The sequence below is a fragment of the Artemia franciscana genome, chromosome 18 (genome assembly GCF_032884065.1).
Source record: "Artemia franciscana chromosome 18, ASM3288406v1, whole genome shotgun sequence".
NCBI lineage: Eukaryota > Metazoa > Arthropoda > Branchiopoda > Anostraca > Artemiidae > Artemia > Artemia franciscana.
In genome coordinates this window covers 30,970,008-31,097,931 of record NC_088880.1, presented here as the reverse complement: position 1 = coordinate 31,097,931, position 127,924 = coordinate 30,970,008, and the positions used below count along the sequence as shown (strand labels likewise).

General features: G+C 35.5%; 3 protein-coding genes across 6 annotated transcripts in view; all 3 read right to left on the bottom strand.

Annotated features, from left to right (window-relative positions):
• Positions 1 to 8,216: 8,216 nt before the first annotated feature.
• Positions 8,217 to 59,494, bottom strand: LOC136038866 (uncharacterized). Of its 4 annotated transcripts, none has more exons than XM_065722320.1 (7): positions 59,374 to 59,494; positions 50,469 to 50,714; positions 41,507 to 41,669; positions 33,876 to 33,962; positions 25,591 to 25,826; positions 12,519 to 12,629; positions 8,217 to 8,610 (listed from the first exon to the last, which is right to left on the bottom strand). In XM_065722320.1, the coding sequence occupies exons 2-7, from the start codon at positions 50,686 to 50,688 to the stop codon at positions 8,279 to 8,281; spliced, it is 1,149 nt and encodes a 382-aa protein (XP_065578392.1). In that variant the 5' UTR covers positions 50,689 to 50,714; positions 59,374 to 59,494; the 3' UTR covers positions 8,217 to 8,278. The 4 variants fall into 4 exon arrangements, with proteins under 4 accessions (XP_065578392.1, XP_065578393.1, XP_065578394.1 ...); XM_065722321.1 differs by having other exon boundaries at positions 59,224 to 59,385; XM_065722322.1 differs by lacking the exon at positions 59,374 to 59,494 and adding an exon at positions 59,230 to 59,248.
• A 5,827-nt stretch (positions 59,495 to 65,321) lies between these two features.
• Positions 65,322 to 92,872, bottom strand: LOC136038865 (uncharacterized). The gene is made up of 4 exons (XM_065722319.1): positions 92,739 to 92,872; positions 79,496 to 79,650; positions 74,725 to 74,999; positions 65,322 to 70,219 (listed from the first exon to the last, which is right to left on the bottom strand). The coding sequence occupies exons 1-4, from the start codon at positions 92,849 to 92,851 to the stop codon at positions 69,902 to 69,904; spliced, it is 861 nt and encodes a 286-aa protein (XP_065578391.1). The 5' UTR covers positions 92,852 to 92,872; the 3' UTR covers positions 65,322 to 69,901.
• A 9,802-nt stretch (positions 92,873 to 102,674) lies between these two features.
• The window catches only part of LOC136038864 (uncharacterized), a 204,878-nt gene continuing 179,628 nt past the window's right edge, over positions 102,675 to 127,924 (bottom strand). The window contains exons 38-44 of the mRNA XM_065722318.1: positions 127,759 to 127,924; positions 126,488 to 126,661; positions 122,607 to 123,091; positions 115,543 to 115,690; positions 107,630 to 107,828; positions 105,179 to 105,396; positions 102,675 to 103,042 (exon numbers count right to left, since the gene is read on the bottom strand). The exon at positions 127,759 to 127,924 is cut by the window's right edge and continues 25 nt beyond it. Coding sequence (XP_065578390.1) covers positions 102,897 to 103,042; positions 105,179 to 105,396; positions 107,630 to 107,828; positions 115,543 to 115,690; positions 122,607 to 123,091; positions 126,488 to 126,661; positions 127,759 to 127,924 — 1,536 coding nt within the window. The 3' untranslated portion in view covers positions 102,675 to 102,896. The remainder of the gene's footprint in view (positions 103,043 to 105,178; positions 105,397 to 107,629; positions 107,829 to 115,542; positions 115,691 to 122,606; positions 123,092 to 126,487; positions 126,662 to 127,758) is intronic.

The window sequence follows — 127,924 nt, the reverse complement described above, 5'->3', positions numbered from 1 at the left end:
TTCTTCTGGTTTTAGTTCGGGCTATTCAGCCTCTGTTTGGTTATGTTGTTTTATTATAAGTCGCCTACTCGTCGTAGTATGTTTCTACACGTGAATATATAACGAGTTGGAGTTAATAGGCCGGGGGTTGCTTGTATTGGATGTCGAATTCTTTGATGTGACTATAGCCAAGTGTTGTGAGACATCTAGTGACTAAGACCAGCCTAGGCTTGCTCAGTGCCTCTTTTCCACTGATCTTGAAAGTAGGGCCCCAGATCCAAGGGTCGTAACCAGAGATTAGCCGATGTCAAGAAATCAGTTACTACTCGAAATAATTATTCATTTTTAGTGGGGAACCCCCTGCAACACAACCCTAAAAATTATCCTAGACAAGTGTACTCGGATTCTTGAATAGAGTTGCTAGCCAAGATACCTCTTTACATGGCTGTAATGAAAGGAAGTTTAAGACAGATCCGTCGTGCTTAGCGGATGAAGGATAATATGTCGCAAAAAATTGTGCTTTCTGGCAATTTAGCTTGATCAAAATGAAAAGTATAATGCACCAATTAGAAGTAGTCGATTTAGAAGAATTATGAATTCTTCTCATTGAGAAGAAGTCATGAGAATATATTTAGAGAGTGTAGAAACTTCACCTAGGGAGTAGATAGTACAGCTCTAAATAGAGGTAGAGACCGGCAGTTGTGTTGGCCTAAAGTAGCCTAGTTCTGCGACGGGTTGTCACTTGTAGTAATATCGAACCAATTAGGATCAAACCACACTTTTTGCAACGCATATTCTTTAATATGCGTTTAGTCAAACTGATACCTAAAACTATCTTTAGACGATTCAATTATATCAGCCATATTAATCAGTTACGCAATGGTCCTGCTATCCGCTTGATCGATATCCTAGTTACATCATCTCCTTGTTTATCCTACTCTAAGCGACTTCCTCTTCTTAACGTTGATTTTCAAGGCTCTACCTAGTCAGTATAACGAGTAAGCCTCTACCTCGTTAAACGACTACCTTAGAATATCTTTAGACGTTTCTCTTGGAAAACATCAAGCATATCTTTCTCTACCTTTCAAAGCGCCCACAGTTCGAGTCATACTTGCCCAATAGACTATGACATAACCCCTCATCAGAAGAATCCGATACACGACAAGAAGTGCATTACTGGTCACTTTACATTTATACTGACGTTTTCCTAATATTGGAATATAATAGAGATTTTAGATTAAGATTTTATTTTCACAAATAAATAAACTAAACAACACTTTCGAGGGGGGAAAAACTTATGAGGGTTTGTGGTTGCACGAAAGTCCACTTAACTTTGTATCTATTAACACAGCTATTAAAAAAGAGAAAAACTCCACTATTTAAAATAATTCTACTACAAATAACCCGAAATAAAGTCACTATAACCTATATATTAAACAAAAAATCAAAAATTAAAATAGCTGAATTAAAAATAGTAATAGATAAACAAAAATATAAAAGAAAAAAATAATAACAAATCCATAAAACAATCATCCAATAATACGGAATTTCAACTTCATATTTCAATCGAAAATATTAATACGTACACAGGAAAAATATTCGGAACCGAAGTTTGGAATTAAAAGAAATAATCATTTTCTTCAGTAATTTCCATCTACTCTGTGGATTTCTTCAGGCTAATCTGAATGGAGCTCCTTCCTGGTGTGATGACTGATGGCGCACAGTTCCAGTAACAACTGATAAAGGAGTTAAATAGAAGCCGTTCACCTTCAGTTTTATTGAATATATTTCTCAGAATTTCCAATTTCTAACTTCTTTCTGGCAAATGTGGGGTGAGTATGGCTAAGCTGAGCTTAATAATAAATAGACGATATTAACCTTAAATCGTCTTAAGTTTAAAACAAGATACTACAAAAGAAGGTGGGTCAACCAGTTATTCATGTTTGATTTACATAGCTTTGTTCTAAAGGACTGTGAACACGATTCAACATATTTGGTCAGATTTGCAGGATATGGCATGCAATGCCTTTTGGTTTCACATCGTGTCAATCTTTTCGGTTCTAATGTTCTGACCAAAGAGTATGGGTATCTTATAAGAGTGGTACATTTGCGCCATTTAGCGTTTGGCGACACTTGGCATTTTTTTCAAGCTTTGCAATCGTTTGTATGTCAGGAACTGAGATCAGACACTTATTATTAGCCCAGTTATATTAATTATACTAATCAAATTAATTATTCTTATTATTACATTGAAAAAAAAATGCGAAGTGTCGCCAATGTCAGTCCCACTCTCAGGGGCGCCGTCAGAAAATTTTCCGGGGGACAGATGCCAAAACAACAGCGGTGACTGGGTGACAGGTTAGGTGGATAAGGGCACCAAACTACGACTTTACCCTGAGGAGGACGAATTTGCAATCAATTTGAAATCCTGAGAAGCTAATTGATTTGGAAGCATCAATAACTATATTTTAGCTTCCCAGTTACAAAAGAAGTAATGCCACACAGTGACAGTACTGGATTCAATCAAGTTGATTCGCTTTATTTGTAATGAAATTAGGCTACGTTTGGTGATCTTTAATTGTGTATCAGCTATAATGAAGGGGGGGAGTCATTGTTTAGGTGGGTATAGAGTAGATTCCTACAAAAATACATTTTAATGGTCAAGCTGCTTACTTTTCAAGAGGCTTTAGACAAATATTGAAAGAGGTAGAGGGGAATAGAAATAAATTAAATATTTTTTCCATACAGCTAATATGTTAATTCCCCATATCTACCAGCACAGAGGTGGAAAAGGCAAGGCAGGTCATCGTCAGCCCCGACAGGAAATTTCTTTGGGGTGGCAAATACTACTAGGAGCTTAGTTTTCATTAATTTTAAATGGTATTATTTTTCCTTTTATATTTATATGAAGTACTTCAATGAATCTATAAAAAAATGTATGTAATATATGTAAATTATATCTTGGTTATGCCTGGGTAGGATTTGGGAAATAATCAAAACTTAAATAAAAAAAGAGCTTTTCAGCTGAAAGCAAGAAACAGATTCAAACCCTATTTCAACAGATTATTCTTTGTATGAAGGGGAAGATCTCCTCCTTAGCTCCTTACGTTTATTGTGAAATTTGGCTTTTTTCCAGATTTTTCAAGAAAATTCGCAATTTGAAAAAAAATTTTAAACACTAAAAAAACTTTTGTTTAATGAGCAAGGTGTTGAGAAGGGGGACAGTCCCCCTTATATACAGAGTAATTCATATTTGTTTTAAGTTTCCAACTTGCTTCTTACTTTAATTGAAAAACCTTTTCTATCTGTTTAATTACATTTCATGAAACTGTAAGGTTTTGTGAATATAATACTTCTGGCAATGCAGAAAAAACGATCAATATTTCAATGATCCCTGTTTGGATTTTGATGGGTAGTCAAACAGTTTATGGTAACGAACTGCAAGTAAAGAGCGACCCATCTCAATAGTAAGCATAACTCTAAAAAACGGAAATTTGATACCAATATATATATTATAAGTATTGGCTTATTATGCTGATTCTAAATTTATAAGTTTAGTCATACCCATCAAAAGCTACGAGCCCGAGAAAATTTGTCTGATTTTTGAAAAAAAAGAGGGAAAGACCCCTTAAGTCATAGAATTCATACCATCAGATTCAGCGTATGAAAGAACCTACAGTAGAGGTTGCTCGTAATCTCATATCTGCAAAAATCTGAAATTTTTGCCAGAAGAAAATTCACGGGGTGCGTGTTTATTTGTTTTTTTTTATTGTTTTTTTCCCATGGGTAATCGTATTGACCTAGCACCTTGCTCTTTCCGCTAAAGTTTAAATTTTGTCCAACAACTTCTGAAGCACAAGGGTCGTTTAATTCAAACAAGGGTCGTTTAATTCGTGAAGAGCAAGACCTTGAGGAGGGGGGAACCCTCCTCGTATACTTGATAATTTCTGTTCGTTTTAAGTTTTAATGTTGCTCCTTACTTTCAGTTGAAAAGTTTTTTTTTCTTTATTAAATGAAACCTAGAGACAAAAATTTTTCTAAAGGCAATGGAAAAGTATGTCAATGAAAGTGAAAGTATATAAAAATGAAAAAAGTAAGTAATTACAAAAAATATACAAAACAATAGACTACTTACAAAACAAAGATTTACTCTCAGGATTCAGTTCTGTTGAGCAACGCCGAAGCGTTGGACGTGCGACTATGTTCAACGCTTCTTATTTTTATTATTATATCTTATTATATTTTTCGATATTTAACACTATCGACAGTTTTGAACTTGGTTATCCAACACCAAAATATTTAATGCTTTTATACTCAGTGTTTATAGTAAGGCATTATCAAGTAACGCATTATCGAAGTAGTTTGTTCAAAGTAAAATATTGAAACTAATATTTAAAAAATCAAAAAAAAATGCTAAATTCAATATTTTTAATTTAATTTTGAATACCAAAAGCCAATATATTTGACACATTTATGCTTCATAACTGTAAAAATTAAATACTTTTCAAAGTGACAACTAGATAACTACAATCACTCCTGAAAAAAATGATATAAAACACTAAAAACGTATCCATTCAGGGGAAATATTTCTGATTATAACGGCTTCATATATCAGCTCATGGGTACTCTTGCAGTTCAAGTGAAAGTTGACGGCATATTCTTACCAAAATTGCCCCTTAATAAGTTATTTTCCTTGTGTTTTCTACAATTATACGAACTTTCTTGTGTTCTAGTAACTGCACTAATTACTAATAAACAAATGCAGATTGAAGATAAAAACTGTTTGTGGAAGACTGGCTAGGGTTCACTCAGTCACAAATTAGAGCTTATATTTTCCTTATTAAGGGTCAAAATCCGTTGGCAGGCAGCCAACAATAGGGCAACAATCATTGTTTCCATGGTTTTTCCCTATTCTGCTGTCTTTCCTTTGGTTTCCTTATAATTACTTTATAGTCCCAAATTTCCAGGGGGGGGGGCATGACCCCCCTGCCCTCCCCCCTGTCGGCACCCATGTCCACTCTAATGATCGTAAAACAACTATCTGTCCAAGAAACATACCTATAAACATGTTATTATATATATTTAACAATTCAAATTTCAAAAACATAATTCAAAACTATGTATCGTAAAAAAAAAAAAAAAAAAAAAAAAATCAAAAGCCAAAGGTGCTAACTGGATATACTGGTTACCTTATGTAGTTTCTGGCTCACAAGTCTCCAGACAATCTTCAATTTGTCCTCATCGTTCAAACTTCACAAGCGAATACACACTGGCGAAAAAATATTTATTATTTACAACTTTTTCGTCAGCGTGAATTCACCTGTAACTCGTCAAATTGTATTTCAGTTAAGCATCTCCCAATACTTCAAGAACCATGACCCAGCCAGCTCATTTTCTATTGCTCCAAGTTTGTCATATCTTTTTTATCATTACCAAAATGCAAAATAAGCAGTTCATGCTTGGTACAAAAATACATTAAAGAAACAAGAAAAATTAAAATATTCAACAAAAACTAGAAGTAAACCCTTTAGTTACCTTCAAGACTGGATTGCTAGGCGGAAATACTGCAATTCTTTTGCAGTATTTTTTTGCAGCGATTTTTTTGCAGTATTTTTTTGCAGCAATTTTTTTGCAAAAATACATTAAAAAAAAACAAGAAAAATTAAAATATTCAACAAAACTAGAAGTAAATGCTAAACTTTTTCTCAAAGAATTGTTTCCTTCTTTTTCTTCGTAATGTTTTTCTTCTTCCTCTTCTACCTTAATTTATGTTTTCTTCTTCCTTTGTACGCACCTGAGATCTTTAGCTGCCTCTAAGACTCTGGAACATTAGACGGAAATACTGCATTTTTTAGTTTATTGAAACTTAAAACCCAAGTAAAGTGTTCCGAATAAAAGCAGGCTACCACCACTTCAATCCCCTACTCTTTACGGTTGTTTGCCCATTTGACCCCTCCCTTAATTTTTCCCTTGTTTTTCAGGGGTTATTGTCCGAAGGGTATTTTCTGTGGGGGGATATTTTTCGCTTAAGTCTATAATTGTTCCAACGGGACACCCTAAGTTGTTCCGGAGATTTTGCAAGTATTCCATTTTGATAACCTGGTAACAGCAGTGTCATTTACTTTACTGTTTAATCTCACACAGATTGAACGTTTCATAAGAGGTTATAGTACAAACATTTGGTGGATTGAATATAAGAATTGTTTAGTCCCTTCCCCCTCTTCAAAAACAAAGTTCGAACTTTTCATGCTCCTTTTTCCGTTCCTTCCCCCAACAGTCCCTAAAATTTTCAATTCCATCCTTCAAATCTTTCTTGATGTATTGCAGATATACTATTTTAATGACCTGGATACACAAAGCGTCTTTCGATTTCCTCTGGCCCCTCCTCCAATTGAGAGTTTGAGAATTTCTCCAAAAAATTCCCGAAAGTTTCAACTGAATCCCCTAATATATTCTATGGAGTCAACCCAAATTTGAACCTGATAATGACAGGCACAGCTCCCGTTAAAACTATTGTTTAAACAAAATCAGGACGTGGCATCCATAGCTTAGGTAAGCCATCTACCATTACCATCACCATTGTTTTCGATCCCCTGAGGCATTCAGGAGATACTGCGGATAGTATAAAAAGATCTGATGCTTGTCATTTCCAGAGGGGAGCTCGGGAAACTAGCCTAGCAAACAACCCCTAAGAGCTCGTAGCTGATCAGACAGCCAAAACCAAACATAGCCATTTTTTCTAGTAAAACGTATCTGAGGTAAATGGATTATTTTCATTGTTTAGGGCCATTGCCACTGGGCCTGTGGGGTCGATTTTTACCTTAGATGTATTTTTACTAGACTTTTCAACGTTTCTGAACAAAATGGATGTCTAAAAGTTTTGACCCAATATAATAGGTTTAGTGGGAGCCGGGTATAAAAAAGGGCACAGCAGTGAGGCTTGTTGCCCTAAAATCAATTTTTGCAGCTACTACTAGCAAATCTCTGCACCATTCAAGCCTCTTGAGGTCAACAAAGCTGTGTATACTCTTCCCTCACCCCAATCTATTCAAAGCTTTACTCTTTACCCCCTCCCAGGGTTTAATTTTCTTAAAAGCCTAACATATGACCACTTCTCATGCCATTCACGGGTAACCTGCTTTTTTGGCCTGCAGATTGGATTGGTGGCAAAAAAGCACAATCCGTGGCAATGTGTCATCTATAATTCCTAAAAAATGGCCTAGCCATCTTACAGTATTTTTCATTATAAACCTAGAAATGCGGACGTAGCACTTAAAATTACACTAAAACTTCTCAATTTCTAATCAAATGAGCTTCCTTTCCCATTCTTTGCAAGCATCCATGTGGCCAATGAAGAAAAGATTGGTCCTTATTGGACCCTGTTTGGGAGAGGGGGATACCAACATGTTTCTATTTTTTTATCTGCATGGGGATCATCCCAACCTTCCGGATGTTGGTGTCAAGCCGATCAGGACTAATGTTTATCAGCCCTTGTTAGGGCCTCATTTCTGGGGGGAGGAGGACCATGCACTGTAAAAAAATTTTACCTTAAATTCTTATTTACCTAAAAACTCACTGTTCCAAACAGACGACAGGAAAAATTTTTGGCTTGTTCCTGGGCTCCCTAAGCCACCATAGAATGATATCTGTCTATTCCACAAAACAGAGCACTTTTGTACATATATATATATATATATATATATATATATATATATATATATATATATATATATATATATATATATATATACATATGTATCCTGCTTATTAATCTTGTCAGGGCCTTAAACTATTATTTGTAAGGAAACAAGAATACCTACATTATGTTTATTTGATGCAAATATTAACGTTCTCCAAAAAACATGAAAAAAGAAAAACTAATTTCGGAAACTTCCTTATGCTATTATTTTGTTTTTCGTGTCTAAAAGGTTATTCGGGTTCGGACTAAGCCTTTAATACCCTTAAATTGCTCTATAGTTTCATTAGACTATAACAATAAGTGAAAAGAACATGAGAAAGAGACGATAAATGCAAATTGTAATACCCCCAAAAAAGGCGCAAAAACGGATGTTAAAATGTTAATTTAAAACCTTTTTTTCTCTTTTTAATCTTATCAGGGCACCAAACAATTTTCGTTAAGGAAATTACGATTTTTGGTATAGAAATAATTTAGTTCTGGTATCAATACATAAGTAGTTCGTAAGCTAAGGAATAAAATGTAAAAAATAATAATAAAGTTACTAATTGTATACAGGTTATAATGTTCAAAAATGATAAAATAAACGAAGAATAAAATAAGCTATTCACTGCGCATGCTCGATTTTTGTCCGTTTGAAGCTTCTTCCGCAGGTTTAACAAAACCAGATTGTATCCTTGGAGGCATATTTGGGGTTTGGTCTACCGTAGTTAATCGCTCAATTGTACCTTCAACGTGGCCAATGCCGGGCACTCCGTCTGCTGAATATATTACTTGCTCCACATGTTGTATATGAGCGTTGGGGGCTCCAGCCTGGTTTAAGCTTTCTAGCACTGGGGCTATTAATGTGTGAGAAGTTTCAGGAGGGAGAGCTGCTGAAGGGTTTCCGTATGGGACGGGAATATCGTTGTACGTAGAGTGGGTCTTGAAATTTCCTGAAATGCAGAAAACACACATATATTCATATATATTTCCCCAATATATCTTAATCTATTTGCTATTTCGGTCCGGGAGCTACACAGTGACGTCTCTTACAGAGAGGAGAGCATGTACTACCATCCCAGTTGTGACCAGTTATTTAGTTTGGGACGGGGGTCAGTGGCGTGACTCTGTAAGCTCAGCCAGAGTCGACCCAGCTCTAAATGGGTACCTGGAGAAATCTGGGGAAGGTCTGCAAAAAGGGTGTGTGAAAGCACAGGATGGTTGGCCCCTAGCCCCCCCATTGCACTTCCTGGCTGAAGGGCCATGAAACAGAGATCAGCACCACCGGTTTGGACCTTAAGGGTCTAGTGCCGTCTTACTTACTTACTTTTTTACTTATGTACTACTACTAGTTCCTCCTCCACGAGATTTTGAAACCTACCTTTAAAGGGGAGATTTTCACTGAGAAATGCTTTTTTGTACTTTCATAGAAAAGGAAATAAGTAAACGATAAATTTCACCCCCCCCCCAATTTTCAAAATGTAATTTTGTCCCCTCAAAATTATTGTGAATTGACAACACCGCTACTACCAGGCAGCAGGTTTCACAAGCTGTGATTCCAGTAGTATGAAACTTTGAAGCATACATGCGCTCGGCCTATGAAGATTAGCAATATAAAAAATTCTTGGACTGTCTTTAGCTACAAGTACCTGTTTAGGTTTGAAGCAAATCTCAGCAATCTGCCACTGACATGACCAATCACGGGCAAATGGTAGCTTTGGCACCTTTTCTGCCTCACGCCTGACCTTTGTTGACAGTGTGTATTATTAGGATAGTCTTCTTTTGTGATTGTACTTCAATATTGGAGACAAAAAACTTGTTTTTGACTACTAAAAAAACCCTGATTCTTGTCCCTGTCCTAAAATTAAGGTCCTGACTGAAGGTAATTGTGTTGCACCTTTTTTGAACTGGAATTATGGAAGGACTTTCAAAACTGAATGATTCAAGTACCCTAGTGGGTATATCACACCTCCAATTACAAATTGCACCAAAAAATTTGTCTCAAAAAATGTCCTACGCTTTGGAACGGATAGCTGTGTTTTAGGTCGTGTCTTCATTATAGCTTTATCAGGTAAATTCGCCTGTGCTTTTTTTCAGGCAGTCTCCATGGGTACTTTTTAAGGCTCAAAAGGCAAATCAGGCACATCTGAAGGGGTTTTTATGGCACTTGGTATTAATCAAGTGACATATAGCAATCGCAAATTCTGTCGGTCTGTCTGTCTGTCGGTCTGTCGGTCCCGGTTTTGCTACTTTAGGCACTTCAAGGTAAGCTAGGGAGATGGAATCTGGCAGGCGTATCAAGGACAAGACCAGATTAAATTAGAAACAGTCATTTTCCCAATTTGACCATCAAAATAGAAAAAAATGAAGTATTTTTAACTTACGAACGTGTGATCGGATCTCAATGAAATTTGATATTTAGAAGGATATCGTGTCTCAAAGCTCTTTTTTTAAATCCGGACCGGATCTGGAGACGTTGGGGGAGTCTGGAGGGGGGAACCTAAAATTATGGAAAACGTTAAACTTGGTGGGAAAAATAACCAGAAGTCTTAGGTTACGTGATTGACATAATTGGAATGGATCCGCTCTATTCGGGGGGGGGGGGGTTAATTCTGAAAAATTAGGAAAAATGACGTATTTTTAACTTACGGAGGAGTGATCGGATCTTCATGAAACTTCATATTTAGAATACCTCATACCTCAGATCTCTTATTTTAAATCTCAACCGGATACAGCGTCATTGGGGGTGGTAGTTGGGGGGGGGGCCGAAAATCTTAGAAAATACTTAACGCGGAGAGATCAGGATGAAACTGGATAGGAAGAATAAAAACCTGTCTAAGATGCGTGACTGGCATAACCGAACCGGATCTGCTGTCTTTGGTGGAGTTGGGGAGGGGAGCACAAGAAGGATCTTGTGCTTTAAATCTCTCGATTTAAAATCCGACCAGATCCTGTGACATTGGGGGGAGTTGGAGGGAGAAACCGAAATTCTTGGAAAACGTGAAAATTGGGGTATTTTATCTTACGAATAGGTGATCGGATCTTAATGGAACTTGATATATATAGAAGGATCTTATGTCTCAGATGCTCCATTTTCGACTCGAATTGGATCCGGGGACATAGGGGATTGGAGGAGGGAAACAGAAATCTTGGAAAACGCTTAGAGTGGGGAGATCGGGATGAAACTTGATGGGAAGAATAAGCACGCAAGTTCTAGATACGTGATTGACATAATTGGAACGGATCCGTTCTCTTTGGAAGAGCTGGGGGGTGTTAATCTGGAAAAAATTAGAAAAATTGAGGTATTTCTAACTTGAAAACGGGTGACCGGATCTTAATGAAATTTGATATTTAGAAGGAATTCATGTGTCAGAGCTCTTATTTCAAATCGTGAACAGATCTGTTGACATTGGGGGGATTTGGAGGGGGGTATCTTGGAAAACGCTTGGAGTGGAGGAATAGGGATGAAGTTTGGTGGATAGAATAAGCAAATGTCCTTGATACGTGATTGACGTAACCGTACTGGATTCACTCTTTTGGGGGAGTTGGGGGGAGGGGTTCAGTGATTTGGCGAGTTTGGTTTTTCTGGACGTGCTAGGACGATGAAAATTGGTAGGCGTGTCAGGAAGCTGCTCAAATTGACTTGATATATCTTCATTAGAAAACCGAAACAATTACTTGTCCCCCCCCCTAAATTCGCATGAATTGATGCCACTAGAGCTACCATTAAAAACATAAATATGGATTACAAAAAAAGAAGTTAAGCTTCCCCATTTGGGTAGCTAAATCATATCAAAAACTTTCCTTGTTTAGAGCACTAAACTAATTTTATAAAATTATATCACAACATCATGGCTGACTTGTCATCCCGGATTTTTTTTTTTTATCACCCTCAAGTTTTGCGTCATCAGGGCTTACATAAGTTGCACGTTTCGGGGTAGTATTTGGCTGTCAAATACTGGTAATCTTTGATGACGATGGGTTTTCAGCTTTTGTTGGGTTTATTGGTTTTCCATATGAATTTAAGACTTTTAAACATTTTTCAGTTCTGTCATGGAGGGTGACCTGTAGGCAACAACTACTAAGTACATTCGAAAGAGGGTAGAGGGGTTGAATGTTTCTACTAAATAACCTGTATATTAATTATTTCTAATACATATCTTAGTCTAAGAATTTTTTTTTCCAGAACCAACTTGCTTACACTATCAAAATAAATTGGAAAAAAATTATCGTTTGTATGGTTTAGTGCACTTACTATAACACTGGTTTGTATACTGCCAATTAATACAGTTTTTTTTATACAAAATAGATTATTGTAAAAACGCCTATAAGGTACGTATCATCAAACTGCTTGAAGAGAAAATTTATCCTACGACAATATAAAAATATCTGCGACAAAAATATCTTAGATTGACTACATGATAACAGCGTCTAAATAGATAACAGTGATTGACAACAGACAGATTGACAGCAGCGTTTAAACAAAAATAAAACAAAAACACATTGTTTTTTTTTCCTGTATAGTCTTTTGTGTTTTTTTTTTCACCTTTTTGTGGATACTTTAATCTGTTTAAGCTCTCTTTCTTTCTTATTTTTTATATTTTTTTTTCTGTACATAAGAAGTTAAACTTTTTGGATTCTTATAAAAATTTGTGAGTTTTTCAGAATTTTCATTCCATCTTAAAGTAAAGAGAAAGGCAATGTGGCCTGAGAAATCGTTTACGTATAGAAGTTTAGTATTTGCAGTTGTATTCTACAGTTCATAAATTTCTCAACCGTGAAATACGATTCATAAGATATAAAATACATTGCTCAAACGGTAATAAAAAAGACTATAAAAAAATAAAACAAGGATACAAACCTTGAACAGGAGCGGATGTAGGATCCAGACCTCCAGTGAAAAATTCTGGACCTCCTGTTTCCATAAAGCTAGATGCTGGATTAATAGTTGGCTTTTCTTCGTCTTCAGCGGCTGAAAGAAAGTTTAATATTATTCATTATCAGTGTTTAAATAGAATTATATCTTGTAATAAATTATAAATTATGCTAAGTATGACATTAAATGGCTGCAGAAGCCATACATTTAGTTTGTGTTGTTCTTTTCCCCTGTGCCACCCATTTCAGTTTGTTGCAAGAAAGTGGAAAGGGTCTAGCCTTCGTGGTTTCTCCTGAAAGATGGAATTTGGAGTGGATTGATAAATATGACAATGGATTTTGGAAAGCTACAAATAATTCTTGGTAGTGTCCAAAGAAGTGTTTTCACTTTTGTTTAAGCCAAAACCCACAGTTTACGAGTTGAAGAGACGTATTGCAGTCTTTGTTGAAGACTTGTTCTGCTTCTTTTTTTTCCTTTGGTTCTTCGAGCAACGTTTCTACTTGTGATTGAAAAACTCTATTCCGGCTGGCAAGCAGGAGGTATTCCAGTTGGCAAGCAGGAAGATGCTAGTTTCAAATTGAGTTAAATCGAAATCTAAAAGTCCTTAGGATGCGCGACGGTTCTTTAGCCTCATCACCAATTTTCCCTCTTATAATAATTTGGGGTTGGGATTAGATATCCGAAACAGGAGTACTTTTCGATGGCCGAAGGTGCTGCCATCTCCTGTTACTTAATCCATCCGATTCCTGTTTTCGGCTGAGATTGCTGAGATTATTGTTTAACTTTCTAAGCCAAGGACCGAGGCAGATGAATAGCATCACAAGTATCTCTTAAGCTTTAACATTCCACTCATTGGTAAAGTAATTGAGCCTTATCGTTTGCTCCTTCCTTTAGTTCACCTTAATTAAGCTGTTATTACCAGGTTGACCTGTGGCAAGAAAATGCAACTTCTGATCTTTTCTAGCACTGATTGATCATCCTTGACAAGCTTGTAAAAGTATACATCATCCTTTCTTCAGACAAAACTTTTTATGAGACATACCGTTCCGACAGTTTTGAGGGGCTGACATCTTCAGCATTGACGTAAGTATTGGGGGGGGGGGAATCTGGATAATGACTCTCTGTAAAAATGAGCCAAGTCTAAATCCGATGCACAAACCAACTAGGACCTAAAAGGAGAGACCGGTGATCTAATCCTGATTCCGTGTACGAATAGCTAACTCTGAGATAGAAAATCTTTTCTCACTGTCCACTTTAGCAGAAAGGGAATCTGGTAACACCTCTATTGAACAGACCCTTCTATTCCAAATTTTAGCAGAAAGGCAGGCATGGTTCGCCATATCTGAGCCATAATCTAGCAAGGATTCTCAATCTGTACGATTGCAGGCCAACATGGGTCCAAAACCTCTCCAGCGGCTCACAGGCGTGTGCCTCTTTTCCATCTTTTGCTTGAAAGTATTCAGATTCATTTTGAATAGAAGATTAGACGGTGGACCTTAACGGTCAAGACACTAGTAGATTTCATAGTCTCAGTTTAGTGATTTTTCCTCTATCATCGAGACTTATAAGTAGGAAACGGCAAGAACTTTCATATTTATGCGGGATTTGAGGTTTGTGATATGCGTTTGAGGATAAGCGAACTTGTTTCCACGACTATATTGCAATAAAGATCGTACAGCCTGCTCATCTTCAGGGACAAAGGGGAACATGTTTTTTTTTATTTGTCTATTGTTGATTCCCAATACATTTGCAAGTAAGGAAATATGACCTCATGCACGGGGATACGGAATGAGTATCAACAAGGATGGAACGAAATGAGAAATTTTATAATTACTAGTAAGATGTAAAGCGTTAAGGAGAAAAAGGCACTATGAAATTGGCTATGAGGTATGAATTTACGATTAATAAAATGATTGATTGGTTGGCATCTTCCAATTTTTAACACCTTCTCATAAGAAAAGAGAAATTTTGACTGGAGAATCTTCAAAATTATTGTTACATTCTTTCTGTTTTATGTTAATAGTCGTTCACCAGAAAAATTGGCTTCCAAATGAGGACACCATCCCAGTAACTATATCATGTTTCTTCTCTCTTTGGAAAACGTGAAGTCTTGCTGAGTGATTCTTTAAGACCGTCACTACACAGCTTTGGCTCTTTTCCAAGGGCGGATCCAGGTGGGACACCGACGCCCAAGATTTTTCTGGCACACTCAATCCGTTTCTTTCTTTACATTTTTAAAAATAAATTTATCAATTTGTTCAATTATTGGTGCCCTTATCACACTCCCCCCAAGATTTTGCTCTAGATCCGCTTTCTTTTTCCAAGAACCATGTTCCAACCACTTTTCTTTGACCATTCGTTGAAACAAGTAAAAAGGCTCAGTACTTTATGCAATTTAAAGAAAAAACAATATTTTTCAACTGAAAGTATTGAGCAGCATTAAAACTTAAAGTGAACAGAAATTATCCCTTAGATGAGGGGGCTGCCCCTTACTCAACACTCGCTAGTACCATCATTCAAATTCAACGGTCCTTGTGTTTCAAGAGTTGTCAAACAGCTCGTGGTAACAAATTGTAAGTAAGGAGTGACGCGGCTCAATGTTATCCAAAACTCTTCAAATATATACAATTCGTTTAGTCTAGTGTTACCCATCAAAGGGTAAGAGCCTGAAATTCGCCTGATTTTTGAAAAATGAGGAAACATCCACTAAAAGTGAAGGAATCTTAATGACATTAGATTAAAAAAAAACCTGATGTAGTTTTTAGCTCTCGTCTACAAAAATGTGCGAATTTGTATTTTTTGCCAAAAGAAAGATCTTAAAAGTTCTAGTGTCCTTTTTAGGCTACCAAAAAGATTGGAGAGCAGCTACCACGCCTTTTTTCTCACCAAAGTCGTCTGATCAAAATACTGAGGTAGTCACTTTGTTCAGAATAGTTCAAAGGTCCATAAACTATGCCTTTAGGCAAAGCGTGACTCTCCACAACCCCTTTGGAAAGGTCTAAGCTATGAAATTTACCCATTGTTTTCGTAGGCAATAGTATTTGTTGCTGGGAAGTATATCCACATATTTCGGTTGGAGGGGAAGGAGGTGAATTTTATACTTAGGGCACTTGCCACAGGGATAATTTCCATGGGGAGGGAAGTTTTCCGAGGGGGAACTTTTCCAGAGAAATTTTATACTGGAGGAATTTGCCAAAATCCCTGCACAAATTCTTCGATTTGTCTTGCTTTCTCTTTGCTGACTCAATTTTACATTTGAAGATATTGATGGTAATTGTCCGATGTAAAAATCCACTGTGATTAAACTGCCTAGAGGATCTTTCCGTGGAGGGAGAGCCGGACATTACGGCTCCTATGCGGTATTATTTAAAAAAAGATCAGAAATCAAATTAAAAAACTATCGTTTTCAACTGAAAATAAGGAGCAACATTAAAACCTAAAATAAGTAGAAATTATTACATGTTTTGGGGGGGATGCCCTTTCTTAATACCTCGCTCTTTACACTAGTTTTGAATTTTTGTCTCAATTCTTTAAGAGCGATTCCTGGTACGCCAGGGTTGTTTAACTAGAACAATATGAAACTTTTTTAAAAGTACTAAAAAACTTTGACTTGAAGGGTGAGGTATTAAGAAGGGGCAAACTCCCTTATATACGCAATGATTTCTGTTCGTTTTAAGTTTTAATTTTTCACCTTACTTTCAGTTAAAAAAAAACTTTTTTTATTTATTCTTGAAGAACAAGGACAAAAAGTCAGACTTTAGCGTAAAGAGCAAGGCATAAGGAAGAGGTAGCACCCTCATATACGGAATAGTTTCTGTTCAAAATTTAAGTTTAAATTTTGCTTCTTACTTTTATTTGAAAAAAATTTCTGACGATTTTTCAAATCATGTCGGAAAAATTCCCAACTCCCTCGTGTAAAATTCCTCCTGCAAAAATCGAGCCAGAAATCTTCCTCCCCACAGAAAATTCTGCCTATGAAAAATCCCTCCCCCTGCAGAAAATACCCCCTCCTGACAAATATCCGAATACTTTCCAATAGCAAATACTACATGTAAACAATGAAAAATTGCATGACTTACAGCCCTTCCCCAAGGGACGTGGGGGACTATATCATCCCCATAGGCATAGTAGTTGGATTTTTCGACTATGCTGAATCAATTATTTACGTCAGAATTTCAAGCGGGTGCCATTGGGGGAAAGGGGGGGGGAGGAGGCCAGTTGCTTTCCAACCCTTTTGGTCACTTAAACAGGGCACTAGAATTTTTAACTTTCCTTTTGGAGGACTGCTTTTTAAACTTTATAGGACTACTGGTTTGAAACGATTGGCCAGTGGGGAAAACAAAAAAAAGAAAAAATTAGACACGCATCCGGAATCTTTGTTCTGGCCAAAATACAAAAATGCAAATTTTTGTGAATAGGAGTTTGAAACCTCTACAGAAGGGTTCCCTCTTATGCTGAATCTCATAACTTAATTATTTGACTCTTTGGGGATGTTTTCCCCCTTATTCGAAAAGCAGGCAGCTTTTCTTAGGCTCGTAACCTTTGATGGGTAGCATTAAACTTGAAGAAATATATTTATTTGTAATCAGGATAAAAAGGTTATTCGTTTGACGCAATAATTGTTATCTAAATTCCTTTTTTAGTTCCAGTTGCTATTGGGGTGAATCACTCCTTATTTACAGTTTGTTACTACGAACTGTGATTCAGTCAAAAAGAATTTTGAGCAGTTGTTTTTTTGTTATTTTAGTTTATTTTTTGACGCGACAGTTGTTGATAGTATTGGTAATCTTTTTGGTAATTGTGTAATTACCAATTTTTGGTAATTACCAATACCATTGGTATTGGTAATTGTGCTAAAAATGTTGTGAGTTCTAGTCAGTTGACCGAAAATATACTTCGTAAATTATATATACAAGGCAAATGAATTGCCCACAATATAGAGTGCACTGATTCTCAGAGAACGGTTTCATTCTCAAATCAAACGAAGCTTCGTCAAGTAAAGCATATTTTAGCATTTAGATGATACACTTACAGCTAGGTAGGAAGAATTCGGGTTCGAACTCTAGGTTGTAAGGATACAAGGGGATACAAAAAAAACAAAAAAAGAAAAATAAAATAGAGCAACAACCCAAAAAAAAGAACAATAGACAAATAACATATAAGGTTAAAAAGAGAACATACCTGAGATCTGGGAGTCGAAGTGCAAAGGAGACAACCATACACCATGAAACAAACACTCAGGGGACATTAACTACTCGGAGGAAAAGGAAAATAAAAGCAAAATGCTATTCTGTTTGATTCTTTACTAAACGGTCCTTTAAGAATCCTTTTAAAAACCCAAACGAGTGGCATCTCTGTAGTGAAGAAGACAGTGAATTCTAGACCTGTTGACAAGCAACGAGGACTTGACAAGCAAGAATCGAATAGTAGGGGTAGGCGGAATGCAGATATTGCATGAAGAACAGATATTATATGAAGAAGGCTATATGGAGATGTATCAGAAATGAACACGGGGCTCTTTGAAGAGGTTTTGGAACATTGCCGTGAAGCTGATGAAAGACAAAAGAAGCACAAGAAATGATGGAAATAGACTGTAAGCTTAAGAGCGGTGTTGGTGAGAAGCAGCTGGTGTCCATAGCCAGACGCAATGCTTTGTTATGCACGACAGAAATTGACCGCAGTGTAGACGGAAAAGTAGACATCCATACAAAGGGGCAATAAGAAACATAACTGGACAAGGCTGAAAAAAAGAAGCTTCAAAATAAATCCAGGAAATGTGTGTCTAAGTTTTCGGAAGATACCCAAACTCCGCGAGACCTTAACCCGAATCATGGCTATAGGGTTTATAAATGAAAGGTTCTCATCAAGGAGGATGCCAACCCGAATCCGAATCCATTTTGGATTCTCTCCGAATCCAAAATGGAAATCATGAAAAAATTCTTTTGCATCCAAAAAACTAAGAAGCCTGGATAGCATAGCCTTCTCAAATTTTTTTCTGAAAACAGATGGGAGAGAAAATGGCCTATAATTAGCAGGATCACTCCGAGAACCACCTTTATACAGCACTATAACTTTAGGTTGCTTGAAAGATTCAGGGAAAATCCCTATCTTGGAAGACAAATTGATAAGCTTAGTCAATGGTGACAGAATAGCTGGCAGAATGGCATGGATAACCCTTGTAGGAATTCCGTCTGGCCCTGAAGACGATGATCTTTAGAGTATTCCCGATACGAGCTACCTTAAACTCAGAAACAGAGTACAAGATCATTGACTTTAAACATGAGGGTCTAAGGTAGGCTCTGAAATCGCAACGAGAAGTTGCAGAGCTTGGAGAGGAAGCAGTTGTCTTCCCTATATAAGAAAAATGCGAGGTAACCTCTAGCTGAACATCTTATTCTCCTTGGACGGTTTTACCGTTGATTATCAGCGTTGCTGGAACTGAAGGCAGATGGGGAGCAGGCCTAAGAATGGAATTAATTAATTACCATGTCTTTCTAACACCCTTCCACATTCAAAAAATTTCCTATGATAATACTGAGACTTAGCCATCCAACACAGAGAATTAAATATACTCCTATAGGCCTGAACCGTTGACGATGAGCTACAGATGCTGAAACGTTGTTAAGCTTCCACAAATAATTTTTCCTTTTCCAGCTTTTATTGAGACCTGAAGTCATCCATGAATTCGGCAGTGCTATCCTTTTCGAAGTATGGGGCGCTGGATCCTGATGGCAAACTTCCAGGATACCATCTTTCAATCGCACGAGAAGTTGCAGAGCTTGCAGAGGAAGCAGTTGTCTTCCCTATTTTAGCAAAATAAGAGGTAAACTCTAGCTGAACATCTTATTCTCCTTGGACGGTTTTACCATCGATTATCAGCGTTGTTGGAACTGAAGGCAGAGGGGGAGTAGGCCTAGGAATTGAATTAATTAATTAACATGTCTCTCTAGCACCCCTCCACATTCAGAAAATTTTCTATGATAATACTGAAACTTAGCCATCCAACACAGAGAATTATATATACTCCTATAGGCCTGAACCGTTGATAATGAACTACAGATGGTGAAACCTTGTAAAAGCTTCCACAAATAGTTTTTCCTTTTTCAGCTTTTATTGAGACCTGAAGTCATCCATGAATTCATCGATGCTATCCTTTTCGAATTATGGGGCGCTGGACCCTGTTGGCAAACTTCCAGGATACCATATTTCATTACATCATAAAAGAAATAAAAAGATCGGTTAAAACCCGATTCAGAAACCAAACTATCCCGTGGCTGATCAGTCAGACGATAATTAAGTAGACTCAGGTCAGTATCACCAAAACGGAAAGACGGGAGATTAAATGTTGAAGCTATACGCTACCCTTGATCAGCACTCTTGTATTGGGAAATAGCGGGGACATGATCAGAAATATCACTAACCAGCACCAAATTGTCTAAGACATCTAATGACGAAAGAATATTATCAATTAGAGACGCATGCGTGTTAGTAACTCGGCTTGGTACACAAACTGAAGGAAAAGTTCCCGAAGAGAGAGCATCATCGACAAAAAATGTATAGCTGAAGACGAATTCGATCCAGCAGGCTGAGGTTGAAATCGCCCATAAGGATTAGTTCACAGGGATGCTTTTGGACTGAGTCCAAAACCTCTTCCAGAATTTCCATAAGCGAAGGAATAGATTCACTAGGGAACCTGTAAACCAAACCCACAGCTAAATCCTTACACACTGACTTAATCTCAATAAAAAGCTATTTAAAGATTCCTTCTTCATTTCTGCTCAAATCACTTCGGATATTGTATGTAAGGCGATCACCAATATTAAGGGCAAGGCCACCTCTAGCAATCTATTTCCTGTTCAGCCTCTCCATCCTATATCCTGGAATATCTAAAAGTATATCCTTATTTGAATCCAGGAAATTTTCACATAATCCAATAACATCAGGAGTTACACTACTAACGATACGTTTCAGCTCATCAAAAAGACGAGCAAAGTCCCTAAATGTTAAGGTGAAGCACAGAGAAAATACCATCCCGTTTAGAGTAGGCAGAACCAGTTAACTGAGAAACATACTTACTTTTACTAGTCGAATTAGAATCATTAGAAGCATTACAATCATTAAAGAATGTAGCACCTTGCCATAAGTGAGACTCCTAAATCAAAGAGGTTTGGAAAAGTATAATCGAGCTGTTAATAATTATGATTACAATAACAATTAAATTTTATATGTAATTACAATGAATGTAATGTAGTTACATATAAATTATAGGTATTATAGATTCATAAAATATATTCATAAATTATAGTTATTATTATTACAGCATTGATCCAGTCTTTGACCTATATAGATCTAAACTAGTTTTATTGTTTGGCCAGTTTTCAACTTTTTGGATAGTTATTTCATTGCGCAACGATTGCCTTTGGATATAGTTGGATTTATCTGGTTTTTGTCGGCCACTAAAGACAAAATTTTTGAGAAAAGCTCGAAGGCCGGTACGAGGGTAAATAAGAAAGGCATATCGAAGGTAAGCTTTTGGCATAATATTTAATACACTAAGATGAGCGATGAAGGTATAAAACAACTGATAAAGGAGATGCAAAGTCTAAGAGCCTCAGTAAATAAAATAGAGGTTTCGGCTGAGGGAATTGAAGGCCTAAAGACGATTTTTTCGGAATTTTCTTGCAAGGTAGAGGAAACGAACAGAGCAATTAAATCGGAGATAGCTGGAATGGCATTAAGCTGCTCGACTGTTAATAAAGATTTGCGGAAAACCCAGTCCAAGATAGATTTTCTTGAAAAAGAATTGAAGAACATGAATTTGATTATATACAATTTTGACCCAAAACATCGAGGACCCAGTCTAGCGTCAGATATTTTGTCATGCTTAAATGAAATTGTCCCGAATTTGGATCTAGAGAGGCGAGACATAAAGGATATTTTCCGCCTTCGTTCTAAAAATTATGGCGTGCCCCCGGTTGTCATTAAATTTATTAGCAAGCCTCTAAGAGATTTGGTGTTGAGATCCTCTGGGCTATTTAGCCGTCATAAGTTGAATATATCCCCTGATTACACGGAAAGAGAGCGTATGGCTCGAGATAAGCTAAAACCACTTCTAGCGGAGGCTAGGTAAAAAAATATGCCTGCTAAATTAAGGGGGGTGAGGCTAATTTTACAGGACAAGATCTTGACGTATGATTTTGAGGATGAGAAAATAATTGAAGTAAGAGGTCCGAGTGTTAGAGATATGGTCCCGATAGCTTTGGGAAAGTTTCAAGGTCAGAGCCGTCAGTCCCTTGACCATGAAACTTCAACGCGAAGCAGGTCAGCATCTACAGGCAGCTTGCAAGGATATTTTTCAGCCAATGAAAATGAATTGGACGATCCAAACACGGAAATTCGAACCACAACGACATTTATTACACCGAAAAATACGATTGCTTTGAAGATGCCCGGGAGGCCTGAACCACGGGCCAAACGCGACCATGCTAGGATAATAAGTCCAAGTGACGATCAAAATCAGCCTATCAGAAAGTCACGATTAGTGGGAGTGCTCAACCAGGAAGCACCAATTGAGGGCAGTGGTCTTGAGGTGAGGACAAGTGATGGTGAAAGCGTGTCAAGAGAACAGCCGAGTCAAGGGACTATAGTAACTGTTGGTGATGAATACGAAACGGGGGGCCATAGTGAAAATTCCAGTGAAAGGGTAGTACGCATGGTGCATTGGAATATACAAGGGTTTTCAGCGACAAAACTAAGTAATCTGTTGAAGGAAGCGTGTATTGATAATGACAAGAAAGATATAGTTGGACTAGTAGAAACATGGAGTGATGGGAAAAACCCATTAAGTGTTGAAGGGTACAATGTTTTTGAAAGAGTGAGAAATAAATCGAGTAATGGTCGACATTATGGGGGGATAGCGATATTGATCCGGGATGATATATTTGATAGCATCCATAGTCTATTAAGTGCGTCAGAAAATATAGTGTGGGTACAAATGTCCATGTGGGATAAGAGGTATGTTATAGGCTGTGTATATATACCCCCTGAAAATAGTTCTTATATGAATGAATATACATGGGACATATCAATTGAGGAGTATGTTAATTATGTTGAGCTGTTTAGTGACCATTTTTTTGTATTACTAGGTGATTTCAACGCCTACACGGGTACGAGTATGGAGGTTGAAGACATACAGGTGGATCTTGGCAACCCTTGTTTATCAGGAATGGAGAGTATGGTTGAATGGTATGGAAGAAATGGATGCCCGAATGGTAGGACAAGCAAAGATGAAACTAGGAGGAAAAATAGGTGGGGCCATAAGTTGATAAATTTTAATAGTGAGGGTCGGTTGATAATTTTGAATGGAAGGGTGGGTAAAGATCATGAAAGGGGAGATTTTACGTGCTTTGGTTCGGGGAAGCCTAGCGTGATTGATTATATTATGGTTGATAGGAGGTTATGGGGAAATTGTTTGGATTTTTATGTTATGGATGTTGTAGGATCAGACCATCAGCCAATAGAGGTAGTCATGAAGGCAGGGCAGGCGAAGAAATGGATGAATGAGGTAGAGGGTGAGAGATATAGTTGGAGGAATGAGGGAAAGATGGAAGATAAGGGTAGGAAGGTAATGAAGCAGCAGATTAGGGTGGATTGTATGGAGGAAAACCGTTTGAAAAAATTGTTGGAAAGTGAACAGATGCAGAAAAGGGCGGAGGAATGCATATATATACTGGGAGAAGGAAATTTAGAAGAAGCCGTGCAAGAAATATCAGAGGAAGTATATCAGAAATGCAGTACAATATCAAATAAGAAGGAGATGGTGAGAAATACAAACGAATTCTTTGATGAGGATTGTCGGAGGCTGAAAGTAAACCTTATTCAACTTCTCAGGAAAGTGAAAGGAGCACTAAATGACCAGGAAATGAATAAACACTTATCGGAGTACCGAACAGAGAGAAAAATCTACAAGAGGCTAATAAAAATGAGAAAAAAACAAGTAGAAGAGATTAGGGCTATAAAGATCAGCGAGGAACACTTGTCAAAAGACCCAAAACAGTTTTGGAGTGAAGTAAGGCGGGAATTCAAGGCCAACGACAAACACATACCTCCAGCTGAGTCGTGGAAAACATACCTGGAGCAGGACACTAGCAAAAGGGAGCAATATGGAGACGGTATAGGGAGTTTAGCAGAGGAGCTACGAGAGCAGAATGGTTTCCCCTTAAGACAAGAGGATTATAGTCTATTAGAACCGATCAAGGTAGAGGAAGTTTGTGCAAGCCTAAAAGGAATGAAGGGATCTTCGGCACCGGGGATGGATGGAATACCAGCAAAGATTTGGAAAATGGGGAAAACAGTTCTAGCACCAGTTTTAGCAGCAGTTTTCAGTTTTGTGACTGAAAAAAGGAAATGGCCTGATCAGTGGAATGTGTCAGTAGGAATACCAATTTTCAAAAAAGGTAACAGGCAGGATCATAGTAATTATAGAATAATTAGTTTAGGAAATGTGATGAGTAGGATTTTCTGCAAGGTTATAGACTCAAGATTAGGGAAGTGGTTGGAGGTAAAGGAACTGTTATCCCCTTTTCAGGTAGGGTTTAGAAAAAATCATAGTGCAGTAGATTATATTTTTACTTTGAGAATTATGGTAGAGAAGTATAGGAAAGGAAAAGGGGGGAGGTTATTTGCAGCTTTTTTACACCTGAAAGGAGCATATGATAATGTGGATAGGAACCTGTTAATGTTAAACCTGTTATCTTTAGGACTGCCTCACTATTTCGTATTGTTGCTGTGCGAAATGTATAAGTACGTGAAGTTAGTAGTGAAAGTGGCGGGAAACAAGTAAACAAGTTTGGACAAGTAAGATAGTACCGGCGATGTATTATGGAGCAGAGATCTGGGGCTATCGGAAAGGTCCAAAACTTGAGGTGGTTATGATGAGATATTATAAGAGGATGTTAGGACTATGGGATTCGTTTAGTAATTTGGTAATCCAGGGGGATTTAGGGCTAGCATCGCTGCGATCTATGAGGCTAGTGACCATGGTGAGATATTGGGTTAGGATACTGGGTATGCAGAGATTTACGGTAGCAAAGGCAGCATACTTAGAGGCGTTGAGACAGAATAGTAAAACAGGGTGGCCAACGGAGATTAAGGATATCTTAGATAAGTGTGGATTAGGGGAATGGTGGAATGAAGGAAAGGGGATTATGGGTATGGAGGAAATAGTAATAAGGGAGGTACAAGAGAGGTTGAAGAACCAAGAAATACAGATATGGTGGGCAAGTCTGGATCATTCAGGGTCGTTAAAATTGTATAGACAGATAAAGGGTAGTTGGGGGGAGGAAGTATTTTGGAAGGTTGGGTTAAGTAGAGAGGATATGAAGGCTTATTTGGATTGGAGGGGAAATGGATTTTTGATTGGGGAGAAAAGAAAGTATCAAGGGAGAAAAGGGGAGAAGGTAGAATCTATTGCTTGTCCTATGTGTGGATCTCAGGATGAAAGTTTAATACATTTTTCGTGTGAATGTGTCGAATTGAATGATTGGAGGCGAGAGATGTATGGTAAAGAAAAATTGAATGAGATATGGATCCTAGATAGAATGAAAGAGACAAATTTCCCGAGTATTAAAAGGATAGCAAGATTTGTAAGGATTGCAGCGGCACATCGGGAGCGTTTTCTTTAAATAGTATTAATTTAATGTAGTTAATTTGTTGTTTGTTTGTTGTTATGTAATTTTCCTATGGCCCACGGGCTTTTTCTGGAATAAATTATTATTATTATTATATTATGCTTGTACGTATTTATACTTGCGTAATAATTAAAAAGGCTGTATCCAGGGAACGGGTTAGGGGTTTGAACCCCCCCCCCCCAAAAAAAAAAAAATCTTTGTCTGAGTCGTGAAAAACATAAAAAATGAATATAAACAAGTTTTTGATGCGTTTTTAAGTTGTTTTTTGCACACACACCCCGGAAACAATTCTTTTGAACCGCCCCCCCCCAAAAAAAAAAAAATCCTGGGTACGACCTTGATAATTAACAGCCACACTGTATACTTACGATTAGGTCTTGGCTCAAATACATCTTCTGCGCCTGTTGGGATGTTCTCCTTGGTTTCTCGCGCTGGATCTACTCCTGTAGGTAGTCCAGGAGGAGGCGAACTAGCATCACTAGGAGGTTTAATACCCCCAATACCAGAGTCATGGATTTCGCTAACATTCTTAGTACCTGCGCCATATCCACTTGCTCCAGTTGGAACTCCCTCTCTTGAAATTTCGGCATCCATTTGTTCTAAACTGAAGAAGAAGAAGTTATCAAGACAAAAAGTAATTGTACAGCTCTCTTAACATAAGTTATGTTGGTGAGAATCAACTACGTTACCCCATTGTGCTTATCTAGATGATTACTGTTCTCTCCACAAACCCGTGTATTCTTGATGAAGAACACTTTGAACCGATCAAATACAAAACTGAATAAGTTGATAAAAAAATTAAGTCAATAAAAGTAAGAGAGTTCTGATCTGAGCACACCTGGTTAAGGTAAACATAAACATAACTGAGGGAAAACATCAAATATAACGAACAGTACTGGGGGCCCGGGCCTCAACCGAACATTGGCAATCGACATGAGGTTGAGTTGTATATGTTTGGTTTTCTAATCATTTACTAGCAAAATCTGAAATATTCTGGCGAAAATCCATTATTGTCTCCTGTTAATACGTCAAAGAATCATCCATTTAATAGGATTTTTTTTCTTTTCGGAATGAATTTGATTCTCACTGTTGCTTCTGTTTTAACCGCATATTTCATTTACGGTTCAATGTGATCACCCTTGTCGCTTTTCTCCTAACTGCAGATTTTTTTCTCCAGTATTTTCATTTGAAACTCGTAGTGATGCTTATTGTCGCATGTCTTCTATCTGCAAATCTCGTTCCCGCTTCATTTTTGCATCATTACATCGATATCTTTCCATGCCTTTTGACTTAGCTGTTTGGAAACATTAAAAACTATTTTCAAGAAAACATTATGCATGCATACTTACTTAAAAAAACACAGTTTTTCGTTTTTAGGGAGAATATATATTCGTTCTTCATAGTTTTAAGTCACGAAGTGTCAAATAAACAATTTCAATTGAGGTAATAAATTCTGGCGTGAATTCAATTCATCTTTTCTGAAAATTCCAGGGTGCTAATTAAAAAAAGTAAAAAAATATTAAAAAATAGGAAACCATTTTCAAGATAAAATCTATGTATAAATAAATAAATACATCCACAGTTACTCGTTTAAAGATATAAGATACTTTGATTTTAGTATGTCCTATAGATTTTAATATCAGGTGATTTTAGTGGGGTAAAGGAAGGGGTTGTCATCCTAACTTTAGAAAAGATAACTTCATGGCCGTTAACAAGCAAGTGAGAATTCACTTATGAAATATCTTAATTTTTTCAGGGAAGTTTTTTCCAAAAAATTTCTTAGTATTTTGATACTTAATGTTATTTTTGTTAAATTAATTTAAACATTTTTTTCACAAATCAAGTTTTTCAATGAAAAGTAAAGAGCTCCATTAAGCCAAATATGAGCAGAGATACGAACATAAATCACAATAAATGACCGAGTCAAACTCAAAACGAGCAAAAAGTAAAATCAGTAGGGCTGACAAATAGGGCTGAAAATAGGGCTGACAGTAGTGCCGTGGTCTGGTTGATCTCAATTCACTTTTGACTCTTAATAAAAGCACTATAACTTCCAATTTCCAGCTTACAACCCTTACCCAAGGGCTCTGGTGGGTTGTGTCAACCCTGGTGTCTTTGTCTGTTCTTTGGACTACTTTTAATAAAATGGTTCTCTGACATTTTCAATCAGATATGTTTGGGTAAGAGGTTGTTAGGGGAGGGGATAGTTGCCCTCTATCCCTTTTGACTCTTTAAAAGGGAACTAGAACATTAAATTTCCAACTAATGAGCCTCCTCTAAATTTTATACGACCACACCTTCCATAAAAATATGCCTTCGGGGCATAGCTTTCAACCCTTGCACCCAGGTTCTAGGGAGAGTGTTTCATTCCCGAAGGCCTTGTAATATGATGCTCCGACTATTTTGACAAAAATGGCTATCTCAAAGATTCTATCGAGTGCATTTGGGGAAAAGAAGATGTGGGGGGTTAGTTGCCCTGGTACCGCTTGACTGTTAAGAAGGACACTAGGACTTGTGACTTCCAATTGAATGAGCCACATCCAAATTTTATACTCATGTATGGCTATCCAGAAATTTTAGTCTGAAAAATTAGGAAAAAGGGTGGGGGGCTGGTTGCCACCTGATCACTCTTGGTATTTAAAAAAAGGAGCTATAATTTTTGATTTTACACTGAATGAGCCTTCTCTGAAGTCTTCCAGGAAACCATAAATATTAACAATGGATAACTAGTATAGCTTATAGCCCTTCGGCTGGGGATCCTGGTGGAGGGTTAATCCCCTAAGAAATCTTTACTGGATCTTTAAAATATGTTCAACAAAATGGCTATCTTAGAATTTTGATTGGATGTGTTTGGGGTAATAATCAGCATGGAGGGGGGGGTCTAGTTGTCCTCCAATCACATGACTATTATAAATAGCACTAGAGTTTCTGATTAAACCCAATGAACCCCCTCTGAAGTTTATACGACCACCGTTTCTATACTAAACCTTATATACCCCCTGGGGCATAACTTACAACCCTTTCCCTGAGAGCTGTGGGGGTGGGGTTTGTAATCTTCAAAGACATCATTACTGGACCTTTCAACTACGCTAAGCAAATGGCTACCTCAAAATTTTGATTGGATGTACTTGGGGAAATTATGGACGTGGAGGGGCTAGTTGCACTCCGATCACTTTCGACAATGAAAAGATCACTTTCGACAATGACAATGACACTAGAACTTCATATCAGCAACTTAATGAACCCCCTCCGAAGTGAACCCTTTCTATAATAAACCTTATATGCCCCCAAGGTATAACTTAAAAACCCTTTCTTTGATGGCTGTGGGGGGGTTTGTCATCCTCAAAGACATGATTTCCAGACCTTTCAAATACGTTTAACAAAATGAATATCTCAAAACTTTGAGTGGATGAGTTTGGGGAAATGACGGGCTATTAAGCTTAAAATCATCTATAGACCATAGAAACCACCCTAGTTCGGAAAACGGTGTTTCGACTAGTCAAATTATAAAAGCCAGATTAACACTCTCTATGGATCACACTATCCATCCTGGTTCGTAAAAACGCGAACCAAATTAAAAAAAAAACAATATTTGAAGCTCAATGTCACCTACAGATCATATAAATTTAGAAAACAAAAATTGACAGTTAAGCAAATGAATTTTATTATTAGAATACATCTCAATAACTAAATACCGGAGATTAATGATTACAAACTTGTTTTAGTGCCTCCCACATACCCACGTTACCCACGTAACATACCCACTTTAGTTCACCTCACGTTAAGTCTTGCAGAAATTTAGAAACCTACAAAATCTGGATAGAAACTATTAACTATTGAATTCTAAGTCACTACAGATTATTTCTATACCATTGAACTTTGCATTGCTTAGAAATTTAAATACAAAAATTTGAAGCAAAGAAAGGCATTTGTTTACTTTTGACGAATTTTCAGTTTACTTGTTTTTTAGGAACTCTTACTTTTTTTTCCTGATAACTGAGCAAGAAAAATTGAGAATTTTCTTTTTTGCTTACATTAAAATATTTCGCCCACACTTGCACAAATCACGTTTGCACAAATCGCAGGCAGTAGTTGTCAACATTTATGCCAGTGGACATCACTAAAATTTGTCAACAATCCCTTAGTCAGGGAGCCACACGAGAGAAATGTTGATATTTAAGGATTGAGGTGATCAGCAAGCAGCAGAAGGTTTGAGTGTGCAATCTAATGCAATCGACTATGCTGAAAACGAAAATCGGCGTTATATAGTCGACAAATGGGTGCGACACCCACATTTCTTCCAATTCCCTAAAAATCCATCTTAACTGGCAAAAATTATATTAAAATCGATAAAAAATTACAGGTTACTCCAAAATTGTTCAGCTATGCCTCAGATCGAAGGTAATTAAATAAAGAATCATATTCTCTTTTCAAAACATTTTTATCTTTTGCCGTTCAGTTGTAATCACAAAATTTCGACGAAAAAGTTAACACAATTTATCTCTCTTTTGGATTAATCTTGATCCATCTTGAAAATTTGCCTGACTGAGGTGTATTTTTTTTAATGTCTTCTGTAGGAAATTTATTGTCCTACAAAATGATCGATCCAGAAATTCTCTAACTCTTCTCGTTTTTGAACTATTCACAGAAAAGCGGATTGACCCAATTTTTAGCTCGGATAAGCAGCGGCATCTATCCAGTGTGAATGCGTCAGGGTTCACCCGGCCAGATAGATTTTCCAAGATAAGCTGAATAGAAAAAGTCAAGCAAAGGAGTCTAAACACAAAATTATGGAGGACCTTAAACTTGATTTGCACTTGAGTGGAGCTTGATGCAAGAGGTGTAGACACTGAAGGTAGGCTTTCCTTGTGAAACATATTTACAGTACAAAGGTTGTTGATATGTCCTGCTCTGAATGCCCAGGTCAGGCTGATATTCCTGTTACCAGGATCGGATACCTGCCAGTGGTTCCCAATCCTCCCTCGAACCCAGCAGTCGTGGAAGAAGTCATTAAGTCTTTCCAGAAAACTGCCAGAGAACTGGGACTGAGTTACACCGTCGTCACATGTGACCAGGCTGTATATGAAATCGTTCATGCTCTGAGAGTCAGAAATCCTGAAGCATATTCTGATGTTGTCCTCAGAATGGGCGGTCTTCATATTTTAATGAACTTCATGGGTGCCATCGGTCATATAATGAAGTGCTCGGGTGTAGAAGAGGTGATTTACGAGGCTGGAATTCTGTTGGAAGGAACCGCAAAGAAAGTGATGAGTGGTAAACCGTACTATAAAGCTCTCGCTGCTCATACGTTAGTCCTCGAGGCAGTATTCATTCTGTACTGGGAAGCTTTCGAAGATTTTTGCGCAGAATCAGACGATTCATCGTGCATCACTATCTTTGAAGAAATGGGAGATTTACTGCAAAACTTGAAGATCTCAAGAGAGGGCGATGAGAACTTGAACTGTCTAAAGGAAAAACTTACCGCACTGTCCCCGTGGTTAGAAAGGTTCGAGACTTCTCGTGCACGCTCAAAAACCCACAAGTTCTGGAAGCAGTACAAAGAAATGGTACTGGTTTTGTGGTAGTTTTTGTACAGTGAAAGATCTGGTGACTGGGATGGCCATCTTGAAGGAGCTAGCAAAATGCTTCCTTATTTAATTGCATGTGGTCACTATAAGTATGGCACTTGCTTGATTGAGTACCTGGCTGAGATGCAGGGCTTACCTCAAGAAGTAGATCAGGCATTCCACAATGGACTGTTCAATGTGAAGAGGAGGAATGCAAAATTCAACTGCATATCCCCAGACCATGCTGTAGAATCTACCATTAATTTAGATTCAAAAACGGAAGGTGGAATGACGGGTATTACCACGAATGAGTTGGCACTGGTGAAGTGGACTTTAACTCTTCCGTTCTGTGCCTCAGTCTCGTCTACATTCACTGAGATGCTACGCATTGTTCCCCAGACTGAGTTTGACTCCTCTCACCACGAAGATCACCCTTCCTTCGTTCTGAGGCAACACATGGCTGTTAATAAAGTGTAGTCTGTTCTGGAAGCCAGGCTCAATCCCTTTCGATCCACTGACGAAGATATGCTGAATATTTATACGCTTGAGACCGTTGATAGTGAGATAGCTGACAGTCTCCTCAGTGTGCGATCTGTTGGAAGCAGAGCGGTTGATCTCTACTTGGACGGTGAAGAAGGTGCCTTTAGCAAAGTAAAGGTCATGAATAATGAGAAGGCGAAACAGAAAAAAGCAACCAATACTTCTAGTGCTGTAAATAGCCTTACCAATGTTGAACTTCAAACTGTCAAAAGGGTATTGGTGAGTGTTGACTTTACAGGCGAAAGAGGACTTCACCATCTAAAGAATTTGCTTTTCCATGAGCTTCTTCCATATGCACCTTCTATATTCCAGAGAAGTGCCATATCTGGAATGGTTGTGCTTCGGACAGGAACAAAGTCAGCTCTTCTGGAGTATTTGAAAACAAAAATCAGCTTGAGCGAGTGGCCCGTTAACCTCGAGATTAGCAGTGAGTCGACTCACTCAAGGGTGGTAGACTTGATGCCCTACCTCAGAAGCCATCCACCAAATCCATCGGAAACCGTTGAGAGCTATGGAAAACGGACATTTTCTACGCTTGTGTCTTTCAACAGCAACGTTAAGGAGCTGCACGTCCTTGCAGATAGATATGATGGGATTTTTGGATATTCTGACGAAGAAGGCAAGGTGATCTGCCTAAAGGACTGCGGTGGTTGCCTTGAGCAGCGAGGATGTTCAAACAGGTCTCCGGTAGCTCTAGGTAGACACTCAAACCTAGATGACTGGAACTCGTTGCTCTCAAATTCCAAGACAAAGGCAAGACTGATTGAGCTTCTATTCGGTGAGTTTGAAAACTCAGTTCACCTGCTGCAAGCAGGGTTCACTGTGTACCTCTCAGGAGGCTTTCGAGACCGGATGAGAGTGGTGATGCTCAACAGAAGTGGAAATGCTGATACAAACTTTGAAGAGCGTTTGAGCTGTACCCATGAAGAGGCCGATACAAGAGTTGTGTTACACATGTTGGACTGTTTGGAGAGGGGTTTCGATGTCGTTTTGGTCGATGCGAATGACACAGACATAGTTGTCGTCTTGCTATATCACTAAAAGTTATTCCTTGGGAACCACCCAAATTGTGAAAAGCGGAAAGTTTATGTCAGGTTCCACAGCTATTTAGTGCCTATACATCGGCTTTGCAGCAATTTACCAAACGATTTTGTTCACTCCATCTGCCTTCTTCATACGCTTTCAGGGTGTGATACCGTGGGTTTCATGTTTTCTAAAGGAAAACGAGTGGTGGCCAAGGCTGTCGAGAAATGGGGATTGGAGAAACCGATTGCTTTGCTTGTCCAAGAGATACAGAAGTCAAAGCTCGACCCTGCGGTTCTAGAAAAATTCAGTGTGATTTGCAAAAAGGTCGTTGTTGCCTCATACGGAAAAGACCCAGACCACTTTACCTCTCTTAATGAATTAAGAGTGCATTTGTACCCTCGAAAGCGGGAGCTTAAGTATTTGAAACCATCTGACGCTGACTTTGAGTGTCATGCTAAACGCGTGTACCTGCAGTTGGACATTTTTTTGCAAGCAAATCGAGCAAAGCCAAAGTTTCTGGATCCCCTGCAATTTGGCTGGATGTTTCAAGACGGTGGGGTTAGGCCAGTTGTGTCTACCCTTCAAGCATTTCCAGAAGGTGTGGTCCCCCAGTACTGCTCGTGCAAGAAAAAAATGTTCATGTGCTGGAAATAGACCTTGCGATTTACTTTGTGGCTGTGGTGGGAAGTATTTTATGGACGAGTTTGATATGCTTGATGGATAATTTGATATGTTGAGCTACTTTTTAACTTTTGTAGTAACAAGTGCCGTTCACGAAATCCGTAGCAGGTGTTAGTATAGTAATCTGTTTTTTGTTTATTCAAGCTTATTGAATAATAATCTTGTCAAGTTTACAAATAATTCTGATTAGGAATGAAAGAGAGTTGTAATCAAGGTCATTGTTGAGTATAGTGGCAATCTTCCTGTCTGCGATAATAAAACTATCCGCTACCAGCTGAATCTAGGCGTGAAATCTTTTCCAGCGCGAATAAAAAAAAATTAAAATTGCAAGTTTCAAGGTCATTCGCGATGGTCCCTACTGTACTCGTCACTTCTGGCATAAGTTACGAAAGATTTGGCGATCATTGTGGAAATTTTTCCGAAACGTGATTTAATAGTAAAAAAAAACGCAAAATTTTCAATTTTCGGGGTCAAGCACCCCCCGTCCGAGTATATAACGCCCATTTTCGTGATCAGTGCTATCGATTACCCCATATTCCGTTGTCAAACCTTCTGCTGCTCACTGATCACCTACCCGACACATTTTCGTTGAGTGGCTCCCTGACTACCTAGAAAAAATGGGCTGGCCAGTGCAGGGGCTAATGAAAAAGGGTCATTGGTCTTATTTCCATCCTAAAGAAACTGTTCTCCTGGATAATCCATTGTTGCATCAAGACAACCGAGAATAAGCCCGTGCAAAACGAAAGGCGTTGTTCTGTCCATCTTGTCTCCACCCCAACCTTATACAGGCCCTACACATGTTGAGTAAGGAATATAATGAATGGAGGCAAAATATATACCTTGTCTTGTCCAAACCCAAAGGGAAGACGTCTAGAAGGAAACGCTTATTTGGAAAAACTGGCGGCTCTTTTTGGATGTTTTGAGGGCTAGAAAAACCATGAATTAAAAAATATTGATATAAATTTCTACCAATAACCACTGTGCATAAATTATTTTTGAGTAAAATGTGTAAAAAAAAATTCATTAAAATATATTGGAAATGTTGCTAAAATATACTGGCTTTAAGCGGACAGACCAACTTTTAGGCCCCCCCCCCCAACTTCCCCCAATGTTGCCAGGTCTGATCAGGATTTAAAATAAGAGCTCTGAGACAAGATATCCATTTAATTCAATTTTTTAATTTAATTTTAATTTTTTAAACATTTAATTTAATTTTTTAAATTTTTAATTTAATCTGGTCTGGTTCCTGATACGCCTACCAAATTTCACCGTCCTAGCTCACCTGGAAGTGCCTAAAGTAGCAAAACCGGGACAGACAGACAGACCGACAGAATTTGCGATCGCTAGATGTCATTTGGTAGATACCAAGTGCCATAAAAAGTGCTACTTTATATCTGCTGTTTCGAAGGTTTTGCCCCCCCGAAAAAAATTCCTGTGTACGTGCCTGGTAAGAATGAATAATAATCAATCAAATGTAATTACCCTTTTAAGAGTAGAATCTCTATCATTAGCACTACTTCCCTAAGGCATGCGCAGAGGCAGCCATGAAAGAATTACCCTCCCCCCCATGGCACGCCAAAAGGCTTTGTAATGTCGGTAAGTATCTCCGGTGACCCTTGCTATCCCCTTATACCAAAATATGAAAAGTCACCATACCATGTTTGGAGACTAAGAACTTTATTATGGCAGGAGTTATCTCGTTGAAGCTATCTTTGAAGTTTTGACATTTCTCTGAGAGGCGACAAAGCTCTCCTCTCAAAGTCTTCAAAGTCTCACTGACTGTAAAGTCTTACATAGAAAACTACAAAAATTCAGAAAAAAGCCTGACTTCAATTTATTTGAATTAGGATTTTAGTGAAAGATCTAAGTTAATCTGAACTCAGTCAGAATTTATTTAAAATTCAACTTTGTCTTGTTTTTTAGCGCTTTTTATTAATTGTAAGTGCTGCGTGTTAGGCTAGTGTCCTAAATCATTGACAGATGGGTCAAAACACAGGTTAATTAAGAAAGAGTTTGCAAAATGTACATATTTCCTTGATTATTAATTCCGCGGAGACTTGAGTTCCTTCTATTAGTTTGTCAAACTTCCAATCATTAAAAAAAAAAAAAAAAAAAAAAAAAAAAAAAAAAAAAAAAAAAAAAAAAAAAAAAAAAAAAAAAAAACCTCTTAAGAAAGCATAGGAAGCCTGAATTTTACTTTCCCCTTTTAATTTACGCACTCCAGTTGATTAACTTGTTTGAAAATTATATTTTGGAAATATTTGTTTTCACCTTTTTCAGAATGTTGAGTTTGGTTTCAATTCTAAATTGATTTTAGTTTTCATTGCTTTCTTAAACACAAATTCCATTTTTTATTGTAGATTCTCTGGATTCATTACTAAGGTTTCCTAACTTAATCCCCATGGACTGGGCAAAGGAGAATGTATACATACATGCCGAACGTTTTCCTTAAGAATCGTATCACCAGGTTCGTATCCAGGATTTTTTTTTGGGGGGGGGGTTACAGAAGGTTTTTTGGGGGGTTAAATAAAAGCTTTAAAACACATTAAAATTTGTTTATATTCATTTTTATTACTTTTATACGGGTCCAAAAAACCTACCAAAAGCTCATATGGCACTTGTGACGAGGTCGGAAGAGCCAAGAACCAAGAGCTCATATGGCATGAGCTCTAGCAAAATTCTAAGGATCAATAGACTGATTAAAAGGAAAATCGGAGGCTTAATGCCGGTCGGGATTTAAAATAAGAGCTCTGAGACACGAGGTCCTTCTAAATATCAAAATTCATTAGGATCCGATCACCCACTCGTAAATTGAAAATAATTCATTTTTTCTAATTTTTCTTCTCCCTTCAGCCCCTCAGATGGTCGAATTGGGGAAAGTTAATGAGACTTTATCATTCAATTTGTGCAGGTCCCTGACATGCCTACCAGTTTTCATCGTCCTAGCACGCCCAGAAGCACCTAACTCACCAAAGCACAGGGCCCCCTAGCTCCCCCAAAGAAAGCGGTTCCAGTCCCGTTACGTCAATCGCGTATCTACTGCATTTGCTTATTCTACCCACCATGTTTCATTCCGATATCTCCGCTCTAATCGTTTTCCAAGATTTCCGATTCCCCCCTACAACCCTCCCCCCAATGTCACTAAATCTAGTTGGGATTTAAAATAAGAGCTTGAGACACAAGATCCATCGAAAAATCAAATTTCATCAATATCCGGTCACCCATTCGTAAGTTAAAAATACCTCATTTTTTTCAATTTTTCCTCTCCCTCCAGCCCCCCAGATGGTCGAATCGAGGAAACGACTGTTATCAAGTCAATTATGCAGGTCCCTGATACGCCTACCAATTTTCATCGTCCTAGCACGTCCAGAAGCACCGAACTCACCAAAGCACTGGAAATCCCCCAACTCTCCCAAAGAGAGCGGATCCGGTCCATTTAAGTCAATCACGTATCTAGAACTTGTGCTTATTCTTTCCATCAAGTTTCATCCCAATCTCTCCACTCTAAGCGCTTCCCAAGATTTTCGGTTTTAAAAATTTCGGATTCCCCCCTCCAACCACTTATATCCCCGGATCCGATGCGAATTGAAAATGGAGTATCTGAGACATTAGATCTCTCTATACATCAAGTTTGATTAAGATCCGATCACCCATTCGTAGGATACCTCAATTTTCATGTTTTCCAAGATTCCCAGTCTCTCCCTCCAACTCCCCCCATTATCACTGGATCCGGTTAGGATCTGAAATAAGAGCTCTGAGACACGGGATCCTTTTAAATATCAAATTTCATTAGGATCCAATCATCCGTCCTTGAGTTACAATACCTAATTTTTTCTAATTTTTCCGAATTAACTCCCCCCCAAAAAAATCCCTCAAAGAGATCCAATCCGGTCTGGTTGTGTCAATCACGTATCTAGGACTTGTGCTTATTCTTCCCACCAAGAATCATCACCATATCTCCACTCTAAGCGTTTTCCAAGATTTTCGGTTTCCTCCCTATGAGACACGAGGGCCTTCTAAATGTCAAATTTCATTAGGGCCCAATCACCCGTTCGTAATTTAAAAATACCTCATTTTTTAAATTTTTTCGAATTACCGAATTAGATTCCCCCCCCTTATTTTTCCCAAAGAGACCAGATCCAGTCCAGTTATGTCAATCACGAATCTAGGACTTGTGCTTATTCTTCTCACCAAGTTTCATCCCCATCCCTCCACTCCAAGTGTTTTCCAAGATTTCCGGCTCCCCCTCCAACTCCCCCTAATGACACTGGATCCGGTTGGGATTCACAAAAAGAGATTTGAGTTACGAAGTCCTTCTAAATAGGAAATTTCATTAAGATTCGATCACTCCTTCGTAAGTTGAAAATACATCATTTTTTCAAATTCTTCAGAATTAACCCTCCTCCCAACTCCCCAAAGAGAGCGGATCCATTCCGGTTATGTCAATCACTTATCTAGGACTTGTGCTTATTTTTCTCACCAATTTTCATCCCGATCCCTCCACTCAAAGCGTTTTCCAAGATTTCAGGTTTCCCTCTCCAAGTCCCCCCAACATCACCGGATCCAGTCGGGATTTACAACAAGAATTTTGAAACACGATATCCTTTTAAATATCAAATTTCATTTAGATCCAATCACCCGTTCGTAAGTTAAAAATACCTCATTTTTTCTAATTTTTCCGAATTAACCGTCCCTCCACTCGCGCCCAGATGGTAGAGAAACGATTATTGCTAATTTAATCAGGTCTGGTCCCTGGTACACCTGCCAAATTTCATCGTCCTAGCTTATCTGTTAGTGCCCAAACCAGCAAAGCCTGGACAGACCGACAGACTGACTGACCGACAGAATTTGCGGTCGCTATATGTCACTTGGTAAATACCAAGTGCCAAAAAAATTTAAAAGTTTTGAAACTTGTAACGTTTCGGTCGTATACACAGGTTTCCTCGTTGGCAATTATGCAATGGATTTTGTCTACGGAAAGACAATAGACATTTTGGTACTTATAGGTATATTGATAAATGGTTGTGGACAAAAGTCAGCATACAACGAAAAGCAAGAACAGAAAAAGTACAATAAAGTTGATACAACTTCCTTCTACTTCAAGAAAAAGTAGGATCTACTGCCCCCGTCTAAAATTGAAAAAAACACATTAATTCAACTGAAAATGATAAAATATGAATTCACATAAAAAGAAAATTCTAAGTCCATACAGAACCATACTACATTTTTTTCATAAATTGATCAAGTTAATAATTTATAAAATAAATGCATTAGAATCCAAAATCAGAAAGGTAGGGTTTTTTGCACCTTGTTTCACCCTGTATGGCTGACAATGTCAAGTGGGTACAATGTTGCATATCATGTCACCATCAGGGGTGCAGTTTAACTGATATCAAAAGAGTTTATGTTTCCCTTGAATATTTGTACCATGGAGAAGCTGAATTGTGTCACGATCAATGTCATTAGAGACACCATTCAAGTATCATTCAGATAGGTCTTCAGTAAATGAAGACCTATAAATAGGTCTTCATTTTTAGGCAATCATTAAAAAGTAAAAAAAAAAGATGAAAAATGAAAAAAAAATACAAAAAACACAAAAAATACAAAAGGAAAAGAGTACAAAAAATGAAGCAGAACAAAATTATCATTAATACTTTCTAAGACCATAATGGCTACGCATGACATTTGACAAAAAAAAAGGGAACAAATAAATATAGAAAAAAATAACAATAAAATATAATTTAAAAAAAAAACAAAAAAAACAAGAAAACGAGGCACATTTTTACGAAGATCATCCAAGATCTTCTGATCACATCAATAAAATCTGGTCAAGGGGCAAGCTAAGTTGATGGCTAAGCCGAGAATTCTCGCCCAATCTAATTTGTGAGTAGTCTCATTTTTCTGGCTTTTTATTTGTTTGTTCTTTTGATTCAGAGATTCTTCCGCTCTTTTTGAGTTCACTTTAAAAGGTTATTTTTTGGGAGCAGCATTGAGGACGGCTTGTCGGAGATACTTGCCTAATACAAGCTTTTTTCTTTTCGCTTCTTTTTGTCCACTGGTCGAAAATCACTCGTTTTCGCGGTTATTTTTTTTAAATCACAATTCCTCCTTTTTTTGTTAAACGTTAAAACTAACAGTAAAATAAAGAAGCTTAAAAAAAACATGTTTGCTTTGGATGTAAATACGAGTTGCCATCAACTGAAGCGAGTTATCAACTGAAGCTATTCTTTGTCAAATGAGGCTACTCAATCCGAATAATACATCAACTTGGTCAAACACAAGATTATTTTCTATGATTAAGCTTGAACAGCGCACCCCCCCCCCCCCATTGAGTATAAACATCTTGAAATTGGTGGTTAGCCACCAACTGACCAACAGCAAACTGAGAGTAACGAAATTTAGATAGCTGACAGAAACAGAATTTCCATTTAATCAAACTATTCGTTGCAGCAAACTGAAAGTAAGAAACGGCTCCTGCTACCAGTAACCCAAACTGGAAAACAAGAGTTTTAATGTACACAAAAATTGAATTTTTATTGTGATTCTAAATATGTAAAATTCAATAAGCTTTAAGTTATCCACTGAAAGTTACAAGCCTGAGATAATTTGCCTAATTTTTGTAAAAGAGTGAAAACACCTCCGAAAAAGGAGCGATCTTGGTGGAAACTACCCCACCATATTCAACATATGAAAGAACAATTTTACAGAGGCTTCTAGTTCCCATCTACAAAATACGGAATTATTTCCCCCGAGAATAATGATTACCGGATACATTTTTTTTTCTGGGGTGACATTATGGAGTTAATATTCCTCGAATATCTGAAGAAAACTGACTCGAATAGAACTGAACATTCTAATAGCCTTTTATATTATTAAAGGAGATTGCGTCATAGCAAAGTGGTGAACTTTGCCATATTGTGCCATAGAACCACAATTGTGGCTCAAGGTAGGCCAAAAGGCTACCGAGCAAAAATTCTGCAATAGCAAATCGATTTAATTCTATCAAACAAGTTTAATAGTGAGCAAAGCCAGTCCAAGAGGAAGTAGAGAAAGTGTTGCCACATTCGTTTCTAATGATACATGTAGTCCAAATAAAATAAACAGTTCAAACTGTTTTTTTTATAGGCTTCATTTTTTTTTTTTTGCAATAGTTTTTTTGAATGTTATTTTTAAAACTTTAAATGAGAATTATTTTTTAAGGCTTCACTTAACTAAGTTGCTTAATTTGAGGGCTGATAAAATTATGCATTGTGATGTATAATAACGCATCAGACATGATGAAGGAGGGATGGTGGATCTTTGCGCAGATGGGTAGGGATGTTTCTGCCTGAATCCTTTTATTTCTCTTCATTTCCAAGAATGAGTGTTCGGACTAAGCCTGTAATATGGGTGCCACAGGGTGATAGTTCCTCTCTTATTATAGAAGTATTTTTTTTTCTGTATCGTAAAAAATACTTTCATATACTTATTGGCAAAAAACGGGGAGATTGATAGAGGGGTCTGGAAATTTCTTGCAAATAATATTACCAGAAGAATTGTTTTTAAGAAGATTTAAATGGTGATTTTTCTTATTTTCTTATTATATACTCACTTTAATATTTCTTTGTTCCCCCAGGGACATTACCACCTGCCCCCTACCAGCATTTGAGGAAAGGGGCATTCCAATAAATAAAGGATTTAAATCATCTTGAAAACCGTGGAAATGATGACCCTCTAAAATCATTTTTATATTTCAGACGCCCTCCTTTTGAGAAACATTTGAAGGGGTACAAATATTGAACTAGAATGCAAAAACAGGGTTGAAGGAGGGAGGGTTGCAGCCTCCCTTGAATTCAAAAGGACTTAGCCTCACTAAATTGTATATATATATATATATATATATATATATATATATATATATATATATATATATATATATATATATATATATATATATATATATATAGAGGGCCTTTATCCAAGGTCGTCTTAAAATACAAGCGAGGCTACCATGATTCTCTCCTGAAAAAGAACAACCTTCAATTAATTCTCAAAAGGAGTGGGTCTGAAATTTAAAATGAATTAAGGGTTGTCATATACACTATTCCATTTTTAATCAAACCTGAACGTATATTTCAACAATTATAAGAATAGCAACACCCGAAGAATAAATGCCATATTTCACGGCATTTTGTATCCAAACCCTAAAGGATTTAGATACTGCCCGGTTATGATGTGTTAACAATAATGCCACTACAATTTATAGGCCATAGGGACTTGCCCCCATCTACCCCATTAGATAAAGTATAAGAAAAACTACCCGAATGAGTTATTTTTTCTGTCGGAAACGGGTATGCAACTCGTTTCTAAGTACCCTTTTCTGACTGAAATAACTATTTGTCCTTTCAAATGATTATGCTACCATTAGAAGAAATAATTTTATTATGTGTGAATCAAGAAGTTTAATGTACTCACGATATTTGTAACTTACCTCGAGTCCCCTTCACGTACCGAACTTCCAGCGATAGAGGCAGTAGATGATGTGGAATCCCGTTTCCGAGGAGTGGATAATGGGAGATCCGAAATCTCAATACCAGGTCCTAGGTCACTTCCAGTGGTTACGTCAGAGAAAGCGACGTCTGAAGGTCGAGAGCCTAAGTAGATTAATTAGCAGTGCAATTACAGATAATAATCTTACATATACAGTATATACAATTATAAGTATATACGACTAACAAGATTAACGATTCCTATACGATACGATTAAAGGCAAAAGGTAAAGAATACGACATTAGACTTTATAACCGCTGGTGATGACCGTTTCTTGGACCCTAAAACAAGGAAGTGCAATAGGGATTGAGGCTCAACCATTAGGTGCTTTCACACACCTTTCCTGTTTATCTTCCTCAGATTTCTCGAGGTACCCATTTAGAGCTGGGTTGACTCTGGCTAAGCTTACAGTCACGCCACTGACCCCATCTTAAACTATATAATTGGATACACTGGGATTTGAACCCTCGCTCTCTCGGACAAAGATCCTAAATACAGTACACCAATCCACTTGGCTAGGACGTCCCATTCGGCTATACAATTAATATATAAATATACGATTATAAGATTAATAAGTATAAGAATATACAATTATAGATAAAACTTTTTTTTAGACATTAAAGACTATTTTAGACATAAAATTTTATTTTACACATAAATTCATAATCCAATTAAAATTTTATGACGTCTTAGCAATCCGAGATCTGTCTTTCCACAGCGACAAAGTGCCAAAACTAACTCTGATTGCAGAGACCATATCGTAATACCAAAAACAAAAGGACACATGTCATGTTTTCGTACATTGGTGTTTTGTCCATATTACGTTTATGTTGTTAGTTTCATGTTGTGTTATATTATGGTTTATGATGCTTTATGGTTTATACTATGGTTTATGATATTATGGTTTATGCTTATGATATATCAAAATCGGGCTCATGTCAAGTTTTATTTGTGTTTAATTTCATTTTATATTGTTTTTACAGTTCATGTTCATATGTTGTAGGTTTTGTGAGAGTTGCATGTTTTTGAAAGTCTACACAAGATCCGTAAACTTGTTGTCAAGTAAACTTGTGAGTTCGCAGAAAATAGTATTTTCGAAGTCTACGAAGTAACCACTCTGTTTGAAAATTATTCTTTTTTTCTTCTTTTTTTTTGGAGCGCAACCTGTAAAAATTACTGTGCACAGCTAAACTGTGCAGCCAGGCGGAAATCCGATGAAGACTTCTTGGGGGAGGGGGAGCAAACATTTTAACTGGTCAAATTTGGGACTGACAATGCTGCAATGCTTTTCTACAAGTGTACAGCATAATAAAAAGCTTGAAAATGATCATAGATGACCACTCTCCTCCAGTTCCGTGTCTATTGTGGGTGTATTTAGATACATAATGCATAAGACTGTAATAGGTAGTGACTAACCTAGAGATGGCAGGAATGCCCTATGCCCCATTCAGTCCAGTCTCCTTAGCTCCTATTAAGTAAATATATTAAAATTACTAGTATGCTACAATCATAATATTATTAAATATAATAGAATTATATTTTAAGAGAAATCAAAGAAATCAAGAAGAGCAAGAGAAATCTTTCTCGTTTCCTAACTAGTTACATCACGAAAAGTGCGAGATATGTTGTTCTGTTTCTCAATCATATGTTGATCAAATGTAATGTTGCAAGTTACAAACTTTGACCAGTGTTTACATACAGAAATGTTTAATGGGAAGTGTACAGACGTTTTCACAGATATTTTTTGGTTTGGGGGGAGGGGAGAAGTTGAAGAGGGGTTACGTTGGAGGATCTTTCTATGGAGGAATTAGTCATGGGGGAAGATCAATTTCAATGAAGGGGGCGCAGGATTTTCTAGCATTATAAAAAAATAATGAAAAAATAAATATGAAAAGTTTTTTCAACTGAAAGTAAGGAGCAGAATTAAAACTTAAAACGAACAGAAATTTTTAAGCATTTGAGGGGTTCGCCTCCTCTTAATACCTCTCTCTTTACGCTTAAGTATTTTTAGAATTTCAAATATTAATTCTACGGCCATTGTGATTCAGGGTTCATTCGTAAGGGATTGGGACAAAATTTAAGCTTTAGTGTAAAGAGCGAGGTGTTGACAAGGGGGTGAACCCCCTCATATACGTAATAAAACATACGAATATATAAGTTCGTTACGTAAGTTAATTCGTAAGTTACGTATATTTTTTACTAATGAAAACGTTCGTAAGAAATTACAAGTTCTAGTTGCCTTTTTATGTCATTAAAAATTGGCGGGCAATTAGGCCTCCTCCCCCGCTCATTTTTTCCTCAGAATCTTCCGATTAAAACTATGAGAAAGCCATTTAGTAAAAAAAAATCATATGCAAATTTAGTTTTAATTATTTATTTGCGAAGAGCCAAAATCCAAACATACATTGATTCAAAAACGTTCAGAAATTAAATAAAAAAAAAGGTTTTTTAACTGAAAGTAAGGAGCGACATTAAAACTTAAAACGAACAGAAATTACTCCGTATATGAAAGGGGCTTTTCCTCCCCAACGCCCCGCTCTTTCCGCTAAAGTTTTTACTGTTTAAAAAGTAAAGTTAGGAGAAAGAGTCAAATTTTATCGTAAAGAGCGGGGCGTAAACAGTAGTTTTTTCAGTTGACAAAAAGTCAGTTGGATTCTCAGCAAGTGCCATGGTTGTCCCTGCGAGACTACGTGAATAAAATCGAGAAGCTGAATATCCCTTTACGAATTCTGGACCAGAGTTTATTTACACCCTGTTACAGCACAGAATATATATTCACAGAGGAACATGAACAAGGACTTACTTGAAAACAATAGCTGATATGCATTTCGACTTTACTGCCCCTAGAAGCACGTAAACTTGCACTCATTTATGCGATTACTAAGAGTGTAAAAGCACCAGATAGCTAGAAATGTGAAGGTAGTGGAGACAGTGGAGGAATTCCAGGTAAAGATTGGTATTGTGGTTCTATGGCTCGGCCTATAACTGTCAGTAAGAACGCCAGAAGGTACAAGCTTATGACGGGCAACTGCTTTCAATCGTCACAGTGTAGGAGCTTTCTTTAACAACGTAGAGTGAGGTCTAGATAAACGCATATCAGTCTATAACATTGCTCAGCTGTTGAGCCTATCGAAAGGCTCATATTCCAGAAATATGAAAAAGTCGGAAGTGTTCACTGAAACCCCAGCGAAAGAACCCATTACTGTTGGGATAAAAGCTGAATCTGCCAAGAAAGCCCTAACAAGAGTTGCAGTTGGACTGATGATTCTGACACAGATGAGCCTGTATACAACAACTCTTTGAAATCGAGTATGGACGTTGAAGATGAACCCCCTACCGGCAAGTTACAATCTGACACTGAGAAAGTCAAGGCTGGATTATGGTTGAGTTGAAGACCAAGAAAGGTAATCCTGTAGATTATTTACCATTTATCAAATATTTACCATTATCAAAAGATAATTACCATTATCAAAAATGCAGCAACTGAAGAACTTAAGGTCCACTTTTTGAAGGAGACTTCAAGAGACTTTGCGCTAACCGAAGAGACGAATAGTGTCTTAAAGACAGAAGTTGAAACGAAACTGCAACCACTGATAGATGGACCATCAAGACTAACGGAACAGCTTACTTTTGGTATTGATCATTCAATTCCTAATTTGAAATAACTACTTGTTGGGTTTTTCTATACTTTACTGACATCCATTTTGTAGTTTTTTACTCATCATATTCTTTCATCTTTTTATAGCCAAAAAACGAGTTTTCATGTTTCCCTGGCCGTTTTTTTGTTTGTTTTGTCAGGTGGCCGAACGTAGGCCAGAGACAGCCAAACCAGTGCCGGGGTGACCCAGGTTTGATGCTTTTGACCACTTGGATAGAGGTATACAGGTGGGAGATTGATGTAGTATTTCTAATTGTCTTTTTCAAGGATTGTATTGAATGAGTTACCTTTGCTTTGGCATGCTCACCAACTTCCTATCGCTCTGATCAGTTCCGTGAGAAATAAAAAAGTCAAAACCTGCCGATGGTGAGTCAGTTTCCTATCTACTTATTGGACCAGAAACTAATATTGAATAATGAAACATTAATATCGGTATCGGAAAACGATATTTGGAAAATTTCGTTTATTTTCAGCTTTTTCAACCATCTAGCAATACGAAAAGTTATCGTTAATATATTGTATAAATTGGAAGTTCTTGGGGGAAGGGCAGCCGCCCCCATTAAAGAGGGATGAATTGAGGAGGTGGCTTCCCTCATATACGGAAAATTTTCTGTTCGTTTGAATTTTTAGCGTTGCTCCTTAATTTCAGCCGAAAAAAATTTAATTTAACTTATCTTATGATTGTTTTTCAAATCATGCCTAGGCTTAGCCAAAATATGAAGTGAGCTACCGGCCCATAACCCCTTATTCCTTGCTATTAATGTATATATCAGTAATTGCAAATTAATTAATACACCCTGCTTTTTAGTTCTTCTGTTAAGAATTCAAATGTTGGATTGTAATTGATTTTGGATAAAATTTAAATATTCAGTCAAAACGAATAGTAGTTTCGTTGAATATGCCCTTAATAATATTTTTATTAAATAATTTTAGGTTAACATAAAGGGGTAGTATTGTTCACATCGATGATCATCTACTTTTGACCATCAATGCGGCTGAAGCCATAGGAACCTCTGCAGCATCGTTCTTTGATATTTAAGTACATCATATACTCACGTTTCAATACACTACAACATTATGCATAAATATGAAAAGGGAGATACAGCAATACCATTCAAAATTACTAAAAAAAAGCTCATAGTAGTGAGCAAATCCATCCCGCCAAGAAATTTCCTGACGAGACTCGTCATGCCCTGCCTCGGGTATTCTCGGTAAACGTGAAAATGTAATATATCATGCTAAATAGAAAAATATTTTCACATTAGGAATGGTGCTATTATCCCCCCTTCATCCTAATAATGAATTTGTAGACCAAAATATTCACCGGGAAGCCCTTCACCCCGCCCCCTTAGCTGTACCCCTGTCTCTAGGACCATTGGTTCGATATGATTAACCCTACGAAAAAAGACAAAATCTAAACACATAGTAGGGTTCTCTGATATACTGAATTTAACGGTTTAATTTTCATCAAGATGGCTTGAATTTTTGCGGGGGTGGGGGGTCCCCCTTTTTTGAAAATCAGATAAATTTTCTCAGGCTCGTAGCCTTTGATGGGTAACATTAGACGTAATAGATTTTATATACATGGAATAAGCATAAAAAGCCAATCCTTTTGATGTACTAATTGTTATCAAATTTCACTATTACAGTTTTGGCTCTTTTACTTTTATAACAGCCAGCTCCCACTAACTGTTTGGTTGTAAGACTACCGTAGTTAAGTTGTTGAACTCCTCCCTTTGATAAGAATATTGTAAATACACTATTCAATAGCCTCTGAGTGATTATTATCAATAATTAACTTATTAATTTAATTTTAAGCAGAAATGAAAAAAAGCTAATTGCCACTTTATGTCCACTGATTATCTTGCATTTCTTACCATATCTGGACAACAAGATAATAAGTTAATTTCTTTTATCTAGATAATGCTAATTAACTGAAAATTGAAAACTATACAAAGACTCTGCTAAGGTGTTTGTTCATTATCCATATTGTGAAAGATTATGAAGGGAATTTTAGGCAGCATAGACCCTTTTTCAATGGATATATGGGGTCAAACTTGGAAATTCCAAGTGGTACCCCCTCTAAAATTTCTCATACTTCGAATTTAGATGACAACAAACGGATGTTGTCTTTTTTCTGATAGTTCTGTCTCTGACCGTAATACAACAACAATCAAACGACTTCTATAAGGGTTCTTTTTGTTCAATATAGATTACAAATGTAAAAACTTCACAAATGTACCGTTGGGTCTAGAGCTTCCTGGATATTCAAACAGTTCGAGGTAACGAACTGTAGAAAGGTCAGCTCAATAGTAACCAAAACTAAAAAAAAATGGAATTTTGATACCAATAGCTACATCAAAAGAATGGCATTTTAATGCTGATTTTGAATATATAAGATTAATAAAGTTTAGTCTTACCCATCAAAAGTTACGATAATTTGCCTTATTTTAGAAAATAGATGGAAAGACACCCTTTAAGTCATAGAAAGCACCAGATAACTAGAAATGTGAAGGTAGTGGGGACAGTGGAGGAATTCCAGGTAAAGATTGGTATTGTGGTTTTATGGCTCGGTCTATAATTGTCAGTAAGAACGCCAGAAGGTACAAGCTCATGACGGGCAACTGCTTTCAATCGTCACAGTGTAGGAGCTTTCTTTAACAACGTAGTGATCAGTCTATAACATTGCTCAGCTGTTGAGCCTATCGAAAGGCTCATATTCCAGAAATATGAAAAAGTCGGAAGTGTTCACTGAAACCCCAGCCAAAGAACCCATTACTGTTGGGATAAAAGCTGTATGATTTTTTGGTGGGGGGGGGGTCCCCCTTTTTTGAAAATCAGATAAATTTGTTCAGGCTCGGAGCGTTTGATGGGTAACATTAGACGTAATAGATTTTATATACATGGAATAAGCATAAAAACCCAATCCTTTTGATGTACTAATTGTTATCAAATTTCACTATTACAGTTTTGGCTCTTTTACTTTTATAACAGCCAGCTCCCACTAACTGTTTCGTTGTAAGACAACCGTAGTTAAGTTGTAAAAGATGTTGTCTTTTTTCTGATAGTTCTGTTTCTGACCGTAATACAACAACAATCAAACGACTTCTATAAGGGTTCTTTTTGTTCAATATAGATTACAAATGTAAAAACTTCACAAATGTACCAAAAGTTACGATAATTTGCCTTATTTTAGAAAATAGGGGGAAAGACCCCCTTTAAGTCATAGAATCTTAACGAAAATCACACAATCAGATTCAGCGTATCAGAGAACTATATTATGGAAGAAGTTCCTATCTACAAAATGTGAAATTTTGTATTTTTGGCCAGAAGGCAGATCACGCATGCGTTTTTTTTCCAGCGGTGATCGTATCGACCCAGTGGTCCTAGAAAGTTGCGAGAGGGCTTATTATAACGGAAATGAAACGTTCTAGTGCCCTTTTTAAGTGACCATAAAAATTGGAGGGTACCTGGGCCCCTTCCCATGCTAATTATTTTCCCAAAGTCAACGGATCAAAATTGTGAGATAGCTATTTTATTCAGCGTAGTCGAAAAACCTTATAACTATGTCTTCGGGGAGAACTTACTCCCCCACAGTCCCCGTGGAAGGGGCTACAAGTTACAAGCTTTGACCAGTGCTTACATACAGTAATGGTTACTGGGAAGTGTACAGACGTTTTCAGGGGGATTTTTTGGTCGGGGGAGGGGTTGAAAAGAGGGGGATATGTTGGGGAAATTTCCATCGAGGAATTTGTCATGGGAAAAGAGAATTTCCATGAAGGGAGCGCAGAATTTTCTGGCATTACTTAAAAAAAAAACAATGAAAAAATAAATATGAAGTTTTTTTCAACTGGAAGTAAGGAACAGCATTAAAACTTAAAACGAACATAAATTATTACGCATATGAGGGGCTTACCTCCTCCTAATACCTCGCTCTTTACGCTAAAGTATTTTTAGTAAATTCAACTATTTATTCTGCGGCTTTTGTGATTCATGGGCCATTCTTAATGAATTGGGACAAAATTTAAGCTTTAGTGTAAAGAGCGAGGTACTGACGAGGGGGTGAACCCACTCATATACATAATAAAAACATAAGAAAACAAAAGTTCGTTACGTAAGCTAATTTATAAGTTACGTATATCTTTTACTAATAAAAACATTCGTAAAAAGTTAGAAGTTCTAGTTGCCTTTTTAAGTAACCCAAAAATCGGAGGGCAACTAGGCTTCCTCCCCCGCTCCTTTTTTTCTCAAAATCATTCGATCAAAACTATGAGAAAGCCATTTAGCAAAAAAAATAAATATGCAAATTTCGTTTTAATTATTCCTCTGCGGAGAGCCAAAATCAAAACAAGCAATTAATTCAAAAACGTCCAGAAATTAAATAAAAAAAAAAAGTTTTTCTAAATGAAAGTAAGGAGCAACATTAAAACTTAAAATGAACATAAATCACTCCGTATATGAAAGGGGCTTTTCTTCCGCTACCTCTCGCCCTTTACACTTATTTTTTTTTTTTTTAAAGGCAGAGTTGTGAGAAAGAGTCAAACTTTAGCATAAAGAGCGAGGCGTTGCGGAGGAAAAGCCCCTTTCATATACGGAGTAATTTCTGTTCGTATAAAGTTTTAATGTTTCTCCTTATTTTCACTTAGAAAACATGTTTTTTTTTATTTAATAAATAAAAAAGATTCAATTAAAAGTACAAAGATACATTCAAGCTTCAAAAAAACTAGAATTTTTTGAATAGGGGAATTGCGACCCCCTTAAACCCCCCACCCCTTACGCCAAAGTTTAACTAGTGCTTTGCTGAAAGTATTTTATAATTATCTATTTCACAGTAGGAATTCCAAATTTATTTATTCTAAATCCAAGAATAGCAGCATATCATCAAATAAGTTGCTAATATTCCAAATATTGTTTCAAAGTTATTACTAATTCATTTCATTTTACTTTTGATTTGAAAGAAAGAATGAAAAATCATGAATTTTAAAATGAACTGGAGACAGAAGTAAACATGTGTGGCAAAGAATACATTATGGTGTAAGTTATGAAGCGATAAAATTTCAATAGTAATAGATTTTAATTAGTTTAATTTCAATTGAAACATATTTTGTCTTTAAATTATAATATTAAATTATAATATTAGATTATAATATTAAATTATAATATTAAATTATAATCATAATATTATAGCATATAATAAATTTTACTTTTAAACAAGTTTAAAAATCCTAGTAGTAAACTGAGTTACCTGGACTGATAGGTCGTTGGCGTTCTGTCTTTGTGAATCTTCCTTTTTCATCAGGAGCACCAAGAGTTGGCGCTTTCGTTGCTGTGATGTTCTCTTCTACCTGGTCGACCATAGATGGCCTGTTAATACTTTCATTAACATCACCAGATGTCGGGATGCTCACAGATGGTGGTCTTTGTTTGTTCATCCCCTCAGCAGGATATACAACACCTGCGTCCATGTTTGTAATACTATGTTCTCCTAAGCCTAAAAGCCGTATCTCAATTATTGTTTTGATCAGGCGCGTATGGAGCGTTATAATTTAGCGACAGCGTGTAGGGTATGGAGGGTAAATTTAGAAGCGAAAAATGTGAGGAAGAACAATAAGAAAAACAAACAAGAGCTAAGAGCTCATATGGCACTTGTGACGAGGCCGGACGAGCCAAGAGCCAAGAGCTTATACAGCATGAGCTCTAGCAAAATTCTAATAATCAATAGAGTGATTTAAAAGGAAAATCGGAGGCTTAATGCCGGTCGAGATTTAAAATAAGAGCTCTGGGTCACGAGGTCCTTCTAAATATCAAAATTCATTAAGATCCGATCACACACTCGTAAGTTATAAATACTTAGTTTTTTCTACTTTTTCCTCTCCCTTCAGCCCCCCAGATGGTCTAATCGGGGAAAACGACTCTATCAAGTCAATTTTTGCAGCTCTCGGACACGCCTACCAATTTCCATCGTTTCCAGCACATCCAGAAGCATCAAACTCGCCAAAACACTGAACCCCGCCCCCTAACTCCCCCAAAGAGAGTGGATCAGTACGGTTACGTCAATCACGTTTCTATGACATTTGCTTATTCTACCTACCAAGTTTCATCCCGATTTCTCTACTCTAAACATTTTCCAAGATTCCCCCTCCAACTCCCCCCAATGTCAACAGATCTGGCCGGGATTTGAATTAAGAGATCTGAGACACAAGTTCTTTCTAAATATCAAACTTCATTAAGATCCCGTCACCTGTTCTTATGTTAAAAATTCCTCAATTCCTTTAATTTTTCCAAATCAACACCCCCCAGCTCCTCCAAAGTGAACAAATCCGTTCCAATTATGTCAATCAACTATCTATAACTTGTGCTTATTCTTCCCATCAAGTTTCATCCCGATCTCTTCACTCTAAGCGTTTTACAAGATTTTTGTTTCCCCCTCCAACCCCCTATGTCCCCGGATCCGATTCGAATTGAAAATGAAGCATCTGAGGCATAAGATCCTTCTATATATCAAGTTTCATTAAGATCCGATCACCCATTTGTAAGATAAAGATACCTCAATTTTCACGTTTTCCAAGAATTCCGGTTTACCCCTCCAACTCCCCCCAATGTCACCAGATCTGGCCGGAATTTAAAATAATAGCTCTAAAGCCCAAGATCCTTCTAAATATCAAATTTCATTAAGATCTGATCATCCATCTTAAGTTACAAATATCTCATTTATTCTAATTTTTCCGAATTACTCCCCCCCCCCAACTCCACCAAAGAGGACGGATCCAGTCCGTTTATGTCAGTCACGTATCTTGGATATGTTTTTATTCCTCCCACCAAGTTCCATCCTAATCTCTCCGATTTAAGTTCGTTTCCAAAATTTCCGGTCCCCCCCCCCAATGACGCTGGATCCGGTCGGGATTTAAAATAAGAGATTTGGGTTACGAGGTCCTTCTAAATATGAAGTTTCATAAAGATATAATCATTTCTTCGTAAGTTAAAAATACCTCATTTTTTCTAATTTTTCAGAATTAACCCTCCCTCCCAACTCCTCCAAATAGAGCGGACCTGTTCCGGTTATGTATATCACGCATCTAGGACTTCTGCTTATTTTTCCAATCCCGATCCCTCTACTCTAATCATTTTCCAAGAATTTTTGCCCCCCCCCCCCCCAACTCCCCCACATGTCACCGGATCCAGAGCGGATCCGTCCCGGTTATGTCAGTCACGTATCTTGGACTTGTTTTATTCTTCCCATCAAGTTTCATCCTGATCTCTCCACTTTAAGTGCGTTCCACGATTCCCCCCCCCCCAACTCTCCCCCTCTTAGTGTCTTTGGATCCGGTCGGGATTTAAAGTTAAACATCTGAGTTATGAGATCCTTCTAAATATGAAATTTCATTAAGATCCGATCACTCCTTCATAAGTAAAAAATACCTCATTTTTCTAATTTTTCAGAATTAACCCTCCCCCTCCACTCCCCCAAACAGAACAGATCCGTTCCGGTTATGTCAATCACGTATCAAGGACTTCTGCCAATTTTCCCCGCCAACTTTCATCCCCATCCCTCCACTCTAAGCGTTTTCCAAAATTTTAGGTTCCCCCCTCCTACTCCCCCCAATGTCACCAGATCTGGTCGGGATTTAAAATAAGAACTCTGAAATACGATATCGTTCTAATCATCAAATTTCATTAAGATCCCATGACCCGTTCGTAATTTAAAAATACTTCATTTTTTCTATTTTTTCCGAATTAAGCGGCCCCCCAATCCCTCTCCCCCAGAAAGTCAAATCGGGAAAACGACCATTTCTAATTTAATCTGGTCTGGTCTCTGATACGCCTGCCAAATTTCTTAGTCCTATCTTATCTGGAGGAGCCTAAAGACGCAAATCCAGGACCGACGGACCGACAGACAGACCGACAGAATTTGCGATCGCTATATGTCACTTGGTTAATACCAAGGGCCATAAAAAGGTTATGGGGGTAATCCTTATATTTGGCGAGGGAGAGCTCTGTCCAGAATGACCTTTCCTTCTACGCGCCCGTTTAACTTAAAACTTTTAAGTACCGGGAAGATAAAGAAAAGAAACCAATTTTTTCTACAATTGTTTCTTTGTTGGAAGTGATTCTTATTAAATTACTCTTTATCAAGGGTTTTTGTTTTTCTATATAAGTCTACACATTTAGGCTTAGGAGAGCATGTTAGGCGATATTCAACCATATCCCAGGTCAGCTAAAATCTCAGTTGCAAGGCCATAAACTGCGTCAGCAGTTTTTTGGATTTTAACCAAGTAGGTTATAGGAGGGTACTTTTTAACGAAGAAGTCGACGTGACTGGTCAAAACACCAACTGACAAGACTTTTCGCACTTGTACTAAGTAATTTTTATATGAGCCAATTCAAATGCATCCATTCTAAAAATAAGTCGCAACATTCTTCATTCTAATACTTGAAGACATGTGCAAACCCCAAAAACAATGGCACATAATTTCTAAAAGGTAGAGCTGTAAGAAATTGTCAAACCTTAGCGTAAAGAGTGGGGCGTTGAGGAGGGGACAACCCCTTTCATTTACGGAATAATTTCTGTTCGTTTTAAGTTTTAGTGTCACTCCTTACTTTCATTTAAAAAAAATTATTTAATTTCTGAAGGTTTTGAATTAATGTAGGTTTTGATTTTGGCTCACCGTACATGAATAATTAAAACGAAATTTGCAAATTATTTTTACTTTTTTGGCTCTATGGCTTTTTCCAAGTTTCTATTGAACTATTTTGAGAAAAAGCGGCTGGGGCGGGGGCCGAATGGCCCTCAATTTTTTTTGGTTATTTAAATAGGCCACTAGAACTTTTAATTTTATTTACAAACGTTTTTATTATTAATAAATATACGTAACTTACAAATTAACTTACGGAATGAACTTCTATATTCGCAAATATTTATTAGGTATATGAGGGGTTCATCCCCTTGTCCATACCTCGCTCTTTACACTAAAGTTTGAATTTTGTTCCAATTCTTTAAGAATGACCCCTGAATCACAAAGGCCGTTTAATTAGAATAAATAGGTCTTTTGAAATTACTAAAAATACTTTAGAGTAAAGAGCGAAGTATTGAGGAGGGGACGAACCCCCTCATATACATAATAACTTCTGTTCGCTTTGAGTTTTAATGTTGCTCCTTACTTTCTGTCGAAAAACTTTTTCTTTTTTAATTACTACTGGACGTTTGTGAATTAATGCCGGTTTTGATTTTGGCTCACCGTACATGAATAATTAAAATGAATTTTGCATATCAATTTTACTTTAATTGGCTAAATGACCTTCTCAAAGACTTGATCTCACGACTTTGAGAAAAAAAGGGGCATGTGAGGGGGCCTAGTTGCCCTCCAATTTTTTTGGTCAGACAGTTCATGGTAAGAGCGACCCGGCTCAATAGTAACCGAAACTCTAAAAAACGGAATTTTGGTACCAATAGCTACATCAAAAGAATCGCATTTTAATGCTGATTTTAAATACATAAGTTTCATCAAGGTTAGTCTTATTCATCAAAAGTTACGAGGCCGAGAAAATTTGCCTTATTTTAGAAAATAGAGACAAACATCCCCTAAGAATCATAGAATCTTGACGAAAATCACACCATCAGATTCAGCGTATCAGACAACCATAATGTAGAAGTGCTAAGCTCATATCTACAAAAATGTGGAATTTTGTATTTTTTGCCACAAGACAGACCACAGATGCGTTTTTATTTGTTTGTTTGTTGTTTTTTACCCCAAGGGTGATTGTATTGAATCAGTGGTCCCTAGAATGTCGCGATATGGCTCATTCTAACGGAAATTAAAAGTTCTAATGCACTTTTTAGGTGACCAAAAAATTGGATGGCACCTAGGCCCCCTCCCATGCACATTTTTCCCCAAAGTCACAAGATCAAAATTTGAGATAGCCATTCTTATCAGCCTAGTCAAAAACCTAATAACTATGTCTTTGGGACAACTTAATCCCCCACAGTCCCCGGAGAGCGGCTGCAAGTTACAAACTTTCACCACTGTTTACATATAGTAATGGATGCTATGAAGTGTACAGATGCTTTCAGGGAGACTTTTTCGCGTTGGGTGAGGGTGGGTCGGTGGGAGGGGGTTACGTGGGAGGATCTTTCCATGGAGGAATTCATCATGAGGGAAGAGAATTTCCATGAAGGGGGAGCTGGATATCCCAGCGTTGTTTACTGTATTATTTCAATAAAAAAGGTGAATATACATGTAATTCAAGGTTGTCTGCAAGGGAAGTTATGATAGCTTCAGCTACACAGAAGACCAAAAACTAAAAAAATCTCAATTCATATGAATATTCCCGTCCACGAGAAATTCTATAATAAAATGATTATTAAAATTCATTGCACAGTGCAAATGTTGATGAACAATTTTGACTGAATATAGCCGTACCTTTTATGATGAGTTGATAGCTTCAACCACACAAAAGGTAAAACATTAAGAAAATTTTCAATCCATACGAATTCTATAGTCCACAAGAAATTCTATACTAAAAGTATTACTAAAATTTACTGCACAGAGCAATTGCTGATGAAAAATTTTGACTGAATTCAGCCGTATCTTTTATTATGAGTTGACAGCTTCAGCCACACAAAAGGTCAAACATTAAGAAAATTTTCAATCCATATAAATTCTATAGTCCACAAGAAATTCTATACTAAAAGTATTACTAAAATTTACTGCACAGAGCAATTGCTGATGAAAAATTTTGACTGAATTCAGCCGTATCTTTTATTATGAGTTGACAGCTTCAGCCACACAAAAGGTCAAAAATTTAAGAAAATTTTCAATCCATATGAATTCTATAGTCCACAAGAAATTCTATACTAAAAGTTTTACTAAAATTTACTGCACAGAGCAATTGCTGATGAAAAATTTGACCGAAATCAGCCATATCTTTTATCATGAGTTGATAGTTTCGGCCACACAAAAGGTCAAAAATTAAGAAAATTTTCAATCCATATGAATACTCCTGTCCACAAGAAATTCTATACTAAAAGTATTACTAAAATTTACTGCACAGAGCAATTGCTGATGAAAAATTTTGACTGAATTCAGCCGTATCTTTTATTATGAGTTGACAGCTTCTGCCACACAAAAGGTCAAAATTAAGAAAATTTTCAATCCATATGAATTCTATAGTCCACTAGAAATTCTATACTAAAAGTATTACTAAAATTTACTGCACAGAGCAATTGCTGATGAACAATTTTGACTGAATTCAGCCGTATCTTTTATCATGAGTTGATAGCTTCGGCCACACAAAAGGTCAAAAATTTAAGAAAATTTTCAATCCATATGAATACTCCTGTCCACAAGAAATTCTATACTAAAAGTATTACTAAAATTTACTGCACAGAGCAATTGCTGATGAAAAATTTTGACTGAATTCAGCCGTATCTTTTATTATGAGTTGACAGCTTCAGCCACACAAAAGGTCAAAAATTAAGAAAATTTTCAATCCATATGAATTCTATAGTCCACTAGAAATTCTATACTAAAAGTATTACTAAAATTTACTGCACAGAGCAATTGCTGATGAACAATTTTGACTGAATTCAGCAGTATCTTTTATTAAGAGTTGATAGCTTCGGCCACACAAAAGGTGAAAAATTAAAAAAATTTCAATCCATGTTAATACTCCCATTCACAAGAAATTCTATACTAAAAGTATTACTAAAATTTACTGCACAGAACTAAAGTCCTGTCTTTAAATATGAGTTATGATAGCATCAGCCATACAGAAAGTCGAGAATTAAGAACATTTTTAATGCATATGAATATTCCCGTCCACAGGAAATCCTATAACAAAAGTATTACTAAAATTTAATGCACATAGTGGCTGCTGATGATAAATCAAACAGTTCATGGTAGCGCACTGTAGTAAGGAGCGACCCGGCTCAATAGTAACCGAAACTCTAAAATACAGAATTTTGATATTAATATGTACATCAAAAGAATTACATTTTGTGCTGATTTTAAATACATAAATTTCATTAAGTTTAGTCTTACCCATCAATAGTGCCTGAAAAAAATTGCCTTTTTTTTGAGAAAAGGGGAAAATATCCGCTAAAAGTGATAGAATCTTAATGAGAATTGCTCTATCACATTCAGTGTATCAGTGAATCCTAATCTAGAGGTTTCAAGCTCCTATCTGCAAAAATTTTGAATTTTGCATTTTCCGCCAGAAGAAAGATCACAGATGCGTGTTTGCTTGTTTTTTGTTGGTTTTTTTTTCCCAGGGGTGATCGTGTCAACCCATTGGTTCGTATAGAATGTCACGAGAGGGTTCATTCTAGTGGAAATTAAAAGTTCTAGTGCCCTTATTAAGAGACCGAAAAGTTGGAGGCGCCCTCCCATACTCTTTTTTCCGAAGTCACGAGATCAAAATTTTGAGCCATTTTGTTGAGCATAGTCGAAAACCAAATAACTATGTCTTTTAGGACGACTTAACCCCCCTACAGTCCCCGGGGGGAGGGTTGGATAATTGTTTAGTTTCGTCAAGCTGTCCAAACTGGAAACAACGCTGCAAAGCAAAAATGAGAAACTATGTTACTTTGCAGCATAGTCTCCAGTTTAGATCTCCATAGTCTCAGCTTGTGATCTCCAGCTTGTGTATGGAGTTTAGATCTCCATAGTCTCAGCTTGTGATCTCCAGCTTGTCATAGTCTCCAGCTTGTGATGAAACTAAACATTTGCAAATAGCTGCAAATTATGCCCATTGTTTACATATGGTATTGGTTATTGACGAAGTATAATGACGTTTTCAGGTGGTATTTTTTCTGATTGTGGAGAGGGGGTCAGGGGTTACGTGAGAGGATGTTTTCATGAAGGAATTTATCATGGGGGAAGAGAATTTCCATCAAAGGGGCACTGGATTCCCCAGCATTATTTGAAACAACAATGAGAAATTAAAAAAAACAAGTTTTTTCAACTAAAAGTAAGAATCTATTTATTCTAATTAAACGGCCTTTGTGGTTCAGGGGTCATTCTTAAAGAATTGGAGCAAATTTCGAATTTTAATGTAAAGAGCGAGGTATTGATGGGAGGGTGAACCCCCTCATATACGTAATAAAAATATACGAATATTGAAGTTCGTTACATAGGTTAATTTGGTAAAATTCGACTTAATTGACTTCTTGCTATCTCCGAAAGGGTTTAGGTTAGGAAAATGAAACTTTCAGGGATGAATCTACAGACTAAAGTATGTCCCAGGAAGGTATTTTGAAGCAACTACCTCCACTCCTTCTCCCTCTAGAGGGCCCTGACCTTTGATGATCTTTGAAAATATGTGTGTTACAAAAGTGAAACCTTGCAAAATAGATCTTCTGCTTAATTGAAACTTTCATCCCTGAAAGTTTTCAGCTTCATAACTTTGCTTAATTCCATTTTATAAGGTTTTAAAGATATGCAAATACGTTTCCTAAATTTTGAAAAAAACCCATTGATATGGTTCAAATTTTACTCAAATAACAGGAATTGCATTTTCAGAACTAAAGGCAGAAAAAAAGCAACTGATAACTGAAAATAAGGTAAAATGTTGTTTTGTCAAAATTTCAATAGGTATAGACCTGTTATGGTGGCAAATTTCAGGGCCCTCTAGAGGGAGAAGGAGTGGAGATAGGTACTTTAAAATACCTTCCCGGGACCTACTTCAGCCTGTAGACCCATCCCTGAAAGTTTCATTTTCCTAACATAAATCCTTTCCGAGATAGCAAGAAGTCAATTAACTAGAATTTTACCCCCATTGCAAATTATGCCACTGTTGTCTACACCTTCCTAAAGTGGCATACTGCACTAAAAATGGCAATTTTTGGTGTTTATCTGGAAAAACCAGAAGTGAAAATTGCGTTTAGATCTAAAACCAATTATACACAGTAATTAAGCGGTTTTCTAATAAGAATAAAGAAAAGAATTTTGTTGTTATTGCACCAGGTTTTGAAAACGGATCTCGAAATAAAAATTATGACATACCTGTACCTGTAAAATAGGCCTATTTAAAATGATTATCGGAAAATTTGGCAGTTCATGGAGCCTGGACCCGCAGGCCGACACTCCTTTGTATATGTCTGCTCTCCCTCCTTGAAACTAAGAAAAAACTCAGAAGCCACTTATTTTGCTTACTCTTTATATCAGTTCAATCCTAGAATTAATTCAAATCCTGATGTCCGGATGTTCCTCTTTATCTCTTTTAGGTATTTGTTACTGTTGAACTGAGCTGCGTCAATAATAAAAACGTTGACTAAACGTATAAATGGAACTCACATACGCATGATTATCTAATTTTTCAGGTTGCTAGGAAACTTCCAGTTTGTGCTAGCTTGCTTGAATTAGACGTAAAATTTGGCGTCAATAAATTATGTAAGAATTGAATCAACAGATAGAACAAATTTGAATAAAATTATTGTAGTAACTAAAGATAATAAAGATGCTTACGTATTGTATCGACCACACTCAAGAAGTGAAGTTAGGTTGGTCATAATGAAATATTCCATAGAATGATGAAAATATAATTCTTTAGTAACTACATTAGAGAGTTATGGAAAGAAGACCAACCAGAACGCATATTAAATACCTAACCAACTCTGTACATTAAAGTAATTAAAGAAAAATTCCACATTTAAGTTTTTCAAAGAATAGCAAAGAACTCCATTAAACCAAAAATGAGCAAAAATAGAATCAAATAATCTACCAAGTGTAGAACAACCACAAATCAGCATCGATAAATAAGTGAAACCCAAAACAAACGAAAATTATAATAAATAACCGAGTCAAATTCAAAACGATCAGATATTGAGATGAGTAGGGCTCAAAACTCGTATGCCTTCCCATGGCCAGAACATAATTTGCACTTCACTGAAAAAAAATTTAATGTTTTCATTTTTATAATTTTAATAAATCAAATATTATTAACATTTTAAGGAATGAATATTGGCATATGTACCTTAAACCAACAATGTACATTCCTTTGTATTTTTCAGTGAAGTGCAAATTATGTTCTGGCCTTTTTTTGGTTTTTCTGTAAGAATTTACATCTTGGCCTGCTATTTGTGTGCAGGAGAAACTTATTCATCAATTTTTAACAACATACGCCATTTTAAAAATATGGATACAAAATAGTAGTGTTAAATCCAGTTGGCCTGAAAATAAAACTTAGTACCACTCGCAAAAATAAAACCACTCGCAAAAAAAAAAAACCACTCGCAAAAAATTCTATCTATGCTCTTTGACAGCTTGGATACACTTACATTCGTTTGAGTTAGTTAAATTTTAAAAGCAGAAGTAGCAATAAAATTAGCCCCGAAAGTTTGAACATAATACCATCAGTTGTTCTTGGGATAATGATGGATTGCTCTTACACACAGATGAGCATACACACAGTGCGTTTTGATTTAATTTTAAGGCAACATTTAGTTTTTAAACATATTTAAAATAAAAAACTTGTATATTTCGGTTCAAAGAAGGAAAATGAATTAAAAATGCAGCCGTCGCTTTGGCAGCAATTGAAAATAATTTCTGAGACCACACTGGCTATTCATGATAAAACACAAAATCGCAAAGAAAGGATGAAAACAAGGACAATAAACAGCCACTGAAAATGTTCAAAAATTATGCAAACATTTTGGTCAAACCTCCGTTTGAACATCCTCTATGAAGAATAAAACTGATAAAAATATAGCCAAGAATCAAGAACTCATATGACACTTGTAACGAGGTCGGATTCTAAAATTAGACTCGGTACTAGAATCATCAATTTGGTTGTTCGCCCAAAAGCACTGAACTCGCCAAAGTACTGGAAATCTCCTCCCCTCAACTTCCCCAAAGAGATCGGGTCGGGTCTGGTTATATAATTCACGTGCTTATTCTTCCCATCAAGTTTCAACCCGGTGTCTCCACTCTAAGCGTTTTTCAAGATTTCCGGTTTCCAAGATTTCCTCTTTCCCCTTCCATCCCCCAATACCCCCTGATCCGATCCGAACTTAAAACAGAGCATGTGAGACATGAGATCTTTCTATATATCAAGTTTCATTAAGATTTGATCACCTATTTGTAAGACAAACGTACCTCAATTCACGATTCCCCCTCCGTCCAACCTCCCAGATGGTCGAATCGGGGAAATGACTCTTATCAATTCAATTTGTGAAGGTCCCTGACACGCCTACTAATAACATCGTTCAGAAGCACCTAGTACGTTCGAAAGCACCGAACTCGCCAAAGCACTGGAAATTCCCACCAACTCCCCCAAAGAGAGCGAATCTGGTCTGGTTGTGTCATTGACGTATCTAGGACGTGTGCTTATTCTTCCCACCAAGTTTCATCCTGATCTCTCCACTTTAAGTGTTTTTCAGGATTTCTGGTTTCTCCTTCTAACTCCTCCCCCATGTCACTGGATCCAGTTGGGACTTGAAATAAGAGCTCTGAGACACGAGGTCCTTCTAAATATCAAATTTCATTAGGATCTGGTCACCCGTTCGTAAGTTAAAAATACCTCATTTTTTCTGGTTTTTCCGAATTAACCATCTCTCCGCCCCCCCCCCCCCCCAGATGGTCAAACCGGGGAAGCGACTATGTCTAATTTAATCAAGTAAGTTCCCTGATACACCTGCCAACTTTTAGCGGTCACTATAGGTCGCTTTCAGCGGTCGGATCTTCTTCATGTAAAAATTGGGTTCGCCTGTGATTGTAATCCGGGACCTCTCGCACCCTAAGCGAAAATCATGCCCCTAGATGATGACCCCTAGAATCATGACCCTTTCCTCCATGGACTCTTTTACGTTTATTCCATTTCTCGTCTGGATTGTGAAATTGACAACAGGTAAGATTGCCACCTCCCAAAGACGTCAAAAGAAAAGCATAGTTTGCTTTGGCCGTTTGCTCTTTGGACCCTTTTATCTTTAATCCGTCTCTCGTCTGGATTGTGAAATTGACAATAGATAAGATTGCCACTTCTCAAAGACGTCAAAAAAAGCATAGATTGCTTTGGCCCTTTGCTCCATGGACCCTTTCACGTTTATTCCGTCCCTCGTCTGGATTGTGAAATTGACAATAGATAAGATTGCCACTTCCCAAACACGACAAAAAAAGCATAGTTTGCTTTTAACCTTTTTATGTTTATTCCGTCTGGATTGTGAAATTGACAATAGGTAAGACTGCCACTTCCCAAAGACGTCAAAAAAAGCATAGTTTGCTTTTGACCCTTTGCTCCATGGACCCTTATATGTTTATTCCGTCTCTCCTCTGGATTATGAAATTGACAACAGGCAAGATTGCCACTTCCCAAAGACGTCAGAAGAAAAGCATAATTTGCTTTGGCCCTTTGCTCCATGGACTCTTTTCTGTTTATTCCATCTCTCGTCTGGATTGTGAAAGTAACAATAGATAAAATTGCCACTTCCCAAACACGACAAAAAAAGCATAGTTTGCTTTTGACCCTTTGCTCCATGGGCCCTTTTACGTTTATTCTATCTCTTGTCTGGATTGTGAAATTGACAATAGGTAAGATTGCCACATCCCAAAAACGTTGAAAAAACATAGTTTGCTTTTGACCCTTTGCTCCATGGACCCTTTTATATTTATTATGTCTCTCGTCTGGATTGTGAAAGTGACAATAGATAAGATTGCCACTTCCCAAACAAGATAAAAAAAGCATAGTTTGCTTTTGACCCTTTTACGTTTATTCTGTCTCTCGTCTGGATTGTGAAATTGACAATAGGTAAGATTGCCACATCCCAAAAACGTCAAAAAAACATAGTTCGCTTTTTACCCTTTGCCCCATGGACCCTTTTATATTTATTCTGTCTCTCGTCTGGATTATGAAATTGACAACAGGTAAGATTGCGACTTCCCAAAGACGTCAAAAAAAGCATAGTTTGCTTTGGCCCTTTGCTCCATGGACCCTTTTATGTTTATTCCGTCTCTCGTCTGGATTGTGAAAGTAACAATAGATAAGATTGCCACTTCCCAAACACGACAAAAAAAGCATAGTTTGCTTTTGACCCTTTGCTCAATGGGCCCTTTTACGTTTATTCTGTCTCTTGTCTGGATTGTGAAATTGACATTAGGTAAGATTGCCACATCCCAAAAACGTCGAAAAAACATAGTTTGCTTTTGACCCTTTGCTCCATGGACCCTTTTATATTTATTATGTCTCTCGTCTGGATTGTGAAAGTGACAATAGATAAGATTGCCACTTCCCAAACAAGATAAAAAAAGCATAGTTTGCTTTTGACCCTTTTACGTTTATTCTGTCTCTCGTCTGGATTGTGAAATTGACAATAGGTAAGATTGCCACATCCCAAAAACGTCAAAAAAACATAGTTCGCTTTTTACCCTTTGCCCCATGGACCCTTTTATATTTATTCTGTCTCTCGTCTGGATTATGAAATTGACAACAGGTAAGATTGCGACTTCCCAAAGACGTCAAAAAAAGCATAGTTTGCTTTGGCCCTTTGCTCCATGGACCCTTTTATGTTTATTCCGTCTCTCGTCTGGATTGTGAAAGTAACAATAGATAAGATTGCCACTTCCCAAACACGACAAAAAAAGCATAGTTTGCTTTTGACCCTTTGCTCCATGGGCCCTTTTACGTTTATTCTATCTCTTGTCTGGATTGTGAAATTGACATTAGGTAAGATTGCCACATCCCAAAAACGTCGAAAAAACATAGTTTGCTTTTGACCCTTTGCTCCATGGACCCTTTTATATTTATTATGTCTCTCGTCTGGATTGTGAAAGTGACAATAGATAAGATTGCCACTTCCCAAACACGATAAAAAAAAGCATAGTTTGCTTTTGACCCTTTGCTCCATGGACCCTTTTACGTTTATTCTGTCTCTCGTCTGGATTGTGAAATTGACAATAGGTAAGATTGCCACATCCAAAAAACGTCAAAAAAACATAGTTCGCTTTTTACCCTTTGCCCCATGGACCCTTTTATATTTATTCTGTCTCTCGTCTGGATTATGAAATTGACAACAGGTAAGATTGCGACTTCCCAAAGACGTCAAAAAAAGCATAGTTTGCTTTGGCCCTTTGCTCCATGGACCCTTTTATGTTTATTCTCGTCTGGATTGTGAAAGTGACAATAGATAAGATTGCCACTTCCCAAACACGATAAAAAAAAGCATGGTTTGCTTTTGACCCTTGGCTCCATGGACTCTTTTACGTTTATTCTGTCTCTCGTCTGGATTGTGAAACTGACAATAGGTAAGATTACCACATCCTAAAAACGTCGAAAAAACATAGTTTGCTTTTGACCCTTTGCTCGATGGACCCTTTTATATTTATTCTGTCTCTCGTCTGGATAAATGCATAGTTTTCTTTTGACCCTTTGCTCCATGGACAATTTTATGTTTATTCTGCCTTTCGTCTATCTCATACATAGACTGCTGAATCCGGAAAATGATTTTACTGTAATCAGTAAAAGGGTTTTTTATCACAGCATTTGAGGCTAATGAAGGAAACTTCAGGAAATCAAAATTTTTTTGATTTCAAATCAAAAATTTTTTCTCAAAACAATGAGTTGGTGGATTTAAAAGAACGTTTTTAGGCAAAAATTTTTCGGTGTTTTTTTCTGAAATAAAGTTTGTAGCTGTACTATACTAAGAATAGACAAATTTATTTTGCTGCAGTAGTTTAGGGCATCAAGGACTGAGAATTGAATCTGATTTTTTGAAATGGTTAAGGGGATTAAAAAAAACATCCTAAAACTTGCTATTACCATAGGATCGTAGATATCATGCTTTTGTAATTTTAGCAACCGATCTATGCGGGGTAATAAAGCATAATAAATAAAAAAAAAAACAGGTTACAATAGTCTTATTTTTAAAGTTTATTTTAAAGAATTCCATATAATCAAAGTTTTGGCAAATCAGTCATATATCACATTTGGCATATCAATCATATATCACAAAGAACATCAGGACGAAGAGTATTTGTTACGTTACCAAAAATGGAACTGGGAAAGCAAAACAATCAAAATAGGCATGTACACGGGATCTTTTTTTGGAGGGGGGGATAATGAAAAGAAAAATTGCTTGATCATTTTAGAGATTTACCAGAAATTCGGAAAAATTTATATGTTGTTTTTTTTAAGGGGAGGAGGTATTTCCCGGACCTCCTCGGGTATATCCCTGCATCGAAGATCCGAAGTACCCAATTAAAGGAAAATTAAAAAACTGAAAAGACATATATCAAAGGGCTGAGTCAGCACAAAAAAACTAAATTTACAAAAACGTAAAGAGGGATAAAATAAGAAAGAAAAATTCTAAAACTATCAAAAATATTTTAGGTTTTGGTCCAAAAAAATATATAAAACAGGAGCAAATGATTTCGTCTCAGAATGTAATCGTTCAAATGAATCCTCATACAAAAAGAAGCTCCAAGGTAACAACAACGAAAAGGTAACAAGGTAAAAAGGTAAAAGGTAAAGGTAACAACAAAGAAGCTCCAAGGTAACGACAAATGTACAAGAAGGGACCAATCTTTTTTTTAAAGGAGCTTAAAGTTCCGATTTTGTATCTAGGGACTTGAGTACCCACAAGTTACAAAAAGAATCGAGAACCACAAGCAAGTTTTTCAAACTACGTATCAGAAACTCGGAATTCAAAAGAAGACACATAAAAAAAGGAGCTAAAAAATACAAAATTCATAAATTCTAAAACTGGCAATAATACACAAGGTTTCTACCAAAGAATGTAAAACTAATTCAAGGCAATTCTTATTAAATGTCACTGGGTGTCATTCTTGTCTTTGTCCTCCTTTGAAAGAAAAACTATATTAACTAAATTCAGATTTTATTATATACAGAAAACTTGTATTGAAAATTTGTCTGAGATTGGGCCATCTCGTCCATTCCAAGCATACGACAAACCTGCGCTGTCTAGGATTTATTTGACAGTGAAGGGCCATGAAAATTTTTGTCCCAGGATAAGTAATTAATTTGTTTAATTTACTAATGTACGTTTTTTCATAAGGTTAGGGGTTCGAAAATTGGTTACTCGGGATTTTTTCTCTATAGAGCGCCATCCACATTGAGGATAAAAACACAAACTACACAAGTTCAATAACAAATTTTCTGGTTTGCTTCTACTTCAATTCAAGATTTCTTGAATTATTATTTATTACTATTACTATTTACTATTTACTTTTTTATTACTATTTATTACGAATTATATTGTTATTTATTATTATGAATTACTATTTATTACTATTTATCGTTTTATTTGAAATAACACGGTTAGGCAATGTTACTTTTCTACCCTTTAGCTGTGGGATGGAAAGGACCATTCGATCGTCCAAGAATGAAATGGTTTGACAGTCTAGGATTCTTCAAACCACAAACCACTAGACTATAACCACTAGACCACTAGACTATCAAACCAATGTCAAGGACGCAAAAGCAAGGTAGGAATAAGATGGCGTCGAGAGGAAAATTAAGTCAAGTTAAGCCAATGTTATTTTTTACCGTGATGCCATACTTTAAATAGTTCCAGCTCTAAGAGACATCTATTTCTTTGTCAGCTATCATATACAAATATCTGTTTCAAAAATTCTAGAATTTAAAAAGGTTTTACTGAAATGTATTCTTCCCAGCCCTATAAACATTATTAAGGGGGAGGGGGGGGGGTGTAAACTGAAATTAATTGCTTGTCAGATTAGTCGTGGGGTTTTTCAGAATATTTCAATGCATAAATATTTCAAATCGCCTAAGAATACATGCAAAAGATAACAATATTTCAAAGTAAAACAAAAATATGGTCGACAAACAGTGAGTTGAAAGGGAAGCGACCAAAAAAACCCATATACCATAAACTGTCTTAATATAATAAATTAACACTCAAGTTGTAACAGTTTTCTCTTCCGAAGAGGGGCGAAGACTAGAATGATACCTGTCACTCTCAAATTAATCTAAATATAAAAAAAAGCTAGACCAAAGAGTAATATCAGAAACTGGTATTAGTGACAGCAAAATACCTAAAAAAGAAATCAAGAAAAACCAATGCCATCCAGCGTTTGGCGACACTTGGCACTTTTTCAAGCTTTGTAATCATTTTCCTGTCAGAAAATGAGATCAGACACTTATAACTACACTAATTTTACAAAATAGATTAATTATACTATCACAGTAAAAAAATGTCATAAGCCGAAAAACGCTAGATGGCACTGAGTTTTTCTTGTCGACACTAGTACCATATTTTACTCTTGGAAGTTACTCATACTCTTTGAGCTAGACTTTAACCAAAAGTGCACAAGACAGAAAAAAAAAATTTGAGCGTGAAGTTCGAACATCGCATGTAGGGAGTTTAATCCGCGCAAGTCTCAAACTGTAGCAGGATATGTATTTGCTTTAAATAAGTATTCAAGACGCAGAAATTAAAAGAAAACACAGAAAAGTAAAAGAGAGGAAGAGAAAAAAAACCTAGTGATGGCAAAGGTATATAAATTCCTAGATTTTAGTTATCAAGAGAAAGTAAACAATATGAGACTTAAAACCAGTTAATGGTTGTATAGTATCACTTAATGTTTGTATGCCTAAAAAAAATTAAAAGAAGTAAAAAAATAATTTGTCATGACGGAACATCATATACTATGAGAATATTTGAATTTTAGAACAACAAAGTTTAGTCTTAAAGGCTAAAAATTACAATAAAACATTACAAGGCTAAATAAGCAATACTTATCACATTACAAGAAAACTTTTTTTTCTTGCAAGGCCAGTTAACAATACAGATAACCGAAGATCAAATTTATTTTTAATATTGTTTGATTTCAGATAATAATTAAACTATTTCATTTCAATAGTTTTCAATTTAATTACAATCCTGTTAAATGTGGGGGCAGGGCAAGGATTTTTATTTTTACAATTTACAAATCTAGCGTTTTTTTTTTATTTTCTAGTGGTAATTCTAAAAGGGTATCTGGGGGGGGGGTATCTATCCCCCTCCCATTATCACCAAGGGTATATCCATGATGTTTGCTGGGAGGGGGCGGGCGTAACAAAAACAGTTTAAAAACGTATCAAAAACTAGTTTATAGGCCTTTGTGTTACGAATTTACGAGTCACACAAAAATCTCAGGGAAGTAATTAACCCGGTAGCCTCTCCCTTCCCTAAGCACAACCTTGATCATCCGCGTTTTAATATTCCGATGGAGCGAATCTCCTTCCGGTTAAGCTATCATTGGATAACCAGTTCAGGCAGAACGCCGTACGTTCAAACAAAAAGGGTCGACAGGACTCACCTATTCGCCAAAGAGGCAAGAAAACACCATTCCAATTGTAAAAACAACGAAACGAGTTCGTGAAAATAGCATTTAGCCAAATTTTTGAAGTCATTATTTTTGTCAAAATAGCATGTAGCCAAATTGTTGCCGAAATAACATGCAGCCAATTTTTTTTCAAAATGACACGTAGCCAAATTTTTGCCAAAATAACACGTAGCCAAATTTTACCAAAATAACATGTAGCCAAATTTTTGCTCTCTCATATCAGTTTATTCATTTATTATCATTGTGTTTTAGTTTGCTAATATACAGACTATTAAAAAATACTTTATGTTACGTTGTTCTACTGTAACAAGGTGGTAACAATGGTGGTAACAAGGTAACAATGTTTAACTAATATGATTGGTAATTAAGACTGCTGTCTCGATAAGGTTTTTTGTGGAGCAAATCCAGGTAATGAGTGCGTATTCCAAATACGCAAGTCTCCACTTTTCAAATCTGCAGTTTCCAAACCTCCAACTTTCAAAACAAGAAAAAATGCATGAAAACAAACAAGAAAACAAACAAAAAAAGAATAAATGCATGAAAAAGAGCCATTGAGCGTGTAGTGACATGAAATACCTCAAATACTGCTGATTTTCAAAAAGATTACCAAGAATACTCAAAGAAAAAATAATCACCGACAAAAGAGAAAACTAAAAGAAGCAAAAATACCAATGGAAAATTGAAGAGCTTTCATATTACAAAAGGTTTGATATTTTCTCAAAGGAATACCTCAAAAAAGTTGGACGAAACTTAGACAATATTATAGTATGTATGGCCATAAATAATCATATCATAAAATAAATTAAATATCTATAGAAGCAAAAAGGAAAAAGTAAAACATTAAGTAAAACAAGCAAAGTGAACAAAAGTAATAATCAATATGAAAAAAGATATCTAAGTAATGCTCGAGCCACATCGTAGTCACATCTGTCGATAAAATGCCAAGATTTATCAGATACATACATTTTACATTGATTCTTAGGAAACTTACATCAGGAATTAATTCCTATTTATCATTACATAGGAATTAATTCTGAAAATTTACGTAAACACTAACTTGCCCCATCTATGGCCAAGAGAAAATATTTTTTTTATATCTTCCTCCAGATTCATCTAAAAAGAAAGAAAAACTGCTACTCTAAGCTCCCATTTTCTAATTTCAAAAAATTGGGCCTAAAACCTCGACTCTGATTGGTCAATCACAAAATTTTATGCTTGAAGGTTGAACATTGTACTACTCATGAAACTACGAAAGGCGTGCATAATTGGCTTAGTAGTTGTGCGCAATTTTCGTTTTATCACCAAATAGGACTATGATGTGGCCTCGACATAAGACATCTAACGAGTCCAGACTAGACATAAACCAAACTCAAAACAATTCAAACTAGAAATTTAAGGCAGTAAATACAGTTTCAATAGGTTCCCACTGACTACGGGAAGATGGGGTAGAAACAAAATTAGAAATATCTACACATGGTTGTGACGCCCTCAGAACAGATGGTGAATCCAAGTAGGTGGCAGTGTTGGAAAGGAAATCATCACGTACGAACATATTTTTTGGTGAGTCATTTACATATGCCTGAAAGTGCATACAATTATTCTTTTCGCTTGTATCAGAAACAACACTATCACAACCTTGAATACGACAAACATCCCCACTGTCTTGTTTTGAGAATTCCACATCACTCAGAGTTTTGTTTTCCTTAAACGAAAAAGAAGCAAGTCAAATAAAAGATATCTAGTCCAACTAACCCACCATGACAAAAATAGACCCTGAAAAAAAAACGTTTCTAAATAAAGGAAGAAGATAAAGGAAAGAGGAAGGACTATAAAGGAAAAAGAAGAAGAACACGGGACGAGGAAGGAGAAGGTAGAAAGAATTAGAGCAGCGTATCAGATGAGTTACAAGGAACGAAAAAGAAGAATCTTCCTTCTTTCTTTCATTTCATATACGAATTAAATATAAAAAAAAAGAAAGTTTTTTTTAACTGGAAGTAAGGAGCGACATGAAACCTTAAAACGAACAGAAATTGCTCCGTGTCAGAGAGAGGCTGTTCCCCTTTTCAACGCCTCACTCTTTACGCTAAAGTTTGACTCTTTCTCTCAATTCTACTTCATTAAAACAGTAAAAAAACTTTAGCCTAAAGAGCGGGGCGTTGAGAAGGGAACGGCCCCTTTCCTACACTTCAATTTAATTTCTGAACGTTTTGAATTAATGCATGTTTGATTTTGGCTCTCCGCATATAAATAATTAAAAAGAAATCTGCATACTAATTCTTTTTTTTTGGCTAAATAAATTTCTCTTAGTTATGATCAGACAATTTTGAGAAAAAACGGCCTAGTTGCCCTCCAATTTTTTGGTTACTTAAAAAGGCAACTAGAACTTTTAGTTTTAAACGCGCGTTTTTATTAGTAAGAAATATACGTAACTTAAGAATTAACTTACGTAACGAACGAAATATACGAAAATATTCGTATATTTTTATTATGTATATGAGGGGATTTGTCCCCTCGTTAATACCTCGTTCTTTACACTAAAGCTTAAATTTTGTCCCAATTCTTTAAGAACGACCCCTGAGTCACAAATGCCATAGAATAAAGAGTTGAAATTACTAAAAATACTTTAGGGAGCGAGGTATTTAGAAGGAGAAGAATCCCTCATATGCGTAATAATCTCTGTTCGTTTTAAGTTTTAGTGCTGCTTCTTACTTTTAGTTGAAAAACTTTTTTATATTTATTTTTGTATTTTTTTTATAATAATGCTAGGAAATCCTGCGCCCCCTTCATTGAATTTCTTTCCCCCATGACAAATTCCTCAAAGGAAAGATCCTCCCACATTTCCCCCTCCCCTCAACCCTTTGACCAAAAATTTCCCTGAAAACGTCTGTACACTTCCCAATAACCATTACTGTATGTAGCACTGGTCCAAGTTTGTAACTTGCAGCCCCTCCCCCGGCGACGGTGGGGTAGTGAAAAAAATTTCACTAGAACTTTTAATATCCGTCAGAATGAGCCCTGTTGCGACATCCTAGGACCACTTTGTCGATACGATGACCCTCTGGAAAAAAACAAATAAACACGCACCCGTGATCGGTCTTCTGGTAAAAAATACGAAGTTCCACATTTTTGTAGATAGAGCTTGAAACTTCTACAATAGGGTTCTCTGATACGCTGAATGCAATGGTGTGATTTCGTTAAGAAAATTTTCTTAGGCTCTCAACCTTTGATGAGTAAGACAAAATTTGATGAAACTTATATATTTGCAAATCAGCATAAAAATCCGATTCTTTTAATGTATCTTTTAGTATCAAAAATCCGTTTTTTAGAGTTTCGTTTACTATTGAGCCGGTTCGCTGCTTACTTTCAGTTCGTTTCCACGAACTGTTTGAAACCGTGATTTCATTTTTCTTTTGGTTGTTTCAAAATCATGAAGTTTTTGTGACGGTATCACATTTTCGTCAGTGTTACCACGCTGGACCTTGAAAATAATTATTTTGGAGGTCCAAAGATATTTGAGAAATATTTTAGTGTGTAGAAATTCAAATGTTAACAATGCGCTGATTCCCTGAGACAACTACGGCTTCAAAGGACAACTGCATTTTCTTAAGCTGTTTAATGTCATGTGTTTTTGGCTGATTTGTCACTCGCATTTGTTTATTTTTGAATTTTGTATCGTATTTAGTTTTTAAACAAATACAAAGTAGAGACAATAGGGAAAATCTTTTCAAGACAGTGGAAATCAGTTCTGTGGATATTTCGGCTCCATGTCCAAGGGCCGTCTTCAGCACAATACAAGAACAAGAGAGAAACTATATATATAACTATATATATATAACTATATATATATATATATATATATATATATCTATATATATATATATATATATATATATATATATATATATATATATGTATATATATATATATATATATATATATATATATATATATATATATATATAAATATATATATATATATATATATATATATATATATATATATATATATATATATATATATATATATATATATATATATATATATATATATATATATATATATATATAAGACGGCCCTTGGACATAGGACCGAAATATCCACAGAACTGATTTCCACTGTCTTGAAAAGATTTTCCCTATTGTCTCTACTTTGTATTTGTTTGTTATGGAAAGACAGTGTGGTCTTCGTCGCTATTTTTTATTTAGTTTTTTGTCGTATTAAATCAGGACTGAAGCAGGGTTGCGTTCTATCCCGTTTATATGGATCGTTTGATGGACTTAGTCCTAAGGAGCACAGCAAAGGCAATGGGAGAACATGGCATCAATCAGGGAGTAAAACTCCCCGAGACTTGGATTATGCTGATTGCTTGAGCCTTGTAGATGAACACGTCAGCAAAATGAATTACTATTTAGAGGCTTTGAGAGTTCAGGCTGCAAGAATAGGTGAATTACTATTTAGAGGCTTTGAGAGTTCAGGCTGCAAGAATAGGTTTAAAAATCAATGTTAAGACTAAGTCAGTAAGACTAGGGATAACTGAAAGAGAAGAGGTAGTGTCGGGTAAGGATAAGATTGATCAAGTGGACAGCTTCACTTAACCAGGTGGTAATATTAGTAAAGATGGCGGATAGTGAAGATGTTAAAAGTAAAATAGCCAAGCCCCAGGGTGTTTTTTTTACAGGCGAAAAAAGTTTGGAAGAATAGGAAGATAAATCTACAAACCAAGATTAGAATATTGGAAGCTACGATGATGAGCATGGTTCAGTATGGTTCTGAACCGTGGGTGCTCGAAAGACAAAGAAGGATTTGCTAGATGTTTCCCAATAAAATTGCCTACGGATTGTTGTAGGTACCTGACTAATTAATGACTAATTAAATGACTAACTGACTAACTAATTTAGAAACAGTAGTTTGCATGAAATATGTAGTTTGATCCCTATTTCTACGGTTATATTGAGAGAAAGGTTGAGATGGCTAGGGCACGTTCTGCGGATGAAGGATAAACGATTGCCAAAGACCGTTCTTGTCAGCCAACCATGTAGGGCAAAACCAAAAGCAGGTTGAACCCAAATGGGGCAAAGGGATGTGCAAAGGAACGACTAAAGGCAAACAGGAAGTTCTTGGGAGGGTGTAAAGAGGGATGCTCAGACTAGATTTGGATGGAGGAATAGCGTGCGTAGCTGAGTTGGTCTCAGCCGGCTTGGTGCTGCAATGAGTTGTTAGTAGTAGTAGTATTACCAAAAACAGCATATGGAGGCCTTTTTCACTAATAATTGAACCCCTTTCTGGAATTTATTAATATATGTATGGTTGTGTAAGGTTCCCATCAAGCTATTCAAACTAACAGATTTCATTTTCACCGAAACGGTTACTAAGGCCTTTAATATAATTATATATTCAAGAACAAGCTTAAGCACAAACGATATCTGAATAAAAAAATTTGTCCCCAGGACCCTTCATGCGTATAGTTCGTATCGTATAGTTCTTTTCGCCGTAGAAATTCAAACGTCAACAATAAGTTTGATTCCTAAAGACAGCTACACCTTTGAAGGAAATTTACACATTATTAAGCTGTTTAATCCCATTGCTTAATTTTTGCAAATTTTCAACCACATTTCCTTTTCTTTTTAAATTTAGCGCCTACTACTATCAAAAACTGGCATAACTGCGTAATGAGGTTCATTAAAAAAATTTTTAATTTATTAGAAACAATTTATTATTTCTTATTAATTTATTTATAAATGATTATATGTATTTAATAATTAAAATCTTATTAAAATACTATTAATTAAATATTGTTATATTATATTATAACGTTATTATTATTGTATTATATTATTATATTAATTAAATATAAAATAGTATTAAGTATTTAATACTTAATACGCCCGCCTGGAGTCTCAGGCAGGTTGACCAAAAATTTAAAATTGCCATAGGACCGTTAGATTGCCTGGAATGATAGGTAAACAAGGCACGCCTACCTATGGTATAAGGCAGGCTGACCAAGAATTTAGAACTGACACACAACCGTTAATTTGCGATTGCGATTTCTTATAACAGTTTCTGACATTATAATTTTATTGTCACTTCATAAATTACAATAAACGTTAGCACAAACTTAAAAAAGATCTTAAAGATTTTTAACTCTAAGATTTTTTAGATACGATGCCGATTTTGAGCTTTCATAAAAAAGAGAGAGAGAAACTAACCTTATCTTTCAGTTTTGAGCTAGCCCTTGCCTTCTTCCTTTTGATTAAGGACGAAACATAATTAGAACTTGAATCCTTTGGGCGCAATTTTGAGGGAACCAGTATACGGGCCAAGTACGAGGCCAGATGATCCTTCAAGTCCACAAGAGATTTAAAGTTGACTCGGACTTTCTTCATTCCTTTATTTCTAAAAGCTTCCAAATTACTGTGAGAAAGTCGACATTGAATAGAGAGCAGGTACATTACATCCTTGACATAGACAGAGAGACCAAGACCTTTAAGGAAGAAACACAAGAACTCAAAACATTTGTCAATCAGTTACGTATGCTTGAAAGAGTAGGTGTGTACACACAAAAAGCAACCGGGGGCCAGAAACATTTTCTGTGATTTTATTAATTATTGATAAATTAATATATTAATTATTAATTAATAAAATTATTATTGTTAAATAATTATAATATAATTATTAAATAATTATAATAATAACATAATTATTATTACATTAATTATTATTATAATTATTACATTAATATTACTTAATATATTAATAAATTAATTAATATATTTAATATATTAATTTGGATTTGAGGATTATGTTTTATTCATAATTTTTATTATATTTTTATATTAACTGTGGTTCATAAAGGCTTTTATTGTTAATGAATACCATATCCTATCGGATTCTTCATCACATTATCAGTGAACCAGGGACTTTCTCAAAATCATAAATAATGGCAGGCCTTGAAAGTAAAGGATTGTTTTCAGGAAAATTCAAGATCTGAACCTCATCACAAGGTGAAACGACCATCCCATATTTGGAATAATGACCAATATTTGTTCCTCTTTATTTCAATATTCTTAGAATTTTAATTTATTTCTCTTCCTCAATTGACTTTTTTGCGCGTGACGTAGCTTGCGCTGCGATCTCCTTTACCCCTTTTTAGTTTAGTCGCATTCTCTTCTTGTAATTATTCCTTTTTTTATCTTTTCTTTCCCACTCATTTTTTTTAATTTCCTCATTTGCCATATTTTTTAACTTGAGTAAAAAATCTCTTCCTAGTTTTTTCTTTGGTCTATTGGTATGTTGAGTTATCACTTACAACCCTCCACTTATACCTCATGCAGTCGTTAATATAATAGTTCAAAATATGGATGAAACCTTTTAATCGACAATGAAACAAATGTAAAACTTTGAACTGAATATTTCGAACACATATACAGTGTCCATCATCAGTAGTAAACTAAAAGATATCAATAAAAACAAAAAAAATTTATACCCATCGAAAGCCACACTGCCTTTCCATGACGAAAATATAACAGTTCATAATAGGGATGAAACCTTTTAATCGATAGTGAAACAAATATAAAATTTTTAACTGAATATTTCGGACACATATACAGTGTACATCATCAGCAGTAAAACTAAAAGACATCAATAAAAATAAAAAAAATTATCTCTACATGCCGTCGTTGTTCCTTGAGTCAGTCTTTTTTCTCATTGTATTTTCATAATTGTCATACATTTGGGGTTAAAAAGTAAAAACAATGGTAGGAACAGAAGTTCGACTTTTGCCATTGCTTGTATCAAACAAAATATGAAGCTTAAAACAAGTAATTCTTTGGCCACTCAATACAGGCGTATTTATAAGCAGGGTTTTCCTCTCCTAAACTTTTCGTTTTTTCGGAAGATAAAAAAAGAACAAGTATTTTTTTTCAAGATCTAGAAGGGGGACAATTTGCATTTGAAACTAAAGTATAAAAAGCAGTATTTTTCAAAATCTTGGAGGGGGAGGGACAACACATGTAAGTTAAAACTCGATAAGTAATAATAATCAAAATAAATTTGCTGAAAACAAGTAATTCTTTGGCCATTGAATACAGGCGTATTTATAAGCAGGGTTTTCCCCTCCTAAACTTTTCATTTTTTTCGAAAGATAAAAAAGAACAGTATTTTTCAAGATCTAGAAGGGGGACAATGTGTATTTTGAAACTGGGGTATAAAAAGAAGTGTTTTTCAAAATCTATGAGGTGGAGGGGACAACACATGTAAGTTAAAACTCGATTAGTAATAATAATCAAAATAAATTTATTGTACTGGGGGTATAGCCTTGTACATACGCTACAGTTACAACAAATTTTTCCATTCATAATAAATAAAGCGTTTAATTGACTTTTATGCGATTTTTAGTTTTATCACTGATTCGTTCATAGCTTTTTTAGTTTTTCATGAATTTTCAATTTTTCTACTATTCAAGGATGATGAATACTAGTCACACTCGTTAATTTTGCTTGTCTCCTGTTTTTTTGTTGTTTTTTAGGAAAGTTGCTGAATTTCACCATCTATATTTTTATAAAACTAGCCTGGGTGACAGTACCAATTAATTTAATTTACAACTGTATATAGATAATAAACAACTTTTCAGCGTTTGATAACAGTTTCGAACAATGTATGTGATAAAAGTGACCATTAAATAAAAAATGTAAGATAGGACTGTTGTAATGCATTAGGCTATATATAACTAAAATATGTAACTTGAAAATTGGGATAATAGCAGTTAAAATAATTGGAGTTACACGGGTTTTTTCCTCCTAAAGTTTTCAGTTTTATTACCTGAAAATACAAAAAAAAAATATTTTTCAAAACCTATTGGGGAGGCGGGACAAGGGATGTAGTTAAATTGGTATAATGGTAATTGAATTTAATTTTCATTGTACAGGTGAATTTCCCTTTCTATATTGACTGCAATAAGAACACATTTTTTTTAATCATAATAGATGTGTTTATTAACTATTTGGAGATTTTTCAGTTTTAACCCGATTCATCCGCAATTTCTTTAATTTAAAAAAAATGAAATGAATTTTTGAGTTTTTTTGACATTTTTTTAACTTTTCGAAACACCGCCAGTCTTCTTACTAGTCAAGGATGATGATTGCTTATCGAACGTGTCAGTTCAGCATGTCTCCTGTTTTTGGAGTTTTTGGAAGATTTCAAGACATGCTTGGAGCGGAAAACATGCTTGGTTACGTTATCATATCTATATACTGATATCTTACTTTTGTTTTGTTTTTTCTCTTTTGTAGTGCTCTTTCATTTTATTTTTGTATGAAGACGGGTTTTCAATAAATAATAAAGATTCAAAGAATCTGATTCCATTTTTAGTTTGTTGGTGCTTTGAAATTATTTATTGTAAGCATTCTTGCACAATTAATATCAAATACTTTTTTTTATCCAAAATTTTCCAGATTTTAATAAAACTTTCATTACAGAATTTCATAGAAAATTTGGTTAGGTGGGAGAATCTTTCCATTGAGAAATTTTTGATGGGGGAAAGAATTTCCATGAAGGGGGCGCAGGATTTCCAAGCATTATTTAAAAAACAATCAGAAATCCAATAAAAAAAAAACAAGTCTTTCAACTGAAAGTAAGGAGTAACAATAAAACTTAAAACGAACAGAAATTATTACGTATATGAGGGGTTCGTTACCTCGTCAATACCTCGCTCTTTACGCTGAAATATTTTTAGTAGTAATTTCAAAAGAGCTAATTATTCTAATTAAATGGCCTTAGTGATTCAGGGGTCAATCTTAAAGAATTGGAACTTTAAAATTAGTTATTCTTATCCAAAGACTTTCTTATCCAAAAAGCTCCAGATTTGCATAAAACAATCTCTAGCTAGCCTAAGACAAGGTGGGGATTGTATTAAATAACATTGAAAGCAACACAAAACAGTAGCTGTGTCTGCTTATATTACTTAGTTACTTAGTTACTTATATCTTATAGTTACTATAGTTACTTATCTTATAGATAACTATATATCTTATAGTTATCTGCTTATAGTTACTTAGACTTATAAGTTTCTTATAAAAAATATAGATAAAAAAAATCAATTCCTAATTCATTTGAGTGAATCAAGTAGTGGCTCAAAGTTTAATTTGGCTAGATGCCCAAAGATTGGGCATCTGAATTTCTCGTTCTTCTTTTTACAAGCTAAGTAACAGACAAAAAAAGGTACTTGTATGATAAACACCATACCGCTCAGGTTGTTCATTCATTGACGCATTATAAAACTTTTTTTTTCGTTAGTTTCATTAAGCTTAGCATGAGAAAAGACAAAGAGAAGTGACAGAATAGATGGAAAATATATAATTTGGATTATTATATATTTGCACATTAGGAGGGGGCTGGGGGTAAAATACTTGGACAGTGTGAAGTTAGAAAACAATTCTAACGGCATAATATGCAGAATAATTGTACCTAAGACATTAGGCCTGCAGACCCCACACAGTTAACCCCCCCTTACCCCCCGATGTGCAAATATATAGCCAAAGTTTTCTTTAAAGCTTTATATTTTTATCTAACTTTGGTATATTTCATTAGAATTGAGCGTCAGAGAAACATAATAGAAGAACGTTAGGTAGGGCGTATATCATACAAGTACCAAAAAAACTCTTACTCTGCTTGACCAATGCTGTAGCTCCTTGAAAGATAACAAACGTTCAATACGTTCAAACGTTCAAGTAGGGCGTATATCATACAAGTACTAAAAAATACTCTTACTCTGCTTTACCAATGCTGTAGCTCCTTCAAGATAACAAACGTTTAATACATTCAAACGTTCAGGTAGGGCGTATATCATACAAGTACAAAAAACAATCATACTCTGCTTGACCAATGCTGTAGCTCCTTCAAGATAACAAACGTTCAATACGTTTAATACGTTCGAACGTTCAGGTATGGGGTATATCATACAATTACCAAAAAAAATCTTACTCTGCTTGACCAATGCTGTAGCTCCTTCAAGATAACAAACGTTCAATATGGCAGCATGGAATCTGTCAATAAAAGCTGTGGCTTCTCTCGGTGTTTGTTGAGGTAAAAGAGAATATGCTTCTTCAATATATTCTTTGGTCTTCTTGTATGCCATCCTAAAGTAAAAGAAACATATAAACAATAGCAAATTTAGAAAAAAAAGGAATTGGATTGATGCCAAAATTGTTTAATGATGCAGACCTCCCTTAAAAGTATAGCACAACTCTCAGCTAATTAAGTAATGTACAGTTCCACCGTCTAGAATCAAAACATATAACCACCTTACAAAATAATACACATTTGACAGAAACAAGTTTTAAGGGGTAAATGATAAAATATTTACCTCCGTCTTTTTGCCGACAAAATTTTTGCAAGATATTTTTATTTTTATGCTACTGAAAAAGGGCGATCAACAGAAAATAGGAAATGTCAAAAGACAGGCAAGCAAAATCTGTTTATGGATGCAAGAATCCTGACTATCCATCTTGATTGAATAAGCTACATCTACAGCTTCCAATGTTTGCCTCCTGTCATTCCTCTTGTCAAAGGCCATTTCAGTTTGATGAATCTTCCAAGACAAGAGGGCAGAGCAGAGAGAGAGAGAGAGAGAGAGAGAGAGAGAGAGAGAGAGAGAGAGAGAGAGAGAGAGAGAGAGAGAGAGAGAGAGAGAGAGAGAGAGAGAGAGAGAGAGAGAGAGAGAGAGAGAGAGAGAGAGAGAGAGAGAGAGAGAGAGAGAGAGGTTTATTTAAACAACAATCGTAGCTCAAATGGCTAATTTGATGTTGAAATACAAAACATGTCATTATGCACTTTTATATATTGACATAAAAAAAGGGATAAAAGAGTTCTGGTAGCGGTTTGTCCGAGCACGCTTAGGCACAAGTTTTAGCTTCTGTCTCGTACGGCTGACTGTCAAGGCTTCTTGTGGTAAAATATCATGGTAAGCAGGGTTAGACAGCAGCATTTTGCCAAACCTCAGGATAAGCTTGCCCAAATAGAGTTCCAAACTTTAGAGTTCAAGGGTTGCTAGGGCATCGTGGTAGGAAATGTCTCTGTTACTCAGGATGATCCTGGTTGCCAGTTTTTGGACTGACTCCAGGTCCTGGATTAGAAAGGGGATTCTCAATACTGACGGGCCCCAGATGGGACAGGCGTATTCAAGTATGGGCGTACGTAGAACAGGTATGCCCACAGAAGACTGTGGGCGTTGCACCCAAAGCGACACATTTTTGAAAGGGTTTGCAGAGATGCGTTTGCTTTACGGGTCACACTATTAATATGGGTAGTAAATGTGCAACCATGTGAGAAAATGACATCTAGTATTTTCACCTCATTCACAACAGGGAAAAGAACTTCAGGGGGGACGAAGTCTCTCTTTAGCAGGTTCAGTCTAAGAATTTTGGCTTAACAGAGTTAATAGTCATTTTCATATCAGAGCACTGTGAACTTAGTAGATCAAAAGTGATTTCGGGTAATTGTTTTTTGGGGACGACATTGCCATGAAGAAGATAGGGGAGTAAGAGCGACAAATCGTCGACAAATTTGTATTTGTCGGTATGTTCTACCATCAAGAAGTTGATGGTGGCAAGAAACGATTATTCTTGTCAGTTTCGTCCCTTGCGGGGCACCATAGGTTATTTTACTCCACTCTGAGTCAGAGTCCTCTTCGTGTAAAGCAAATACTTTTTGTTGCCTTTCAGACAGAAAATTGAGCACAATGGCTAGCGCTTGGCGTTTAGCACCCATTCGTTTTAGGTTTTGGTAGGCCACTAGGCGTGATAGGAGATCAAAAGCTTTGCGAAAGTCGATGGTGGCTATGTTGACAAAACAGCCTTGCTTTTCAAGCCATATCAGGATCGGATCGTACATTCTGACTAAATATGTAGACGTCCCACATTTTGGGAGTCCGCCATATTGGTATTTGTCTATAGTCTGTCTCACTTGCTCTAGTAGCCACCGTAAGATGAACGATTCTGTTATTTTTGCTAGGCATGGCGTTTGCTCGAGTAGCCACCGTAAGATGAACGATTCTGTTATTTTTGCTAGGCATGGCGTTAGGGAGATTGGTCTTAAATCATCACACGACTTGGGTGGGTTCACTTTGGGAATTGCACGGCTGTGGGCATTTTTCCATGATCTAGGGGAGGTCCCAGATACAAAGCACTGGTTTATAAGAACCGAAAGTGGTAGGGCTAGGAAAAAAGCAAATTCACGTGTAAGCTTTGCAGGGATTTCGCCTGGTAAGGGAGAGACGTTTGTCTTTACTTTCCTGATTTAACTATACACCTCAAACTGAGCACTATTGTGCCTTTGTTGGGGCAATCATCAAGAAGCGAGGCTTTCTCCTGGGGAGTAACGGCTGAAAAAGTGGTACAAATGGAAGTGAGAAATGAATTAACGTCACTAGACCCCAGTATTTGCCCATTATCGTCAGATATTTTGACACTAGTTTTCGAAACATTACCACTCATCGCTTTGACCGAGCGATGTCCCTTTGCAGGCTCAATGTTGAGCAAGGGGTCAACTTTTCACAACCATACTTGCGTTCTGCATTTCTGAAGTTGTCCAGGAAGAAGACAGATACCAAAGCCTACAAGCCCCTACTTATCCAATCGAATGATTGCCCATTAGAACTATCTTCCTGTCATTGCTCCCTCCACTGATGCCCTTAACATTGCTGTTGACAAGTCCATAAAACTATGGAAGACAAAGTAGGAAACAACCAAGGCAATGGCTCCCATGTCAGAGAGCCACACTGTAGAGGAATAAAGTCGTAAAAAAGTGGAACTTTGATACTTGGTTCATATTATAAAGTTAGAATTAAATTATTTTTTGGATAGTTTCTGGCTACATGAAACCATTAGTATAGGGGGGAGGGTGAGAATAAATTGTCAAAAACGCAGACAAAACAATAAAAACGTGCATAAAATAAACAATCTAAAAATGTATCTCTTTTGTTACATGTCTGCTTCTGAGAAGGCCCAATTCTATACCTTTACCAAGGCTTACTTTTTGTCAATGCAATTGCATCTTGAAAATGCAAGGGAAACAACATCTTATTGAATAATTCTGAAAGGGGTTGATTTTGTAAAAAAAATGACTGAAAACTATGAATAAAAATGGGGAAAAATAATGAATCAGGATTCTTTAATACTTGGTGCATGTAATAAAGTAAGAATTCAACAATTTGTTTTGGGTAGTTTATTTACAGGGAATTTGTCTTATTCTGGAATGACTGTTGCCTCTCCTATTAATATGGATGATGTGGCTGACTTTTGAACTATTAAAAGAAAGGCAATGTATAGAAGTGTGCAAAAGTCTTGACTATCCTGCAAGATTAAGAAAACTTAAGCTACCATTACTAGTTTATAGAAAACAAAGAGGAGGCCTGATTCTGACTAGGAAGTTATTAACCAATGATAAATCTCCATCTTATTGTCCACTATACACCCAGCAAAAGACAAGAGGAAAGTCATTGTGCCTATTTTGGAAGAGAGCCCAGATGTGTACAAATACTACTTCTTTTTTAATAGAATTCTGTCTGATGAAACAGACAGAATTCTAACTGGAATTTACTGACTGATGAAACAGTAGCAGCCTCACGACCAATGCCTTCAAATGAGGAGTTCACTGACAGATACAACCATGGAAGACAGAGTGGGATGCAGTTGAGTCTTTGTCATTGCTCATCAGTGCCATTGCAGGATTTATCAGTAAATTGTAGTTTATAAACTACTACTACTTCTTCTTCAGTAGTGGTTTACAACTACTACTTCTTCTCCAATACAATTCTGTCTTACTGGGATTTACTGACTGATGAAACAGTGGCAGCCCCCAAGAACAATGCCTTCAAATGTGGAGTTGACTGGCAGATGTAACCATGGAAGACAGAGTAGGATGCAGTTGAGTCTTTATCATTGTTCATCTGTGGCATTGCAGGATTTATCAGTAAATTTGTAATTTACAAACTACTACTACTTCTTCTTCAATAGAATTCTGTCCTACTGGATTTTACTGACTGATGAAACATTAGCAGTCTCACGACCAATGCCTTCAAATGCGGAGTTCACTGACAGATACAACCATGGAAGACAGAGTGGGATGCAGTTGAGTCTTTGTCATTGCTCATCAGTGCAATTGCAGGATTTATCAGTAAATTGTAGTTTATAAACTACTACTACTTCTTTTTCAGCAGTAGTTTACAACTACTACTTCTTCTTCAATACAATTCTGTCTTACTGGAATTTACTGACTGATGAAACAGTAGCATCCCCCAAGACCATATGCCTTCCAATGTGGAGTTGACTGGCAGATGTAACCATGGAAGACAGAGTAGGATGCAGTTGAGTCTTTATCATTGTTCATCAGTGCCATTGCAGGATTTATCAGTAAATTTGTAATTTAGAAAATACTACTACTTCTTCTTCAGTAGTGGTTTACAACTACTACTTCTTCTTCAATAGAAGTATGTCCTACTGGAATTTACTGACTGATGAAACAGTAGCAGCCCCCCCCCCTGCCAATGCCTTCAAATGCAGAGTTGACTGGCAGATGCAACCATTGAAGACAGAGACAGAGTGTGTCTTTGTCCTGGCAATTTTTTGTGACTTGTTATACCTCATTCTATTAGAGCTAACATAAATAAAGTCATGCAGATGACTTCATACCTTATCAAACAGTTCATGGCAATGAACAGTAGCAAGGAGCGACCCGGCTCAATAGTAATCACAACTATAAAAAAACGGAATTTTGAAACCAATATATACATTAAAAGGATCGTATTTTTATACTGATTTTCAATATATAAGTTTCAACAAATTTAGTTTTACCCATAAAAAGTTACGAGCCTGAAACCATTTGCCTTATTTTTGAAAAAAGGGGGAAACACCCTCTAAAAGTGATACAATCTTAATGAAAATCTAATCATCAGATTCAACGTATCAGAGAACCCTACTGAAGAGGTTTGCATTTTTTTTGGAATTTTTGGAATTTTGCATTTTTTTTTTTGCCAGAAGAATGATCATGGATGCGTGTTTATTTGCTTTTTTTTCAAGGGTGGCCGTATCAAACCAGTGTTTCTAGATTATCACGAGAGGGTATGGGGTAGGGTTAGTAGTGGTTTATTCACCTGCAGCAATTGCCTGCACTGCAAAAACAGGAATAAAAATAATGCAATTTTGCTCTGTCATACAGCAATTGTAATACAAATACAATGCAATTATAATGAATAATACAAATCCAACCTACAATCTGTCATAATTCCAGATATAAACAATTAAAATACAAATAAGATAACTCTAAAATAAATAAAACGCGGGAAGTAAAAAAACACTAGAACTAGTTATCTGTCTCAGGAGGGGCTAGCCTAGGTCTCTGTAGCCTAGTTATTTAGCCTAGGTATAGACTCCTTCCCTTTATCTTTCCTTTCCATTTCGCCATGGGCTACTGGTATCTGCTGACGTGATGAAAGGACTTGAACCATCTTTGTTGAGGTTTTAATTGAGTTAATTAGGCTCACGGGCTGCATTTTCAAGTCCAGGTGGCGCTATCTGAGAAACCAATTTAAAAAGTGACATTATAATCTAGGTCAGATCTGGCTTGCAATACCTTCAAACATGGTCATGTACTGCTTAACAGGCGGCTGATTAAGTGTCTGTAGAGAGAAGGAGTATGTGTGTACCAAGGGGGCATGTTTTGTATGAGTTGCCAGTCCCTTCTTCAAGACCTCAGCAGCAATCCTCATGGGTACACTATCGGAGTAAATAACTTCTCCATGAGTATTGGACACTCCTTAAAGTTAGCAGCATGCTTTCATTGTAGTTTGGACACTTAAGTACAGCTGGGGATATTCTTCAAGGGTGTGTTGTCCACTATATAATAAACATACAGTGGTGTACTTTGGGATACCCTTTAGATTTTAGATGGTTGACAGAAAATAGCACAGTTTACATAAGGAGAAAAAAGCCTTAGCCAAACATTATGTATGGAAAAATAAATGTCTAGCCAACTAGGTGGCTAATATAAATGACACTTTATATATCTGGAACGTTTAAATTGGCCAAGCAGTTGGCTATTAGATCTCACCTATATATACATTTCAGCCTTAATTAGCAAACTAATAAGCTAATATTAGAATTGTATACACACAATTAATTTAGCTAACAAGTTTGCGATTATTTCCCATGTATACATAAACTTTATTTTAAAATAACAAACTAGTCAGCTATCAACAAAGCTTCTAATACACTTGTGAATAAGCTAACTAGGGGTCTATTAATATCCCAGGTACATATAAACTTCATTTTACAATAGCCAACTAGTCAGCTATCAATAAAGTTTTTAATACACAGTAAAATAGCTAACTAGTTCGCTATTTAAGTCTCAGCAATATACACATGTTTAGATTAGCCAAACAGTTGGCTATTAGATCTCACCAATATTAGCCAAGTAGTCTAAATATTGTATAGAGATGATGACTGGAAAGCAAGATGTTCCACATCCCTCCCTCTGACCTCTCCTAGTCAATCATAGCAAAATGATGAGCAAGAAAAAATCTAGATTAATTGGCACAAATTGACAAATACTGACTTTTCTTTGTTAAGGTTTTGATAATTTTTCATTTATGAAAGTAAGCAAGGTGAAAACATTTAAAACCAATTTTGTTTTCAGTAAAGCACATACTGTGTTCTGGTCTTGAGACGGCATAGGAGTTATCAGCCCTGCTCATGTGGATTTTTTCCTGTTTTGAGTTTGACTTGGCTATTTATTGTAATTTCTGTTCGTTTTGAGTTTCATTTATTTATTGATAGTGATTTGTGGTAGTTTTACACTTGAAGATTATGTGACTTTATTTTTGTGTTTTTGCTTAATGGAGCTCTTTACTTTTCTTTGAAAAACTTGTCTTGTGGAGATTTTGTAAAATTAATTTCTTTTGCTTTTTTATTGACATAGTCTTTTTCACGGAAAAGTAATATTGTATATCTTTTCAGTTTTTTTTTTCTATAAAAATCCATAGAATGGGTTGCTATTTCTATGTTGGAAAAACTTTTTCAACCATTTTTAATCCTGACACAGAGAGTATTTTTAATTTAATTTTATAGCTTCTGAAATTGATCTGAAAAATAAAACTTAACATCATTCCCAAAAGATTCTATCTATTCTCTTTGACAACCTGGATACACTTACACTCTTTGTTTATTAAATTGTAAGAGCAGAGGTGGTAATAGTAGTATCTCCAAAAGCTTCAACTTAATACCCCCAGTTGTTCTCAATATATTGCTCAGGTATATTATTGACAACCATATAATACAATGCCTTTTGATTTATTTTAAAGCAACATTTAGTTTTAAAACATAATGGGCCAATTGTATTATTGTAGGGGTTGACATGCCTAATATCCCTATAGACATAGTTGCTGAACTCAATCTGTCTCGAAATTTTGACTGGATGCGTTTGGAAAATGAATGGGCTTGAAAGAAGGGCTGCTTGCCCTCCAATCTCTTGTTACTCTTAAAAAGAAAACAAGACATACATGCAGTAACTGGAGTACTAGGGGGGGGACTTCCTCCTTCATATATCTAGTAAAACATCTTAAACAAATAAGAACAAAGTGAAAACATTTTTAACATATTTAATTTTCAGTAAAGTGCAAATTATGTTGTGGTCTTGAGAAGGCATGGGGGTTGTTAGCCCAATTCATGTTAACTTTTGCTTCCTTTGGGTATGACTCAGGTACCTATTGTATGATTCAAATAAACAAAATATGTTGAAAATGTTTTGATTTCAATAAATTAAAAATTACTGTAAGGAATATATATCAGTATATATATGCTAAACAGAAGATCCACAGTTATTTTTTCAGTGAATTGCAAATCATGTTATGATCTTGAGAAGGTATGTGGGTTGTCAAAGACATAATTTCCAGACCTTTCAACTACACTGAACAAAATGGTTATCTAAAAATTTTGATTAGATGTACTTTGGGAATTGATGGGCGTGGGGGGCTTATTGCCCTCCAATCACTTTTGACTAACAAAAAGAGCACAGTCCCTTTCAATTTCCAATTGAATGAGGCTTTTTCAAAGTTACTGCGACAACAAATGGCGATCTAAAAATTTCTATCAGATGAAGTTTGGGGGGAGGGAGTTATCTACCCTCTGATCACTCTGAATCTTAAAACCAGCACTAGAACTTCTGGCAAATTCAACGCGCCCCCTCAAGAGTTTATCTATAAACTCTTATCTATCCCCTCAAGAGTTCTCTATAGAACAGAAGTCGATAACCTATGAGCCGCGGAATTTTTGTTTAGCTTTATACATTATTATTATTATTATAGTTATTTAGTTATTTTCTCAATTAAATATTTCTAATTATTCATTAAAAGATAGTTTCAAAATTAAATATCACTGACCTAAAAGATCTGTTAATATTCGCATTGTAGTTGATTTTGTCCCAGATCCAAAAAAGGTTGCAGACTTCTGATTTCTTACAGTATTTATTTTCACATTTTTATTTTATTTCCATTTGTTTTTTTTTTTTGTATGATTCTGGAGTTTGATTTACCATTGCAAGGTAAGATCAAGGTTAATTTTATTAGGTTCTTAAACATTTTCTCTGGCTCCCCATTCAAGCTTAAATGTTTAAAAAAAACGCCCCATGTTTTTTTTTTGGTTAAGATGCTCTTCCATACACCAGAAGCTATCGTCAATGCAAAAGAAATGCATGCGCAATTATTTCATTGAAAATTCAATGCATGAAAACGATGTATTTTCGCAAAAGAAAATAAACAAATTTAGAGATCAAAGCAAGCATAAATCGAATTCTCGAAGTAACAATCTTAAGCCTTTTTTTGTTGGACAACAAAGTCATAACCAGGGCCGTATCCAGGATTTTCTTCAAGAGGGGGAGAGCGATTTCATATAAATATTTTTTTACGACGAGGGTGCAGTTTAACACTTCTTAGAATTTATTAAACTCCTTTTGCCACAAGTTTCTTAAATTTCATACCATACATTAAAAATCAACATTAATTGATGAACTGATGACATATTCAAATTAGAGTTGGTGACAATATTTAAGGTTTTATAGTTTTCTGGTATTTCAATTTTATAATTAGATTAAATGTGGTAGTTGATTAATTCTACATTATTATAAGCTGCCTTCGGTAGCACTCTCCATTGAGGACCTGGAGTTTGATATGTTGATTCAAATAGCCTAGGCTTAAGCTTGAGACTGCTTCCTAAATCATGTCATTGAGTGCCACTATGTTCCGATAATATGGTATAGTAGGCACCAATTGTGTCAAAGCTATTAGTCAAACTTGCCCTAATGCTTTCAATCCAGAAATTTCTTGTTCCTTCAACGAAAATAGGAAAAACAGCACGTTGCTCTGTTTTGAGCAGCCCAAACTCGAAAGGATAATCCATTTCATTGAGAATCATCTTAATTTCAGCATCCTGCTTACTTCCCCATCTATTAAGCTCAGTTTCAAAAAAATTCAAGGTTTTTCTGAATTTCATAGGGGGATGATAAGGGTGAAAATGGCTTGATTTGCGACAAAAAATTATTTTTCTGTCGAATATGTGTATAAATTTCCACAAGGTCAATCAACCTGGAACAAATCTGTTTTCCTGTGGATAGTAGAATTTTTATCAAGTTGGCTACTATGGAATCTAGTGCATTTTGAGCAGAGACCAAATTGTTTACTGCAGTCTTAGATGTTTGCAGCAAGCTGTCTTTACATCTTTTGAGTCCTTCAATGGTTAGTTGTACATCAGTAATATCCGAGATGGCCTTAATCAACTTATCACCATACTCAACTTTCATTTCAACAGCTGATATGAGTAATTCAATATCTGGTTCATTTTGGACCCCTAAATCACTTGACACTTTGAAAAAAACTGACTTCAGTCGAGACACTAGATGACAAACTTCATGCCTCTTGAATCTAGTGCCGACTTCTTTACTTACAAAAGAAGCTGGCCTGTAGGCTTTCATTACATCAGAGACTTCAATCCCAAGTTCTATTTGACTCCTTATCCCAATATCATCCAGATCCTTGATAAAAGTTCGCAAATAGTTGCTTAACGATTCAGTTGCAACCAATGTATTATTGACCAGTGAGAAACAGTCTTCAAACACTGTTCTCATGTTAGTTTGCTTCCTTTGAGGTATAGGCTTTAAAAAATTCACGTCACTAATTGTAATTTGGATATCTTCTATCTTACTTTTCAGATCCTTGTAAGTATTGAAGAGCATTTTATAATTGATTTCTCTTGTTGTTGTTGTTTGGGGTTTGATGCATTTGACCAATAGTTCATATGCGTTTGTATCACTCAGTTGTTCTGTGCCTTCTATAATCACTAGCTTGCTTGGGTGTCACTTCAGTCAGTATTCACTGAACCAGAACAGTATCACTTGACTTGCTTATGGAGGGAGGTTATTTGCCTGCAGCAACTGCATGCATTGAAAAACGGGAATCAAAATGCTGCAACTATGCATTGTCAAACAGCAATTAAAATACATGTACAACACAATAATAAAAAGTAATACAATTTTTACACATTATAACCAATATCAATACAACCAAATGCTGATAAAATATATCTAAAATAATAAATAGGGAAATTCTAAAAATCCTATTAAATAGGTGATAAAAAAAAAAAATTATAGAGAATGAACCAAACCAGTAGTCTTAACAAATCCACCTAATAGATTTGTGCTTAGTTTTTTTCTACAGTTAAAGATGATGTGACATATATCTTCATACCCTCCACAAGTGTCACAGTTGGGGGATGGAGCCATTTTCTGCTGGAATAGTGTTGATTTTGTCTTTGCATGGCCACATCTAAGACAAAATCATAGAGATTGAGGAGCTGAGTATGGGAAGAAAGGAGCCAGGCCTCTTCTTCTTCCAAAATTTTTGAGCTAATTGAAGAAAGAAGTTCAGTACCAGTGATCAGGTCTAGTTGGGAGGCTTGTTTTGCAGCCTGATCTGCTAATTTGTTTCCTGTTATACCACAGTGTGCTGGAACCCATATGAATAGAACAGATATACCCTTTTTTGTAAGTTGAGTAACCAAATTTTCAATCTCAATGGCAACATTTCTTGCTTGGTGTTGCTGGTGCGAGAGGTAATCCAGAGCTGAAAGTGAATCAGAGCAGACAATAAACTTCTGATGTTTGCTCTCTGTTTAGCTTGAATTGAAAACTTAATTGCCATTCTCTTTCCATTGATTTCTCTTTCCCATCATTACTACAATTGAGCAGGAGGACTTGGAGGAGGCCTGCCATAAAGAGCAAGTACACTTGCAAATAGTTTTCTTTTGAAGGGAAGGGGGCATCTGGTGGTATCCCCATTGATAAGCCATTTCCAGTACTTAACTCAATAAATTCAGTAAGACTTCATCTTCAAATTCATAACACTGAGATACTCTAAAAAAATGTATTGGGTCAAATTGAATAAAAAAGGATAATGCACTTTTTACCCAAACAAAACAAATATGAAACAATATCTTGAGATTCTTGAAAACAAAGAGCATGCTTGAGAGTAATGGGGTAAATATTGTGCTAGTCTTCTTCTATTCAGCAAAAAAGAATATATTATTGGTAAAGTTTTGGTAAAATTCTAGTCCATTGACTTCTTGCTATCTTGGAAAGTTGTTGGGCTAGAGAATTGAAACTTTCAGGGATGGGTCTACAGGCTGAAGTATATCCTGGGAAGGTATTTTAAAGTACCCACCTCTACTCCTTCTCCCTCTAGAGGGCCCTGAAATTTGCCTGCATGACAGGTCTATCTATACCTATTGAAATCTTGACAAAACAACATTTTACCTTAATTTTCAGATACTAGTTGCCTTTTCTCTGCCTTTACTTCTGAAAATGCAATTCCTGTTATTTGAGTAGAATTTTGAGCCATATCAACATGTTTTTTTCAAAATTTTGGAAATGTATTTGCATATCTTTAAAACCTTATAAAATGGAATTGAGCAAAGTTATGAAGCTGAAAACAATTTTGCTGTACCTCAGTTGAGCAGAAGATCTATTTTGCAAGGTTTCACTTTTATAACACACATATTTTTAAAGGTCATCAAAGGTCAGGGCCCCCTAGAGGGAGAAAGAGTAGAGGTAGTTGCTTCAAAATACCTTCTTGGGACATACTTTAGTCCATAGATTCATCCCTGAAAGTTTCATTTTCCTAACCTAAATGCTTTCTGAGATAGCAAGAAGTCAAATAACTAGAATTTTACCATAAAGTTTCTTTCTCATACATTAGGTCTTCAAATTAGCAAGACTTTTTTTTGTCTCCTACCTAATTTAAAGCTAAGAAAGCCAGGTAATGGTTTTTAGAACTGTTGAACAAAGAACAATCTTAGCTAATAAATAACAGAAATGTAATAATTTGGTGGGACTTTCAAAAACACAAAAAGTAGGCTAAATAGTAAGATAGACAACTAGTTAGCTAATTCTGCTGTATAGGCTACAAGAAACTGTGCTGATAGCTAACTATTTGGCTACTTCAGGTTGAAAGGTATATAAGTGAGATTCTAATAGCCAACTAGTAAACTAATTCCTCAGTTATATTAGAAATTTTATTGATAACTGACAAGTTTGCTATTTTACACTGAAGTTTATATATACATAGGATATAAATTTCTCCAAAATCCTGGGGATGGGGCAAAGTCGGAGCCAATTTTCCCACATCAAGTGAAAATGACAGTGAAAAACAAGCCAAATAGTATTATAAAGGCAAAAATATAGCTTACTTAATGACCTGTATCTCTGCATGCTTGAATTATGGAGCCTAATTTCAGTTTTAAAAAGATCTTTCAAAAAGAACTAAATCCAGAGGAAAATCTGGGGTCTGGAGGTGGCAGCTGCCTCATAGGCCTAGTAAATTACACTCCTATAGACATACTCTGCCTCTGCAACAAATTGAAGCCATGTAGCCTAATTGCAATAGGCAAGATTAGAGGGAAATTAGCAGCAAGCACATTAACAGTCAAAGAATGACAAAGGCCTAATAATGCAACACAGAGCAAGTGTTCAGGCATCAGATACCCCAAGGGGAGAGCCCTTTGTGATTTAATCAACAAACTGTGTTACCCCACTGTTTTCACTTGGAAAATACCATATTTAAAGATATTTTGTATATTTCAATTTGTCCTTTTTTATGAATGGAATGAAAGATTGGGGAATACTTTACTTTTTCTTGAGATTGGTGAGCCTACACCTTTCCATGACAAGAATAGATATTGCTTCTTCTTCAAAAGGATAACTAACGCGAAAAAATCGCAAAAAAGTATCATCTATTCTCATTTCGCTGTATATATCCCCCCAGGCGCTGAGGATTAAAATCTAAAACTAACGGAATAAATATTAGCCGGAAAAATTTGATAAAATGATTAGTTACTTACAATTTATGGCTCTAGAAAAGCTTTCAAGTTTAGAATAACGGATATGAATTTAAACGGTTAAGTAAAAATATTTCAACGCAAACGTTAAACTGTTTTAACCCCAAAAAATTTAGAGCAAAAACAAAGTAAATCTAATGGATCACGAAAAAACGGCTGCTTTTGCGTGAAATTGCATCAGTGAGAACTCAAGGTGTGTGCCCTGTCTTTTAATGTAAAAAAGGGCCTGTTTTTCCTGCGTTACCACTGATGGTATTTGTTTATGGCCGTGATCAGGTGAACTTGAAAACATCGAGGTTCAAAATTGAAGTTAGGGTAGCCTTTTGTCTCTCAATTCTCTAGAGACCGTCAATTGTCAAGAACCCTTCAAATAGCACTTATTCATTGGTGGAAATAGCAGGTTAATTATATCAGCTTGTCAATCTGGTCTTTAGGGGGTGTTATCGGTGATCTGAAACGATTCTTTCTGGCAAAAAACTTGTAAAAATTTCAGGTAGCTGAAAATATTCTATGGGACTTTTAGAAAACAGGAAAATACATCGAAAAATGGTTGCAATCATCTTACAGGTTATTGTCTTCTGCTCATGATAGCACCTATTTTGTTCTAAAAGCAATATCCTTCATAGAGTACACTTGTGAAAAAGAGCTCCACATTTTTAAGATTTCTAAGCAATAAGAGGAAATAGAGCAAAATCATAGCAAACATTTTGTAGCATCTTCAAGAAGCTACGGCCTGCTATTAAAAGCGGAATCTTTCGCCAATTACTTTTTGAGTACTTTTTGAATATAAATTTTCAATTTTAACATGAGATTTTCGAGTTTCATCAGTTCACTTAATCACGGATAGCGGATGTAGAAAAATTGCAGCAAAATTCACACGGAAATGGTTCACTGAAGCTGTTGAACCACAAAGAATGCTGTGGGATATTTTAACAGCAGATGCTTAGGAATAAGCAAAATCAAGTCCTAGAAGCCAAGAAAAATGTTTAAAGGACAAACCTAAACTATCCTAGGCCATCTATACCTAATTAAAAATATAAGTCTTACCTTTTATGTTTTTTTCCCTGGAAACATCTTTGCAGGCGCTGAGGATATAAAAGAAATGATGCTCAAGGTCTTTGTCAAAAAATAATAGAAAACTTCCAATAAACATAATTACTTACTCAATTACTTGAAATTTATAGTTATAAAAAGGTTTCGATTCCAGACAACGGATGGAACTTTCCAACGAATGGAACTAGGTGTTAGTGGGGGGCGCTTTGCCAACCTCACCCCCTCCCCCCGCGCGTATGTCGTTACGCGCCATATCAGTTACGCACCATTGTAGTTGTGTCCCTGTATCTCACCTGTGAGTATATATATATATATATATATATATATATATATATATATATATATATATATTTATATATATGTTTTTAACTACGCAAAACTTGCGGAAATACAACATTCTTCGCTGTCCCATTGTATGTGCATATAAATAGATTGTCAGGTTTACCGACTCTTGAATATGCAACATATAATTGTCGACGGTAAAACAATCCGTATTCAGATCTATACCGCATTTTTCTTCGTTGATGGTGATTGCTAATCGAATATTCCCCGTGTCCCCGTCGTCATTTATATATCCCCCTGTGCCCTTCCAGCGTCTCCGTTGTAGTTGTGTCCCGGCCGTTATTTATATTCCCTGTGTCCCGGTCGTCATTTGTGTCCCGGTGTCTCGGTCTGTAATTTCTCTGTGAGTGTCCCGGTCTTCACTTATATTCCCTGTGTCCCGGTCTGTAATTTATATTTGAGTGTCCAGGTCGTCATTTATATTCCTTGTGTCCCGGTTTGTAACGTCATAGTCTTCAATGGCTCTAGTGGTGCAGCCAGTTGAGGAGGTTTAACTTTTCCTGAGGCGCAATACATTCCCATTGTTTCAGCATTAAATTTTAAGGCCTTGCAATAGGGACAAAATTTAGACATAGTCCTGATTTGAACACATCTACTCAAGCTATAATCATCGACTGGGCTGTACCTGAATGCCAGGCGATAATTTTGACGTTGCTCTTGTGATTCCTCGGCACGCTTTCTTTTGGCATTATCTCTTTGAGCCGCGAACCTGTTTTCACTTTGTTCTTGTGATTCCTCGGCACGATTTTTTTTGGTAATTTCTCTTTGAGACACAAGCCTGTTTTCACGTTGTTCTTGTGATTGCTCGGCACGCTTTCTTTTCTTACTTTCTCTTTTAACCGTAAGCCTTTTGACATTAATTCTTTGAGCCGCTTCCTCAGCTGTTTTTTCTGCCATTGTAGGATTTATATTAAAATTTCTCTTTGAATCGCCCCCTTATATACTTATAATGACGTCATATACAAAGACTTATATACTTATAATGACGTCATATGCGTACAAACAAACAAACATACAACTTACTTTTATATATATATAGATGATGTGTTTAATACTGATAAGTAATCAAAAGGAAATATATGCTTATTCAATGTTTTTCATTAATCCTCTTGATTTTTTTCTTATAATTATATGTTTTGAAGTAGGTTGATTTCGACAATCAACATCCATAAACAGCATTTTTGGGAGATACTTAAGACAAATGACCACAAACACCGAATTTATCAACAACCAAAAAACTCCTCAGTTGAACGTTTTTATTATTTACCTTTGGTCTAGGGCTGCATTTGACTAAATTCTGCCATAGCCTCGTGCATCTCTCTGTTATACTGTGATATGCATAGAGCTGTAAAAGAAATAAAAAGCACGTAATATTCATACTTGAAGATTTGTTTTTTCATTTTTCTAGTTTATAAAGCTTAAGTAAGACATCCTGCATACTCAAATAATAATTACTATAATAATTATAATAATTACTATAATAATAATAATAATCAAAATAATTACAATGGCAAAGACAATTTGTTAAAGGGGAAAAACAGCGTTTCGTCACAGTGAAAATCAAAAGAACAAAGAGAAGCCATAACCAAAGATAAGGTGTAAGAAAACGGTGAATTATTTTGTGAATCGAGTAGGCTAAAAAGATTATTGCTTTTTTAGAAGACCCCAATGCCGCGCCGATTTGTCAGTGTTGCGCTATCGACAGAGAACACGTCAGCGTGCCATAAGTATAATCTGCGCGGCGTTTCGCCACCAGTCTGTCTATATTTAACCTTGTGTTATGCAGTGATGATTTATAGTCCAATATTTCCCTCAGCTTTCCCAGAAAGTTTCAATGTAGCATCTTAGCCACTTTTGACATGTATAGAATATAAACTCTTGAAAACCGCGAAGGACATAGCGCATTTGGTCAACTTCCACTGAAAACCTCAACTTAATGCTATTAACCGGTTCTAAGTTATTGCAGACACATCCTTCCTATGACATAGATACATACGGTGTCTTTGAATTAGTAAAACAATTCTTTAAAAGTTTCAATTAAATACCGTCAGCCGTTCTTAATTTATTATAGATGTGCAATTTTGACCGCATACATAGTGTCTTTTGATTCAGTTGAACTTCTACTCAATATTTCCTGAAAGTTTTAACTTATTGCAATTAGCTGTTCCTGAGGTCCTTTTGAAAACCTGGATGCAGATAGTGCGTTTCGGTTTAGCTCAAAATCCCCACAGCCTCACCTGAAAGCTTAACTTAATACCTTCAGCCTTTTTAATATACAACCCATACACTTTTTTGACAACCAGGATCCGCTTAGTGTATTCTAAATTATTTCAACATCTTCTAAACATCCCCTGGAACTTTCAAATTAATACCCTTAACCAGTTTGAACTATTACCTATGCAACTTTTTTCGATAAAGGGGGTGGTTTTAGTATTTTAAACTGTAGTTCAATATTCGGTCGCAATATTCCCTGAAAGTTTCAATTTGATACCATTGGATGTTTTCAGATAATGTATATACGTTTGTTTCACAGATGCCTTCAGATGTGGCCTTTTCATGACTGGGATGCAGAGAGTGCCTAAACATTCAGTTCAACATTTGCTTCAACATTACCTGGAAGGTCCAACTTAATATCTTTATTATCATCTTTATAATGTCTTTATTTATCATCTTATGATATTATCTTTATTATTCAACTTATATCTTTATAGGTGCTCCTAAGATATGGCAAACACAACCACAATGGCAAACACAATGGCAATAACTTTAAGACTTAAAAAAATTCGATTATTTTAGCTTAAGCCTAATCTATGTCGATAATAACAAAAAATTTACATCCCTTGTTTTTTTTGACATGTTCTAAGCCAAAAAGAAGCTAAAATTAAGCACAGAAAACACTGAAAGAAATGCCACATCAAGAGAGAAGGGTACTGGATTCAAGTCCTCCCTCCTCTTTGAAATTTTGGGTTGACTCTTAAAAAGCTGACAAAAATCCTCATAAACAAATTTTGGTGTTTTTTTAATATTTTTTTTTGCACACCAGCCCTAAAAAAATGCGCCGCTCTCGAACAAAAATCCTTGATACGGCTTTGGAAGTAAATGTTGAATTCCAAATTAAGAATACTTGCCTTATTTTAGAAAATAGACTATAAAAGTCTATAAAATAATTATATTTTATATGACTATAAAAGTCATAGTCATAGAAACACCCCCTAAAAATCAGAATAGCAAGTAAAGGTGCAACACCATGATCAAGATAAAGGCCTACTATTATTGATTGTTCACACTTCTTAGTCCCAGCTGGTATTTCTGTGCATTTACATTATAGGGCGCCCCCTCCCATAGTTGCCGCAAATTTCATATTTTCAAATTATTTTCTCAATGACTATCCTACCCTGGTATGATACCCCCCCCCCAGAAAAAAAACACACAAAAAGACTAAAAATCATAAATAAATATTTGCTATTGGATATTCTACACCATGTATTCTACCTGTATTTTCGTTTTACAGTATTGTCGTTTAGCACTGATAAAAGAATGTGCTCTTTATTCTTTTCTTCTTTATTTATGCTATTTATTTTCATTCTTTAAAATAAAACTCCTCAAATAACCCCATAAAATCTTTTAGGATTTTCTGATTAAGTAGACTTTGCAATAAAATATATAGAATGATGCAGAAAGGTTGTTAGTAAATGAATATTATTTAGTTCGTCAGTTTGTGGTAACTGTAGTAAGGAACGACCCGGCTCAATAGTAACTGAATGCCTAAAAAACGGAATTTTGATACCAATAGTTACATAAAAAAATCCCATTTTAATGCTGATTTTAAATATATAAGCTTCATCAAGCTTAGTCTTACCCATCAAAAGTTGCAGGACTGAGAATACTTGCCTTATTTTAGGAAATAGGGGGGAAACATCCCCTAAAAGTCATAGAATCTTAACGAAAACCACACCATCGGATTCAGCGTATCAGAGAACCATACTGTAGAAGTCCGAAGCTCCTATATACAAAAATGTGGAATTTCGTATTTTTTGCGTTCTTAAGAAAAATAACTGCGCAATTACAGTTTTTCAACTTTTCTAAAGTGGTTTATTGTTGATATGAATGTTTTTAAACTATTGAATAGTTAATGGAGTGGACACTAGCAATATGAAGACAAGAGCACCCTCTTGTCTATAAAAACTAAATATAAAATTAAATTATTAAAATTAGTTATCTATAAAATTAATAAAAATTAAAACCAACAGAAATTATTATATATACAAGAAGGTTGTCTCCTCCTCAACCCCTCACTCTTCACTCTAAAGTTTAATGGGTGCTAAACGCCAACCATTGTGCTCGATTATCTGTCTGAAATACAACAAAAAGCATTTGCTACAGACGAAGAAGACTGTGACTCAAGTAGGAATAAAATAATTGCAGAGGGTTACTGACTAAATTCTGAGCGGAATGAATTGTTTGGTAGGTATGTTATATCGTTGAGCAGGTTCAAGATAGAGGAGCAAATATATTTCGCGACGAAGGTGAAAATAATGCATATTTTTAGACTACAGGAAGTTTGAATGCAATTTTGAAGCCCATAGAAGATAATGAGTTGGGAAACCTAGCGAAAAAGAGTGATATTGCTAAAAGAAAATTGAAAAAGAGTAGTTTGCTATCTTTCATTACAATAGAAAAAAAAATATTTTACTAAAATTTTAAATATAAACAAATATTTACCAATATAGCATTTGATTGTCATGTTAACTTGTGTAATAAAATACACTATGCGTATTCAATGGACCAAGGGGACCCTAATGCACGAAATGAGGTTGAGTTTGCTTTCGTTGGACCTCTGAAATGGATCTTGTAAAAGGTTCAAAGAGTTGACGTTTCGGATCGACAAGAAACTTATTTTGAAATTCCCGAGGTCATTGGAACCCGACGCAAAAAAAAAACAAACAAACTAGGTTCTCCTTAAAATGGACGAGTTCCTCGGCAAAGGAGACCATATTGCAAAAATGACTGGGGACAAAAAGCTATGCAAAATTCTCCACCCCAGAAATAAAAGGATTGGGAAAGAGTCGAACGTTATTTCTTTTATATCAGTCAGGTCCTTCTGTCAAGGAAACCCTGATATAAAGCAAAATTGGCTCAACCGAAAGTGAGGCTCAAAAACTAGCCTTTTTTTCAAAGTTTCAAGCTTGCAATCTTAAAATCACAGGGCATTGAATTTTATTTTCATGGATGCAGTATTTAATTAGCTTACTGCTTTCTTATTTCTTTTATGGGTTAAAAGCTTCCAAAATAATTGACCTACTATCCATCAATGACCTACTATGACCTATTACCATGCATATCCATGATTTCACCTATGCATAAAACTTGAACCATTGTTACTTTACCTGGCAATTATCATAATTTTTTATTTGTTGAATTCGGGAATTTCCTGTATTTGAGAATGCAGAATTTTAAATCTATTTACCAGCTTAGACTTATAAGTCGTGGTTGTGTACCCCGGGATGAATACACGAATTTCGCTGAAATGACCTTAAACGGAAATTAGTGCCACTAGCTTAGGCTGTCAAGTCTGATGCTACACCCTTGCCGTTATTTTGACAGGGGAAGGAATAATTAAATGTTCCCTAATTTCTAGTTGTTTTTTATTCAACATCTATATAATATATATATATATATATATATATATATATATGTATATATATATATATATATATATATATATATATATATATATATATATATATATTAAAAAATTTTCGAATTTTAATCCATATTGGAGTGTTAATAATTCACTGCAGGTGATAGATTCTTTAACAATGGTTTCAGCTAAAAGAATTGAGTCTTTCGATTTTGCGACAATGTATACTAATTTATCACTTAATGTAGTGTTAGATAATTTAAAAACTGTTATCAAGAAATCTTTCCTCTTATCTAGTAAAAGGTTCTTAAAATAGACACTTATAATAAAAAAGCTATATGGACAAATTGCTTTAATACTACAGTTAACTTGAGATGTTACAGCTTGGATATGATTTTTGAGTTATTAGAATTTGTTTTATACAATATTTATATAAGATTTGGGGGTGATTTGTACAAGCAAATTGTGGGAATTCCCATGGGGGGGAATGCCAGCCCATTTATAGCTGACTTGTTTTTAAGTCAACTAGAATATAAATATATGATGGATAAGAATAATCCAATTAATTTAAAACATGCTTTGTCAAATAATAAAAGATATTTAGATGATATTTTGGTCATAGAATGTAAGGATTTCATTGATATTTCTAAAAATATATATCCATCAGAGCTTATTCTTGAGCCTAGTCATGGCGCTGGTCATGAAGATCATTTCTTAGATTTAAATATTAATATTTGTGATAATAATAAATTAAGTTTTAAAATGTATAATAAAACGGATGATTTTGAAGTGATTAGTTTCCCATTCCCTGAAAGTAATATACACTCAAATATCACATATTCAGCGTTTTTCTCACAGTTACTTCGTTATGCAAGGATTTGTAGTAATTATATTGATTTTAAAAATAGATGTAAAATCTTAAGCCAAAAATTGATATCAAGAGGTTTTTCTGCAAATAAATTAACTTGGCAATTTAAAAAATTTTGTTTTCATTATATCGAACTTTTAAATAAATATCAAAAGAATTATCTAGAAATACTTAAAGAAATTTTCAACTAATTTCGGAGGTTCGAGAAATGTTGTCGCAGCGCCATTTATTTTGAATTGTGTTTCTAATTGAGCGGATTTTTAAAAATTAGCAACATGGTAAAGATGAATTCTATAATTGTTTAGTTCATTCAGGTTTTTTGCAATATGTTAATATTTGTGATTTGGTAAAATTTATGATATTTAGTTTACCTATTGTTGCTAAAAAGAGGGATATATTAACAGGATAAGCTTGTTTTGGTTTTACTTGGTTGTTTTACATTTGCTGTTTTTTTTTCTTTCATAGGCATGTATTTTGGGGGTGATACCTGACACGGGGATGCCATGGATATTCTGTGGTAGCCACAACACTGTGCTGGGTAGAGAATTTAAAGTGGCGAAACCCTATATAGGCCAGTGTATTCTCCTGATGAGCCCTTGTGTTGGGTGTTGCCTCTGAATTATTTGTCTATATTATTTTTTCTATTGTTTGGTAAATGACGACTTATACTTATTGACGACATGACTGCCTGTCCATGGATTATTCTTTATGGTTGATTGTGTATGGCTGTGCTGTTTGACCTATGTGATTGTATGGATGAGTAGGGTTAAGGCTTCATTCAAGTGCTGGTCTATATTAATCACTAATTTAGGAAAACAGTCTTCCTTTTCTCCTTCTGTCTCTTTTTTTTTTTTTTTATGTGTTTGTGCTGTTGCATTGGTGATTTCTCTTTTCATGATATATATATATATATATATATATATATATATATATATATATATATATATATATATATATATATATATATATATATATATATATATATATATATATATATATATATATATATACATAATATATAACTTAAACGTACGTGCCTGAGTGCAGTTTTAAGCAAAGATACTAAAGAACACATTTTTAACACACTTTAAGTCAAATCAAATTGTATTTACATACACAAAAACAGAAACAACACTTTGTCTTTACAGTTAACTAGGGCACATAAATGTAATGACAATGAAAATAATCCCCTTACCTACCCAAACTATGATTTATAAATTAAACTGTTTACGATATTTTGAGATTATAATAAATATTAATAAAATTGGCTTCTGTCTCGGGTCGATGTGCGATGCACAATTCTCATTGGAACCAAAATCCGCAATCCGCTATGCACAATTCTAAGAACTATGTACAATCCTCAATGCTATCCTGTTGTAATTTCATCTTTTTTCCTGATGACCATTTAAGCAACAAATTATAAAAGTAAAACACAAACTGATGTATGATGATCATAAATTCAAATATATTATAAACAAACGTAAATTTAATGGTTATCATTAATTATTAAAATGATTATAGTCAAGCATGGGACAAGTACAGCTGCAGACGGAAGCTCTGGGTCTGGGGCCAGAATATACCTGTCTAGAGGCGCTCTCCTTTCAGGAGACCTGTTCGGAAAAATTAAAGTTGATATTTTTTCCCATTTTTCCCTTAAATTAAGATTCAACACAGAAAAGCTCAATTTTAACGGTATGACAATAAAAAAATATAGCCAAAATTTTTGAATTTTTATAACAGAAATAGAAAATTTAAGGAGTAGTGGTACAAATTAAGTAAAAATTAAGAAGTTAAAATTAAGGAGTAAAAAGAAATGAGTAAGGAGCAGTGGTACTTACTCCTCGTAATACTCTGTTGGTTAGGGGACTCTTTGATTTCAGTTTTCTATTTCATCATTTGGAAAGTGGTAATGAATAATGAAATTTTTGTCAATGAAAAAAGAGAAAATTAGCAAATTGTCGAGGAAGAGTTTGAGCTGTAAATATAACAATATTGGTTCATTGGTACGGAGTAGGAATAACAAAATAGTCTAGCATGTTTAACTATTCACTGACCATCACTATCACTTGTTTCATTTTCATTTTTCTCAGTTTTTTTGCCCTGATACGCGTGTCGCCTCAACCTATCGTATAATTCGTCCTTGTTTCCATACAAGTCACCTTGTGACCTGGCCATGTTATTCTTCGTACCATCTGCAAAAGAAAAAAAAAATATAAATCACCCATACAAATGACACGGCTATATTATTATTCATACCATCTGTAAATAAAAAATATGCAACCAAAAGGATGTTCGAGCTTCGACGAGTCGATCCTGAACACGTTCATATAAACGTGTTCCTTTTTTGGTATTTTTGGTCCTAGTCCTTTCTTGGAAGAAGAAATAAAACAAAAAAAGTGTTTTGAGTTGATTTTTAAGAGCTTTAAGTTGACCAAGGTATGATGAAAGTTTTTTGTTGAGTGTGAGTTAAGACCTTATAGCATGTTAAGCTGGGCGAGAGCTGAGAGTTTTGATATTTGTCAAAATTCGTATAGAGCTTTGTGTTCAGTGACAGTTAAAAGTTTAGTTGAGTCGGGCAAAATTTTAGAGATAAGAACTTTTTTTTTAATACTTAAGAGTTTAGAGCGGAGTCAGTGCTGACAGTTTTGAAGAATTTTCTTTTAATTTTAAGCTGAATGAGGGCTGAGAGATTTGAAAAATGTTTTTTTTTTAAATCATAAACTGAATGAGGGTCGAGAGTTTTGAGACATATGAAAAGTTTTATAAATTTTGGATTGAATAAAAATTAAGAGTTTGGTGAGTTTTACAGTTCTGACTCAAGAGTGACTTGAGGGATTTGAAGAGTTTTGAGCTAAGTGACAGCTGATATTTTTAATAATTTTAAGCTGAGTGGTATTGAGAGCTTTAAAATTTTCGAAATGTTTCAAAGAGTTATGACTCGGTAGTTTTGAATTGATTAATAGCTAAAAGTTTGGAATTTTGTGGTGTAGTTAAGTGTTGTGAGTTAAGCGAGAGTTGAAATTTTTTAAGAGCAGAGAGATAGTTAAGGGTTTTCAAGAGAGCGAGAGCTAAGATTTTTGAGGTGTTTTTAAGGGGTATTAAGCTGAGCGACAATTGAGAGTTGAAAGGTTTTCATGAGTTTTTGTAGCTAAAGAGAGTTGATAGTTTTGACAGTGAAAAAAAAAAAAAAAAAAAAAAAAAAAAAAAAAAAAAAAAAAAAAAAAAAAAAAAAAAAAAAAAAAAAAAATTAGACACTTTTCTCGAAATTTGAAGAGTTTTGAGCTAAGTAAGAGGTGATATTTTTGATAATTTTAAGCTGAGTGAGGATTGAGAGCTTTAAAATTTTTGAAATGTTTCAAAGAGTTATGACTTGGTAGTTTTGAATTGATTAATAGCTAAAAGTTTGGAATTTTTCGGTGTAGTTAAGTGTTGTGAGTTAAGCGATAGTTGAAATTTTTTAAGAGCAAAGAGATAGTTAAGGGTTTTCAAGAGAGTGAGAGCTAAGATTTTTGAGGTGTTTTTAAGGGGTATTAAGCTGAGCGAAAATTGAGAGTTGAAAGGTTTTGATGAGTTTTTGTAGAGAGAGAGTTGATAGTTTTGACAGTGAAAAAAAAATAAAATAGAAATTAAAGACTCTTTTCTGGAAATTTGAAGAGTTTTGAGCTAAGTAAGAGGTGATATTTTTGATAATTTTAAGCTGAGTGAGGATTGAGAGCTTTAAAATTTTTGAAATGTTTCAAAGAGTTATGACTTGGTAGTTTTGAATTTATTAATAGCTAAAAGTTTGGAATTTCGTCGTGTAATTAAGTGTTGTGAGTTAAGCGAGAATTGAAATTTCTTAAGAGCAGAGAAAATGATTTTTTTTTTTCAAATAAATCAGTTTATTTCTTTGATTATTTTCCTCTCTTTCTTAACATTGTTTACGACCTGGTTCACAGGCTTTTGAGCCTTTAGGGGTTGTTATTTATAGTAAGCGCCTGAGCGAGGGTTGTTATTTTACTGACAAAAAACTCATGGATAACAATAATAAAAAAAGCATGACAACACTTACCTTTAACATACGTTTCGTTATAAAAATTAGGCCATATTTAGGCCAAATTTAGGCCAAAAATTAGGCCAAATTTAGGCCAAGTTGTTATTTTACTGACAAAAAACTCACGGATAACAATAATAAAAAAAGCATGGCAACACTTACCTTTAACATACGTTTCGTTATAAAAATTAGGACATATTTAGGCCAAAAATTAGGCCAAATTTAGGCCAAGTTGTTATTTTACTGACAAAAAACTCATGGATAACAATAATAAAAAAAGTATGGCAACACTTACCTTTAACATACGTTTCGTTATAAAAATTAGGCATTTCCCAGCCATCTTCTTCTTCATCATAATAATGTGCGTATGTGGAGTGATGTGATGGTGCTATGCTTTCTGCATATGGTGCACCAGTACCATAGAAAAAGTTTGGGTTAATTGCACCTCCAGCTGGATCAATTATTGAAGGTGCTAAGCCAGTTTTCATTTCTGGTTGCTTTCGACGATTCGTCCTGAAATTCAAGTTTTCGATTATATTAAGAATAAAAGGATAGGAATCGTTAAGAAATTAAATTATGACACAATCAAGGCTGAGCAAAGTGTGTTTTTATTTATTTTAAAATTAATATTTTTTTTTAGCTAATTAAAACATCTTCTTCAGTATTCTTCTAGTCAATTTTATTGCAACTTTTCTATCAAATAGGATTCAAGCTATTAAGTATAAAAATGTTAATTCTGATTCACTTCTTGTGGAGTTCTATAGGTTATGCTTTTAGGTCCTTTAATTTTTTTGGTAATGATGAACAATCTTGCTAATGAATCAGCCAATCGCTAGAAGTTTGTGGATGACATGTCATTGCTCAAAAAGTGCAGAAGAAATATTAAGAGCAGTGCAATGAAAATTCTCGAAGACTTTGCGAGGGAAGTAGTCCAGTCAAAAATGAAAGTGAATCCCTATGAATCTCATATTATGTTTTCCTAAATCAAGGCCATCACTCATAGCCCCAATACCTATTCAAATAATTACAACAAAAACGAAACTCTTAGGGGTCACACTGACTAGTAACTTGAAATGAGAAGCCCAAATTTGCTCTTTTGTTAAACAGGCTAGTATATCTCTGTCCCTCCTCTAGCTATTTGCTAAATATTCAGGCCTTAAAAGCATATATCCTCCGCCTTTATATATCTTTTATCCGTCCACAGCTTGAGTATGGTTGCCCAGTGCGACATTTTGGTCTTGCGATGGATCAGTCCGATAGGCTGGAAAATATCCAGAAGAGATCCTTGAGAATTATTTACGGTCAAGGCAAAGTACTTTACATTCTCCTCCTCAAGAAATTTCGCCTGCCTACCTTGGCAGCCCGACATGTTACTCTTAGTACCGATTTTGGAAACAATCTGCGTTGTAACCCACGCTTTCAATGTATACTCCCAGCTCATTATTGCCCTACAAAGCCCCGTTTACCTGATTAAAAGCAAGAAAAATCCCAGTTTTAAACCCTATTAATGCAAGAACTGAGTGGCACAGAAAGAACTTTGTGTCAGCGTTTGTTGAAATCATAAATAAATGAAATTTGTAATGCATCACGTTGGTGTGTCATTTTATATTGTTTATGTGCTGTTTTTTTTGTTTCATTTTTATTTGACAGGCCAGTTAGATTTATCGGTGTATGTTTTTTTATAATGTACTTATTGCCCTTTTACTTATGCCCTCATCTTTATTCATTTTACTTATATTACTTACTTTTACTTATTTTACTCACATTTTACTTATGTACTTATGTTTGTGTACTTAAGTACTCATTTTTATTCATTGTACTCATTTTATTTGACAGGTCAGTTTAGTTCATCACTGTAGGCAATGATTTAATATTTCACTTATATACCTATGTTTTATTATTTATTTGTTTTTGTATACAATGTAGGCTAGCTGACTGAAGGCAACAAGTTCGGCAGTTTTTATGTTGTGAGAGTTTGCTTGATAATAAAGTACTCTTCTCATAATAGTGCTAGAGCTTGTACCGAATAGAGAGAATTACTCTTCTGCTTTTTGAATATAGATGAAATGGAGAAAAAAATGTAAAACTGAAAATGAAAAATGAAGAAATGGAAAATAAAGAACAAATGAGCGAAAAAAGATACAACAACAGATGTTCATTCAGTAAAAATACAGATAAGAGAAAAAGAAAACTGAAAGACAGAGAAAAACAGAGGGGAGGGGGAAACCCTCTTACGACAGGCTATAGATAACATCAACAAAATTCGATATTAGATTGGAAATGGGAAATGAAATAAAATTGGAAGTAACTGACATATTCTAAAAGAAAATGGCCATTTTCTTAAAACTTGGATTCATTTGCTTTTTTGCTGTCGTTCAAGACGAGATAGCCCTTTTGATTACAAAAAAAGAGATTTGCAATTTGGTAAAAGATAGCGATTAGTTTTTAAATGAGAAGGGAGCTTATGTTCAAAAACCAAACAAAATCATTGCGACAGATAACACAATTAAATTAATTAATTTATTTATAAAATTAATGACAATTAATTATAAAAAGAGATTTGCAATTTTATTAAAGACAGTGATTAGTTTTTAAATGAGAAGGGAGCTTATGTAAGAAAAAAAGAACTAATTATCTGTGCCAGATAACACTCATAAATCAATCTGAGATAAATGCTGATAGAGTGAGAACAACATTCTGTTCAACAACATTTAGGTAGGTAAACATAATAGAAACTAAAACTAACCTCACACATATCATCCAGATGAGAAGTATCATCAAGATAAGAAGAATGACAGATCCGGCTATTCCTCCAGCGATATATGCAAACTCGGATTTCTCCTCACATCGTTTTCCTTGATAACTGCCTGGACATTGACACTGGGGCTCAAAAGCCTTATTTTTCTTACAGACACCATCGTTCAAGCAATAGCCATTACATAAATCTGGAAAAACGTATAGGTTGGTAGAAGCAAGCAGAATTTCTGAAATAAGCACTACAGGAGCCTTTTTTTTGAGCCTTTAAAATAAGGCTCAAAAGCCTTATTTTTCTTACAAACACCGTCGTTCAAGCAATAGCCATTACATAAATCTGGAAAAACGTATAGGTTGGTAGAAGCAAGCAGAATTTCTGAAATAAGCACTACAGGAGCCTTTTTTTTGAGCCTTTAAAATAAGGCTCAAAAGCCTTATTTTTCTTACAAACACCGTCGTTCAAGCAATAGCCATTACATAAATCTGGAAAAACGTATAGGTTGGTAGAAGCAAGCAGAATTTCTGAAATAAGCACTACAGGAGCCTTTTTTTTGAGCCTTTAAAATAAGGCTCAAAAGCCTTATTTTTCTTACAAACACCGTCGTTCAAGCAATAGCCATTACATAAATCTGGAAAAACGTATAGGTTGGTAGAAGCAAGCAGAATTTCTGAAATAAGCACTACAGGAGCCTTTTTTTGAGCCTTTAAAATAAGGCTCAAAAGCCTTATTTTTCTTACAAACACCGTCGTTCAAGCAATAGCCATTACATAAATCTGGAAAAACGTATAGGTTGGTAGAAGCAAGCAGAATTTCTGAAATAAGCACTACAGGAGCCTTTTTTTTGAGCCTTTAAAATAAGGCTCAAAAGCCTTATTTTTCTTACAGACACCATCGTTCAAGCAATAGCCATTACATAAATCTGGAAAAACGTATAGGTTGGTAGAAGCAAGCAGAATTTCTGAAATAAGCACTACAGGAGCCTTTTTTTTTGAGCCTTTAAAATAAGGCTCAAAAGCCTTATTTTTCTTACAAACACCGTCGTTCAAGCAATAGCCATTACATAAATCTGGAAAAACGTATAGGTTGGTAGAAGCAAGCAGAATTTCTGAAATAAGCACTACAGGAGCCTTTTTTTTGAGCCTTTAAAATAAGGCTCAAAAGCCTTATTTTTCTTACAAACACCGTCGTTCAAGCAATAGCCATTACATAAATCTGGAAAAACGTATAGGTTGGTAGAAGCAAGCAGAATTTCTGAAATAAGCACTACAGGAGCCTTTTTTTTGAGCCTTTAAAATAAGGCTCAAAAGCCTTATTTTTCTTACAGACACCATCGTTCAAGCAATAGCCATTACATAAATCTGGAAAAACGTATAGGTTGGTAGAAGCAAGCAGAATTTCTGAAATAAGCACTACAGGAGCCTTTTTTTTTGAGCCTTTAAAATAAGGCTCAAAAGCCTTATTTTTCTTACAAACACCGTCGTTCAAGCAATAGCCATTACATAAATCTGGAAAAACGTATAGGTTGGTAGAAGCAAGCAGAATTTCTGAAATAAGCACTACAGGAGCCTTTTTTTGAGCCTTTAAAATAAGGCTCAAAAGCCTTATTTTTCTTACAAACACCGTCGTTCAAGCAATAGCCATTACATAAATCTGGAAAAACGTATAGGTTGGTAGAAGCAAGCAGAATTTCTGAAAGAAGCACTACAGGAGCCTTTTTTTTGAGCCTTTAAAATAAGGCTCAAAAGCCTTATTTTTCTTACAAACACCGTCGTTCAAGCAATAGCCATTACATAAATCTGGAAAAACGTATAGGTTGGTAGAAGCAAGCAGAATTTCTGAAATAAGCACTACAGGAGCCTTTTTTTTGAGCCTTTAAAATAAGGCTCAAAAGCCTTATTTTTCTTACAAACACCGTCGTTCAAGCAATAGCCATTACATAAATCTGGAAAAACGTATAGGTTGGTAGAAGCAAGCAGAATTTCTGAAAGAAGCACTACAGGAGCCTTTTTTTTGAGCCTTTAAAATAAGGCTCAAAAGCCTTATTTTTCTTACAAACACCGTCGTTCAAGCAATAGCCATTACATAAATCTGGAAAAACGTATAGGTTGGTAGAAGCAAGCAGAATTTCTGAAATAAGCACTACAGGAGCCTTTTTTTTGAGCCTTTAAAATAAGGCTCAAAAGCCTTATTTTTCTTACAAACACCGTCGTTCAAGCAATAGCCATTACATAAATCTGGAAAAACGTATAGGTTGGTAGAAGCAAGCAGAATTTCTGAAATAAGCACTACAGGAGCCTTTTTTTTGAGCCTTTAAAATAAGGCTCAAAAGCCTTATTTTTCTTACAAACACCGTCGTTCAAGCAATAGCCATTACATAAATCTGGAAAAACGTATAGGTTGGTAGAAGCAAGCAGAATTTCTGAAATAAGCACTACAGGAGCCTTTTTTTTGAGCCTTTAAAATAAGGCTCAAAAGCCTTATTTTTCTTACAAACACCGTCGTTCAAGCAATAGCCATTACATAAATCTGGAAAAACGTATAGGTTGGTAGAAGCAAGCAGAATTTCTGAAATAAGCACTACAGGAGCCTTTTTTTTTGAGCCTTTAAAATAAGGCTCAAAAGCCTTATTTTTCTTACAAACACCGTCGTTCAAGCAATAGCCATTACATAAATCTGGAAAAACGTATAGGTTGGTAGAAGCAAGCAGAATTTCTGAAATAAGCACTACAGGAGCCTTTTTTTGAGCCTTTAAAATAAGGCTCAAAAGCCTTATTTTTCTTACAAACACCGTCGTTCAAGCAATAGCCATTACATAAATCTGGAAAAACGTATAGGTTGGTAGAAGCAAGCAGAATTTCTGAAATAAGCACTACAGGAGCCTTTTTTTTGAGCCTTTAAAATAAGGCTCAAAAGCCTTATTTTTCTTACAAACACCGTCGTTCAAGCCATAGCCATTACATAAATCTGGAAAAACGTATAGGTTGGTAGAAGCAAGCAGAATTTCTGAAATAAGCACTACAGGAGCCTTTTTTTTTGAGCCTTTAAAATAAGGCTCAAAAGCCTTATTTTTCTTACAAACACCGTCGTTCAAGCAATAGCCATTACATAAATCTGGAAAAACATATAGGTTGGTAGAAGCAAGCAGAATTTCTGAAAGAAGCACTACAGGAGCCTTTTTTTTAGCCTTTAAAATAAGGCTCAAAAGCCTTATTTTTCTTACAAACACCGTCGTTCAAGCAATAGCCATTACATAAATCTAGAAAAACGTATAGGTTGGTAGAAGCAAGCAGAATTTCTGAAATAAGCACTACAGGAGCCTTTTTTTTAGCCTTTAAAATAAGGCTCAAAAGCCTTATTTTTCTTACAAACACCGTCGTTCAAGCAATAGCCATTACATAAATCTGGAAAAACGTATAGGTTGGTAGAAGCAAGCAGAATTTCTGAAATAAGCACTACAGGAGCCTTTTTTTTGAGCCTTTAAAATAAGGCTCAAAAGCCTTATTTTTCTTACAAACACCGTCGTTCAAGCAATAGCCATTACATAAATCTGGAAAAACGTATAGGTTGGTAGAAGCAAGCAGAATTTCTGAAATAAGCACTACAGGAGCCTTTTTTTTGAGCCTTTAAAATAAGGCTCAAAAGCCTTATTTTTGTTACAAACACCGTCGTTCAAGCAATAGCCATTACATAAATCTGGAAAAACGTATAGGTTGGTAGAAGCAAGCAGAATTTCTGAAAGAAGCACTACAGGAGCCTTTTTTTGAGCCTTTAAAATAAGGCTCAAAAGCCTTATTTTTCTTACAAACACCGTCGTTCAAGCAATAGCCATTACATAAATCTGGAAAAACGTATAGGTTGGTAGAAGCAAGCAGAATTTCTGAAATAAGCACTACAGGAGCCTTTTTTTTGAGCCTTTAAAATAAGGCTCAAAAGCCTTATTTTTCTTACAAACACCTTCGTTCAAGCAATAGCCATTACATAAATCTGGAAAAACGTATAGGTTGGTAGAAGCAAGCAGAATTCTGAAATAAGCACTACAGGAGCCTTTTTTTTGAGCCTTTAAAATAAGGCTCAAAAGCCTTATTTTTCTTACAAACACCGTCGTTCAAGCAATAGCCATTACATAAATCTGGAAAAACGTATAGGTTGGTAGAAGCAAGCAGAATTTCTGAAAGAAGCACTACAGGATTTGCACCTGGGTTGCCACCTTCAGCCCGAAAGGGCTATTTTAGCACAATTTCATTATTTTTAGAGCTGTAGCACTTACTCAGGGTTGCCACCTGTAGCACGAAAATGTTATTTTTAACACTTTTACAGTCAACTTTTTGCACCGAGAATCGTTAAGTAGTACGCAAATTTGGGCGATTGTAGCACATTAGGAACTGATCGTGATGGCAACCCAGATTTGGCCAGGTGAGTGAATAAAAAGCCGATAGCACTAATGATTGTCAGGTGCTGGCCTCTGTCTTGATTGAGTCCAAAATTAAAGTTCAACTATGTTGGACTTAATTTTAAGACAGGCAATTACCATGTTTTGGCATAATGACCGTCTATTTGGCGACGGAGTGAAATTTCAGTAAGTTTGATTTTAGTTGAATGAGTTTAATCTTCAATTATTATTTTTAGTTTTCAGAGAACCACTGATTAAGGTTTGGACTTAACCCAAAACAGAATTAAGCGTCAGAACACATGCTTTAATACTACTACTATTCGAGTACAAAGTTGGTAGATGCCAAAAAAAGGGGAGGGGGGTAAAATATCATCGTCCCCAGGGGCAGACATTGATTGTAGGGGAGTACAACTGCCTTCCTAGATTTGTTTCTGGCTAATTTTGACCTATTTTGTAGTATTTGCAAAGCCGCGCTCTTTGCTCTCTCACACCAAATTCTTACTTGCTTTAAATATTTCCCCTCCTCCCTCTTATACCCCCCCTAAACCTAAAGCTAAATAAATTTACAATCGCCACTGCCTTAAGATTGTTGCCCAAAGAGTGATAAATAGTAGAAATAGAACAAAGGGTGGAAAAATTGCCAAAGAAGGTAAGAAACGAAAATCAGGGTATTAAGATAGGGTAACAAGAGGAACATGATTTTGGCTGTTTTCAATTACAGTAAATCCTCTTTAGGTCAGTTAAAAATCCTATCTAAAGGGAAAAAATGAATTTAATAGACAAAAAAATTAAAAAAGATCTAAAGCCGAACTGGCCAGCCATGACAAAAGAAAGAAATGCTCTGGAAATGACAAACGGGTATATGTCAGTAGAAAGCAACGAAGAGAACAAAAATCAAGCGAATATTTCGTCCATATATAACAAGGCACCTTCAGCAGAGAAAAAAAAACGAAAAAAAAACCAACTAGTATCTACAACAAAAATAATATAAATAAAAATATATAAAACTAAAACAAACTAACTAATGTATATATATATATATATATATATATATATATATATATATATATATATATATATATAGATAAGTTGTCTGTGTGTGTGTGTATCGAGTGACGTCATGTCATCAGGTCGTCAAGTCGTCATTATGACGATGACGTCATTAAAGGTATTTAAGACATTTGTTCACGGAAAAATGTTTAATTGTAAAATGACTGAAGAACCTACAATGTCAACAGCCGAGGAAGCTGCTCAAAGAGTATATGCCAAAAAACTTGCTGCTGATAGAGAAAGTAAGAAAAGAAAGCGTGCCGAGGAATCACAAGAGCAACGCGAAACCAGACTTGCTGCTAAAAGAGCAAGTGAAAAAAGAAGGCTAAAAGTATTTAAGAAAATCGTTCAAAGACAAATTTTTAATTGTAAGAAGATCGTGGACGGAAAAATGTTTAATTGTAAAATGACTGAAGAGCCTACAATGGCAACAGCCGAGGAAGCTGCTCAAAGAGTCTATGCCAAAAAACTTGCGGCTGATAGAGGAAGTAAGAAAAGAAAGCGTGCCGAGGAATCACAAGAACAGCAAGAAACAGGCTTGCGGCTAAAGAACGCAAAACCGCGCAGTTAGATGAAAATCCACCTGGACAGCGAGAGTCAAAACATATCAAAACTGAAAATGATAGCGATGATGATTGGGTTTGCGATTTTGACTTGGATAAGGTCATCAATGCCTACCAGATTTTAGTTAAAAAAACAAAGGTTCGGCGATATGTATTTCATAGTGACGCTGAAAAATAAAGAAGAAAAAGAAAACTGAAAAAAGAAAAAAGGTAAGAAACTAAAAAAAACTAAAAAGAAAAAACACTCAAAGAGAAATTACAGACCGGGACACAAATGACGACCGGGACAGAGGGAATATAATGACGACCGGGACACTCAAAAAGAAATTACAGACCGGGATACCGGGACACAAATGACGACCGGGACACAGGGAATATAAATGACGACCAGGACACAGGTATTTAAGAATATCGTTCAAAGACAAATTTTTAATTGTAAGAAGATCGTTGAAAGAGAAATTTCTAATTGTAAAATGACTGAAGAACCTACAATGGCAACACCCGAGGAAGCTGCTCAAAACGAATGTATTCAAGCCGAATTAGCTGAGTTGGTAAAGCGTTATGTTTCAGGTTCTAGGTCCGAGAGGCTCCAGGTTTGAACCTTGGCTTTAGCATTAATACAAAAGAAGAAAAAAACTAAAAAAGGTAAAACTACAAAAAAAAACTACAAAGAAAATACTAAAAAAACTAAAAAAGGTAAAAAACAAAAAAAAAAAAAAAACAAAAAAAGGTAAAAAACTAAAAACTAAAAAAGAAAAAAAACTAAAAAAAACTAAAAAAAAGGTAAAAACTACAAAAGAAAACTAAAAAGAAAAAAAACAACTAAAAACTAATAAAAAACTAAAAAAAAACTAAAAACTGAAAAAGAAAAAAAAAACTAAAAAAAGGAAAAAAAACTGAAAAATAAAGGAGAAAAAGAAAACTAAAAGCCGGGACACAGGGAACATAAATGACGACCGGGACACTCAAAGAGAAATTAAAGACTGGGGCACTGGGACACAAATAACGACCGGGAGATATAAATGACGACCGGGACACAGGGAATATGAACGACGAACGGGACGCTCAAAGAGAAATTACAGACTGGGACACTGGGACACAAATGACGACCGGGATACTGGGAATATAAATGACGACCGGGACACAGGGAATGTTCGATTAGCAATCGCCATCAACAAAGCTCAAGGGCAATCATTAGAATAATGAGGTATAGATCTGAATACGGATTGTTTTTCCCATGGACAATTTTATGTTGCATGTTCAAGAGTCGGTAAACCTGACAATCCATTTATATGCACAGACAATGGGACATCGAAGAATGTTGTATATTCGCAAGTTTTACGTAGTTAAAAACATATATATCTATGACGAAAAGGGACACAACTACAATGACGCGTAACGAATATGGCGCGTAACGACTTACGCGCGCGGGGGGGCTTGGGGGGCGCGAAGCACCCCCACCAACTAGGTGTTGGGATGGCGCTTCGCGCCACCCCAACAGCTAGTATATACATATATATGCAATTAATGTTTTAATTTTATATATATTTTTATTTATTTTTGGTAAAAAATTATAATAAACAATTTATTTCTTTGTTTTGACTAAAAAAAAAGAAAAAAAAAAAAAATTAAGAGGCAAAAATAAGGGAGCCATAGTTTTGGAATTTTCAATTATGTTATAAATGATTCAGTATATTAAAGTCGTGAACATTTAAAAGAGGTTTAATTATGAAAAACAACTTTTCAAAAAACTTACGCGTTGTTGTCAAACCAGCGAAATTTGTTAAAGTAATGAGCCGCCTTTTGCAAGTCTTATTTTTCAGCCTTTCTTAAGTCTTTAAGTTTTAATGGACATTATACTGTATACGAAGCTTAACTGAATACCATACTTTAAAACTTACCAGTACATATTTGGCCTGTTCCATTGAACCCAGGTTTGCAGACACACCTGAAGCTGCTATCTTCTTTCTTAAACATACACTGGGCATTCAAGTCACAAGGACTATCACCATTCACCAGACATGGATTAAAGCAGTCGTCAACTGATGTCTGCAAATAAAACCAACTTTTTAAAATATGTTTGTAATTTTAATTTTGTAATTTTGCAGTTTGCATCTTATTCTTCATTTCATTTTGTATCTTATTCTTCATTATAAGTTTATAGTAGCTTATTCAAGATTATAAATCTTGAACTGATGAGCTTTCAGTATTAAAATCATTATATATTAAATATTCACTTTACCTTTATTAGTTCTTTCCAAGACTATCCAAGACACGTATAGCTTTCAGTAAAGCGCCAATGACACAGTAGCCTATGCCTTTCAAGGTTAGGAAAGGGGGCAGTAGGCAAACTATTGTTTGTAGTGATTTTTGTTCGTTTAAAGCTTGACTTGCATATTCAAATTAAGTTTTAAAAACATGTTTGTAATTTTAATTTCGTAATTTTGCAGTTTGCAATTTGAAAATATAATTGTAATACCACTGTTGATAGATTTCAGCTACTATAATATAGGAGTCGAATGTGGCCCTTCGAGGTGGAGGTCAACTTTTCAAGTCGAGCCCGCAAACATGAGGGTCAGAAATTTTAGCTTTGTTCTAAATTTGACCCATTTGAAAGGACGTGTTTTTAATATAAAAATGAGCAAATATTATCCTTTCCTTGCCCAGGAAAGGTAACTTATGGAGGGGGGGGGGCAATTTCCTCCTAAATATTTTACTCCCTGGATTTATAAAAATACCTTGTTTTCTTCATTGAAAAATCAAAATAAAAACTCCCTGCTCTTCCACTACGTTTTCGTGGGTGGACATCCTTGCTCTTGAGATTTTTTTTTTGTAATTTTTAAACGTTTTGAATTACATCAATTATTATATCAACTATTATTAATTATATTATTTATCAATTATCATTTATCAATTATCAATTATGTATCTATTATTATTAAGTATATTGCTTTTATCTATTACATCAATTATTATATCAGTTGTATAAATTAGTATATCAACGCTTTGAATTATATCAATTATGTTTTTAACTATGATTTCATGCAAAAACAAATAAATGGAAAGCAAACAAATAAAAATAAACACAAAACAAAGAATTTGAAAACAAACAAACAAGAATAGATACACTAGGTTTGGTCAATTGACTTTTTTTTATTAACTATTTTACTATTATTACGGGCTACTTATACTATATTATGTTATACTGTATTATATAGTTTATACTATACTATCTTATATTATATTATTATATAACATATATTATATTATTATATTATATTATGTATATTGTATTATTATATATTGTTATACTATATTACTTATGTTCATACTATATTATTTATACTATAAATATACTGTTGTTACGATTATTACAGCTTATAATTATTTTATTATAATTACGGGCTATTTATTTTACTACTAGAGCAGAAACATTTTGAGCTAAACTTTTGAGCTCTGAGGTCATTTTCTAAACAGCAATTTACAACAACTAGACAACTTCAACATAGTATCTCCCACAAGGCTCCATAACTAGGGAAGAACAGGAAGAAAAAAATATACAAAAACAAAAAACAAAACAAAACAAAATTCAATCTTCTATCTCAAAAGTCCAAAAACTCACAACCTAAGCAGGGTAGTAGTGCATGATTTTAAATCACACACTCAATAGCTAATAATTCCCTAAGATACTTTTTGAATATACTAAACGCGTGGCAGCTTCGTGCAGACGCGTTTGGGAAATTAATTCGTTTCAGATCACATTCCCAGCAATCAATTCTGTTGTTTATTAAATTAAAAAAAAAAAAACAAGTTTTTTCAACTGAAAGTAAGGAGCGACATCAACACTTTAAACAAACAGAAAATATTACGTATATTAGGGGGTTCGCTCCCCCATTCAATACCTCGCTCTTTATGCTTAAGTTCGAATTTTGTTCCAATCCTTTAAGAATGACCCCTTAGTCACAAAAGCCGTTTAATTAGAATAAATAACTTTTTTGAAAGTAATAGAAAACCTTAGCGTAAACAACGAGGTATATGACGTTTTAAGTTTTACATATTGCTCCTTACTTTCAGTTGAAAATGCTTTTAATTTAATTTCTGATCGTTGTATAAATATTGCTGGGACACCCGGCATCCCCTCCATAGCAATGTCCCTTCCTCCATTAAAACTTCCTCCACGGAAAGATCCTCCCAGGTAACCACCCCCCCCACTAAAATAATAACCCCTCTGCAGACGTCTGTATACTTCCCAATAACCAATACTATGTGTAAACAATGGGCAAAGCTCCTTACTTTCACCCCTTCTCCCAAGGACTGTAAGGGATTCATCCTCAAAGACGTAGTTATTATATTTTTCGACCGTGTTGAACAAAATGGCTATCTCAAAATTTTGATCGGGTGACTTTGGGAAAAATGAGCGTCGGAGGGGAAATAGTTACCCTCCATTGTTTTGGTCACTTAAAAAGGGCACTAGAAGTTATTATTTCAGTTCGAATGAGCCTTCCCGTAATATTCTAGGACCACTGGGTCAACACATCGGCAATCATTCTTCTGGCAAAAAAATAAAATTCAACATTTTTGAAGATAAGGGCTTGAAATCTCTTCAGAAAGGTTCTCTGATGCGCTAAATCTGATGGTGTGGTTTTCACTAGGATTCTATTACTTTTAGGGGGTGTTTACCCCTTTTTTTTCGAAAATAAGGCAAATTTTCTCAGGCTGGTAAATTATGACGGCAGAAACTTATATATTTGAAATCAGCATAAGAACCCGATTCTGTTGATGCATCTATTGGTATCATAATTCTTATTTTTAGAGTTTCGGTTACTATTGAACCGGGTCGCTCCTTACTTACAGTTCGTTACCACGAACTGTTTGATATGAGGCTTCAGTTTTCTTTTTTTCTATTTCCTGTTTCCTATACCAATATTTTGACTTAAAATTTGGTTTTTACACGTTACTACTTTTTCTAATTTTGATTCAAATTCTGTCATTTTTGTATACTTGTATTTTATACGCTAATAGACTCAATTATCATTAATGATTGTTTGTTATATCTTATTAATTTCATCCTAATGTCAATGGTAAAAATCTTATTTGAAGAGGCTACAAACATTCCATTTCTTTCAACACTTATAATATAATAAGAAGAACAATTTTTTATAGAGATTCCATAAAACAGAATTTTTTCGAGCTTCCAGCTCTGGAGAACTGGTGTCCACAGCTTCGGAACAAAAATAATGATAAGTAATAAATTATAATGAATGACAAATTGGCCACCAGCCTATTGTTATTATTTTAATCTTCCAGGAAAATGAATCTTGCTTTTTCAGAGCTTATGACGGCGTATTCTCAGAGACGACGCATTTTAACTCTGGTAACTATTGAAGAGCTATTGGGTAACTATTGAAGAGGGATATACGACTGGGATTTATAGTCCCTACCAGCGCTACCGACCTCTATTTCTTGGCCCTTCAGCTAGAAAGCCATCCTGTGCATTCAAACCCCCTTTCTGTTTAGCTTCCCCGTATTTCTCCGGGTACCTATTTCGAGCTGGGTCAACTTGGGCTAAGCTTAGAAAGACATACCACTAATCCTAGTTCCAAACCAGATAATCAGTAAGACATACGGACTGTAAAACAATTGTAATCATGGATACTAATATCATGGATACTTTTGTTAATTTTCGTGATGTGGCACAATTCAGAGCTTCTCAGCTAAGAAATCGGATTTTGATAATATAGGTTAGAGCCTCTAAGTAGACTCCCGCTGTATTTCCAGCAGACTCCACTGTTTTTCCAGTAGACTCCGCTGTATTTTCCAGTAGACTCCACCGTATTTCCACTGTTTTTTCAGTGTACTCCAACCGTATTTCCAGTAGACTCCACTGTATATTCCAGTAGACTCCAATGCATTTCCCAGTAGACTCTGCTGTATTTCTACTGTTTTTTCAGTAGACTCCCATCGTATTTCCAGTCGAATCCACTGTATTTCCCAGTAGACTCCACTGCATTTCCACTATATTTTCAGTAGACTCTACTGTATTTTCCAGTGATTTAGTTTCTAATATCAGAAAGCAATCTAAATATTTATTTTCAACGAGTATTGAGTAAAAGATAAAAACATGAGCGTTGATGCCTTATTTGTCCTTAGATTAGTTATTTGCCTTCATTTTTTTCAATTTGATGGTGTTTGTGCTGATGTTAACACACAAAAAGATATTAGTTAACCGTATTCACAAAAATTTGACAAAAAAAAAAAATTATTGCATAGTTGTGTTGCGAGAGCAACACTTTGGGTTTGTCCCGGTTTTTTTTGTTTTGTTTTTTTCCTATGCCGCCGATCTCAGCTTATTCCTGGAAACTGGTAAGGGTCTAACCTGTGCGGTTTTTACGGAAAGTGTGGACCTCAGGCCGGATTGATGAATATGACATTACATTTTGGAAAGCTCCGTAGAACTCTTGCCTGGGGCCAAAAAGGATGGTTTTTGCTTGTCCTCGAGCCAGAGCCTATGGTGTGCGAAGTGAAGTGGAGTTATATAGCCTATGTCAGAGAGGAGTATCTGAAGTTGTGCAGCCAAGCTTTCGTTTCATCAAACCATGTTTCTGCTTTCGAGTGGAAAGCTCCGTTCTAGCAGGCGAGCAGGCAGGCACCAGTTTCAAATTGAAGATGGACTAAAATCTATAAGTGTTAAATATATGCGGTAGTTCCCCGGCCCCACAGCCAATATATCTTCTTTGAGTGATAAATAGAAAAATTTACAGAAACAAAAAAGTGCGATTTTCCCACGGGTCCGAAAGTGCTGCCATCTATTGTTTCTAGCCATTTCTGTTCGTGATTTCAGCTGACTTTACCATTCTTTTTTTTCTACTTGGGATTGCAATAGAGAAATGGTATCAGATATACCTCTTAAACTTTAAAAGTTCTCTCATTGCTAAAGAAATTAGAGCTTATCCTTTGCTCCTTTCTAAGTGGTGGTGTTAGAAAGTTGGCCTCCGGCAAAAAAGTCAACTTTTGAACTAAGACAGATAGAATTTTTTTTTCAATGACAATCGATAGACCTTGATGAGCTGATCAAAGTATATGTCATCCATTTTTTGTTACAAAAATTCCTTCATGACATACACCAGTTTGAAAGTTTCAAGGGGTTGACAACTTCAGTGGTAAGGTACACACTTGAACCAAAAATAGGCCGATACCAATTGTGAGATATGTAGGGGACTTCCAAGCAACAGTCGATTATTAGCTTATAATCATCTTTGGCAATGAGGGGTTTGCAACTTTTGCTGATTGGTGTACCTATTATCTGTTTCTGGTGTAATTGATGGTAAGAACAACTTGGTTCCCGATTGTAAGACATGTAGGGGAGTTGTAAGTAATAATCGGCTGTTAGGCTACAATGACTTCAGCGACAAGGGGTTTGGAACTTTTGCTAGTTGGTGTACCCATTATTTGTTTCCGGTGAACTTGGGATGTATATCCCGGGAGAGGGACTTGTAAGTAAGAATCGGTTGCTAGAGGAGGCTCACGAGGGGCTACAAATTTGTGCAAATTGGTACACATCTATGGAATCAGGGACCCATAAATTTCCTGTAATGACTCGCCATCCAATAATAAGCGATCCTGGATGGCGAGTCATTACAGGAAATTTATGGGTCCCTGATGGTATTTTGGTCCTGAAAAGTTACAGATAGCTTTATAATACCAACTAGATTACATAAGATAATGTTCCAAGTTTCCATCCGTCACGATGTCTACGACTGAAAAGGATAAAGTTCAACCGGCTGCAAAGTGACATTTAGGGGCCTAGTAAGTAATAATCGGCTGTTAGTGTGGACCTCGGGCCGGATTGATGAATATGACATTATATTTCGGAAAGCTCCGTACGACTCTTGCCTGGGGCCAAAAAGGATGGCTTTTGCTTGTCCTCGAGCCAGAGCCTATGGTGTGCAAAGGATAAAGTTCAACTGGCTGCAAAGTCAATTTAGTCCCTTCTTCCAATATTTTTTTTTTTTCAACCCTGAGGAATAGCCTTTGATCATCTGATTACTGATTGTGTTATTCTTTGTCTCTCACGGAAGAGGGACTTGTAAGCAAGAATGGGTTGCTAGAGGAGGTTCATGAGGGGCTACAAATTTGTGCAAATTGGTGCACATCTATGGTATTTGATCCTGAAAAGTTACGGATAGCTTTATAATACCAACTAGATTATATAAGATAATGTTCCAAGTTTCCATCCGTCACGATGTCTACGATTGAAAAGGATAAAGTTCAACTGGCTGCAAACTCAATTTAGTCCCTTTTTCCGATATTCTTTTGCTGTTGTTTTTTCAACGCTGAAGAATTTGATCATGTGATTACTGATTGTGTTCTTCTTTGAATATGCCGTTTTGAAAGCTTTGATAGTTTTGACAACTTCAGCATTTAACCGATAGCGAAGAAACAAAACCAAAGTGTTGCTCTCGCAACACTTTAATCGGCAAAGCCGAACAAAGGTTGCCACAACACTTCACGTTGCCCAGGCAACGTAGGTCTAGTTCATTTTCAATCATTACATGTATTAATTCAGTCTCACAGGGAACAAAAAGTACGGTCTTTATCAAATATTAATAACTTTTTGCAGAGCTCAGAACTCACTCAGAGAGTTTACTTATTGAAAATCTTGCAAGTAAATAACTTTCTGTGCTTTTCATTTGGGTTAAAATTTAACACAGGAGAACCTATCAGGCTGAATTGAACAATTCCTTCTTTTTACTAGCTTTAAAGTTAAAGCAGGAACCAAGGTTATTTCAAGAAGAAGGGCTTTCCTTTCTGGCATACACTTAAGCAATAAAGTGATTGGCCTAGAAAACTAGGTCACAGACGTGAGCCAATGAAATAAAACTATGCTTTTACCACGGAACTTCAGGAAAATGACCCCAGTTTTTCTCCTTATGCAAACCTTATATTGAACTAAAATATTACTTACTGATCCAACATCATTCGTAGAAGTATCTGGTGGACACGAAAGACAACCACTCTGTTGTGGCAAAGGCTGGTAAAAACCTCTCGGACATTTAGTACAATTTGTTGAATCTGAAGGCAAAAAGGTACCCGGTGGACATCTGGGGATTGTGCATTCTTCTGGCCCGACTGCTCCCTTGTTTCCGATTGGTGTTGTTTTATCAGCTGGACAGGGTGTGCAGGTCATATGCAGTCCTTTTGTACGGTAGGTTCCTCTTGGACAAGGCTCACACTGAGCAGTTGTATCTGACCCAGATGCAGTCATCTGTTGGCCACTGGGACAATCTTCTCGGCACTCTTCTATAGAGGTAGCGACGTCAGTTCTAGTTGTTTTTCCGATGGGGCAGGCAAGGCAGCTAAAGGATCCTTCTTCTGGCTGGAACCTCCCAAAGCCACATACCACACAACGTTTTGCTTCATCATTGTACATCATACCACGAGAACATTTTTCTGCAAAAGAGGATTTCAATAACAGCGGCATAAAAAAAAATTAAAATTCTAAAAGAAAAAGAATATAAAACTTGATCAAGAATCGAAAATCATTTCCGATACTTGTGCATCTTATAATTGTATTCCAGTTAGTATCTTAATATTACAAATATAATCAAAATAATTTATTTTTAAGTAATTTAAATAGTGCAATAATTTAATTTTGGAATTTAAAGGGAAGAGCCATCTAAGTAAAAGAGCCTAGGCAAACTCCGTGAAAAATATAGGAGAGCTCATTTTGTGAAGGGGAAATAATCCGAATTTATACCCCCCCCCCCAGTTTGCTTCCTTGATTGAAACAGCTGCTCAGAAATACCTTTAAATATTTACTAGGCTGTTTAGGGCCTATAAATCGAAAGAGACAAATGTCCAAAGCTCGGATCCCAATAGTTATTTCAAATAACTTCTCAGAAAAGCACATATTTCATTATTAATTAACGGGGCTGGTTGACCACTTGCTTGTTTCTCTTAGGCCCAAAAGAGCCATCAATATGCCGTTGCTTTTTGTACGAACACTTTAATGAAGGTTTATATCTCTTAAAATGTGTTGTGGTCTCCTGATATGTGTGGTCATAATATGATATGATGTGGTCTGTGATATTCTGATATCATCGTACCAAAAACAGACCATTACATTACAGTCGAGGCAAGGACGCTCGTGTCCCCCTCAAAATTAAAAAAAAAAAACTTTACAATATTTTCTATAATGTCTTCTATTTTCCATAAAATAGACCGATTATAATTTCTTTTCTTAATTCACCCTCTCCCTCTACCCACAGAAGATAAACAGACAAAAAAGAGTTCCTGAGTAGATTAAAGTCACTATATTGCACACACAAATGAAGATTTCTTATTACTGCATTTTTTTTTTCATGGATAGACAGCCTATATGTTCACCCACAAAATACGTAAAAATATTGCCACCGTGTAGCGTTATTTCACTGGACACAGGTTCAACATAAGCATCATAGATGACATGACCATCATTGACACTACCACAATATTTGGTTGCCGGTATTATTTTTGGTTTCGGGTTTAAATTGGATTTTCGTGACACAAAATACCCAAATTTCAATTTGACAGTGTTGTCTTCATTTTTCCTTAAACGAGCCCTAAGAGGTACGATTTTCTGTCTAAATAAATTTTAGATAATTTTTCTAATACCCAATACCCAAATTCTAAAACCCAATACCCAATACCCAAATTTCAATTTGACAGTGTTGTCTTCATTTTTCCTTAAACGAGCCCTAAAAGGTACGATTTTCTGTCTAAATAAATTTTAGATAATTTTTCTAATACCCAATACCCAATACCCAAATTCTAATACCCAATACCCAATACCCAAATTTCAATTTGACAGTGTTTTCTTCATTTTTCCTTAAACGAGCCCTAAAAGGTACGATTTTCTGTCTAAATAAATTTTAGATAATTTTTCTAATACCCAATACCCAAATTATAATACCCAATACCCAAATTTCAATTTGACAGTGTTGTCTTGATTTTTCCTTAAACGAGCCCTAAAAGGTACGATTTTCTGTCTAAATAAATTTTAGACAATTTTTCCCACTCTGCAAATTTACTACTGTTCTAGGAGGGGGAAAGGAGGTCATTAATTTTGATTTAATAAATCAAATAAATCTATTATTTGTATAATATTACTTTTATTATTCCTCCTTTCTATTTAATTAATGCGTGTTTTGATTTTGGCTCATCGTACATGAATAATTAAAATAAAAATTGCACATTATTTTTTTCGGCTAAATGGTTTTCTCATAGTTTGATAGGATGATTTTGATAAAAAGTGGGTGGGGGAGGAGGCCTAAGGCCCTCCAATTTTGGTTGCTTAAAAAGGCAACTAGAACTTTTTTATTTTTTACGGACGTTTTTATTAGTAATAAATATGCGTTAACTTACAAATTAACCTAGGTAACGAACTTCTATATTTGTATATTTTTTATTAAGTGTATGAGGTTTTTTTTTACACTAAAGCTTGGTTTTACGAAAGCTAGAGTTGAAATTACTAAAAATACTTCAGCGTAAAGAGCGAGGTATTGTGGAGGAGAAGAACCCCCTTATGTACGTAATAATTTCTGTTCTTTTTAGGTTTTAATGTTGTTCCTTACTTCCAGCAGAATTTTTTTTATTTATTTCCTCATTTTTCTAATAACGCTAGAAAATATTGCAGACCCTTCATGGAAATTCTCGTCCCTCACGACAAATTCCTCCATGAAAAGATCCTCCTACATAACCGCCTACATAAATTAATTAAATTTGAAAGGAGGTCATTCAAATTAGTGTCAGGAGGACAGGGCATTGTACCCTATTCTTCCGTTCAGGACAATCATCCTTAGCCAAAAAAAGGATTCACTCATCCTTGACCCTTTATTTCAAAAACACGAAATATCGTACACATGACTGACACTTCCGTTTGGGGATATGAGAAAATTGAATTTATTGGTGTAATTTTCACCAAGATCACGCTGTTTTTAAACATGTTTTCTCCCATTGAGTAGAATTATGCAAGTTTCCATCAAAAAGCTTTTGATGAAAAACAAGATACTTAATGAGTTTTGTATATTTGTAATGATGTGAATCATAAAAACATCGATTGTTTTCTTTTGTTTTCTGCTTGAAAATAGAGAAAAGTCTGAATCGTTTTGAGAGTTTCGAGAAGAAATTAAAGAATTCTAACTAACACTGGTTAATCAGAGGCTTAACAGAGATTTCTGCAGGTAAGTTTTCAGTTCTGTTTTTAACAAACTTACCATAGCTTATATTAGTCGGTTATATGAAATATAATACAGGTATAAATTACATGCATAAATATATGTTCTGTATATAAATATATGTTCTATATATATGTTCTATATATATATATATATATATATATATATATATATATATATATATATATATATATATATATATATATATATATATATATATATATATATATATATATATATATATATAAATATATATATATACCAAATTAAGACATACCTTCTCTGGCAGCTTTTAGAACTCTTAAAAGAAACCATGTTTTATTTTAAACCTAAATGAATTTTATATATTCGGAATCATTATAACTTTGGATTGATTTGAGGTGTATAAGTTGTTTCCAAAAGTTTTTATTTTAACGATCAGATTTTTAATTTAAATTGAAAAAATGATTGAAATAGAAAAAATACATATTTACAATTTGGTCTATATGTTTATTTGGTCTATGTTTTATTATAAACCCAAATGAAATTTGTATTTGAAATCATCCTAATTTTTGTATTTTTTGACACATACATATTGTTTCCAAAACTTCTTACTTTACTGATTTTATAATAAATCTATGTATCAACTTACCTTTGCAATCCTCTGCAGCTCTTGATCCAGTAGATACAGTAGTTCCAGGCTTACCATTTATGCTAGGACATGGTATACATCCAGACTGTCCAGTTTGTGATTGATACGTTCCAATGTCACATCGATGGCAAGCCCTGTCCGTTTGATTGAAGTACAGACCAGACGAGCAAGGAACTGGAAATGGTTTTTCTTAAGCAAGTTTTCTTGACAAGTACAATAAGTAGTATCAAAGTGAGGATTATACCATGGCTAGTTAATTTGGTATGGTTAAAGCCACAGAGAAACAGAGGGACTACTCGTCAAAAATCTGGTGGCTTATAAACTTCTCATTCATTTTACTGGCTTGAAATCTATTTGTTTATCGTTAAGAAAATAGGTATCATCCCTTTTCGACAATATATTTTATAACAACTAAGGTACTTCAAATAAAAATAACGATTAAATTATTAGTAGGACTACGACCCCCACAAAATCAAGGGAAAAAAATGTTGAAATAATAAATAATTATCATGCAAAATATATCCATATAATGCAGGCATTTATCAGTTATTTATTCATTAGTAACCACACCTGACAAAGGTGTTTTCCTATTAATATATCATAATAAACACGTAGTATAGAAGATAATCAAAATTCATGCCAAAGATCCTCTCTTACAAATACAATTACAAACAATTTACAATTACAAACAATTACAATTACAATTACAAATACAAATTAAATCAGATGACTTTAAAAATTCACTCAATTAAATTCTAAATCAATTAAAACCTTAATTGAAATAAGTTTGAAAGATAGATAAGATAAATAATCAGCTTCAGATAATTGAAGCTGAGATTGCTTACCTCAAATATTTGAAAAAAAAATTCTTGGGAAATTTCTGAACCGTTTTGAAACCTTTCCTAACCACATTACTCCCATTATCTTGTTCCTTGGCCTCAACAAAGGAACTTTCTCCGTGAGCGCAAATACGGACTTGTCCTTAAGTTTGGACACTCACGACTCAGAAGCATCATTCGTCTGTTGCCATACCCTTGTACACAGCGTCTACCTACCCAAAGCAAGAATAAAATCGAACCATTGAGGTGCCTCACCAGTTGGTCTATAAACTATTTAGTTCCTTTAATCTTCCGTAATTTATTGACCATATATTTTAAAAAATAGCATGATTTAGTTACGGCCTAGGCTAAAATAATGAAAATGTTTCTATTAAATGAATAATCTCTTTTTTTTTTTAGATAATATACCCAGAAAAGAAAAAAGAATCATACCACAGCTTGACCCCTGTACAACTTGACCAGGAGGGCATACAAAGTTAGCTTCTAGTTGCAAACTGGTTGGATCGATTACTGTGTTTGGGAGGGCATCTCGGACATCCAAGCCACTGCTCTCGAGTATCAAGCTTTCAAGCAATCTGCGAATGGTGGTCTGTTCGTT

Coding starts and splice junctions, on each gene's coding strand:
- LOC136038865 (XM_065722319.1), bottom strand. CDS start 92,851: ATGAGAATAGATGATACTTTTTTGCGATTTTTTCGCGTTAGTTATCCT. Junction 79,651..92,738: donor CTCACCAATCTCAAGAAAAA/GTAAAGTATTCC, acceptor CTTTTACTTTAG/GATGGCATACAAGAAGACCA. Junction 75,000..79,495: donor TACAGCATTGGTCAAGCAGA/GTAAGATTTTTT, acceptor TCTTCCTTAAAG/GTCTTGGTCTCTCTGTCTAT.
- LOC136038866 (XM_065722320.1), bottom strand. CDS start 50,688: ATGGACGCAGGTGTTGTATATCCTGCTGAGGGGATGAACAAACAAAGA. Junction 41,670..50,468: donor CCAACGACCTATCAGTCCAG/GTAACTCAGTTT, acceptor TAATCTACTTAG/GCTCTCGACCTTCAGACGTC. Junction 12,630..25,590: donor ATTTGAGCCAAGACCTAATC/GTAAGTATACAG, acceptor ACTTTCTTTCAG/CCGCTGAAGACGAAGAAAAG.